This window comes from Ochotona princeps, chromosome 9 (assembly GCF_030435755.1).
Source record: "Ochotona princeps isolate mOchPri1 chromosome 9, mOchPri1.hap1, whole genome shotgun sequence".
In the NCBI taxonomy this organism is placed as follows: Eukaryota; Metazoa; Chordata; class Mammalia; order Lagomorpha; family Ochotonidae; genus Ochotona; species Ochotona princeps.
Window position 1 is genome coordinate 43,947,440 of NC_080840.1, and position 137,342 is coordinate 44,084,781.

At 41.6% G+C, this 137,342-nt stretch overlaps 2 protein-coding genes across 6 annotated transcripts; one reads left to right on the forward strand and one right to left on the reverse strand.

The window, feature by feature from the left end:
* Positions 1 to 17,180: 17,180 nt before the first annotated feature.
* Positions 17,181 to 57,966, reverse strand: PLAG1 (PLAG1 zinc finger). Of its 4 annotated transcripts, XM_058668639.1 has the most exons (5): positions 57,722 to 57,966; positions 32,310 to 32,414; positions 23,840 to 23,938; positions 20,264 to 20,622; positions 17,181 to 19,749 (listed from the first exon to the last, which is right to left on the reverse strand). In XM_058668639.1, exons 4-5 carry the CDS (start codon positions 20,503 to 20,505, stop codon positions 18,489 to 18,491), a joined length of 1,503 nt encoding a protein of 500 aa, XP_058524622.1. In that variant the 5' UTR covers positions 20,506 to 20,622; positions 23,840 to 23,938; positions 32,310 to 32,414; positions 57,722 to 57,966; the 3' UTR covers positions 17,181 to 18,488. The 4 variants fall into 4 exon arrangements, with proteins under 4 accessions (XP_058524622.1, XP_004580640.1, XP_058524623.1 ...); XM_004580583.2 differs by lacking the exon at positions 32,310 to 32,414; XM_058668640.1 differs by lacking the exon at positions 20,264 to 20,622.
* Positions 57,967 to 58,290: 324 nt separating this feature from the next.
* Positions 58,291 to 64,481, forward strand: CHCHD7 (coiled-coil-helix-coiled-coil-helix domain containing 7). Of its 2 annotated transcripts, none has more exons than XM_058668647.1 (4): positions 58,291 to 58,732; positions 61,984 to 62,053; positions 63,514 to 63,612; positions 64,343 to 64,481. In XM_058668647.1, the coding sequence occupies exons 2-4, from the start codon at positions 62,000 to 62,002 to the stop codon at positions 64,445 to 64,447; spliced, it is 258 nt and encodes an 85-aa protein (XP_058524630.1). In that variant the 5' UTR covers positions 58,291 to 58,732; positions 61,984 to 61,999; the 3' UTR covers positions 64,448 to 64,481. The 2 variants fall into 2 exon arrangements, with proteins under 2 accessions (XP_058524630.1, XP_012781087.1); XM_012925633.3 differs by having other exon boundaries at positions 58,292 to 58,466.
* Positions 64,482 to 137,342: the final 72,861 nt, after the last annotated feature.

Sequence of the window (137,342 nt, forward strand, 5' to 3'; positions counted from 1 at the left end):
AACCCTATTAAAAGGACGGAAGCATTTAAATTGCTGCTTAGAATTCCCAAGTCCCATACTGCAGTGTCTGCTTCCAGTCCTGTCCCCTCTGCATCTGACCCAGCTTTCAGCTGGTGTGTGCAGTGGGAGGCCGCCAGTGACTGATCAGGCACAGGAGTCCCTGCCATGCACATGGGAGACCCTGATGGAGGTCTGGTCTTTTGGCTTCTGCCTGCCCTAGTCCAGCCTTTGACAGACATGTGGGGAATGAGCTAGAGGTTGGAAGATCTTCTTTTGTGTCTCTGTGCCTATCACATAATTTAAAATTTTAAAAAGAGGGTGAAAATATAAGTGGCAAATTGGGAGAACACATCTGCAAGTTGCATTTGTAACAAAAGATTAGTATCTAAAATATACCAAGAACCCTGAAAACTCAGCAGCTGAAATACCAAACACTGCAATTAAAAACTGGGCAAAAGATATGAAGAGACATTACATGGATGCAGGTATATAGATGATAACACCATGAGAAGATATGTTACTAGAGAATCTCATTATCATTTGCAGTAGTCAACATCTCCTACCTCCAACTTTACTTTGGTCTACAGCATCATTTATCAGTATAATTTATACCACATACTTGTGTGTTTATGGTCTGGCTCCTCTCAGTAAAATGTATTCTTCCGGGCCCGGCGTGGCCTAGCAGCTTAAGTCCTCGCCTTGAATGCCCCAGGATCCCATATGGGCGCCGGTTCTAATCCCGGCAGCTCCACTTCCTATCCAGCTCCCTGCTTGTGGCCTGGGAAAGCAGTCGAGGATGGCCCAATACATTGGGACACTGCACCCGCGTGGGAGACCTGGAAGAGGTTCCAGGTTCCCGGCTTCTGATCGGCGCGCACCGGCCCGTTGTGGCTCACTTGGGGAGTGAATCATCGGATGGAAGATCTTCCTCTCTGTCTCTCCTCCTCTCTGTATATCTGACTTTGTAATAAAATAAATAAATCTTTAAAAAAAATGTATTCTACCTATAGGTGAGGACTTAGTTTTGTACTGGTTTTTCATCAAAGCCAGAATTGTGCCTATAAGGTGGTGAGCATTTAGTAAATATTTATGCAATGAATAAATCCTTATTCTTGCTGATGTGAATGGAGTTCAGGTAGAAGTTTTATCTATGAGGTTCTGATCCTTCAAAACAATAGGCTTTTAAAGAAAAAGATTTATTTATACAAAACCATAGGCTTTTAAATCACTTTTCCTCTCTTATCTACCACAAAGGAATCTCAAAACATTTTCACTGTTTCTCTTTCATGGCACACTTCAGGGTAGGTAGGTGATCTGGTAGATACATTCATTCAGGAATATAGCATGCAGGAAGGCTCATCACTCTAAGGTAGGGGCCTTCAGAGGACAGCTTGTAGGACAAATCCGACCTGTTGCATGTTTTTGTCAATGAGGTAGCTCACAAAATCTAAAATCTTCCTTCTGGATTTTTTTTTTCCAGAAATTCTTTCCTAATTCTGCTGTAAGGCAGCGCTCAGTCTGCAACATCAAAACTGGGTCATCAGAGCAGGTGCCTGGCCCATCTGTTCAGATGCTAGATGGGATATCTACATCCTGTGATCATGTGCTTGGGTTTGATTCCTAACTCCAGCTCCCAACTCCAGCTTCCGACTGATGCGGAACCGAGGAGGCAGCAGCTGATGGTTCAAGCAATTTTGTCACTTGGGTAAGATATTTGGATTGAGTTTCCAGATCCCAGCTTCAGTCTGGCCCAGCTCTGGATGTATCAGGGCTGTCAGGGGAATGAAGCAGCAGATTGAAAGGAATCCTTTCACTCTCTGTGTATCTCTTCCTGTTTCTAAATAAATATCTTTAGAAATGAAGTCACCAATGTTTCAGATGGTAAGCAGAGAAGAGAAAACTTGGAGAAGTCATTGCCACTGTGCCTAGAAGTGGTGCATTCAAACCTCTATCACAGGCAATTAGTGAAACTTAGTCCCTGGCCACATGGAACTGCAAGGTAGTTCCGGGCAAGCAGTGTCTCTGGGTAACAGCTGCACATACCACACACCTGTCTACATTCTTTTCACTGAGATAAAAGGAGAAAGTAGTTTTGGGAGAGTAGCTACCAGTGTCTCCCACTGATAAGCACAGAGTTTCTTTATTTTTTTGCCTTGCTCCTTAAATAATGAAGGAATTTTGAGCAATGAGAATTTTTACCAGTATAATTTGAACTGTGGCTCAGATTTTGGTTTGATAGTTTCCTTTACATTGCTTCTCACAGACATGTTGTGATTTCAGTTTGGATGTTTTCTTTAGTCCAAGGCATATTTGAGATGCTGTTTCTTTATTTTCAAATATTTGTTTATGTTTTAAATCATGTTTTTCATATTTTCCAAATTTAAAAAAGAGAAGCAGCCCCCAAATTTATACTTTAAAAAATGCATTTATATTTTCTTATGCTCTAGTAGAACATTTATACCACTGCCAGTTTAGGAACCATAAAGTATGAATTAAAATGCTTATTTTTGTTTTCATTATTGTTATATAAAATCACACACAAGCTTTCAATAAAACCAATTACTATGAAATGTGAAATAAGAAATTCTTGGATAAGGGATTAGGTGGGAATTTGGGATTTAAAATGTCCTTAAACCACAGGAAGGTTACATTTAGGAGCAGTCACATGACAAAATGCCTCTCACAAAACACCCACTGGTCTCCACATCATTTCTTTCTACAACATCCGTTTTATCTTTACTTAATTTATTAACATCTTTTGGCCATTAAAAAAGATTTATTGGGGCCCAGCGGCGTGGCCTAGCGGCTAAAGTCCTCGCCTTGAAAGCCCCGGGATCCCATATGGGCGCCGGTTCTAATCCCGGCAGCTCCACTTCCCATCCAGCTCCCTGCTTGTGGCCTGGGAAAGCAGTTGAGGACGGCCCAAAACCTTGGGACCCTGCACCCATATGGGAGACCTGGAAGAGGTTCCAGGTTCCCGGCTTCTGATTGGCGCGCACCAGCCTGTTGCGGCTCACTTGGGGAGTGAACCATCAGATGGAAGATCTTCCTCTCTGTCTCTCCTCCTCTGTGTATATCCAGCTTTCCAATAATAATAAAATCTAAAAAAAAAAAAGATTTATTTATTGTAGTTTCACTATCCTTTGCTTGTAGGTGTGGTTCTTACAAGCAGCATGCACCAGCTTAAACAGTAGTTCATGATGACAAGATCATGCTTGTGCAGGAGACTGTCACCCCATTTATTACATTTGCATTTACATTGATACTCAGACTGTATGCTTAATATGCCCTGCAGAGAATCAGGACCAACAGATCTGACCCTCTGGTTTCTGTGAGGAATCAGCTAGGTGATTTGGAGGCTGAGAAAGCCAGGATCTGCAGCCAGCAAACTGCAGCTTCAGGAGGGTGACGTCTCTTTCTGCCCAAGTTGGAGTTCAAAGTATCTCAGCGAAAACCAGTATTTCAGCTCAAAGACAGGCAGGCAGAGAAAGCATTCTTTCATACTCACTCTTTTTTTGTAATGAAAAGAAATGAAAGTTTATTATGAATTATCTTTAAGAAAATTGTTTTTTGTTTAATTATAATAAATCTTAAAAATTATTTTTGAAAGTATAGAATTCTTTTTTTTAACTGCATGGATGGAGTAATAAATGCATAGCTATTATTTATAACACTTAGTAAGAATGCTCATAGATATCATGTAGACATAAATATTGAAATTGGTCCAAAGTGGCGCATACATTTCAGCAATCGACAGGAATAGACTGCTTTCAGAAGGTGGTGATCATGCTGTGAACATCACGTGTGTCACGTGCGTCATTTTGGTTATGTGTTTGGACACTGTCACGTGCGTCACGTGCGTCATTTGGACAGGTAGAACAGAGACTAGGGGATCCGTGATAGTGTAGAACACAGCAGTGGCCGGTCAGGTGAAGGTTCTTTTATTTTTTTTTTTCTTGATGTTTATCTTTTAAAATTTTCTTAAATTTTAATTTTTTATTTTAAATGATGTTTAGACAGTTGTAGAATTCTTTTAAGATGTTTAGGCTTTCAGGGGATTGAGGGAGGAAGGTTTGTTTTACTAAGCCTACCAGTTAAAATGTTAATCTCGGGCCCAGCGCGATAGCATAGTGGTTATAGTCCTCACCTTGCACGCGCTGGTATTCTGTATGGGCACCGATTCTAATCCCACGGCCCTGCTCCCATCCAGCTCCCTGCTTGTGGCCTGAGAATACAGTAGAGGACTGCCCAAAGCCTCGGGACCCTGCACCTGCATGGGAGACCTGGAAGAAGCCTCTGGATCCTGGCTTCAGTTCGGCGCAGCACTGGCTTTTGCAGTCACTTGGGGAATGAATCAGTGCATGGAAGATCTTTCTCTCTGTCTCTCCTCCTCTTGGTCTCTCCTCCTCTTGGTATACCTTAGTTTCCAAGAAAAATAAATCTAAAAAAAAGAAAAAAAAATCTAGTAAAATCAGTTTAAAAATAAGCAAAGGACATGAAATTGTTATATGCTTGGCCAATAAATTTGCCATTGGAAAGTGAAAACAATGAGATAAAAATCCCCATATTGTACGTTAAAACCGAATGAACTTGAAGAACAACAGAAACTGTCTTTCATTGTTTATTGAAATAAAAAAAATATTTCAGTCATTTGGAAGATATTATGGAAGTTCAATATCAGCTTAGCTGTAGGCTTATCCCGGGACTGAGTCCTCCTTACATGGAGTCTTTTCTATCTAGAAAGATGACCCAGAAGAAAAGAATAACTCTTTGTTCTTATGGCAGGTAAAGACCATAAACAGCACATCAAGGAAATACAAGCACAAGAACTGAGGAGCCTTCCCTCTGCTTTGACATATCCCAAAGCTCTTTCAGATACAGGTATTATAAACCAAGGCAAACGAAAATCTCTTAGAAAGTTTATGACACTCCCAGGGGGAACTAAAATGTAAAGAAATTCCAGTTGTCACACTGATTCAGAAAAGCAGAGGGTAGGGTGTGGCTGAAGAACTACAGTTAGCAGGCGAGGACAGGCAATCCCAGAGAGGAGAGATCACAGACCCACATTTCTGACGGACTCCTGTAGTGCAGAGTCCACAGAGATGGACCCTGGCTAACAGAATCACGGGACCCGTGGTAGCCACCCTGGCGGAGACCGCACTGAAATGAACAGCCAACCAATCAAACCACAGGATTATTGGGAATACAAGGAAACAGGAACATATGTGCACTTGTACCAAATGCTGAGCTCTGCTAGGAAGGTCCTGGCATTGTCTGGGTAGTGTGGTGGTGGGAGTGTGGGAGGGGGAGGAGAATAGGCCTGAGGCCAGTGATAGGATAGAGCAGGCTTATAAGGGGGGAAAATAAGTGGTGGTGGTGGTGAATTGTTGACATTTTGGTTGCGAATAAAAAGGCTCATGCATGACTGAGGATAAATACATGCAAAGAGGCTGGAGTGAGCAATGAAATAACAGCTTACCAAGGAAAATCACAGCGAACAAAGGAAGAAGTGGAACACACACACACCCCTCTATGAAATTCACACACACTCAAAAGAAAAAAGAGAAACAGCCGTTTAACAACAAATGGCATTGAGGAAAAGAGATAAAGTAAAATGTAATGTAAATATGAATGAACTGAACCAACCCGTCAAAACACAATTACAACAGGTGAAAAATTAAAAATACCAAAGTAAACATTCTCTCGCATGCACAGGAAGCAGGAGAGGCCACACAGGAACAATGACGGTGTTCGAGCATCAAGTTGATGAGCCCAGACTATGAGAACAAGGGACATTAAGGGTGCTTCCTTGGAAATGGAAAGTAGCATGAGCAATGAGCTTCCGCTTGGCGCTTTGGATATATGCAGTTCTGGAGGGTGTAGGTTCCATTTGCCTTAAAGGCTTCTGACTCTAGCTTCCTGCAAAGGCAGGCTGCGGAAGGCACTGGCTATGGCTCCTGTGCTTGGGTCCTGAACCAGCGATGGAAGCGAATTTTAACAGCAGCAAATGTGAGAACATATGGCAACAACGGTTCATTTCCTGGCAAACTCAGCTCCCCAGGTCGATCCAAGGACAATGGGCGCATCTGAAGGTGGGCGATTACCTGACTAGAACTAGACGGTAGGTCAGTAGGAACCAAACGACGTCACTTCTTACGGAATGGGGAAAGAGGTGTCCCAGACTCTTGCAACTTCTCAGCACCCTTTTCCTAAAACCAGAGGAACTTGGGTTCCGAAAGTTAACAGACTCAGTAAAAATGAAACCATGCTCCCGTCTCATGTATTACATGGCGTTAGCAGTTTAAAACAAAGCATTTAGTACACAAACTTCGGTGATCAGTGACACGCAGGAATGGCTTTAGGAATACAAAGGTATTTCCACGGAAGAAGAAACATTGTACCAAGAGACTAAAGGAGAAAACCCGGACTTCATACTTGTATGTTTAAACAAAACAAAACAAAACAAAAAACACCGCCCGTCGGTGCTGCCGGGAGGGGGTGTCTGTAACCGGAGCCACATCGACGCCTCCCTCCAGCTCAGCGAGGTCGGTTCTCCGGGCCCCGCCATCAGGGAGCTGTGGTCCCAGATCGCGCCCTCCGGGCCCACCGCACGCCCAGCAAGGGCCGCGTCCCGGGTGCGGAGGCCCGCAGGCCGGTGCAGCCGCCCTCTGCGCGCCTCGGCAGGACGCGGCGAGCCGCGAAGACGGAGCTCGGAGCGCCGCGCGCCTCCCCGGGCAGGGCTCCGGCCCCTGGCCAGACGGGAAGGGCGGCGGGGCCGTGCGCTCCGCCCCGCGCGCCGCCCTCGGCCCGCCGGGTCCCCGGGGTCCCCGCGCGCGGCGCCCCCGCTGCAGGCCCGACGCCACCTCGGAGGAGTGGGGCCCGAGCCGGCCCTGCTCGCTGGCAAGCCCCGTTATTTTGGTGCGCAGTGTTTACAGAATATAAGGTTCCTCAGGAAGAGGTTGGTTTGTAAGAAGAAACACCTAGATTTACCGAAAACTACGAAAATCAGCAAATATCTTCAATGTCGAAACACTGAAGCTATTTCACCTACCACCTGAAATGAAATACGGATCCATATCACTAAAGTAATATTTTCTTGTCGGTTTTGGTATCAAAACAAGAACATGAAATTACTGTCGTGGGACGCTAGAAAATATGACCTTTTTGTTGTTGATGGTGTGAATGCACATTTTTTGTAAGACCTAGAGAGTAGAAAGGAAAAAATTCCTAATTTGAGTAATTATGCAAATTTGGCGACATAAACAGGGCATAAATCTTCAAAGAAGTCTACCACATTTTTGTAGTAGCAATGAAAACATCTAGGAAAAATTTAGATGTGAAAAAGACAAATTTTAAATCACATAGGAAATATCTTCAAAAGAGAGACTGAGGGCTAATAGTAAGAGCCTGTGATATTAAAAGACATAAAAACAAATCAAAAACATGGAAAAATTAGCCCTGTTTTTGATGGAAAGACTTATCTAGAAGACATAACTTCCTTTAAAATTAGCAACTAAATAAACTTCATTTTCCGGTTAGAACCTGATTAGGAAAAATAGAATTTTTTTTTTTTTGGCCGTTGAATAAAATGTTCTTGAATTTCTTATGTCGAACAAATGCCTAAGGGGATAGCTAAAAATAATAACAGATTTGTCATGATGGCATTAGAACCCCCTAAAGTCACCTTCAGCAAATCGATGCAGTATTGGTATACAAATAGGCAAGCATATCAGTAAAACAAAGGAGAGGATTTAGAATTAGATGCTGGTTTATTTGAAAAGTGAGTATGTGAGCAGTGTGCAAGCGCATGGGAATGGAGAAAGACGTAAATAAATTAGTTGGTGATGCCAGCACAGTCATCCACTTCTTTGGAAAAAAATAAAATTTTAGGAGAATAAAAGCACATAGTGAAGTTTAAACATTGAAATTATAACAACAAAAATATTTTAAGAAAATCCAGAAAGTGAGAGAGCTATAGATCTTTTCCAACCCATAAGTTTTATTCGTGCGGCTATAAAGCTTGAAAAGCTAGAGCTGTGGAAGAAAATTCAGCATAGAAAACTACATAAAAATACAAAGCTTCAGAAATGCTACCTATCTATCATATCTCTTCATACCAAACGCATGGAAAAACCTTATTGCTAAAATATTAAAAGGCAAATGACAAAAGTTTAATTTCTTTGTTATACAAAGAAGTCTTCAAATTGACCAAAAACTAGAATCTAAGAAAAATGATCAAAGGGTAAATAAATAGGACATAAGAGAGAAACCCAAATGGCCACCAGGTATATGAAGAGTGTTTATATTTACAGGTACATTAGGGAGATGCAAATTAAAGTGACATTTGAACTATCTCTGTTTCCATCAGACAGGCAGAAACAGAAACGAATTGTAGTGTCTATTACTAAGGGAAAGGTGGAGGTTGGTGTTTTGCACATTAGTATAGGAATGTAAAGTGTTTCAGATGGAAAGTATTATAGCAACTGAACTATAACATACTTGGAAAGCAATCTGGCAACATATCTTAAAATTAAAACTTCAAATACCCTTCAACACAGGAATTCTACTTCTCAGAGTTTATCCCATTGATTAATAAGGACCCCATGATTCATGTTGCTTGCTAGTGTGTTATTCACAGTGGAAACAAAAGGATCATTCATCACACACGTTCTTAAATTCACTCAAATATGTTTGTGATCAATGATTGTTAACTCATTCTATCTCATTGTCCTAAACAGAGGACACCTGTAACAACTTAAATTGAGCAATAAATATACAATCTATGGTAAATTTGAAATGAATATCATTATTGGCTATTCTTTAGGAAAGTAGTAGGTTCATGATTAGACAGTTTAAAATAATTATAAATTCATTGTGAAGAGAGCATAAATTTTGCTCAGGTGAACAAAAGGTTACATACCTGATACTTAACGTAAGTGCACTTACACAAATATTTTCTAGAATTAGATTGTCATTTTGAGAAATGTGCTCTAACTGAAATGATCACAAATAGCTCTTTTGTCAATAGGACCTTAGGACAATGTGTGCTGCATTGTAATGTGTAGTTTACTGCACTGCTGCCTAACAAATTAACATTTCCACATGGGGTTATTTGTTTCACCCTGTGTGCTTGGGAGTAATGTAGCTGCTCAAAACGGTAACAAAATAAAACAGACAAAAACACACAAGCAAAAAAAACCACATTCACACTCTTTTTTTGGATAGTCTATTCACTCGTTATGACTTGCTGGTACATTTCCAAACAGTGGATCCCAAACTATAGGATCATGGCACCATGCTGTGGAACCATGAGGGAAAACAGACTACACACGTTTTCTGTGATAGAGTAACATTAATGAAGGAAAAAACCAAAAGGGTCATATGATTGCAGACTTGATCTAAATAATATAATAATTGTAAAGTGGCAGATAGTAAATATGTCATTGTTGAGATGAACAGCAATACAGTGGCACCACATGACAAAGTTCAACAATGGAAAAAAAAAAGTCAGCATAAAGCTGGCATGCCTTAACCAAAACTATTGCGTAATCGTGATGGTCTCATTGGTAGCATGGACAAACACAATCACTCGGTTTCCAACAATTCCACTTCTATTAGACTAGCGTTAAAAAAAGGCATTGGTCTGTCTTCACTCAAAATAAATGCATGGATAATTCATTAATTTGTGTACAAAGAAAAGAAAGATCTCAAAAATTTGTTGGATTTCAGAGGAGGTCACTTCTCATGCTCTTTTGTATTACAGGTAGTTGGTATCTATGGATAATTCTCTTTTATCCTCAAAAATAAGTAGTTAAAGCCCCAAGGAGAGAGCCTTTGAAATAGCAAGTAGCAAGAATTAGAATTCTTAAAGGTTGTTCCATTATAATGGAAGTATTTTGAATAGTTCTGAAGAAACAATATACAATGGTAAAATTTGCTTCTTTCAAGGAAGAAGGCTGGAAGTAAAGGAAGTATGATCATATAATCTTTGATTCACAAAATAAGCTTTCTAAAAAATAGATCTGACATAACCCAAGTGTAACAATGATTACATTCCTTCTTATTTTCTAGGGTCAGTGCTTAAAAAAAATGTGCCTAGATATTAAGATGCCTGAGAGAGTTTCTGCTGTAAGCACTGTATTTGACCTTCATCTAGCAAATGCTCTCATTATTGGTCATGTAGTTAGAATTACGTGCACAGGTTTTTGCCCTCATGTGCTTAGACTATGACCCTGAGAACATGAAACAATCCGTAGTCACCGTTCAGTGGGTGAGACCAGAGGCAGCTTTGGGGAAGACACCAGCAGGAAGGGTTGGAGGAGAGGTCAGATTTTGATGTGCGCAGTTCATGGGCGGGAAGAAAGAAAGCGAGTATCCCAGGAAGGGACTGGCACCAGTTCTATTCAGAAAAACTTATATGAAAATTAGACAAAGAAATGGACAAATGCTCTTAAGAAATGAAAGCAATGTTCAAGAATCTTTAACCACCCACTTGAAGATCTCAGTAAAGCAGCCTTTTAGTAATAAAATGGACAATTATATGAATAAATGAAAGGAGGGCTTCACCACTGCCAAAGGTAATTCTCCAAAGAGAAGTGGGGTAAGATGAACCCACCTTTGAATTCTTCAAACCAAAATGGCCTTTAAGATGCATAAGAGATCGGTATTTGTTATAGCCACAGCTCACTAGTTCTGGGAAGGGAAAAGCTGACAAACCTTAAAACCTGTAATAGGGCATCAAGGCTTGGGTTATTGACCTACTTACACAATGACCATTCCTAGGGCATGAAAATCTGGTTGAGGAACCTTCTTAGGAAATGAAGGCTAATAACAGATCTGTGTTTTCAGAAGCAGCAGTTTATCACTATCATTCCAATAAGAATATCCACTGCACTGGCTATACTTTGAAAAGTGCCTTAAAGGAAGGCTGGAAGTTCTCTTAATGACAAACGGATTGAATCAAAAGAAAAACTTCTCCAGAAGTTCAAATGCCATCACAAAGAATATGTCCATTCCATATATGAAGAGCCCTTAGGCTTCCCACTCTTCTCTCCCCCAGAGCTCCCATGGCCTTGACTGAGGTATTATTATAACAAATGGACTGTCTGCTTGTTTGTAAAAAAAGACTCATTTTACAGAAATGTCCACTTGTGCGTGTACAGCAACCCTGGCTAACACTTCAACTCTGTATTACAGCGTAAAGTAAGGTTTACCCATTTATATATGTATATATAAAGACTTGTTCATTAGAGTAAAAACATTCTGTGTATAGTATTGATAGCTGAAGATAACAGCAGAGCAAAGGTATTTTGTGAACTCCTTCCTGGCAACAGTTTCCATGAAGCACTCTGCTTTTCCACTGTTCCTTTTCAAAGCAGAGCCTGAGCAATGGTATGCTCCACCATGAATAACATGTCAGAGAGAGAAATGCATTTGTTTTTCGTTTAGGGTATAACCAGTTTCCTCCAAAGAATGAATTTAAACCCACCATATTCATCAGGGTTCTCCAAAGAAACAGAAACAGAAGGGCGTGTACCTAAATCCACCCCGAGATGCGGTTCCAGGAATTGGCTTATGTACTCGTGGGGGCTGGTGAATCTCAGTCTGCAAGGCAGTCCAGCCAGGATGGGGACCCAGGAGTGTGCTCCCATCACATTCGGAGGCTGAGTGGCCTCTTCCTCCAGAGATTTAAGTCTTCTAACGATTTTAGTTGATTGCATGAGGCCTGTGCTTGTACGGCACAGGCATCTGTTTTATCCAAAAGCCACCAGATCAAATGCTAGTTACATCTGAAAAAGATGTTCACTGTGATATTGACACTGGGGTTTGACCAAAAATTGGGTACAGTGTCCTAGTTGGTAGAAACCGCTTCCACAACAACCAGCAGTCAACATCCTTACAATGATCTATTATTGATCCCCCCTTCATAGGGTAAGATTTGATTGATGACCTTCTGGATTTTGTGTTTCGTTTCTGCTTGAAATGGCCAATATTTAACTCTTTCTCATCTGCAAAGTGGTACTTTCATGGTGCTGACTGTATTATCTGGGTGTTCAGTAACGGCTTCCTCACTCAGAAACACTTTGTATAAAGCAGATTTCTTTTGAACATTGTTAGGATTTAGTAAAACTGATGCTGTTTTCCTTATGAAATGTTTGTTGAATATGTGTTGAGGAAAGGGGACAGCCAAACTCAAGCCGTCTAATGCCAGACTGAACTTTTCTCCTTAGTGGTACACCGTCAGTGTGGACTTTTAACACTAACAAATAATTCTCCAAGCCCTACCATGTCTATGATGCAACAAGTAAAAGTAAAATTCATTTCTAATTAATTTTCCACTGGAATCACTGTAGGTTTTCTTTACTTCTCTGCAAACAGAAGAGTTAAACTTAAAAATCTACCACAGTGACGGCTGTGTCGGGCTCAAGCAAGCAGCCTGGAGCTTAATTTCCGAATGTTGTATATGGTTGGCAGGGGCCCAAGTATCTGAAATAGCAGCACCCCTTCTCAGGGTGCACACTAATAGGAAGCCCGACTCAGAGGCAGGGCAAGTCTAGAACCTAAGCATTTAGAGATGGAATTTGGGTGTCCCAAGTGGTACCTGAAACATTGGGGCAAACACTTGTCACCTGAGGGGAATTTGTTTTTCTCAATGAAAGAATGACAGAGTTTCTTCCATCTGCTAATTCACTCCCAAATGCCCACCATAGCCAGGACTGGGCCAGGCCAAAGCCAGAAGCAAGAAACTACATTTGGTTTGCCAGATATTTGGGCTATCACCTGTTCCCTCGCAGGCACATAAACAGGAAACTGGATTGGAAATGGAAGTGGACTCTACCTAAAGGGAATTTTTAAAAGGGCAACTGATAGTACTGAATGTTCAATGCCAATTTTCTCTCACTCGAACAAGAGATATTATAATAGTCTTTTTTTTTTTTTTGGTTCGACATCTTACCTTTTGACTTAAAAAAATCTGTTCTTTTAAGGTATAAATATGTTAAAAAATGAAATATCCCTAGAACTTTACAATTGAGCAAAAGTACTGTCCTAAAGTCAGCTATTAGCATTTAACATTTATCAAATGTAAAAATATTTTTTAACAAGGAAAATATTTGTAATTAGAAGTGAAGAAAAATGTTATAAATAAACAGAAAAAAAGTGATCTGTAAAATTTCAGGAAGATCTGCGTTATCTAAAGCCATTCTATAATTTTATTTATATTTTTTTGTGGAATTCACATCTTTTCCTTACAGCAAACATAACACGTTAGGCAACAAGAAGCTGCAGTACTATTATTGTTTAATTAGCAGCAAATGAATATTTTAAATCTGAATATCTGGACAATAAATAGCCTGCTTCTTTGGATGTGAATGTTTAAAATGTAGTTCTCACTGCAGCTTCATAATGTGGTTGCTATTTTACAGAGCTTATACACACACACAAAAATATGATCTTTGTCTATATTTTATACAAATACAACAGTAGTTTGTGAATACATTTTAAGTACATGATATACATGATAAGCCACTTGATTTCCCAATATCACAGAATAGCAATTTTTAAATGCAATAAAAATATACAAAACTCAGCCTGGAATGCAGATTTTTTTTTTCTTTTCTATTTTGACTCAAAACTTTACCATTAGAACATTTTTAGAGTACTAGTTCAAACACTTTTGCATTAACTAAAAATACAATTTCAGCAGTCCAGCTTATGTTCAGGCATGATGCAATCCATCTCCTACTGAATTCCCAAGTCTGTTAAATTCAAAAGCTGTTAGTAACTTACAGCATATTCTTCACTCCACACCCTATTGTAAAGCCCACTTTCAACTCTGAGTTATAGTCATCTTGTGGACAAAAGCTGGGTTTGTTCTGGTAACATTTGCACGTCCAAGATCTCCTTTTGCAAGTGCACACAAATACACTGTGGTGGTGTAAAAAGTTTGTTAATGACAAATGAAGTCACAGTATAAAAATATATTGTACACCTTTACATCTAATGCAGTCCTTTTTCTATGGATAAAAAAATACAACTGAATGAGACAGAGAAGTCTGTAGCACCATGGAGAGTTGTATCCCAAGTTACATTAGCAGCATGATCCAATGTAATATTGAAGGAGTGTTTCTGAGAAGATAAACATTCATTCTGGTTCATCTGTACCACGGAAGCTTATAAAATTAAGTGTTTTACACAATAGCAATAGTTCTGTATCACTGTTCAAGCTAGATAACTTTATCAAAGGACACTGCCTTCCATCCTCAGAGCTTTGATGCTGCTGCAAAAGGGCCTAACAGTGACCTACGCATGCCTTTTCCGATGCTGGTAACATTATGTTGTTTTGTACGATCCTGAAGTTCTCTATGGGCTTTTTGCACAAAACTACACAAAACAACAAACGTAGGGCTAAATCATCAGAACTGACCATCTGTGCTGTGGCCATAGCTACTGACACAGTGTGAGCAGAGCAAGACACATTCAACGTAGGCTCTCGTCTGTCAGAACGGTCTGCCTTGCTAACAACACATATTCTATGCTTAAAAGATCTCCTCCAACGTCACATGGATCTCAGTAGGCTAGAAGCAACTTGGGTGAACTGGTATTTTCTCTTATGTACTGGGAAGACAGTGTGCTTTGAGACACGTAAACCTTGTAAAAAAATAAAACCATTGTAAAACCTTATGAAAAGACACACATTGATTCTGTGCAATACAGCAAATTGATAAGAAAACACTGTAAAAATGTACCTGTTTAAAATACCATCTACCATTTTTTGTACACAAAGCAATATATATCAAAGGTCTACATATATCTCATCTAATGGCACTTGAAACAAATTATAATAAGTCTCAAAATAAAAGGCATAACCTATAAGAACGTTATCTGTAAAGATTTAGATTCATTTTGAAAGTGCTATATCTTGTAATATGTGTAGTATAGAGGTTGACCAAGCTCTATTTTTTAAAAAAATATTGGCCTATAATAAGTGTATTGCTCACTAGATGCATGATCCTGAAAATATGTTCTCTATAACATTCATTATTAGCTTAATAAAGCAATCAGCTCTGGCTCATGTTTCAGTCAGTATATGGTTTTTAAAAACCGCTACTGTCCAAATTAACACAATATATCGCTATATTCCACCAATGACTAAGAAAAATAAAGCACAAGCAACAAACAGGTAAAAAAATTACACAGCTTGAAAAGAAGCACTAAATGAAATAAAAAAGATGCACCGAGAGCGATGCGTGATCAGCTAGCACGACTGATGAACTTGCTAGTTGCTCTAACAGTGACCGACAACTACAGACATTACTAGTACACATCACTGGGTAATATTGCTTACAGTGCCACGAGCCTTCCACACCCACACTGCCATGTTTGCTGGCTTCATCTGTACACACATGTGGAAGTCAAACTGAATGAGGTTCAATATCTTGTCTGAGGTCCAAATTCTAAACTATTCTTTATTTAATGTTAATCCCTTTTTTTTCCCACCAAGCTAAGGCACTACCCAAAATATCAAGGATGATGATTCTGGCCACTGGAGATTGAAAACAGCATTGGCAGCAACTATTTTTAATCTCATCTAGTTGACATTCAAAAAAAAAGAGAAGAAAAAATTTTTTTCCTCCTAGAGGGAGAAAAAAAGAGCCAATTCTGTCTCATCCTTGTTAGAACATTGTGCAATTAAAATAAATGAGTATGTCTCATCTTTAATAGAAATTCTCTCAAAAAGGATTTAGTGACCACTATGGTCAATTTTAAAAACAAATTAGCTGAATTCCCTCTTACTTTGAAGTGTTATTTCAAGTCTATGGGGGCAGAAACAGGCAAAGAGGTGGACATGTGAAAATTAAGACTCCACAACTTTAACACTGTGCCCTGGTAGATGTGCCTCCATATATGTGAATTCCTTACAGGGCGAGAATTAGGTTGACATACACACATGTTTATGTGTGTATGACAGGTGACGTCAGCCCCCATTTTCAAAATGCTTTATTTAATAAATCCCGGGTCTCCCTTTTATTATATTAACAGTGAAATACAGCCCATGAAGGCCAATGTCCCAGTTCATTAATTTGACTTCTTCTTAAGCACATTTTAGGCTAAATAGTGTTTCCACACTTGGGATTTGTGATTTCTATTTAAAAATAGATTTTCTATTTACTTGTGCTCTGTCACCAAATTTCTTATTTCTTTTTTTAATGGTGATTAAAGCAATATTGAACACTAATCATTCAACTAGAGATTTCAGTAAGCAATCTGTTTCATAGAAACGAAAGGAAACAGGAAGCAGAGCGCAAAGCCTACTTTCAGAGCAAATAGTCTCCTAACCAAAAGCTTAGGAGCAGCTTGAAAATTAAAAACATGTATTTCCTTATTAACATATATAATTTTAATGCCTTTGGAACACACTTTTTTTAATAAAATGTAATTTTCCATAATAAAATTTAAATACATAAGTATAAAAACTACTGCTCCTAGGATTAAAAGACAGGAGCATGATAAAATATCAGGAGCCAAAGCTCCCTCAGAGAGCAACTTTGATTCTATGAAGTGCGATAAATGTATGTGTGTGTATAATATATAGAGAAACCCATGTACATTATTACAATTTACATTCTGCACAAATTATACTACTCCCAAGTATTTTAAATAATGTATTATAGTCAGTAATCTGCACTCATTTTTAGAAATTCTTGGTAAACATTTTTTTTTTCAATCTGCAGTGACAACTGGCCCCAGCAAAGGAAAGGGGGACTCCCACACTGGACCAATGAGTGCTCAGAAATAGTTTCTTTCTTTTTTTTTTTTTTTTTAAAGAAGAGATACATACTCTTCCATAAACTTCCCTCTTCCCTCTGCCCCAACAAGATGGGGTCCTCAAATAAGGTGTTAACAAGTGCTTAATAGATATGTTTCTTAGGTTGATGTCCCAATGATCCTTAGAAAAAATGCAGTAACTGGACCTTCAAGCCTGTGGTGGCTATGCAACTTGAGGAAAGCTCACTGTAACGGTTTCATTCAGTGGATACAATGCTCTTGATTGCTATTTTCACATTAATGAACACAGTGCTTAGTTACTTTACTGTGTCCTCTACAAACTCGGCTTACTTGCTACACTCCTCTCATTTCCTGGAGATGTATAAAGATGGAGTTTACTGTATGTGTGTGTGTGTATTTTTTTAGGCAACTAAAATGCTTATTTTAGTCACTTAAAACTTCGTGGTAATTCCTCTAATGGTTTTCCATCACTGTGTTAACCTTCAAATTCTCCATCTGAAAACAGCAAGGATTCACACTGAATGAGGATGATACTGTGGGGAACTAGGCCATCACTTCTGTTTTCTGTTTTTGTCTCTTACGAGAAAGAAAATGTCATAAAAATTCCACAAGAATTGATGTAACCGCTATGCTTTGACTTCACTCCTCAAATAGTCCAAGTTTCCATCCTTGTGGTAGAGGGTGTGATCCCGAGACAACTTCTAGGGTTTGACTGGGGGCTTCATGGCTGCCTCCCTCCTCAGGCGCCTCTCACACCATACAGGCTGAGACAGTCCGCTCCGGGATTCACACACCTACTGTCCCAAGCACCATAATGGCTCTAGATTCCCTACTGACAGAACCATCAATCTGAGTAAGACTGCTTGTGCACCTGATCCAACCTTCAGCTGCAAAAGCTGGAAAAGATGAAAAGAGATCTATGTATACACTGATTGTGATGTGATACAATATTAATTTTACTAAATGGAGAGACAGTAAGCTAAGGTTGAAAATGACAAAATATCCTGTGTACTCTAAGTTAGGGCCAACTACTAACATGGAAAGTCATGTTACCTTACTAGGAGTCTCTTTTTGCTATGAATACTGGTGCTTTGTATTTAGGTTTTGTTTTCCTTATATGTTTATAATAAAGACAGTAAATATTTTAACCAGACAATAGCAAGGCTTCAAAATATACTGATCTGAAATTATGGTGTTATTGCCCCAAACTGGATTCTTCATTCACCCGAAACACTTGATTAGGAATCCATTCAGAGGCTAGTAAAAATTATTTAACTCTTGAGTTATTCACATAGATTTTATAAAATTTACATTCTAATGCAAAAAATGTAAGAAGCCAAATGTGAAAAAGTAGAGCCACTGTTATTGGGAACAAAAAGGAAATTTTAAGATCTGAAAGTAATTTCAACATGGGATCTGCAAAACTTTTTAGTAATAATGGCTTTCCTACATGAAATAAAATCCATAAAATATGACAATTGGCAGTGAATCAGGACCAAAAAAAACCCAGGTAAACATAACTGAACACAAATGGTTCCAAAGCTCATTTAAAAAGCTAGTTTCTACCTTATACTGGCTTAATGAAAACTGGTATCATACAAAGCAGAAACTTTTATACTGTCTTTAAAAGTAGGCACTAAAAAAAAAAATCCTCTAAGGCAAGGGCTACACATCCATAATAAACCCCCCACTGGGGGATCCTACTGAAAAGCTTGGTGGAAACGTGGCAGGGTGGTGCTTGTGCTTAAGCTACTGGTGAAAGCTGCAGAGAGCGAGTGCAGAGACCCAAGGCCTAGAGTGCTCGCAGGATCTTGCAGATCCTGTGTTTGTGGGGGGAGCTGGGAGACAGAAGAATGTGTTTCGTCTTGGGAATAGCTCATTCCAAGGCTCCCCACAGATATAGGGTTATACGGAGGACCGTTTAATGGTATGAAATTAAACAACTGAGAAAAATCCAAGGCTGGTGTGTTGAGAGAGTCGCTGATGGAGATTGAGCTTTTGGACAGGGCGAGATCCCCTGCACCATCTTCGAGGGACCCGCTTTGAGGCTCCAAGGCTAGCTTGGAAGAGGATGACGCTTGGGAATCCTGGGATGAGGAGGGTGCCCCACCTTGTAGCTCCATCAGGTAACTCTCAATTTCCCCCTTTAATGGCTGTTCTTTTTCAGGAATCGAAATTGCGTATGAGGTAGAACTGAATGGATATTTGAAAGAAAGGTGGTGAGAGGGATGAACAGCATCCATATCTATGGGGCATGTCATTCCCAAAGGCAAAGTTGTGATCATTTGGTGGGCAGATCCCGAGTTCTGCATGGACTGAAATGGAGTGTTGTAGAGGTTTAACTGCAGAGTGTTGGTGAATGGCTTTGAAAGCAGTTCACTGGAAGGCAAGGACATCACCGGCAGGAGCTCATCTTTTATAGGCACAGACACGTTGCAGGTAAATGGATCCAGGAAATCCACTGGTTCCGTTTTCACCTTCAGAAGCTCTTGATTGTGACTCTTCTTCATATGTCGAGTTAGGTGATCCTTCCGGCCGAATCTCTGTGCACAGTACTGACAGAGGAAGTCCTTTCTTCCAGTGTGCACCACCATGTGTCTCCGGACATCCTTGCGGGTGTAGAAGCGGCGATCGCAGTGCTCGCACTGGTGCTTCTTCTCTTTCACCCCACCGGATGACTTGCCTGCATGCGATTTAAGGTGCTCCAGCAGCACTCCCGTGCTTTCGAAAGTCTGCAAACACACCTTACAGGTGAGGTCCCCGCTGGTGGCGGCATGCAAGGCCAAGTGACGTTTAAACCCAAGCTTGGTGTTGTAGTTCTTGCCACACTCTTCACACTTAAATGTCTCTTTGTTAGGGTCATGTGTGTGGAGGTGATTCTTCAGATGGTCTTTCCGGTGAAACATTTTCTCACAATAATTACACTTGTGGGTTTTCTCAGGAGAATGAGTAGCCATGTGCCTTTAAACACAGATATAAGTCTGTAAGTAATTATTATCACAAAAGTGGCACGTATTCACTTTTCACAAGGGAAGTTAAACTACTAGGCTAACATAGAATTACCTTAATAAATTAATAGGTACTGCAAGGATAGTTAATACCCCTAAATACTGCAAAACTTGAGCCATTTAAGTTGCCACTTAGTTTTTGCTGGATTTTTAGCTGATGTTACAAATGCAAATGAGTAAGACTAAACATACTCACGTAAATGTCCAAACCTTTTCTGGTCCTAATTTCAATACATGGAAATTTTACTCTTAGTTAAGCATTTTACTTAAAAAAAAAAAATCCAAAGACACTAACACACAAAATTATGTGATTCAGCGTATTAATAACTAGCCAATGTCTAACATACCCAACATTTCTTCTTTGCAAATTAACTGAAAAATGTGTATACAAATACATACGTTTACAGTGGCTTCAAATGGCCAACATAAGAGAAAATATAATCTGAAAGACAAATAGAGTTTAATACCTTTGTAATTTGTATTTAGAAACAAAGGCCTTGGTGCAGTCTTGTTGTATGCACTTGTAGGGCCTCTCTCCTGTGTGAGAGTAGGAGTGAACCTTTAATTTCTCAACACTGTTAAAGGCCTTGTCACACAGTTGGCAAGGAAAGTTTTTTCTTGGTTTGGTTTCACCACGCTTACGTTTCCCTGATGGGACTTTCTGGGTATCTCTCACTTCTGACAAATCACCAGGAATGACAGTGGCCATCGCAGCCTAAACCAGGCCTTCTTGTTGGACACTTGGGAACTGCCCAACTCCACTAAATGATATAGCTTTAGGTGGCTTCTCAAGTTTCATGTGGTCGTAAAAGAAAGCAAAAGGGGACTGGAAAAAAAAATAAGAAACAACTAGTTTGTAACTAAACTCAATTTTTAAAAGTTTTATTTGCTATGTGATGCTTTTGAATTAAAAAAAAGAAACCATAAAATGGATTCAGCTGGTCTGATGTTGTAATATCTGTAGGTTTCTTTATAATTGTCCAAATACATATAAATGCATTGCTCAGAATGAACAGTTCATACATACCAGAAAATTCCACCTGACAAATGTACTTAGGCATAGCAGTAGTGAAGGCATATCAGTAGTGATTTCAGGAACTTTCAGGATGCACCAAAACAGGACTCTGGAAGGAGCACTATTAACCCTCACCAGTCAGAAGGAACAAAAGAGCATACATCTGATACACCTGACTGAAAACACACATGGTTTCAGCCGACACTTTCAGTTGGCATGTCAGCTTTAGTCACTCTCTGGCTGGCTCATGGGACAAAACAAAACAAGCAATGCAACACTCTTTCAGGTGCCTGTGGACTACTGAGTTCATGTAAGTCCTCACTGCACTGGCACCAGAGGCCCTGCCCAGCGCGAATGTGTACTCTCTAGCTCTGTGTTCAAACCCTAAGGATCTCTGAGTCAACAGGACAAATGATTTCCTTTTCACATCATGTAAAATGATTATGTTCATTGAGAGCACTGGGGTTAGTTGAGAAGCTGGAGTCACTGGGCCTTGCCAATAGCCAGGGATGGGGATGGTCAGCCTGGGACACCCCAACTTGCTTGGACTTCTGACTTAATGCACAACACCTGTGCAAGAACACAGGCTACAGAGATGATTTGGGCTGGTAGAGAGGTGTGTTTGAGTTTCAATTTATTATTGGTGTTTTGAGAAAGAGTGAAACATGCAGATTGTACAGGAAAGAGTATATCATTTCAAGTCAGAAAATTCTAAGTCTTTTAAAAAAACACAGGTGAGAAAGTATTATGAACTTTTTCTCACAGTAAGCAAAATCTACCTCCCAAATGTCAAACTGATGCAAGTGTTAAATGATTCCTTACCATTTGTGAATTCTATTATAATGAATTATTTTTAAGAGACCATAGAAATCATAACACCTGTAACCTAATTTTCATTTGATTCATTTTATAGTGACTTGTTGACAGTCATGACATCAGTAGAAAAAAAATATTTTTCCAAGCCTCACATACCCTTCAATACAACACTTCAAACTGTCAATAGTGACTATAAAATGAATCAGATAAAGATACAAAGGGTGAAACTCTATTTCATTATGACACAAAGGAACCCAATTTAAAAAGGAATTAGAAATAATGCTCTTTCTTTTATGGAATTACATTAAGTTGAAAGAAACTTTGTTTTTAAACCCCAGTGAAGATGGCAGAGTATACCTCATGACTATGCTCTAAATTGTATGCATATTTTATGTGTTCTTTCTATTGGTAACAGATTTTAAATTTTAAAGTGCTTTAAAAAAATTTAGAGGTTCTATGCTTGGTATATGTTTGCAACGAAAGAATCTCAACTTAATTTGAACTGTAATACTGCAACAAGGTGGAGGAATCCACCATGGGGGCAGGGCACGGGGAAGGGATGGGGGAATCCCAGAGCCTATGAAACTGTGTCACATAATACAATGTAATAAATAATTTTAAAAAAATTCAGAGGTTAAAAATGTGTTATGGTGAAATTGCTATAAGTCAGTTCACTTTGGGAATACTCCATGATTTTAATAATTTTCCTGATTTCTCACTATTCTATTGTTAAAAGTTTAGTATTTGTGCTTCTGAAGTGAGAACAGTTTTTCAGTATTCTGAACATTGGTTCATTCAATGTTTGCCAATCTTTGATCACATTTCTGATTACTTCCTTAGGATAAAGGAGGAAGGGAAGTATAATAATTTACTTACAATTGTGGCTATGAACTACAGTGAATCTGTTCTCTCTGAATCGATTTCACACTCACAGAGTTGCTGGGAACCCTGTCGTAGCAATTATCACGTATTTGCTATGACCCCGACAATCTAATGTGTTAATAAACTCTTTAATTTAGAAAATCTGATTTTTTAAACTGAAAACATAAATGTGGCTGACTGTGTTCAGCTGCCATTCAAATTAGATTTTTCATCTTACTATGTTTTTAAGAAATGAAAACAACTTCCTTATCATTTGTGTCTTGGCAAGCTCAGCCTGTTACACCGACTATCACAGATTCCAGCTATACTTCTGTGTAAAACTTGAAAACCCTCTCCTTTGCAAAATTAAGTGTATTTTAAAATAAGCTTTAGTGTATGCTCAAAATGCAGACTGTCTTTAAACAGGCAAACTACAGCAATCATCTATCCATTTGCTCAAATTAGTAGGCTTCTTATGGCCTTCCTTCTTTACCATGTAGACACAGGTAAGGTCCTGAGCACTGTTCAAATGATCTAAAAGTATCCTTTACAGTTTAAAATGGACAGGAACACAATACAACTGACTTTACCCACGCTAACACAGTGTGTGCCCCCTGGTTTTAGATTCTCTGAATCTCTTGGACTTGTTCCTTCCCTGCCACAGTCTCACTCAAAACACAGCTCCTTGGCTTCCCTCAGAAATACCCAGCCAGCTACTCTGCTGCAACTGGTTGATAGTTATGACCTTTCAATATATGATATAACATGATGCTTTTATGCATCTATTAGGATTCTTTGAGAAACAAGCTGATTTTCTAACTGCATAATCAAAAAGGAATATAAAGAACCCCAAACCCTTGCATATAACTGACATCTGAAAATATTTCAAAGACTGGTCAAATTTGTCATTTTGTTACAAGATTCAACGATACTGGGCAGAGAATTTCAGTTGAAAAAAACAACTTCAAAGTTATTTGAAAAAGTGTTAACGGCATACCATAAGCTAATATCTAAACATTTTGATTATATTAAAATTGGTGATACCCAATCTGAAGTAATTGCATTTTTTTTGCGTGTGTGTGTACATACTGAGCAATGAAGAATTGCACTGATTTCAAATATTACAGTTCTCTAAGACCAGCTGAAATTTTTTCATGGCTGATAATAATTTTTCATCTCAATACATTATAAAACTTTAATTAGTTATCATAGGTGCATTTAACACTATAAGATACATATGTAGTTGTGAACTCAACATTTATATAATCAAATACCATATTTGTAATACGCATACCAATCAAGTACTTTGAAAATGCATGCATGAAATGAGTTATTTTTGTTCGATGCATACCTGACTGCAGATGGAAAAAGTCTCAGATTTTGATCTTAGCCAGTCCCATTAACTCTTCGTGGAAGAGAGTGGAATCCAAACCTTCCCATTTTGGCCAATCTATGTGGGAGGGGAAAAAAGAGAACAGACTATACTCTAAGTGGAACCAGTGCACAGATGACGGAAAACAAAAGGCAAGAGAATGCAATTTCATGGCACATGCTTACATTTCATACTCCGCTGATGAGTCATGCGTGTTTCTCTATTTGCATAGCTTATTAGTTCTAAGCACATTTACATGACTAAATAAATGCACAAATAAAAGGTCAAACAGTATTACCTAGATAAACGCCAATGTGTGATGCTGAATGACTCCCCACGTTTCCCAAGTTCCACTTAATGTTTTACCAAACTTAACTTCCATATGTAGAGAAATGGATAGTAGGGCTACTGAAGGTAACCAAACTGAACAAAAATTCATTAAGTGTAATAATATTATGGGAGAGACAAACTCGGCTCTGTCTTGGAGAGCACATCTGGACAGACTCCTGATGAAAGCACTTCCGCCCACGCTGTGCACACTTGTGCAACAGGGGCTTCTCAGAGCTGCACTCTGGTTACCTGCAACACCTGCCAATTTCTTTTTCATAATGCTGTAAGAATTGCCGAAATGTAGCAACAGCTTTGTGCTCTTTAGATTACGGAAACATGCAAGGGAGACCAAGTACAGGTTGTACACAAGAGACAAAAGGGTGTTAGGAAGAAAGGATCACTTGGTTTAGGAAGTCACCATTGCCAAGTATTAAAGCAGCTTCAAAAAACCTTCTAGTAGCATGATTTTTAGTGGACTGAGAAGACTTATAGAAAAAGATCAGTTAATAATTTTTGGTTACACAAATAAATGTGAAAATAATTGTGGTCACAAGTCAGAAAAATTCAGAATTCTTTTTTACCACAGAGTACAATGTACAGAGATATTAGTAAACTTTATGTATTATTGCAGGTGAACACTCAGGAATAATGACTGGAAGAAGATGAGAGGGATATATAAATCAAATGGTGAACATAGAATAATAAAAGTATTTGTCAATGACAGGTTAAACAAAAGTAAATCTACACATAAATCCAATAATTTCCCCTAAATCTTTCACATAGTTGAAGAATTTGTTGAAGTATAACTAAAATATTTCACAGAGGACATTCAAGCATTATTACAACAATTCCAAGGATATATTTGAAAAGCAGAATCATTCTTACGGTTCAAAAGACAAGAAAAAAAAATTTAGATCAAATAAAAGTTAAAGCCAAAGCTCCATTCTTTTGTAAAGCATAGGACATGCATAGATGGAAGAACTGAAATCTGGCACATTAACATTGCAAAATAACGGAATTAATGTTGTAAATACTTACTTGCCCAGTGTACATTATACTGAGGTTTTGGTATGGTAGTTATATCAGAGACCATTCTGGGTTATGATGTTACGGTAAAAACATAAATACCTTACAAGTGTGGAGGGTTTTCATTACTGCCTCCCTGGAATTCAGTGACTCCAGAGGTGGGTGCATTTATCGTCATTGCCACAGACGCTGAGCAATTCGACAGCATGTGCGTGGTCGAGGAGGGGCTGGTGCCCCTATACTCCTATTTCACTTTTATTCTACTGCATTCTATGACAGAGGCAGGTTAGCAAACCAGTTTGCAAGGGGGTTAATCTTGTCATCATACAAGGGCATTCTGAAAAGTTCATGGGAAAATGGAATTAGAGGATACATTCGTTTTGGTGCAAAAAAAATATCTGAAATTCTATATGCAAGAGCTCTGCAAAAAGTTAATGGAAGCTATGCAATTTGCAAAAAATCATGCAAGGATTTCAATGTTCTTTTTTTTTTCTTTTTTGCACCAATAAAAAACATCTTTTCATTCTATTTTTCCATGAACCTTCTGAAGTACTCTCACAATCAAAAGCCAGAAGTGGGGACAGTGTTTATTTTCTCTGTTAGAGCTGTCAGATAATGATCCCCTCAAGGGAAATAAATTGAAGGCTTAAAAAGCTTAAAAGACAGTTTACAAAGTAAATTTTAAACAATTTAAGTGACTGCTATGATAATAACTTGGAATATTAGAGATCTGAGTAGAAATAAAAAAACCCAAAAACTAAAACCAAATCTGACTAGTAAACAATTATATACTTTTTTCTTCTTCAAAAATATAAATTTTGTTGTATCTTGTGAGCATTTATAAAATTTTTATTAATGCTTACTGTAAATAAAATTGTTGTAATATATGTGGACATCTCAGTATTTCAATATGTATCTTGTTTTGAGCTACTTAAAGTCTACAAATTATTCCTTCTATATATTTTTCAGTATGTAATTAAGTAATAAGTAAAACCCATTATTTACATTTATTTTATAGCAAACAGTTCCAAATTTACAGATAAATTCCTTATTTGAACTTATTTTGAGTTCTTCTGAGTTTCCAAATCATTTTCTAGGACCATCAATTATTTCCACAAACAAAAGAAATCGGGAGCTGATTAGAAGTACTTGGATTGAAATACAATTTACGTAATCCTAACTAAAATTATTTCTGTGTTCTACTTTACAAAAATAAGAAAAACTTTTCAAAAAGTATTAGGAGTACTGTTTTAAAAAGTCTTCAACAAAAGCTATAGCTGTATTTTTACTGTCCACTTAAGAAAACCTTATCAGAGACTTGCTTATGCTCTTCATGAGAGGAACATTATTCCTTTCTTGATTTGAAGACTCTTCAACATAGAGAATACATGCACCTATCTCAAGCTGGTCTGAGACGGAAGAGCAGCTCAGAACCCTCTTTCAGTTTTTGGTGTTCACAGAATAGGACGTTTCCCCCCCCACCCCCCGCCCAGGGTTACTTAGTACCCACAGAAATACTTAGGAATTTCTCCTCTACCTGTCTACACACATACATTTTCATCTTCCTACATTTCACATGATTCTGAAAACAGTGACTCACACAGAAAAACAGCAAGCAAAATGAGTCATACGGCAGAGGGTCTACTGAACCCAATTCCCATGAGAGTAAAAAACAGGCTTGTAATTAAATTCTTTCTGCATTTTAAACTCCATAGTTCTGACAATCATCTTCCTGACCTTTGTGAATTTTTACAACACTTACCTGAATCAATCACTCTTTCATATTTAAAAGTTAGAACAGATTTTGGTAATTAAGGGCGAATGCCAACAATCATCAAAGCTTTAGTCTCCCTCATGCTGATCATAAAATACCTTTAGTAAACAATTCAGAAAACATCAACATTTACTTAAAAACATGTTTTTCATATAAACAAGGCAGGCTGCAAAAGGAAACTTACCACTTGGTAATATTTTAGTTTACGTGCATGACATACATGGAGTTTTGAATAATGTGAATGAAACTATCAACAAACTAGTTAATTGAAGAGCCTAAACTTTGAAGGAAACACAATATAGCATATTTAGGTATGGTTTTAAAAACCAACTCCAATGATCCTGAATGATAATTTAGACACTTTTACAGGAATAAATTTCCAAGGCTTGTAAAATCATTAATTAGTGAAGAAAAAACTTTAAAAAGAAAATTTTGGCAGTATGAACCCTAAGAGACACTAGAAAACTAACTACCAGTAGGCAGCATGGTGCAGGGCTCACAGCAGTTGTACTTAGGACTTTTTCTCATGAATGGCAGTAAAATAAGTACTGGAGGAATGAAAAAAATGAAAACAGGGCCAGTGCTCACCAGCAGCACAATGTCCTACATAAGACAGAACATACTCATTCAGAATCCTGTCAGTCCTAACATCATGTGGACACAGTGTGGGCTAGCAAACTGAATACGCCAATGGGAAGGAGATTTTTTTTTTTTTTGAAAAGTCTTAAAATAGTAGCAGCTACAGTAATCAAAAAAGCTGTCTGGAACACTTTGCTTCAGAAAATAAGCCTTTTCTGATTGGTCTTATTACTAAGGAATCAACTAGAACAAGTAGATCCCATCCATTTGCAGAGTGAGCACATGCCAGATGCCAGTATCAGCAGCTAGGAAGCAGGAAGGACAGGGGGCTGCTGTGGGGCTGCTGCTCCCCACCGTGGAGAGAAGCGTGAGAAGCCACAGGTGCACTGACAAGCAGGAGAGACAGCAAAGACCCGAGGCATGGCCGGTCCCGGAAGAGTTCATTCTATAATGGGAATATGGACAATTTTTCTATTTAAGTTGATGAAAAGAAATGATGCTACCATCTCAGAATGATTGTGCTTAACATTTTCAACTGATTTTCAGCAATTAATTAATTGTAGTTCTAGAACGATCTTCTGAAAATTTACTATTTAAACTAGCCTTACTAGTTTATTGCCTGGCGCAATAACATAGTGGTTAAAGTCCTTGCCTTGAACATGCTGGGATTCCATACGGGTGCTGGTTCTAATTCCGGCAGCCCCGCTTCCCATCCAGCTCTCTGCTTGTGGCCTGGGAAAGCAGTTGAGGACGGCCCAAAGCCATGGGACCCTGTACCTGCGTGGGAGACCTGGAAGAGCTCTTGGCTCCTGGCTTTGGACTGGCTCTGCGCCAGCCGTTGCGGCCACTTGGGGAGTGAACCATTGGACGGAAGATCTTCCTCTCTGTTTCTCCTCCTCTGTGTATATCCACCTTTCCAATAATAAATCTTAAAAAAAAAAAAAAAAAACCACAAACCTCCCCCCCCAAAGATTAACCTTACTGAACTTCAGACATGTCCTATATTTAATAAAATATTTTAAAAAATAGTCAAAGAAAAGATTAGATTTTTGTTTTAAGACGCAACATGCGAGGGTGGGCATTTACTGTAGTTTGGGGGATCCCTATCCCAGATGGGAGTTGAGTCCTGTTTCTTCCTTCACTTCATGCAGTGTCCTGCTAATGAGTACCCTGGGAGGTAGCAGGTGATAATTCAAGTACTTGGGTCCTTGCCACTCATGTGGGAGGGCTGGCTGGAGTTCCAGGCCTCCGGCTTTGTCCTGGCCCAGACCTGGCTGTTGCTAATATTTGAGAAGTGAATCAGTGGATGGAAGATCCTTGTCTGTCAGTCTCTTAAGACAACAGAACAGAACAGAACAGAATAAAAAAGAGAATAGGAAAAAGTCAAGGAATTTCAAAGTAGAACCAAGAAATTCCATTACTTTTGTCATCTCTATAACTATGAATGTTGCTTCAGCCTATACATTTTTCAAGAGTACTTAGAAGGCACAGATAAGCTGATTAGATGGAATATTCATATAGATTTTTTTCCAATTCAGAAATATCTTTTCATTGGTTGTTTATTTTATGTAACAAAATACCATATTAAGTTGAGGGGTTTTTCTTCTCTTTAGAAACACTCTTTTAAAGATTCATTAACTTAGAAGTTAGCATTAAACTGAACTTAGATGGGGGAGTTTCCTTATGATCGTAAATTCTTATTAAACTAGGTAAACTTAAAAATACAAAGGGGGTGGTACACTAGGGAATTTTCACTTTCATCACGTAGGGAGAATAGATTGTACACAACTCATTACAGAGGAAAGGAGATAAATTGTACAAAAGAGAAGTAATAATGCTTGAGAGAGAGCAAAGAGCCATGATTATATTCAAATATAAAGTAATACTGCTTTATTTTGAGGCGATTTCCTCAAGCTTCTGTTTAAAACATTTCCAAACTGTTAGTGACCTATTATAAAGTAGGTAGTCCAGAGAGCAACTCAGTCTGAACGTTTGTATAGATCCCAAACTGTGATGAGCTATCACCACCATTCCATTTCTACGGGTATCAGAAAGAGATCTATCTGCTCTAACCATTTGTATGTTTGCACTGAAGGAGGCCATTCCTCCATTCAGGTATAACTGCCTTGTGTCAATAAAATCACAGAGAAGAATCCACATTCCATGTTGGAACTCCCAGGCATTTATCGTGAATCTGACTATGAATTCAAATACAAAGTTAGAAATCAGATGTTATACATGAAAAGTGCAAAGGAAGAAAAGGTTCACTTGGTTATTAAAGCTCATGCAGAGAAGCTGGTCTTAGGTCATTTCAAGGTAATGTGCACTTTAAATAGCGGTTTGTGCTGCTGCACACACAGGAGCTTTAATAAGCGCTGTGAGTGCTGACGCTTTAGTAATTCTCAACAGTCCACTTCATGTAAGGCTCTGCACATGCCATCATGTCCTTCCTAAATGAGGACGGTGGGGGGGGGGGGTCTGGGCTCAAGTAACTCTAAACCAACCACCTGTACTTACGCCCACATAGTTAAAGGTAAATGAGATCAGTTCTAGGCAAAATTGTCAAATCAGGGGTGGCCACTCCCTCCTCTGCCTGTTGGTATAGTCAAGAAAAAACGAGTTGATATTTGGATTCCCTGGTCCATTCTACCTGAGTGAGAATGAATTTGAAAATCTTCCTTCTCTGAGCCTTTTATCCCTAATATGGACTGGACATCTCTTCTTGAAACAAAGACCCGTCTGATCTAGGTTCCTTCCAGGACATTAATTGTGTCCTCTGCAGGGGGACTCCTCCTACCCCGCAGGATCTAGGCAGTGCCCTAGCACAAAGTGGACATTTGATTGTTACTTGCTGGACAAAACCTTCAGACAATTTCAGGAATCAGAGCAAGCCCTGTTTCAGGGCCCTTGAAATCTCAAACTGGTTTGATAGCAAGTTAAGAAGACAAGCCCCATGTAATTACATGGTGGGTTCATTCTGGCATAGGGAGTGGGGACTAGGAGAGCAAGACTATCACCTCCTGCATTAAGTACTCCTAGATTTTCCAAACACTTCTGCCTTCAAGCGTTCTGTTCCACGGTGTATGTAACCTGTACACATCACAATGCACCATTTGGAAACAGGTGAAGTTTTAATGGAAAAGGGACAAAGTAAAATTCAAATGCTTTGGACAGGGTGTGCTTAGTGTGAAAATAGAGCCTGAGAATGATGGTGAAAATATCAGAGCATAGTTTGGACTAGATAGGCATGAACCACCAGCGATATGGGTGAAAACCTGCACCTTGAAGTTTGACTCCAAAAAAAGTTTTTTCTTCTCCCTTTCAAGCTACTAAAAAAAACCCCTAAAACATGTTCTATTAAAAACAAAAGTAAAGGGGCCAAACATGGTGGTGCAGCATGTTAACCCTATGTCCTATGGCGCTGGCATTCCACATGGGCATAGGTTAGTGTCCCAGCTGCTTCCCTTCCCATCCAGCTCTCTGCTTGTGGCCTGAGAAAGCAGTAGAGGGTGGCCCAAGTCCTTGGTAGCCTGCATAGGAGACCCAGAAGAAGCTCCTGGCATCCTGGCTTTGGACTGGTTCAGCTCTAGCAGTGTGGCCATCTGGGGAGTGAATTAGTGGACAGAATACCTCTGTCTCTGTCTCTCCTCTTTGTGATTCTGCCTTTCAAATAAAAATAAATAAATCTAAAAACAAAAACCAAGGGTAAAAACTACAGTGATGCAGGAAAAGAAGAAATTCATTAATCTGTAACACACGCACAACACACAGAGTTAATTGTGTTGCATTTTTTTTAAAGCATATACAGGTGACTAAAAACTTGTGCTAACCTGAGTTTAATGCTTCATTTCCATAGAATGTTTTTGTTCTTTGCAAGTTTTAGCCACATTAATACAAGTGCCCCTAATGTAATTGTAAAGCTCTGTTCATATATACTCTCAGGCCCTGACTTGCTCCCACTCCAAGAACTTCTTTCCCAGGGTGGGGGCCTGCCTGCCATCACAGGAGAGTTTCGGAGCTTGAGTCAGCACATTTTTTTTTCCCCCTCCCAATCTGCCCATCCTCAGGCTGGAGATTCTGGACTCTAAGCCTTAACCCTGTGTTTGAGGTCCTGCTGACACACTTACCTGGTGCCAAATCCATTTGTGCTTGGATTTCCAAGTACTGCTACACCTTGACTCTGTGCCAAGATCTGCATCTATGGGTCTGGAAATTGAGATGCTTATGTGTACCTTCTTCCCAACAATGTTAGCACAGTGCTCTTGTCTCGTCAAATCCCTTACTCTGGCAATCAGGCCCCATCCCAGTGAGATCTGGAATATCTTCTCCATCTACCCATAGTTAACCGGGTCCTTCCCATCAGAGGGAAACAGACAGAATGCAACGAGGGACAGTCCATCATTCTGAGCAAGACTGAGAGAAGGAAGAGCCTCAGAGTTCACCTGAAACCATGTGGGGAATGGGAACAGACAGACATCACAGCAACTATGCATTTAGTGCACGGAGTGGGGAGCACTGATTCTTGACAGTATTCCAAGCTTTCCACTGGATCGTAACTGCTAATGAAGCTAATGAATCTCTGTTGATAGCAAAACAGGTTGATGAATTCTAAGACCGTAAGTGGCATGCTTATTATGTGGCATGCTTTTCAAAGCTCTAATACCATAACTCACATTATTTAGAAATAGGAGTAATTGATCACTTTGAAAGCCATGCCATATAATGATAAAAGCCACGTACCTGAGGCCCTGCTCCAAACTCTAGCAAGGCAACCTTATTAACAGACTGTGATAAAATGAAGCATTCTGGGTGCCAAACACAGCCAAGGCAGCACCAAGAGGCAACCTAAAAAGAAAAGAAGAGTTAGTTTGAAATTCCAAAAGTCAGGCTCAGTCTGGTCAATGGCATAGGATCAAAATTGGATTTTATTCATTATTACTTATTCGTAGTATGTACTTCATAGTTATTGAAAAAAAATCTCTTAAACTTTATTAAAAACAAATGTGAAGTAAATTAGATATTTATAGTACATTAAACAATTAAAAGCAAACAAATCAATACCTTTAGGTTTATGTATCCTGCCCCCAACTTTCCCCAATCACAGTTATTCATATTTTTATTTGGTAAAATATTATTTCAGGTTCACTGCCACCTCTCCAAGTTTCTGATTAATTTCTTTAGTTATATTCCAAACACACCTATTTTCTCGATATCGTAGTTTTTTTGGAAAAATCCTTAGTGTTGTCTATCATATTTTAAGCAAAAGCTGAGAGCAACCGCACACCCCAAGTGCTTTCCTCAACCGGACTAGAGCCACCTGCTCAAGGAGAAGACTGGGAGCTGCTGTGTGTCCTAACACTGAGGCAGAACCAGGGGCTGTGGGCAGTTTCTCAGCTCCTGAGCTAGTCTTTATTATGAGACTGTTAGTTGTTTCCAAGAATATTTCCAGGGACCAATCCATCTTCCAAAAAAATACAAAGAAACCAAAAATGCTTCAAAGTGCTCAGGGTTTGGGGTTATTCTCAGTGTTCTGCCTGCCCCAATTATGAAGACCCGAAGACCCACCTTCAGGAGCATTGGCTGAGACAGGAAAGGGACACCAGAAGTTTCACACAGAAAAGCACTTGCTTTGTTATCCTGAACCAGAGTCAAGGCTCAATTATATGCAGCTGCCATTCTATGAAGATAAATCATCTGTTAGGCACATTTTTAAATAAAAACTTGCCAAGAGTCTTTCTTAAATTTTGATTTAAAAAAATAGATTTGAAAGGCAGAGAAGTAGGGACAGGCAGCTCTTCCATTTGCTGGTTCACTCGTTAATCGCTACAGGGGCAGACCCTGGGCCAAGCAGAAGCCAGGAGCCTGGAACTCCATCTGGGTTTCACAGTTGTGGTGTGAGAAGTCAAGTACTTGGGTTATCATCTGCTGCCTTTCAGGTGCATTAACAGGAAGTCGGACTGGAAGTGGAACAGCTGGCATTGTAGGCGGTGGTTTTACCTGTTAAGGCACAATGCCAGGCCCCCCAAAATGTCTGAATAGTGATAAACCAACTGTCAGAAACAACATTACACAGCATAAACAAAGATCAAAGATCAGAAAGGGGAAAAACTATTATGGATTTCTGCCTTGAACAATGTACAATTAAGAAAGGCAAAAAAGAATAGAGAAGAGGGAAGCCGGGAGGAAGGAAGGAAAAGAGTATGTGAAGTTGGTGGGTAGGCATGACTGCCAAGAACTCAGAGGTCTGAACTCAGGATAAGCAGTGGGGAAACTGTAAAACACTGGCAGATCAAACACATCCAGAATTCCTAGGGACACAGAAGGTGAGAAGGGGAGATGGAGTGCTACTTTGGAATGACACAAAAGATGAGTGCCAAAATAAGACTTCTGAGAAGAAAAGACACTTTCAAGCCTAACAATAAGAACAGAAAGAAACAAAAGGAAGGTAAGAGAGTTGTAAGCCCAATGTCCTAGAGATAGATTCAAACCCAATGGCTGGTTACTTCATGTGGGGCTTTCAGGACCACTCATCACTATGTGACACAATGGGGTAAGTTAGAGCGGAGAAACAGACATCAAGATGGAAGAACATGGCACCAGAAACATAGAAATAAAAAGCTGCTCCCATCTATTTGGCAGCAGGGCATGAAGACCCCAGACCTCAGTAAGAAAGCATGTGGGAGCCGGGTGGGGGCAGGGGTGAGACAGTGGGAAGAGGGAGAAATGCTTAAATCACAACTAGTGGGAGGATAAACTAGGGACCTCCACAAAGAGGCTTCTCCCAAAGAACTTTGTTTCTAAGAAGGTGGGATAGAAGGTTCCTGGGTAGGATAGGCAGGAGAATGTTCCAGGCTGGAGGACAAAGAGGCAGAGAAGGGTAGGAGTCATAATCCAAAGACACAATCCCAAATGCCATAATTCTGAGTACTAAACTCCCCCAAACCAGAATCCCCAATGTCTAAGATCCTGAAAGATCCGAAAACATGATTCTGAAGAAAAATATTCTAAAACAAAAATCAATAAACAGCAATTTCCCCCACCACATTTTTTAAATTACAGGTCACTTTAATGTTGTAACATAGGAGATGATATTGGAATTGGAGTTGTGGTGTAGCAAGCAAAGCTGTCACCTGCGTATGGTGTGCCATGGAGGAATAAAATCAAGTGGAATGCTGGGAAGCGAGGGAGATTTTCATCATGATCAGGAAGAGGGGACTGCTCAGCATTATGGGGAGACGCATGCTCATCTTGGCCGGTGTGTTTGGGAGCAGAAACCAGAAAACGCAATGGCCTGTGTTGAGTTCAAGTGTCCTACAAACACAGGTAAGAGTGAGGGAGGAGCAAAGCAGGAAATATGTCAGCAGTCATCTGGGGATAGAAGGCAGGAAAAGGAGTGGTCAATCATGAAAGGGCGTGAGCACACTTTGGGGAATGATGGCTGTGTTCATTGGGTTGGCTGTGGATGGTTTCAGGGATATGTAGATCTACTTCACAGGTAGGTCACTGGGAGACTTTACATATGTTCAGCTACAGGATATCAACTATACATCTACAGAGCTGTAACAAACATACAAATAGGCAAGGTTTGCACATGGAAAATATCTGATGAGCTGATAAATATGAATCTACTGAGGCATGAAAGAAAACCTTTCTGTGAAAGGTAATATGGCCTCAATATGGCTAAAATCTTTACTTCCGATTCAGAGGGGGAGGAAAAAGCAAGATAGAAGGAGCAGTGGCTTGAATGTGAGGCACACTGGATCCTTACTAGGAAGGAGGCAGATTTTTAGAGACACATTCTCAGCTGTCAAACTTGGAGGAAGCCAACACAGTTCACCTGTTGCTCTTGGGACCGGCATCTCACAGTACACGATTTAAAAGCTCCAGGAACACATCTGAACTGGAACTGAGACCTACAGATAACAAACAGCTCACTGTGGATAAGTTCATCTATCAAATACCAAAGGAAGTGCCCACTGAAGTGTTTCAATTCAGCTCCAGTATAACTCCTTCAAAAATAATAATCAAAAATAGAACAAGGTCTCATGCTAATTGATGACCTGCCTTTCATAACTCTACAAAGTAAAAGAAGTAAATGTCAGAGCCAGGCTAACAAGACTACGAATGTCAGTCAAGCATGGGTAGGTGTTCCAGGCAGGAGGAGGGAGGCCTTGGTAACCTCAGGAAATTTGCTATTGTGGAGCAAGCAGCGAGAGCAACAGACTTGGAGCCTTGAGACTGCATGGAGATGTGTGGCAGAGCCTTGTTTCAAGTCATGTCTCCAGGGCCTGAGACATTCACATTATTCTGATCGTTTACAAACTACTCTCAATATGGGTACCTGTACTACATGCCCCCTGCACGTGGACTCCCCCAACACCTGACCTCAATTCTAAATTATTCTAAAAACCATCCAGAAACAGAAAGTAAGTGATGATTCTTCTTTACTGTTTAGGTTGGTATTTTTGAAAACAAATCTTTCCTGAATTACAAACTTACTTAGACTTTTGTAGCATTTACTGACAGGTAGGGAGTTAAAAGGGGCTCAGATCTGTCAGTGCAAAGCCCCAGAATCCTCTATGAAGCTTGAGTGCATCAAAGCAGTGAGGCAGCCGCTTCTTGCACTGTGCAAGTTAGTCTCCACCCACTTGGTGCCTTCCCTACTGTGAGGCAGAGACCCAATACAAGAGTTCTTCCCATCATTTCAGGCAGTGCCTTTGTGCTGCTCCTTGACAACTCTGATGTGGAGGCATGCATTTGGTCTGGAGGCTAGGATGTCAGTTAGGATGCCCATATCCCATATCAGAGTCCTTGGGTTCTAAATCCCACTCTTCTCCTGAGTTCAGCTTCCTGCCAATGCACAATCTGGGAGGCAGCGGTGATGACTAGAGCAGTTGGGTTACTGCCACATTCGTGGGAGACCTGGATTGAGTTCCCAGCACCTGGCTTTCATCCTGGCCATTGTGGGCATTTAGGGAGTGAACCAGTGGGTGGGAGCACTGAGTCTAAAATAAATAACAGAAACTACATCACAAAATCTAGCTTAGACATGGTCTTAAAACACGTAACCTTATCTTGGTTTAGAGGACATATTTTTTTTTTAGTTGTCTACCAGTGTGACTTTGGAAAACTGATTTATTCTGTTTAGCATATTCCTCAGTAGGGTGGGAATACTTACTTCACAATACTATGAAAAATGAGACAAGCTGTAAAGTCTCCAGTGTGGTCTGAATAGGAAGATACAGAACTCAGTGTGTTTCTCAGAAAGAAGTACTTCCCTAAAACGGCCTGATTTGAACTTAAAAGCTTTTGCTTTTTTTTTCCTCCTGGCACAGTGTTTTCTTTTTCCCCTACATAATCATAATCAACAAATTCTTTGGAGGACAAACTAGGGGAATTCTTTGCACAGAGAAGCCTCATTCACACCACAGAGCTATCATAGGACAGTAACTTCTGAGTTTAATGTGAGAAATGTGATGCTCCTGAAAGACTGTATTTGCATCAGTTTTATATCCCTGTCAAAAATGTAACAAGAAACACTTCTAAGCATCACACAAAATTTTAACTACTTAAACTTACATTAGGTACATCTAGTCAACTAGGTAGCTAGCACATGTCAAATGAAGGGTACCTATGTTTTTTTTTGTTTTTTAAACTGGCATTGACCATAAAGGAATGGATGGCAGACAGAGGTGAGCACATACTTTCCTATGCATTCACCTGGGTGACATTGGGTATAATTTTTGACATATCAGTATTTCTAATTGTAAAGAGAAGACAACCAATTCTTGCTTAATGGAGTACTGGGAAGTGGGTGTGAAGGCTACAGATAATCAAAGCTAAAAGAAAATTAGTCACTGGAATAAAACAACAAATGGCCCTTGTGCATGTTAAACTGAAACCTGGTTGGCTAATATAAAACTGGACTGATCCACACTGGGGAGAGGGGACAGACGCTCTTTGATGTAACAAAAAACAGCAAAGAAACTCCTGGTTCTGTCTGCAATGTCTTCAGTTGGGTCTTAGCAAAAAAACACAGAAAGGCAGGAGTCCCTGCTTCTTTTCTTATGGCCTGTTTCTGGGTGTGCAGCAACTAGGTAGGACAGTGGATACACACGGGGGACACTCAAACATTTAGTGCAAAACTAGCTGGAAAAGAACAAAGAAAGCAGAACAGCTTTCCATCTTGTTGGCCAAATGGACAAGTAGAAGAAAGCAGTTGCTTTGTCATTACAATTTCCTCTGAGAATAACTGAGCATTGTTGGAATGGTTTAAATTTTAAAAATTCTTGCATTTCCCTTTGCAACTCCGGTAGTCAAGGAGACATTGTTCTCCTTGACTTGGCCCACTCTCAACAGATACCAGCATGCTGCAGTCACTGTGCCATCTTGTGGTCATGTCTAGAAAGTTCGTCTTCCCTAACAGATCAGTGTAGGCCCTATACCTGCTCTGAGGCTCTGGGAAAGGGCTATGAGAAACAACTTAGAAATAATAAAATCTCTGTAGAGGAATGGTGGAGAAGACAAAGATTAACCAGTCACTACTTCTACCACCAAGGACGCTGGGTTCTCTTAGGGAAGGTATGTCAAAAGGATATTCGTATTCACTGAAAACACAAAATACTCACAGAAAGCAGAGAATACCACGCGATGAGTATGGACTAGGTGCAACGAGAATGTACTAAAAGGAAACAGACTTCTCCAAGCTTTGGGGATGAATGCTAAAGAAGAGTTAATGACACCGAGTATGGGGAGGTGAGCTGGGGACCTGTGCCAGAAGTGGGAGTGTGTCCCAGAGAGGAGGAACAGCAAGCACCGGGTAGCTGACAGTGTCTCCGGGGAGGAGAGGGAAGTGAGGCTGCACAAGGCAGGTGGGCAGCTGACTGGAGCCTGCTGAGAAGCTGCTACTTTCCCAAGCATAACTGAAGAGGGAAAAGGCTGTTTTGAGGATGAGTTCTTGCGAGTTGTGCTTGTGGAAGAGCCTGTCCGGCAATTACAGAGCCAAGTGAACTAACCCTGTCGTCGGTTAGCAGCATGTTTCCTTAGCCATAAAGTGAGATAATCGAGTCCCTCCGGGTGGTTGTGAGGAATAAATGATACTGTGGGTAACACGTGAGCAGCACTCAACGAGACTTTTGCTAGTGTTAGGCAACATTCATTCAACAGCATCGAACCCCCCCCGCCCAAATGCCAGCTTATGTAACAGTCCCCGGAGAACCAGCCTGCACCTCACGAGTGGGGTTAGGCCTGGAGGGGAGGGCAGCCTGTGGCAGACACACACAGCAACACAGGAATGTGGGGAAGGAGAGTGCAGAGCGGGAAGGGGAGACTCTGCCACCCAGAGAATGGACAGAAGAGGCTGGCAGAAAAGTGGAAGCCATGCCAGTGGGCAGGAGGAGCACAAACCAGGAGGCTGTCCTGTCACAGAAGCACAGGAGAACGTTCCAAGGAAGCGGCAACAAGATCAGGACCAAGTCCTACTCCCTTTAGATGTAGCTACACCCAGCACTGTATTTCATCTCGGAAAAAGCATTTCAGGGGCATCAGAACAGAACCCTGAGCAAGGAGGCCACTGAGCATCGAGTCTTCCTCCCTCTCTGGAGAACAGCATCAGCTGAAGGGAAGGCAGGCAAAGGAGGGAACACCTCATCACTGTGTAATTTCTTAGAGATTGCGTAAGTCTGGCAGGTTTAAATGTTGACAGGAAGGCTCAGCTGAAGAAGACAAAGCCAAGAGCAAAGAACAGTGGATTAAAGTGGAGGAGAGTGAGACAGCACAGGAAGAGAGATGTGAGGACAGGGTGCATGTGGACCTGAACTGAAGAGCAGCAGACCACACGGGAGGAGCTGCCGACTGTCCTGAAGTCGGCTTTGCAGAGCAGATGACACCTAGGCACAGCTGTCCAAGATGAACAGGTGTTTGGCCCAGTGGAAAAAATGAGGTAACATTTCAGCAGAGGCAATGGTATGAACAAGCGCAGGCATACAGAACACAGGCTGATGTGCTAGAAGACCTCAGGGGTTTGGGGCTATGGGTCATTCAGGGGAAGGGAGAAGACATTCCCAAGACAAAGCTAGAAAATAACCTATGGCCAGATCACAACAGGCTCTGGACTCATGCTTTCATCCCCATTCGTCTGGAGGTCTGCAGAGGGAGACGATTCTTTCAGGATGGGGCATAGTAAGGTGGGTACAGTGGGTGGTCAGTGGAGGGGAATAAGCCAGAGCCCTGGTAAGAGGCAGCTATAGTGGCGGGAATCTACAAAGCAAAGAGAAAAGGTGGTACTGAAAGCATATATTCCTATGAATGAGAAGCAGAGGTCATTAGGAGCAAGGGGATAAGTGGAGGCTAAGGATATAAGACTGTGACTGGCAAGAAACATTTTAGGGTTCAGATTCACAGGGGTGGAGTGGTTCCAAGCAGTGATGGCATGTTGTAAAGTATTATGTGAGGTATTTTTAGTATGTACTGTAATTTCAGAGCATCCTGATTATGACTTCTGACTAGCCCTGGTACTTCAGATTTCTCAACTAACATACTTCACTTAGCTAAGGTGCCAATTTCAATTCCTATTTTTTAAGAAAGGTGAACTGTTGGGTAATATAAATAATTACTTCATTAATTTATCTGCTTTGCATATTCCAATTAAGTTTGGCAGATGAGCTCCGCCACTGCCAATTTAACATGAACTTTCAGTATTAGTATATAGTGGTCTTCCACTTATCTGGTAGCATTAGTGACATATATAAGGTAAAAAACAGAAAGGACAAACACAGGTTCTCCCATCCAAGTAACTAACCAGGCCCGACCCTGCTTAGCTTCCGAGATCAGACGAGATCGGGTGCGTTCAGGGTGGTATGGCCATAGACCAAACACAGGTTCTAAATAGCAACAACAAATGTTATAAACCCACACATATGCATGCACTTAACTCCTAGATCATATATATTGGTATTTGGAGTCATTCTTTTAAGCAAAATGTCAACAGAATCACTGGAATTTTCAGTGGAGGGAAGATGAACTATCCCAAGGGCCGAAAACTAATGCAATGCTGGCAATAAGAAGTGGCTGCCAAGACAGGAAAACCTGAGACAGGCAAATGCAATCAGGAGACATCAGAAGGCATATACGGGGACAAGGGTTCTTTAAGTGATCATAGCCCTGTTGGGAAAGGTTAAAGAAATGGACACTTTTATGTCCTACTAGTAACTAGAAGACATCCCTGGAGGTCAAACTGACCATGTAAGTGCCAATCCAAACAAACAAACAAAAACAAACAGCAGGCACTGATCTCCCATCTTACACCTAAGAAATTAATGGAAGAACACACCTGAGATGCATCTGAAGATTAAGCACATGACTTTTCATCACTGCAACATTTAAAGACTGGAACCAACATCCACTGCTAATAGAACGCCAAATAAACTGGGCTGCTCATTCACAAGTAATCTAGCTTTTTAAGGAAGACATAGAAGTAGTGTATCGGTACACAGGAAATAAACCTTCACACAACACCAGGATTTTAAAATGGCAGGATACAAACCAAGGAGGTGCCCTATGTAGTACTACATAGTTTTAAGAAACAAGAAGATAATTTGTTTAGTATTTAACATTTTTTATACATTTTATTATTATTCTTATTATTTTATAGTACAGTTTCAAATTCCCTAGGAACACTTATTCTACACTAGAATTAAGATACTATATTCAGCCTTTTGAAACTTATCTTTCAGTGAGGTGAAAACATTTTTTTTTTGAGAAAAAAAAGGAGGGCCTCAGAGTCTTACAGAGCATGTCAAAGACAACAGGAATGTGATCAGCAAAATCAAACCAAAAACCCTGGTCTTCAACCAACGAATTGTAAAAAGGTAGAAAAAGTGATGGGTAATGTGTGCATCAGAGTTTAGAAACATGTCAGCTGACTAAGTGCAGGTCTAACTGGATCTGAAGAATAAAACAACTGCACCCAGTGCAGTAGCACAGTAGGCTAATCCCGTAGCTGCAGCAGGGCACCACACAAAGGTATCACACAAAGGCAGATCCACTTCTGGTCCAGCTCTTGGTGTACAGCCTGGGAAAGCAGTGGAAGGTGGCCCATGTCCTTGGATCCCTGCACCCACTTGGGAGATCCAGAGGAAGTTTCTGGCTTGGATCAGCTCAGCTACGGCTGTTGTGGCCATTTAGGGAATGAACCAGCAGACAGAAGGTCTGTTTGGCTCTCTTCTCTGTAAATCTGCCTTTCAAATAAAAATAAATAAATCTTGTTTAAAAAAAAAACAAAGACAACTGTGGAGATTTGAACTCTAACAAGATATTTGATGACATTAAGGAATTAAGTGTTCTGATTGGGGAATGGAGGTGAAGATGTGAAGGCTTTTAGGAGAAAGAGGAGGGCCAGCTGCAAAAGGCAGGGTTCAAGTAAAGGTTGTAAGCCATTTTAGTCTGGGTTCACCTTGGCTGTGTCCATTGTATGAGTACTTCGGGGACGGGAGGCTGAAGCCATTCCTTATTCAACGGGACAGGGAAGGTGATGATGAATAAGAGTGCAGAGCTTCTCAACGCAAACAAAAGGATCAGCAGAGATTCTAGTTCTAGTGTAGAACTACCTATAACATCATAATCATTGTCATGAAAAGAAATTTCATAGAACAGAGCATTATCTCATTAAACACACAGTGACTTAAATCTATAAATCATACACGCCTCACTTTCTTCTTCTGTTAACGATTAATAGCAAGCACACAGTGCTTCTCAGAGGAGGTAATACTGTTATTCTAGAGAAAGCAGCTTGACAGCTCACTAGGTCAGCAATAGAGGCAGCTGACCCATCACCAGGACTCTCCACAAAAGCTAATCAGCCTCCTTGGACCAAGGGGAGAGAACACGCAGGAGATGTGGTGCAGCCAGTGAGTGAGGCTGGGGCAGTGTGGGAGAGCCAGGGTCAAGGGCTGGTGAGGTTGCAGCCGGTAAGAGAGGTGCAGGAAACCACCAAGTCCACACACAGCAGCTGCAGCAAGCAGGGCGTTTTGCCAGGAAGTGCCAGAGCCAGAGCCAGCAGGCAGAGGGTTCTGCAGTTTGGAAGCACAAGCCAATGGGCCCAGTGATTTCCCCCATCCAAGTCAGAATGGTGTGGTCCTTCCCATTCCTGTGTCTCCTCTCGGTGAGACTGTATCTCCCCACACACCCCAGAATGTCCTCTTACATTCTACTTTGAGTACTGTCCCCCTCATCCTGGAGAATTTTCTCCCTCACATTCCGGTATGACTGTGTCTTGCTTCATACTGTGGCATCTCTCCTTACGTGCTGGTGCGAATGTCTCCCCATTCATTCTGGTGTGTTTCTCCACATGTCCCAGTGTGAAAATGTCTGCCACCACATCATTCAATACTCCCCTCTCACATCCTGGTGTGAATGTCTCCCCTAACATCCTTATGTGACTAAGTCTCCCCACACATACTTGTGTGCGTCTCTTTTTCACTTCTTCACATCCTGGCATGACTTTGTCTCCGACCTCACACCTTGGGGTACCTGAGTCTCCCCTTATTTTGTGATGTGCCTCTCTTCACATCCTGGTGTGAATATTCTCCCCCTCACATTGTGGGGTGTGTTTCCCCTCACATCCTGGCAGGAGTGTGCCTCCCACAAACCCGGGTGTGAACTCTCTCCCCTAACGACTGTGTGCCTGTGCATATCCTGGAGTGACTGTGTCTCTACCCACATCCTCGCCCAGCTCCATTCCCCACCTCACATGCTGGCTGAAATGTATTTCTTCCCACATTTGGATGTGTTTCCCTCACTTCTCGAAGTAACCGAGTCTCTGACAACTCTTGCGGATGTCGCCCCTTACACTGTGGTGTCTCTCTTTACATCCTACTATGAGTGCATCTTCAACACATACTGGAGTGAATGCCTCTCTCCTTGTATCTTGCAGGGTCTTCCCTCACCTCATGCTGTTGGGTGGCTCCCCCTTCACCTCCTGGTGTATGAATCTGCCTGCCTCTACCATCTCCACCTCATGCAGGTGTCAGTCTGTCCCAGCCCATCCTGGAGACAGTGAGAGTCTTTCCCCCCGATGGAGCTCACCTTGGGCTGTATGTTTCAGATTCCCTCCCTTGGTATGAACTCAGTGTCTGTCTACTCCTATTTTCCCGTTTCCTTGCTCTCTCTCCTGAAATATGAACATAATTACACATAGCTGCACAGATGCACCCTCCCCAGGTGCGCGTGCCTTCCATCTCCACTGTGTTTGAGTTTCTCTGGGATTTAAGGTCCTCCTAGCATGGGGAACTTTGGGTGTGTGCACATGCTCTGCCCTCTCAGGTGCCTGTGTTTATCTTTAGGTCACACGTACTTGTCTCTGCAGCCCTGTGGCAGAGGCCTGCTGTGGGCGTGGGCCAGCATGAATGGCGGTGCTCAGGGTTTGCTGCTTTTGTGTTGTGTAAGGCTCAGCCATGGAGGAGAGCACAGCCTGCCTCTACCTTGTCTGGCTGACTAGTGCTTCAGAGCAGCAGGCTGCCTGCTTCCAAAGAGCCAAACTCAGGCTCTCCTGGAATACCCTCTGGGACATCATGCTCTTGTCACACAACTCCTTCCTGCAGCTCTAGGCTTCCTGTGACTGCCTTTCAGCACAAGCAACGCTTTGGCGGCCCCTGAGAGCAGGGCAGTCCTCCCCAGGTGACTCGTGTGTTTTGGGTTCACAGACAGCACCTGCCGTGAGCATGCGGCCCTTGCTTTCCAGGGCACAGCCCAGACAGGTAGCTGGATGTGTACAGGAAGTAGCGATGCTCCAGGGCAGGTGAAAAGGACATGGCACCGCATCTGAGGCAAGCAGACGAGGGACATCCAGTAACAGGGCTCCCAAAAGAGGAAGTGGGGGGAGGTGTGTGGACGGGATCACTAGTCCCAGACAGTTTCACTTTTAGGGCACAACACCAGAAGGAGGGGATGCTTTCAGAGCCTCCAGGCCCTGTGGCTACAGGCAGAGGACTACAGGTGAAGCGAATGCTGGAGGTGACAGCCAGGCTACAAGGGGAGCCACACTCCACTCAGGAGTTCTGAACTGTCGCTCCTCCACGCACCAGGGTCTCTGAATGGAAGAGTCTTCTTGGCTTCTCCTGGCGGGCCCTTCACATCCCTCAGTCCTGTACACAAAGGTTCCCTTATGAAGGTTTCCTCCGATCACTGCCTCAAGGGTCCTTTCCCTGCTCTTCTCCGCCCCCTACTCCCCCAGTCCTCAAGCCTCACCCCCTGCCACGCTTCTAATCCTCATTTTCTTCTCTCTGCCTGCTGCGACCTGAGGGCACCCTGCTTACTGTCATTTCCCTTACTCAGTGAGGTGGGATAGAGTTCTTGTTTTACTGATGGGCATAGGACCTGACCTAGGGCAGGGAAACGTGTTGTAAAGTTCGTTGAATAGTAAGAGATGGGAGGAAAGGTGTCCTGTTCACAGAAGTAGAAATGCTAGCATCAATCCAAACAGGAACAAGGTCTTGGAGACAGGGGGCACTGAGGCTTTGTTAGCATGAATCTGAAAGCCATAGGGATGGCAGCAGAAGACATGCTCCTGGAAAGTGCCCTCTGAGAGGAGCGGATCCAAGGAGTTCTGGGAAACACCAAAGTGCTGGTGATCAGGAACAGGAGAAAAAACAGGCATCACCAAAGGAAGGAAGGAGTGCCAGAGGAGGAATGACAGGGTCAGGAAAGCCAGAGGTGGAGTTTGCAGAAGGCATGGGATACCGTCGAGTGGTCAAGTGGGGATGAAAAGAAAAAGATGTCACGAGCTTTGGCATCTGGAAGCTGTGGACGGATGTCCTCCACAAAGGCAGGCTTCAAATGAAAATGCAGGCAGGATGGTTCAAAGAGTGAGGACAGGGATCAGCCTGGGTTAAGTTGTGACCTGTGTGGTCAGCATCCCATATAAATATTAGTTCAAGTTCTGGCTGTTCCATTTGGATGCAGGTCCCAGCTGACACCTTGGGAAAAGAGCAGAGGATGGACTGAGAGCTTGGGCTCCTGCTGCCCACACAGCCTAGTCCAAGCCCTAGCCACTTTAGCCACTGGGGGAGTGAATCAGCAGATGGAAGATCTCTCTATCTCCCCCTCTAACTCTGCCTTCCAGGTAAATAAATAAATGTTAAAACAAACAAACAAAAAACAAAGAGGAGAAGAGGGAAACAGACCACAGCCAACTGGCTCTTTTAGGAAGTCTGACACCATCCTGAGTAGGTGGTGGGATGAAGGCAGAGGTCTTAAAGATTCAGTTTGCTTTTTTTTAGGAGAGGGGTGTTGAGATGGGGAAGGGATGACAAGTTCCTGGGAAGAGAAGTGAAGGATAATCCAAGGAGCCAGGCAAGGCTTGAGAGGTGGGCTCCAGCGGTCCCAGGGATCTCCTGTAGGAGGGCTAGACACCACTGCTGAGCAGGAATCCAGAGACAGAAGGGCCAGGCAGGAAGCTGCACTAACAAGAGTGTCTATCTTCTCTGGGATCCAGGCAGGACCTGGGGAGCCAGGCGAGGAACAAGGTTCAGAAGGAGGGCACAAGTCGAGAGTCCGTGGAGAGAGGAAACAACAAAGGGCCAGAGAATGGAGACATAAAGACAACATCACTAATGACTGTGCAGTGAGTCCCTTTCTCAACAGAATGCAAACCCTCTGATACGGTACTGGGCACCTGACACATCAAGCTGCCAGCCTCCTGTGCCAGCCTTCTTGGCCTCTTCTTTGCTCATTCAGATACCCTTGGCTCAGTGACAGGAGAGAGCTAGACTGCAAGGCACTTGTTTGCTGCTCATCCTTCCCACTCCTTGCTCTTGGCCTGAGTCTGGAGTCTAATCTACTGGGTATTAGCATCTCTTTCCTCCATCATCTACTTTGTTAATGTCTCTACAGTGGAAGTCTAACACCTAAAACTGAAGTTTAAACTGGAAGCAGGCAGGTGCAGTGGTGACCACAGGCCTAAAAGAATGGCAAGGCAATAATACCATTACCTCAGGCTGTAGTGCCTGATGCAGGCACCTGAGCTTGAGATGCCAATATGCGGATGGTAGTGACTAGAAAGCGCTGGAAAAGCTGTGTTGAGAACTTGCTGGGGGGCGGTGGGGAATGGATATGGTGATAAAGACCTGACTCTCCTGTAACTCTGGTGTCACATTCATGGGCTCGATTTACTCTAGATCCCAAATTCATTTCATTTTCCTAACTTATTCTTCCCTATTCAAACAATAGCGATCCCTTTTATAGCACACAAAGCAAATTCTCCAGGCTGGTTACCCAGGGTTTTCACAATCAGCCTCAGCACACTTTTCCAGTCTTCCCTTGCACTGTTCCCTTACAAACCCCTCTCTCCAGTCAGACTGGTCTTCTTGATGGCTCTAGACAAGCACAGTTCAGCCTCCCAACCTCTACTGAAACCATTCCTTTCACTGGAACCTCCCTTCTTTATGCCTATTCCTAACTCACACCCCTCTTAGAGCCCATCTCAAGTTCTACCTCTCTCATCCATGAATACCCATCGCTTTTAATGTCTAAACCATTCACATGACATTTTAAAATATACTACTTTGTGGTCTCTTTTTCCTCCATTAACTCAACATCCAAAAGATATAAAAGAAAGCAAGGAAAAAGCAGAGGGCAAATTCCAGTGACCAAACAGTGATATGAGGTACTCTCAGCTCCTGCTCCTTTCTGGCTGCCACTTGGAACAAAGAATAAAATTTTAATAAATAGGACACAAAGCAAAAACAAACCACAAGCTGTCTCAGGGTAGAAGCTACCAATGCCTGATAAAACATTACTAATCATTCTAAATGGTAGCATTGGTTGCTGGAGTTGGGAACAAGCAAGAAACCTGGGAATCTCTAACTGCATTTCATATTTTAAATCACTCAAATAACCACTCAAAAATCTCATTATTTTAGACAAGTCCTGACAAATTCTCATTTTGCCTTATCAAAATACACTGACCCGATTCAAATACACTGAACAAAGAATGAGATAAAGCAGAGAATTAAAAAATTGTTTCTTTTCTCAAGGTGTCAACACTTCGTTCTGATTTAATATGTAGTCACATTCCCATTACAATAAGTTAAAAAAACAACTTGAATTGGTATTTCTGTGTATTTGGGGAGACACAAAGGAAGAGAGAAAGTAATAAATTCCCAAGCCTATGGAGATAAGTGACATGGATAACAAAATGGACAGATTGAACTTAATCTGGAATTTATAATAATTGAGACAATACCATTTACTGTAATAAATTGTCTTATTGCTCTTGGGTGGGAAGATTATCAGTGACATTTGTACCTTGGAAGCTAACATCTGAAGTTAACCAAACCAAGCAATATTTTCAATTTTCCCCATACAGAACTGTTTGTTGAATTAAAACCATTCAAAAATTTTGAAATGAATGCTGATTCAATATTCTGAAGTCAGATGGCTTTATTTCTTCTGAAGCAAAAATCCATAAAACTAGTAAAGATGTTTAATGTAAAACAAACTTCAGGTTTATATTTTCAGAAATCTCCTTTAGCTTAGTAAGTTTATATATTTCCCTCAAATTCCTTCTGTATATTTTAAAAATAAGTAGACACAATACACTTTGTAACTTGAGTTACTCATTCAGCATCCACTTCACGCCAGAAATTTTTATTTCTGAAACAAATTTATTATTTCATAAATATACTAACTTCAATATGGACATAATTTAGATTTACACTAGCAAACCAATTTACAATAATTAGCTTTTATGGTCTAGCCATTCTAAAGACACACTTGTAAAAAGAAAAAGACAGAATTCTGATTTCTGAAATCTTATTGGTTTTTAACACATGGTAAGCTTACACTTGCTATCTCAGAGACTGCTGTGAAAGTTAAATGAGATAAAACAGATAAATACTCACTAACTTAAGGATAGCATTAATACTCAAAATATTTGGGGTGATATAATTTAAAAGTCATGTTGGCTAAAGAGTCGGGATATAATTTAACACATCAAGTTAAGTTTCTGTTTCTTTAAAACAGAAATGGTCTCTTTTTTTGGTGTTCATTTTTGGTTTTGTTTTTACTAGAAAGAACTTTTTACTAACATTTGGCTAAAATCTCTTGTAACATCTCTCATCTTTGAGAGATCAGACTTCTGCTTATTATTTTGACCAATTTCAAGCTAGATTTACAATTCTAGTCCAACTGCACTTAAATTTAGTGAAACAACAGATGAAACAAACAAAAGTATTTACCTTTAAAAATTCCACAGTTTCACTTCATAGCAGTTGAATACCAAACTTCTGAAAGAGTAAGTTTTAACAATCTAGTCTCAGTACAGCATCAAACACAGAAGCAGAGTCTTCTGTGTACACAGTTCCCTCTTGACTAATGTTAATACGTATGCTCACTTCCCAGAAGTGGTTTTGGATGTTGTCGCTTGATAATACAGAACAGAAAATTAGTGCGTGTAGTAGAGGCACTGCCACTCACAGGGTGGCAGCACTGAGAACAAAACAGACCCAAATAGCAAGGACACTCACTGGCAATGTCCAATGGACGCACATAAGTGTGCCTGAAATCTGATTAGGAAAACAGTTCTTAGACTCACGAGTATTTTGGTTTTAATTAAGAAATTCCTTTTAATTCTGGCAGCGTACCATGCATTGTAGAAGGGCTATTCCAAGTCCATCTCGGAGTGTGATCAATCACACTGCTCCCAACAAACTGCTTTCCTGCCCTTCTGCTGCCCTGATAGAAGGTGAACTGAGTACGAGCACCACATCAGACTCGCACTGAAGTAAAGCCATGGGATCCCTAGCACGTATTAAAAAAAAAATCCAGGCAGACTATGATTAAAAGTGCTCCAACAGAGGAATTTCTTTTAACAACATGAGCTTGGAGAAAGGAGTATTCTTAATAAAAGTACTTTGCAAGTTAGAGTTTTGAGACAACTGCCTAGCTTAGGTTATAACTTCCCAAAAGATGTCTTATTTTGGGAAGTTTACAGAAGTAAACATCTGTAACTGTCCTTAAAAAAATTAAGGTATCATGAAAAACATTAAATACTTCATTATTACAGATTTCAAATCCAATCATTCTAACTCGTTCATTACCACTTTTCTATGAAAAACAAGTAAGATAATTGAATATATCATGATCTTTGAAGTAACACTGGCTATGCATTTGAAAAAAAAATCCTGGTTGTCAAAGGGAAGATGTTTTTAGGAAGCTGTGCAGACAGGCAGACTTTTACATGCATTCTCTTTGTTTACAAACTTCTAGGCTCACACACAGACACACACATACAAGTTTTAAGTACAAAATAATTCAGTTAAAATCCTGTATATATTGCAGCAGTGAATCAAATTATTCAGTTAAATAGGACCTTTGTGCCATATCTAATGACATTTACTGCTTGATAGTTTGATTGTGATTTGAGTAAACAATTAGGACACTGTATTTTACATATCATGTCTTTTAGAATGTGATATGTGCCAACTTACTACTAAGGAATGTCTGGCTTCTACTTTTTTCTTAAAAAATCAACTGAAGCAGATCTCATGACAAAGTAAGCCTGATACCTGCACCCTGCACAGGACACATAGTTCAATCAGCTGTTTGTTTGAAAGACAGTAGCTCTGAGGATGCTCAGGTTTTATGAAGCAAGAAAAAGATGCATGAAATGTCACCACTCTTGTTCAGTGTGTCCTGGACTCACAGGTGCTTTCTTTGTTCGTAGCATTTAAACCCTTCAAATAAAAACTGTAGGACAGTTTCCCAAACTCTTGTTAACACTGACCTGCTTTATTATGTAGCCAATTCTATTTCAACGTTGAATCCCTACGCATCTAAATAGTGATTTTCAAATAACACAAATATTAGAAGCAAAACATAGTGTAAGTTGAAACTATATTCCATTATATAACCTCAATAACAAATTAGCAAAATATATGAAAAACACTGTCTTAGATTTATGTGGAAATTGGTTTTAAACAGACAAACTCATGTTGGTGATGTAGCTTATAATCATATATTGGTCATATTAATATTCATTTTAAGGTTATGATGGGTATTATCCAAATACATAAGGTAACAAGTCTCACATAAACTGAAAAATTATAAAAAACTTAGTTTTAAAGTAACATAACTAACTTCTCTTCATTGCAGTGGAAATGCAAAGAGCAGCTTTGAAAAGAAAATGAATTCTTAGTTAAAAAGTATTTTTACTTCATTGCCTACAGTTGATAAAAAATAAAACCTACTTACAACTCTCATAGGATATGATGAGAAGTGATCTGACATCTATGTGATTTTAGCATTAAGACAATATAAGAAAACAAAATAAAGTTACTGAGAAAAATCTAGCTGGCTAAAATTCAACTAGTGCTACTGTGAACCACACACCTTAACTATCTTAGGCTTCCGGATTCAACTTGTTAATATCCTCCTGAGCAAGAACAACTGAACTGAACTGACACTTACTACAAATACATAGTCAAGCAAAACTTGTTAAACTTTCTTATTTTGCCATTCTGCAAGGGGGCTTAATTTTTGCTCTGCCAAAGGGCTAAATTCTCCCAATTCTAATTGATTTCTACTTTGACAGTCTCCAAAAATGTATCTTTAAGGCTCAAGTTGATTATAGGGATATCATTTTAAACACAGATGCTGCCCTTTGGTTGCAGCATTTATCCTGAGAAGGAACAGCCTCATATTCAGAAAGGGAAAAATAGGAAATCATAAGCAACCAACATGCTCATGTGTAATCCCAACATTGGTTTGTGACAATAACCCCAATATTTGATAACTCAGAGTAAAGCTGAGGCTCTCCCTCTGGACTAGGCAGAGTGGGAAACCTTGCACAGTACCTCCCTAACAACGGGGAGAAGCCCTGCACCTTTTGAGAGGGGATGCCTCCTCTACCCTCAAAACACCGTCTCAGACCAAGACAAACTGGGTATCAGAACAGTAACAGATTTAAATTCTCCTCCAGAAATTCAAGTGCAGATTAACAGAACTTTCTTTGCTCAGCAGCAAACACCTAAACACATTTCAGAAATGAAATGTTCTCATCTCCACCAGGTAAAAAGCTTTTTAAATGCCTTAAGTTTGTAAGAAATTATTCAAATTTTCCTAAAAAACTGCACAAACTATTCTTAGGCTGAAGTTTTAACATTTATTTTAGTTAAGGAAACTTTCAGGTTTTCTGATAAGCTATAAAGCTGATAATTTTCAACAGTTTCTAAGGTTCTCAGAACACTTCACACAGGTACATATTTAAAATAATTTTAAAAATCCTTTCTAAAAACAGAACATACTTTTCTTATTTTTTTAAAATATTTTTTATTCCAGGTAGCCCCTGCAAATTATTCCTAGAATTTAAATTAGTTTATTTTCAAATCTAAGATACAGAGGAAAGGCTTTGTGAATCTGTTTCCAACAAGTCATTATAAAACTAGCAACTTGTATTAAAAATATTCCCTGACAGATCTTCCCAATTATTATTCTAATTTTTCTAAGTAAATTTATTTCTAAGTAAATTTTGCTCAGTAGCTAGTGGTCTTTTATTAATGGAAGTCAAATTTCAATTTTTAAAATAAATTGTTATTTTATTCTGAAATATTTATCTCCCTAGTTCTTTACCATTCAATTTTGAACATTTTAGCCCACTCCTACACTGTTGTTTTACACTTCCATCATTTAATGATTTTAATTTTTAAGGGGCTAAAAAGGCTTTTTTTTTTCTTTGCTTTCTAAAGTCTTTATATTTCTAGGTTTTAAATATTTTTAGTTTAGGAAGGTTTTACTTAAAAACAAGGCAAAGACATCTTTCAAGCAAATTGCTTCTCCTTTTAACCCAGGATATAATTGTGTGAGTTCATTCACTCTTTACACACATACATTTCGTGGGTAGTCATCTCCAATTCCCAACACACACACTGTGGTTAGTCTTAATGCCTTGATCCTGCAGTCACTCTGTTTACAAGGCATCTAGGGACTTTTAAATACAGAGAATTTTAATGCAGTATCATATCACTTTACTTTTTAAAAATAAGATACTGCTGTTTTATCTTTTCTTGTATTCTGATAAGTATTTAAAAAAATCCAGCAAAATTCTTAAGACTGACAACACAGTATGTACACAAAATCAGAAAATAAAACTGCCTAAGTACCTCTGGCAATTCCATCCCACATCTCTGTAAGTATCTTGCAAAGAGGAGGTGCAGACAGGTGTTCACACTAAGCACAATGCAAACCAGTGGGCAGCAGGCCAATCAATTTCAAAGCAAAAATCAAATGACATCTCCACGATAGTTTCTAACAGGCTTTCATACACATATATTTCTCCTAACTTCAAATGTTAAATACTCTGTACCAGTAATTTTCCAACATATTGTAATTAAAATTGTTCATTTAATTCCTCAAATTAAATTTAACAATTAAATTTGCAAGTGAGGCAAAAGTTATTTCTTTGATAGAAATGCAACAGAGTAACAGGGTGGATTTCAGGGTTCAGCATTGCAAAAAATTTAGCCAATTTCATAAATTCAAAAAGTAAAAATCAGTTACCTCTAAAATGTTCTTACAGAGAGAGGGGAAGAAATTCGCACACATGAATTCTGAAATGATGCCTAACTTTATAGTTTGTCAATCCGATTTACCCTGCCCTCATATTTAACTTATTTGTAAACACATTCCTAAGACTACCTAAACACTTACTAATTGGTTAAATATGCTGCCTATATTAATTCCTGTTATAATTAAAGAAATTTAAAGTCCACCTTTGTTTTCAAGCAGTGACTGGTATACTCTCAAGGTATTTAATGCTTCCAAAGAAGTGTTCATGAGAATCTTAAAATAGTTTAAAAGTGGTTCAAGGGACAATTCATAGCCTTTTTACACTGAACACACTATCTTGCTTTTTTTTGCTGAAAGTTCAGTTCTTTCCTGCTGAAACTCTTCCCTTAGACAACTAAAACATCTATGATATTATCAATATAATATAAAGGGAACAAATTTATATTTCCTTTAAGTTTGTAAACACATCAGAAACCATATGTCCAACCATTTTAAGGGAAAGTATTCAGAAAAACTTTTCATGCTTTTTTCTGGCTCTGTGTGTGTGTATGCATATATGTGTAAAAAGGGTAATATTTTATATATCTTAATTTTCCAAAGAACACAATTCTAAGTAAAAAAAAATTAAAACTGCCTAAAAGGATGATCATTTTGATTATACACCTCTTGGAGCAAATAACTGCTGAAACAAAACTTAAAAGATGGATACAGGTGGATGTTTTAGTTATCTAACTTTTCAAATCAGTGATTTAATGCTTAGAGAGGAAAACTTGCAAAACACTAAATTAAAATGTATATAGTAACAATCAGGGTTTTATTAAAAGTGAAGGAAAAAAAACACCACCTTTGTATGATACTGAAAACAAAAAAATCCTTTAAAAATTTTAAACTAGATTGATTAGAGTGAGTTCACTAACTTATTTAACTATAAAATACCTATCTGTTAAATATTTTGGTTGTATCAACTATACAGATGTAGAATTTTATCAGTACTACCCCACACTTAGAATAAGTTATCTTCCACAACAGCTAATTTCTTTATAGAATTCTGAAGAGCAAAATTAGTAACACAAATTTGAAGATACTCAGCCTATGAAGTTTCTGTAATTCTGACAAATAAAAAATTTGAGTATACAATATCCTTAGATTCTTTCTGCAAATTGTCACGTAGAATTTGTAAACCATCAAAAAGATCAATACAATTGGTTCAAATTAGTTACTGTGCTGAGCCCCATCTAAACAAGACTCTGAGGAGTCACAGATTCTATACTTGTGTACTTTGTAAGTCAGGTAAGTATTTAGTTGTGTATAACCTAAACATGAAGAAATAATACCACTAGATGAGAAAAGCACTCCACAATGCTAGCACCTTTACCAGGCTGACAAGAAACGAATGGTGACTTGAAGTGTGGAAACAACCTAAATAATCCACCAATTTAGTATAACTGGCAGAAACACTTAAACTTCACTTTTGCAGCGATTGAAGTAATATCAGAATCTAATTTGTCCCAGTATTCACAATCTAGGATTCCTATTTACTTGAAAAACAAAGCGTAATTGGAACTACTTAGAAGTCAGTGTCAGTACCCTGAGCCAAAATACAAGGAGAATGGAGGACAGACTTCCAACATTTTGTAACTAGCAATGGCATTCTGAAACCTCTGCCCAGGACCTGCTGAGGGCTGGGGGATTCCTCTTTGCCACTAATAGCTTACTACCCTTCCAATCACTTCAGTTTTAAAGGAAATTCATGGAATTAATTTTTCAAAAAGTCCTCAGAAATTTATAATTGCTTTCAACATCAGAAACCACATGATGATATAATCAAACACTACACCAGGGCTATATTGTTACGGAGTTATTCGCAGAAAGATGTGGGGAGAGCTCAACTGTGGACACAGGGTGACATACAATGCGCTTTCAAGTGATGCTGTGTTTATACAGTGTGGCAACAGAAAACATTCTGTAGAAGCAAGCTAAAAATTCAGCTCAAACTTCAATCCATTTTCTACAAATCATCAAAACAGAGGGAACTAGGTGCTCATTTTAGAGAACTCCACATACCTGTGGAAAACGGAACACAAGGAATTTCTATTCCAGATGAACTGAAATTCCTGCATACAGTATAGCTAGCAACTTAAACATTTCAAATTTGGAAGACGCTATGGAAATCTAATATGAAAGAGCTGATTAGTAGTTAATGATCAGTAAACACTTCCTGCCAAATAACACAAATAAATTCAACAGAAAAGATACAAGCTGATTTGTCTCTGGTTCTTAAAAAGCTATTCATCTCATAGGTCCAAAGTTACAGTGTGTGTCTATGATGAGTTTTTAAAAACGGATATAGATGTAAACTTTTCCATGGTGTTGGTATGTGGGCTTTTCTCCTCCTGAGGAAATGTCTACTGCTTACACTGTTAAAGAATCCTCATTACTTTATCTGCAATTTTCAACCAGAAGTCCTCAATGTAACTGAAGCCAAAGTGAATATTAGCTATTTTACAGTTTTTACAAAATGGCTGTAAAATCCCATTACCAGCATCCATAGCTCTTTGATCTCAGTGCACAGAATTCGTAACTGTTCAATAATGCTATACCATTACACCACACACCTTAAACTATTTCCATTTTTCCACAATTCCTTCCAAAATCAGCTTCCAAAGCAAAGCCATGTAACATGAAAAGTTCCCTGGGAGGGCATGGTGTACAAAAGAGCAGCCTGGACACACACTGGTACCCCCCCACTACACACACACAGACACACACACACACACACACACACACACACACACTCACACACCTCCCCTGGAGTCTGGTTACCCCTCCATCACATGCAAAGCTGGGTGCACTTGGGTCAGGAAAAGAGAAGGCTCTCCCACCACCATACACTGGCAGCACCTCTGCTGTGGGTCCTCAGACAGAGATGCTGTGTAGGTGACCAGAGCCACCAGAAAAGAGAAGCTGTCCCTTTAAAATGCCCTGCTGGATCCCATATCCCACGTGGAACCAACATCAGCAGCACTTTCCCACTCACATCCATGTGATGCAAGAGGCACCATCCTTGTCCAAACGTAAAACCAGAAAACCTCAGCTTCACCTTCCCCAGGGAGGATGAACAGGTGAAGCAAACGTGTCAGGAAGGGGAAAAAAACAGGCAGCTCTCCCAGCCCTCCCCACAAGGCAGTCCAGCCTCCTAGCCCAGGCTCTCTGGACACCAGCACCTCCCTACCCTCCTCTGGTGAGCCCAGTTTAAAGAAAGGAGGGAGCCACCAACAAAACCTGAAGCATAAATGCGACGAAAATGCAATCCAAAACCGGAAAGGTTTATTCTTGCTATCACACATATTAACTCTATTAAGAAAATGGCATCACTTTTTTTCCACCAAAAAAAAAAAAACCCACACCCCGAAAGATCATTAAAAGGGAATTATAAAACAGCAAATATAGTGTTTATCTTATCTCAGATCAGTCCCCATTACCAATAAGTTTAGCAGTTTCTGCACTAACACCTCCCCCCTCCCTCCCCCTGCTTCTCTTGCATCGGATTTTCACGTTTTCTCATTGTCGGTTGAGTTATAAAAGGCTTTTTGCCCTTCGAAAGTTTAAAAAAAATAAATAAATATTAACTCCTTGGTCCCTGTAAAGTCAAAATGGGCTTCAGAGGAAAGGCGGTTCGTACTTTTACCTTGAGCGAGAAAAGGGGGAGCATCTCGGACTTTTAGGGATTTTTTGTGATTTTTTAAAAATTTTTATTTGGTTATATGCCTGAGTTCTCCCTCCATTTTGGTTGTTTATGATACTGACAACAAGCTGTCCCTGCTGTGTGCCGCTCTCCTGCTTTCATTTAGCACCCCCCTCCCCCTTACCCCCCCCAGCAGCCACACACCCCGGGCTCACACCTCCCCGCAGACCCCGCACCCCGACCCCGGCTCGCCCACCTGAGGAAAGGGCAGAAAACAAATGCATTTCTCCAGAAAAGAAAAAACCTCTTTCGAAAAAGGGGCAAAGTTACCCCAAGTCACTCAAAGTGCCCCCCAAATATTGCCGACCGCCGGTTTCCGCCAGGCCCCTTGGGAAGCGACCTTCCCCCGGGATGTTTTGGTGGAAAATGCGGAGAGTTTACTCTCAAAACTGAATTTATATTAATTTTTCCCTTATTTTTCGGGTCTCTAATGTCTTCCGCTCTCGCTGCTGCCGCTGCCGCTGTCACAATATTCACAGCACCAGAGACGAGGAGGAGGAGGAGGAGGAGGAGGAGGAAAACTTTTCAAACTTTCCAGACCCTGAATAAAAGGTATTTTTTTTTTCCCACCGACCTCACCTTCGGGTCCCCAGCCGCATCGCCCCCTGCCCTGTCAGAAGCGACTTCGGGAGTCCTCGCAGCCCCGCCGGATTATTTTATTTTATTTTTTTATTATTATTTTTTTCTCTCTGGGGTCCTGAGCAGGGGCTGGGAGTAGCACAAACTTTTCCTCCTCCTGCCGCCGCCGCTGCTCCTCTGCCCCCTCGGCGAGTCCCATAATTTAAATAACCCTGATATTTCTCCCGCTAAATACCTCTCCGCCGCCCCGGACCCCGGGAGAACTCACCGCGGGGCTTTAACATCCTCCCTCCGGCCCGTCCGCCGCCTTTACACCGCCCGCGGAATTTCTAATAATTTTTTTCTCATATTTCGGGCTGGACGCGGCGGGCCTGGAAATTGTTTCCTTACGCCTCTTTCCAGCAGCCATTGTAGTGTATGCGCTGCCCCTGCAGCCCAACTTGCAGCTGCCGCCGCCGCCGCCGCCGCCGCCGCCGACGTCGCGCCCACCGCCGCCTCCCCCGGCCTACTCGGCCGCCGCCCCCGCCTCCCGCCGGCCCGCCCCCAGCCCCCACCCGCCGCGGCGCCCGCCCCCCGGCACCGCCCCACCGCGCGCTCCGCCCCGGGGGCGCCGGCCAGTCCGCGCCGCTGCCGCCGCGGCCCCGTAGACCGATTGGTCCGGGACGCCGTCCGTCAGGCGCCAAGTGTGCGGCAGCAGGCCGCGGCGCGGGTGTGAGGGGGAGGGCGAGCGCGGAGGGGCGGGGCGAGGGCGGGGGCTCGAGCGCCGCCCCGCCCACTCCTCCCGCCTCGGCCCGCCCCCCGCCCGCTGGGGGCGGGGCGAGGCCCGCCCTCCCCCGTCGCTCAGAGCCTGGCGCGGGTGTCCGTCCGGCGGCAGCGCGCGCCGATTGGGCGGGCGGTCGCCGGGGAGCGGGGGCAGCATGTTGGGGTGCGCGCTACTTAAGGTCCTGCTGCGTGAGCCATTGACGTGTTTGGAGCTGGAGACGGCCTGGGTGGTGGCGAAGCGGCGGCCGGAGGTGAGTGGTTCCCTGCCCCTCCCTCCACGGCCGCCGCGGGGTCCGAATCTCCGTCTGTCGGGCGCAGCCGCTCGGGCCGAGGCCCTGCGGTGGCGCCGACTCCCTGACGTGCTTCCTCGTCTCGCCGCATGGTTCTGTGTGGCCGGGACGAGGAAGCTGACTCGTGCCGGTTGCCCAGCTCTTCCTTCATTCTCCTCTGCAGCCTCGGAAGCGAGATCGCCTGCTCTCACCCTCTAATTCCCTGCCTGTGCCTCGCGCCGAACCAGGTGTGTCCACCTGTGCCCGCCCCCCGCGGCCCCGCGGAAGGCGGCGAGGCCTCAGACCGACAGCCCCGCAGGTTCTCTACCGCCGTGCCACTCTGGGTTCGGGGCCTCAACCCCCCCCTGCACCCTGCACCCGGCAGCAGGTCCCAGGGGTGGTGCGTTTCGGCTCCGGGCCGACCCTTCCCGGTGTGCGCCCCCCAAGCCTGTAAGGGCCTGGCCGTTTTAGTGGCGCTCCCTTCCCTCTGTCTCTTGTGAGCTGCTCGGAGAGTGGAGCCGAGAACAACTGCTTGGGCGAGCCTGCTGCTCTGTGAAGTGGTTTGCCCTTGGAGTGCATTTCAAGTTGTTCCTCAGAGGGACTGCCGGCGTGCGTCCCCCTTCCTGACACCTGTGTCCGGGTTTCTTCCTTGCCGCCCTCTGCCTGTGGCCTTTGCTTAGGGCTGTGCCTTGTGAAAGGGAGTCCTGGCGAAGCCCCGGGGCTGGCTCATCAGCCCTGCCAGTCCTAGTTAATACAGAAGGAATTCATGCAGAGGAAGTGACATTCGGAAACACCAGCTTGGAGTGACTTGTATTTGGTATCCGGAAGGAAGAGGAAGTGCTCTGTGAACAAGCTCAGGTGGCAGCTCTAACCCGGGGTGCCTGTGATGAGACCTAAGTGTTACTGTTAAAGAGTTCTCACTGATGATGATGATGATGATGATGATACAAAAGAGGGGAAGACTTTCGTATAAAGTAGGAATCTTGAAATGTTTTCTTGCACCCAATAATTGTTGAGGTGATTTTAAAAAAGCTTTTATTGGAAAGGCAGATATACAGAGAGAAGGAGATAAAGATTTTCCATCCACTAGTTCACTCCCCAAGTGGCCGCAATGGCTGGAGATGAGCTGATCTGAAGCCAGGAGCCAGGAGATTCTTCCAGGCCTCCCGTTTGGGTGCAGGGTCCCAAGACTTTGGACCGTCCATTACTGCTTTTCCAGGCTACAAGCAGGGAGCTGGATGGAACAAACCAGTGCCTATATAGGATCCCTGGTGGATGCAAGATGAGGAGTTAGCCTTTGAGCTATTGCACTGGGCCCCTGTTGAGATGATCTTACCTGAGGGGTGGACACTGCTAAGCAGAGTTCTATTGTCTTGGCCTCATAAGACAGTTTTAAGTTTTCAAAAGAAGGCAATGAGTTGATTAAGTATCAGCATCTCTTCTTGGGAAGAATTCAGGGCTACAAAAGCATGCTCACGATAGAAACTTCTAAATACAGTTGAATAGCGTCTTAGGTTTTTTTTTTTTTGCCTCTGGTTGACTGGTTATTCTCACATATTGTTCATGGAAAGCATGAAATGGTTGTTTAGTTGTGGACAGTCACAGGCCTCCAGAATAACCCGTCCTGTTTCTGTCCATTGCAAAGGTTGTTCTCCCTTCGCTCGCTTCACCGTAAAAGAGGAGATGGAACTGGGAGACTCTCGATTGAGAATACCTCCAGCTGCCTAGAGTTTCTTTGGCTTAATAATTTTTCCAGAAATATTCTTATTAATATGACTTTTTTTTCAGATGGTCTCACCTTGGCCAAGGACATTAGGAACATTTCATATGAAAATTTTGACCTCCAGCTACTTAGACTGACCAATGCATCACTTAAAAAGTTTTATATATTTTATTTGAAAGACTGAATTTGAGAGGGAGGAAGGGAAAGAGAGGAAGAGAGAGAGAGAGAGATCTTCCCATTCACTGGTTCAGTCCCCAAAAGACCACAGAGAGCAATCAGGAGCCAGGAGCTTCTGCCAGAGCTCCCACAAGTGTGCAGGGGCCCAAGGATCTGGGGAAATCTCCCTCCGCTTTCCCAGGCACACCAGCACAGAGCTGGATCAGAAAATGGAGTGGCCACTAGTTGGGATACCTGTGCCACAGGTGGCAGCTAGACCTATGCCATGGTGCGAGCCCCTCAACACTACATTTTTTAGTCAGTGGAGTTGGGTGGTCTCACCACTTGGGTTTAGATGAAAGGATGATTATACTGGAACAGAATTTAAAAATATACATCAACCCCTTCAGCTTAGTACACAACATCTTAAAATGTTGTAGATGGTTTGTTAATAGTATAACGATATGCTGAAATTGAAAAAAAATGCTGGAATGACTAAGGCATTTAGTTGTTAGTTTTTGAATTTTTCTCTTTGAGTTCCTTTGTGTGACATATCTTTGAAGATAATAGGCATATCACGTTAATCTCAACTCTGTTAAGGAGAGCATTTCCTCGGGATGTATTTGATATTGCATGAGTCTATGATGTGTTCTTGTAACTGTGATCATGCTTAATAAGTACATTTACAAAGTTGGGTTTCTAAGATTTGAGTTGGAAGATTATCGCACAGCAGTGCCATTCCCTGACTTCCTTTAGCTAAGAGAAGTAGCAGGTAGAAGATGCCATGGAAAGTAAAATTTGAACTTTTATTTTTAAACATCATGTTTTCAAATGTCAGGTAAGCATTAACTTGCCTATTTGGTATATTGGCTGTCCTGGTGCTGGTCACAGAATAGGAACTCTAATTTTAGTTGATAAAAGGTTTTTACCAAAGTTGAGCAGTACTAAATTTTTCCATTTTTAGTTTGCCAATCAATGTATAATAATTGCTACAATTCGTCTTATTAAATTTGTTAATATATTTAGTTGTTGAAACTTAAAAAATGGCAACTCTTTTTTTCCCCTTTAATTGGAAAGGCAGAGTTATAGAGAGAAGGATATTTCATCCTCGGATTCACTCACAAAATGACCCAACAGCCTGAACTGAGCTGATCCACACCCAGGAGCCAGAAGCTACCTCCAGGTTTCCCACATGGGTACAGGGACTCAAGGCTTTGGGCCAGCTTCCAGCGGATGAGAAGTAGGGCAGCTGGAGTATGAATGGGTGCCCATGTGGGATCCTGGTGCTTACAGGCAGGGATGAGCTAGTAGAACCATCGTGCTGCCCTTGGATTGTCTTGGACTAAGTTGATCTTCAGAAGATGGATTTCAGGATGATCTTTGTGTGGAGCTACCAGTGACAACAGTAACATACACACATCCCAGTCTTAATTCTCACAGTACAAAGTATACGTGAAGTCCTTTACTAGATGACCATGATGCCAAAACTAAATTTTCAAGAACTCGTGGGGTTTTTGAGACTTATAGATTGATTTTCTACTGTTCTTTTCATAACTCCTTTGTTCTCCTGATTTTCTGCCATCCATTCCGTAACTCCTTTTTTCTCCTGTCTTTCTTCAGTAAGAAGACTGCTAAGATGCCCTTGGCAACACCAAGGCTGAGAGATCCGGACATAAATCCTTGCTTGTCGGTAGGGTAGTTTGTTTTTTCGTTTTCATCAGTGTTAAGTTGGGAAAACAGGCTTATTCTAAATTTGTGGACATCTGTTTTCTGCAGTTGTTGAATAAAGTTATTTCCGTACACAAAATATTCTTGGCTGGCTATCTTTTTTTTTTTTTTCACAAGAGCACTTTTAGAAATTCACAATTTAGCCAACAAAGATTCATCTTTTCCTCATTTTTATTTGTTTAATATGCAAATATTTAGTCATAGCTGTAAAAGAAAACAAATGTATGTAACACTGAGAAAATATCCTTAGTCCAAACATGGAAAATGAGAGGAAATTACATTTTAAAATTGTCATTGAAATTAATGTTTTAATAACAATAATTTCATCTTGTCCTTGAGACACTCCTGGCTGAGAATAACGGGCTGGTAATAGAATTAGCCTATTGAAAGTCTACAAGTTTTCACACAGCTCTTACAAACAGAAGGTTTTGCCGTGATAATACATTTTCATTGGCATTTATTTGGTATGACCTTCACTAAATAGTGCCATTTAGCTTAGCCACCCTTGAATAATTCAGCCATCACACTGGTGTGTGTAAGAATTATACCCCTCAATTATAGCTTCTTGAAAAATGTACAATTTCGCTTTTCTGTACATTAACTTGTGTTTTCAAAAAGTTTTATTGTACAAATCTATTTAGATAAAACATGTTTCTTAGGTTTGTGAAACAAGTTACTCACCCATTCCATTAAAGTTTTCAATTAGATGACTTTTCACAATCATACTTTTCACTTTGAAGTTTGCTCTAGTCTACTGCCAGTTGAAATGGCTTACTCTAATTCCCAAATGGCAGCTACTCTCCTTTAATCTCATAGCCCCATGTTGCTCACTTTGGTTTTGAAGTGTTATTAATGACATCTATTAAGATGACATGCATAATAGTTTGCTTGCGTAATGGAGTGAATGATAGCCAAAAATACGTTGAGACGAATGGTGTTAATTAATTTAGGATGCCTTGACATAGACTAGTTAATAGTGATAACTTGGAATTTCCATGCCAGCATTACGATCAAACATTCAAGTCAAAGTGAGAATTTGAAAAAGCCGGGAGGGCTGAACGTGTGTCAGAAAACCAAGTTCTGACTCAAGTTGTGCAGCTGTGGAGCAGTGAGGTTGAGTGAGTTGCTCCCTGCCTCAGTTTCCTGCTAAGTAGTCACTGGATTAGATGATCACAGTACTTTGATTCAAATTCTTGCCATCAGTTACTTAGAACCCCGCACCTGACTGTGAAAAAGAAAATGCATGAGCTGAAAGTGCTGAGGTGACTGGCCACCTGATTCAGCTTCTTTAGTGTCTCTGCAATAAAATGAACAAAAAAAGCACAGCCACGTGAAATTATGTATTTAGAGGAAATCGGCTTCCAAAGCGTTGGGCTGCTTTGGATCCGTCCCACCTTGTAAGTGACGGCTCTCTCACTTAAGGAATCGGATGCCTCCGCCAGGTGCATGGATGAAAACAACTATGACAGGGACAAGTGTTCCAGCTACTTCTTGAAGTACAAAAATTGCCGAAGATTTTGGGTAAGCCTGGCTTGGTTAGCTTTATGTTAAAACTGAGACCTGAAATTACCCACAATCCCCTTTTCTCCCCCAACGATGGTTGTAGTGAAACTTTATCTCATCCTATTTTAAGGTGTTAGAGTACTGTTACAAATGTAATTGTCCTGGAGATGAATCTAACTTCTTCCTCCATAGCCATCACCGTAGGCTTCTGCACTGCCATCCTTCATTGGTTAAAAATGATGCCATTTTCTCAAGGCATTGGTATTTTGTTTCCCTAGTACAAGTATTGGACCACGTTATATTTTTTCCCTCTGAGAAGTGGTCGGTTGGTTTATCAGTCACTCAGTAGCTTATCTTTGAGGGCTTTAGTTGGAGGATCTTCACAAAGTTCATGGATGATTTGCTTCATGAAAAAAGTATGCGTGGATTTCAAACTGTTTTATATCAAAATTCATGACCAAACTCCAGTTTTTCCATGAAGCTTTGGAGGGTGCCTTAGATATTCTTGGGCTTATCCAGTATATCCTTGCTAATTGTAGCAAATAGGCTGCTATCAGAATAATCCCTTCAGTTACATTATTAACCGTTTGAAGACATTTATCTGGAGTCTTAGAACCAGGTTGTGAGTTTTTAAAAACCTGACTTTTAAAATATTCTTTTTGAGCAAACAACAGCAAATTCCTAACAAATAATTAACATTTAATACATGACTGATTGTGGTTTCTTCTTATTTTATTCATACACACAGAATTCCATCATGATCCAAAGAAGACAGAGTGGAGTGAAGCCACCTATGCCGACGGCAGCAGAAAGAGCTGAAATCTTGGGAGCAATGGGAAAGCTACCATATTGAATGTTTGCATTAAAATTGTTTGTGTAACTTGGAAGCAGGTGAATATTTTAAGCAGATGATTGCTGTGATATTGAATTCTGCCAGGTTTACCCAGATAGATCTTAAGATCTGCCAGGGGTGACATGTTTCGGGTGACCCCATGTCATTGACGTTTGCTCGCATGGGCTTGGCTGTGGCACTGATCTTACACTACTAAGGTTTCAGGGGCAGGAGTGTTAGTACAGCTTACTTGAAGAGTCGAGTCTTTCCAGTAAGATGTGAACAAGTAAGGAAGCTGCGAGGCCTGGAGAGGGGCAATGTTTCCAAGGAAAGGAGGTGAATGATGTCACAACGCGACATGTGGAAGGTGTTGAACTCTCTGTAGACTGTCCCAAGGCAGTGGAGAAGTGAGGAGCAAACCTGGAAAGGTAAGTGGCAGATAGATGAGTGCTAGGACTTAAATCCCAGACATACTCCTCAGATATCCTTATTTCATTGATTTATCGTTGATTGGTTCCCTCACTAGAGAAGAAGCGATTGTGGGTGGAAAGATTATCCTAAGCAAGTGATATGAAGATGTTTTTGTCCCTCAGGAAATGGTTCTAGGATTCTGAGACTAAAACCTATAAACAGTGGATAACCTGTAATATCAGCTCTTGAACCACAAAAATGGGGGCAAAAAAAGAAACTAATTCCCCTTGGAGTAGGATTTCTCTTGGCAGAGAGATGGGCAAAGAAGGATGTGGCAATTGGGGTGAATAAGGGGTCCGTGAAGGGAATGCAATATTGGGCTGAGACTAGAGCTTAACTTCATTTGATGATGTAAAAACTAAGACTATTCAGTGTGGTAATTGGAGGATTATGTAGCAGCTCTCTTTATACCGATTGCCTTTTAAAAATTAAGTTTGCTTCGTTTCTAGAATAATTTTGAATATGCATAAGCTATTTAATATGTTTGAAAATAAATTACTCATTTCTCTTTTCATTGGATGATGCATTGTGGGAATTTTTACTTTCTAAAGATTTAATGATTTATTGGAAAGGCAGAGTGATAGAGGGAAAGACAGAAATCCATCTGTTCATTTCCTGAATGGCTGCAGCAGCCAGGTCTGGACCAGGTCAAAACCAGGAGGCGGGACTTCGCTCCTGCTTGCCACGTGGGCGGGCCATCTTCTGCTGCCTTCCAGGTCCATTAACAGGAAGCTGGATCTGAAGCATTACAACTAGGACTTAAATCAGCATTCCCATGTAGGATGGTAGTGTCACAGAAAGCATTGTTATTATTGTTGAAGATTTATTTGAAAACCAAAAAAAAAAATTGAGTGCTAGTGATGCAGTTCTCAGTGTATTGTGTAGGGCTAGCATTATATAGTAGAAACCAACTACTGTACAATTGTTGAGGTTAACCATCTTTAGTTAGATGGAATTTTAATTTAAATGAAACTGCTAATTTTAAGTGTTGAGCATTTTACGTTAAAATATTCCTACAGGTTTTTTTTTTTTTTTTAAACGAGAGAGAGAAAGGTTACAAAGAGAGGGAGAGATAGGTCTTCTATCCCCAGCTTTACTCTCCACATGGTCACAGTGGCTTGACCTGAGCCAGGCCAAAGCCAGTAGTCTGTAGCTTCTTTTGGATCTTCATTCTGGTACAGGAGCCCAAGGATGTGGGCCATCTTCTTCTGCTCTCCCAGGCACATTAGCAGGGAGCTGGATTAAAAGTGTAGCAGCTGGGACTTGAACCAGCATCCATATGGGATGTTGGCGCCTTAGGCAGCTGCTTAACCTGCAAATGCTGCAGCACCAGCCAAAGAACATCATTTTAATGGTTTCCAGCAGCCAGGTCTCCATTGGCCTCTGTAGTCCAGCTCAGACATTTGACCTTCATCATTAACTCCAATCCTCTTTAAATAAAAATTGACTGAAAAACTCTTGATTTGTTTTGACTGTTGTAAAAATGATGGGCTAAAACAGGATGTGAAAAGAATTACGGTGTATTTGTGTGAAGCTTGTTGTAACCCTGCTTGCTAAAAGGTTTAGAATTTTAATGTCACCTCTTTGGATATACCAGTATCACCATTCATTCTGTAGGTGTTTGTCCTGATAGAGGTCATGTTAAATTTTTGTTGAATTTGCCCACTTTTGCTTTGTTGGTAAGCACTTCGCAGATACGGACACCTGCCTGATTGATCACTAGTGCCTCTCTGTGTGACCATTCATTTCTCTTTGGAAATAGACTTTGGAGTTGGTTTGCTGGGTCCTACTGTAACTAAGTTTGACATTTTGAGGAACCAACAAACTTTTCCAAAGTGGTCACACTATAGGAGATGTGTATGAGGCTTTCGGTTTCTCTGTATCTGCTTTAACTTTTTTTTTTTTTAGATTTATTTATTTTTATTTTAAAGTTGGATTTTAGAAAAAGAGACAGAAAAATCTTCCATCTGCTGATTCCTCAAATGGCTACAACAGCTGGAGCTGAGCTGATCAAAAGCCAGGAGCTTCTTCCAGGTTTCCCACACAGTTGCGGGTTCCCAAGGCTTTGGGTCATTCTCTCCTGCTTTTCTGGGAGCTGGATTGGAAGTGGAGCAGTTGGAACACAAAACTTCACCTGTATGGGGTGCTGGTGCTTGCAAGGTGAGGACATCGTCACTGAGCCATCCTGCCAGGCCCTCATTAATATTTGTTCTCTGAATTATAGCTGCCAAGTGGTGAACTAGGATCCACTTGTGGGTTTCCTTTTTGTTGTTGTTGTTGTTTTGTTTTTTGTGTTTTGCATTAATCTGATAATGAACACTGTTTGTTTAGCATCTTTTAATATGCATCTTCTTAGTAGTTTGTGTATCTTTGGGCAAATGTCTATTCACATCCTTTGCCCATTTCTAAATTTGTTTTCATTGAGTCCTAAGAGTTTCTTACAGGATGCAAATTCAAATTCATTATAATGTGGTTTGCCAGAATTTCTTCCTTTTCTATGAGTTATTTCACTTTCTGGTGGCCTTGAAAGCACAATGGTTTTTTAATTTTGAAGAAATCCAATTTATTTTTTTCTTTTGTTGTTTTTGGTGTCATCTGTGAAGGCTTTGTCTAATTCATGGCCATGAAGATTTACACCTTTTCTAAGGATTTTACGCTTCTAGAGTTTACATTTAGGTCTATTATCCACTTTAATTTTTGCATATGGTATGAGTTTGGAGTCCAGCTTCACCCTCACATATAACTATCCAATTGCCCTAGTACTCTTCATTGAAAAAAATTTTTCTTCCATTAAGTTGTTTTAGCACCCTTGTAGCAAATAAATTGGTTGAGCATGGGAGTTTATTTGTGGAGTTTCTGTTGTGTTCCACTGATCTGGGTGGATTTTCCCTTTTGTCAGCACCACACTGTCTTGATTATTCTAGCTTTGTAGTAATGGCTTTGATTGGGTTCTGTAAATGTTTTTTGTGAAGTGCTTTTAGTGAGAAAATGATTAATTGTTTTAGAAAATTTTTGATTAGAACACCTTTAACACATATGTAATTTCTCTGTGCAGGCAAAATTGTGCAATTCTAAATCATCAGTGATTCCAAATTCTTTGTTTGCTGCTTCATAGCAATCTTGATAATTTAAGTATGTTTATTTTGGTTGTCCAAGGTGTCGTCATACTGCATTTGAGGGGCAGAATCTTGGTGGTTTTCCTTATCAGAACTCTTAAATTTGGCATTGTATTTTCCTGTTGAGGATTCCACCTTTCAAGAGGTAAAGGCAGCCAACTTGATAAATTGTGCTACAGTATTGGTAGATGCTATGAAAGGCATATTGCACAAGCCTTTGATATCAACTATTAACTAACACATGTGTGACAGACTTCTTACTGTGTCATGTGCATCTCTTGTAGGAGCCATCCCTTTATGAATTCTTAAGAGGAGTGCTTACTGCCTGTAGTAAAAGCAGTTTCTTTTGAGTCAGCACATCTGTTTATGAGCTGCTAGAGGACACAAACAATACGAATTCATAGTGCCTAGGCTGTGTCTAGAGATGTTGGCTTTTAAATTGAGCGATTTTGAAAAACTCCAGGTCCTAAAAATGCAGTGTGTGATGTATGTAGTAAATACCACAGAAGCAACCGTTTTCAAGAGCTGTCAAGATCTTCCATGTGTATTCATGCATATCTCTACGTACTAGGAGGTCTTGCATTATCTTGTAATTGTTTTCCATGAGATTTTTCTCATGTTTTACACAAAACTTCTGAGTATATGAGATATAGGGTACTTGTTGTTGTTTTTTTCCCTCAATTTTATATTGTGGAATAATTTTCTGCCAGTGAGTGTAGATTTTTCCAGTGGCTGCAGTTTTCATTTTATGGTATACTATTTAACCAGTTTCTCATTGATGTACTATTATAAAACAAGTTTGCATCGATCCTGTCTGTCCATGAGTCTTTGCCTATGCATGTGTTTATCTGCATCATACATCTCTAAAAGTAAATTGAATTTTCAGGGCTACAGATGTCTGGGATTTAAATTCTAAGGTAGTTTCCACCAACATTCATGTTCACTCCTGCAAAACCCGTGTTTTCTTTAAAAAAAAGATTTATTGTTATTTTTTATTTATTTTACTAGAAAGGCTGAGTGACAGAGGGAGAGGGATTTTCTGTCCACTGGTTCATTGTCCAAATGGTCATAATACCCTGGGATGAAAAGCCAGGCCGAAGTGAGGAGCCAGGAACTCCATCCGTATTTCCCATGCAAGCGTCAGGGACCTAAGCCCTTGGGTCATCTTTTGCTGTGTTACCAGACCAAGTGAAGGATACTGAATCAGAAGCAAAGGCGTCAGGCCTTGAACAGTTGCTGTAATGAGGAAGTCAGTGTAATATGTAGTAGTTTAACCCACTGTACCACAGTGCTAGTCGCTGAGTTCTTTGACATTTCCAGCCTACTGGACAGTTTAAGGTGAATTCTTACCCATTTGATAGGAGGAAAAATGGAACAGATTGGTTCATCTCTGTTGTCCATTTTTTAAAAAAAGGCTTTTATTTTATTTTGTCATTTGAAAGGCAGAGTTAGACAAGGAAAGACAGATTGTCCATCTACTGCTTCACTCCTCAAAGGGCCACAAAACTAGAACTCAGGCGATCTGAAGCCAGAAACCTGGAGCTTCCTCCAGGTCTCCCTCGTAACTGCAGGAGCTCAAGATTTGAGCCATTATCCACTGTTTTCCCAATCCATAGTGTGCAGCTGGATTGATAGTGGAGCAACTTGTACAGGAGCCAGCTCCCATGTGGGATGCCAGGGCTACAGATGGAGGCTTAAGCATATATGCTACAGCCAACCCTGTCCCATTTTTTTAAAAAAGAGATTTGTTATGGGCCTGACACAATGGCTAGATTAGTTAATCTTCCCCTTGTAAGCATGGGATCCCATATGGGTGCTGGTTTGTATCCCAGCTGTTCCACTTCCCATCCAGCTTCCTGCTTGTGGTCTGAGAAAGCAGCAAGGGATGACCCAAAGCCTTGGTACCCTACACCTGCATGGGAGACTTCGAAAAAGCTTCTAGCTCCTGGCTTCGGATCAACTCAACTCTGGCCGTTGTAGGCATTCGGGAAGTGAAGCGGCAAATGGAAGATATTTCTGTCTTTCCTTCTCTCTGCAAATCTGCCTTTCCAATAGAAGTAAATAAATCACATATATACAGACATATATAATTTGTTGCAAATAATTTGAAATACTGTTCAGTATATTAATGACATTACCTATTTTTTATGTTTTTCCCTAATGTTCCCTGGTTTCTTAATAATATTTACCCTAATTGCTTTAACTTTTTTTTTTAAAGATTTATTTATTTTCACTGAAAAGATAGATCCATGGAGAGAAGTAGAAAGCTCTTCAATCTACTGGTTCACACCCCAAATGCTGCAATGGCCAGAACTATGCTGATCTAAAGCCAAGAGCTGGAAGCTTCCCCAGGGCCTCCCACACTGGTGCAGGGCCTCAAGGACTTGAGCCATCCTTCACTACATTCACAGGCTACAAGCAGGGAGCTGAATGTAAGGTGGAACAGCCAGGACACGAACCAGTGTCCATATGTGATGCCAGCGCTAGCAGGTGGAGTATCAGCCAGTTGGACTATTGTGCTGGCCCCTTTGACTTTGTTTTTAACTTTTCAAAAGATTTCAGTGTTTTGCATTTTAATGTAATTATATGGATCCACCTTTTTATTTATGATTTCTGGAGTTGGACAGATAATCCAGGTACAAGTGCTCCAGTTACAGTTCAGCTCTACTTAAGAGATACTTGCAAGTATCTCTAATGTGTCAAGTCCTATGCTAACCCTGGAGGGGCAGTAACAAGTCAGTCATTACCATGACTGACCCTCCGAGAAGCTTATTGTGGCATGAGGAGCGTGAAATCACTGTGGGAATGAGAGCACACTTCCAAGAGGGCTTAGTGGCCTTAATCAACACAGCAAGGCGTGTATACCCGTGGCCTCTTTCAGAATAATCCTCACTCCCTGGAGCCAGACTGTAGGAAAGGAGGTAGCAAAGGAGCAACTGGAAAGGTAGAATGTCTTGATGACTTTGGATCTCATTCCGTGTGTAAGAGAGCACCCTGGAAGGGTTGGAAATGAGGATTATCAAATCCAGTTTGTGTTTGGGATGACAGTCAAGATGCATTGGGCAGAGAGGTTATTGTAATGATCTCAGCCACCATACCTTTCTTAGATTTATTTATTTTTGTTGGAAAGGCAAATCTATAGAGAATTAAAGGCAGAATTGTTTTTTGTCTGCTGGTTCACTCCCCAAATGCTGTAATGACTGGAACTGAGCTGATCAGGAGATTCTAGCAGGTCTCCCACACATGTGCAGGGTCCCAAGGAATTGGGCCACCCATTACTGCTTTCCTAGGTCATAAGCAGGGGACTGGATGGGAAATGGAACAGCCAGGTGACATGAGTTAGTGCCCATGTGAGATTCCAGTGCTTGCAGGCTGAGGCCCCACCATAGCTTTCTTAGTTGCTTCCCCTTCAAGTCTTTGCCCCAACTCCAATTCCTTCACTATCCTGGAGCAAGGTGAGGCAAATGTATTAATTCCGCTTCCTATTCCTGCCCACCACCTCAGTGTTCATGCCTGAATTCCTTCCCTTGTCTTAAAAGGTCCTCAGACCCAGTATATTTGTAAAGAGCACAGATTTTATGACATTGGGAAGTGGTTTGATTTTGTATCCAAGAGGCCCAGCCTTTGTCCTCCACTTACTTCTCAGTGAGGAAGGCATTAACATTCAACTGTATCCTTTCTCTTCACAATAGTATCTTCCTGCTACCCTCAGCATTTCTGCACGTACCTTGTTTTTTTTAATTTGCCTGGGCATGCTCCGACTGCCTCAGCTAAGACCCTTCCGTCCAGCCTTACTGGTGGGCACTCTCTGAGGTCTTTCTGGGATTCCCCAGTCCGAATCCATGTCACCAGCTCTTGATTCCATCTGGTCTTTTCTGTCGTGTTCACTTTGGGTCTCTTGGGTAGCTGGGTATAGAAGTGATCAGCCCAAGATAATTGAGTCACCTGAGTGCACTCTTAATTTTGCAGCTGTTACTGTTTAGAGGAAAAAGAGTAGCAAAATACAGCTTCAAGTGTCCATTGCCTTATGCTTAAAAGAAGGTTGAGAGAAGTGAGTTTGTGTTGCTTTTTGATTAAAAACACAAGAATGATTTTTTGTTGATGGGTTTCAGTGTTAGGAGTGGGTTCTGTTGTGATGTAGACAGCAGGCATTGGCTGCTGACTGCTTGGGACCCTGGAAACCTAGTGGAATTGTTACTGTGGCTAGGCTTTCTTCTTGAAAATTCGTTGGTGCTATTGTACAAGGAAGCCCGAAGTCTGTTTCAGGACACCTACTTTCGTCTAGTGAAACTCTCAAGTTATGTTTGAATGTGTGCTCACTTTCCCAAAGCTTTCACCAGTCTGAGAAGTCACCTCAGTCTGTACATTCAGTCTGATTCTATAATCACCGTTTAGTGCCCACAAATAAGTAGGCTTGGGACTAATGTGATTTACTGCCAGCATATCTGGCAGTTCTCATAAAGAAGCTTAAATAATGTAAGGGGTTATTTCAAAGCATTACTCTTGGGTATTGGAGGAAAAGGGGCTAAGCAAGGCAGAGGGAAATGAAAGCCAAATGAGGTGGGATGGGTGGGGAGTGTAACTGAACTGATAAATGTCGCACACAGACTGTGGATCCCACTTTTCCTGAGAGGCCAAAAGTCATTCACATTGAAAATAAATGCTGTGAGACCAGAGTCAAAGCCAAAATATCTCAACATGCAGTAGGAAAATATGCAGGATATGGAGAGAGCCATGTATTTGAAGTCCAAATAGATGAATGCCCTGGCCTTTTTTGTTGCTTAGATGTCCTCAAATGGATTGCTTCATCTCCTAGCACCTCTGCTTTTTGTGCAATATGCGTTTTTAAAAATAACAACCTAGAGGTGTTGTGAAGTATTAAGGTTTCCTATGTGTTCTACAAATAGTGGCTAATATTTGATATGCATTCATATTCACACTGGGTTTCTTTATAGTACATAAAAATCTTAATTCATTTTTTAAGCCTTATTTGTTTTGTTTGGACTAGAGAGAGAGAGAGAACATTCCATCTGATGGTTCACTTCTCAGAGAGAGGGAGAGACACAAGGAGATCTTACATCTGCTGACTTACTCCCTGAATGTTCACAACCGCTGAGGTAGGGCCATGCTGATGTCTCCCATGTTGGTGGCAAGGGGCCCAGATACATGAACGATCATGCATTGCCTCCCAGGTGCATTAGCGGGGAGTTGGATCAGAAATGTGACATAACTGGGACTGAAACCAGCACGGGGAAAATGGGATGCATTTTCCATAAGTGGCAGCTTAACCTTCTGAGTTACAGTGCCAGCCCCACTTTGGCTGGCTCTTCACAATATTGTTAATCATGTAACATTGTCCTTTATCACAGACTCCTCCCTATCTCCCAAACAAACAAGTAGCAATCAAACAACCCTTCCATTGCTACTGGAAAGTTTACGGTAAGCCAAACTAGCTGTTCTTTTATTGCATTCCTTTACTTTTACAGCTTTATTATATTCTTTGGTCCAGGTTATTTTCTCCTTACAACTTTTTTCTCACACATATCAAACCACTGTCATAGCTCAAAAGAAGCTGTGGAGTCTCCATAAATAAGAGTAAGTATCGAAAATTGCAGTGGCCTGTGCTGGGGGGATTATAAAAGGAACTGGGTATATTCTTGAAGTCATTGAGAAGAAGCAATATTATCTGTCAACATTTGAGACTTGAAATTCACAAACAGAACTTACTGTTTGTGATTTTGATTGTTCCACTGCCCTTAGATAGAATCCCTCCCCTTCCTCCTTTTTTCAGAGCTGTCCTTTTCACTTCCACCAAAACCTCTTTGTATGCTAATTTGCCTCTTTTATATATTGCTATTGTCCCCTCCCCTTGTCCCTGCCTCTCAGCACTCAGTGTAACTCTGGTTAACTCTACGATTACATTAGGGCACTTCCATAAGTTCAGTGAATACAAACTTAAAAGATAAGCTTATAGATAAAAATTGTGGTGCACGAGGTTAGCCAGTGCTGGGACACCTGTGTCCTCCATGGGAGTGTTCTTGGGGTGTAGTCCTGGCTCTTCCCTGCTCCCACTCTGATTCAGCCTCCTGATAATCAACATCCTGGAAACCAGCAGCAAGTGCCTGGGTCCCTGCAATCCATGTTGGTGGGAGACCAGATGGGACTTGCATGCCCCTGACTTTGGCCTGATCTAGCCCTGGCTGTGGCAGTCATTTGGGAAGTGCTTTATCAGGTGGAAGATCTCTTTTTCTCCTCTGCCCATTTCTCTGCTATTCAAATAGATAGATAAATACATAAATCTTATTTAAAAAAGAAGGAGAAAGCAGTTTGGGAGCCTCACAGACCACAACTCAAATCATGGTTACACTATTGACTTATTCCATGAGCTTAATCATGCACTTCGTCTAAATTTCTCATCTGAAAAAAAGAGAGGAATGTATCTGATATGAAGAAATTTGAGATCATGTGTACTTTTTCCACAGTTGGCATCTTTCATGAATTTTTTGAAGACCCGTTGTGTGAGTACCTGGTCTTTTTGGCCCTGAATTGTGTACAAGAAGTTCTGTTACACACCTTGCACAAAATTGCCAAAGCAGAGACCATGATTGGACTTGACTTTTACACAGCCCTTTGCAGTTCATGAAATACTGTCTGAAACATACTCAGGATTAAAACTCACTGTAACCTGCTGAATCTGTGTTCTTCCTGCTTTGCAGGTGCAAGACAGAGACCGTTACCGAACACAGTGTCTCGTTGCCTCCCACTTCACTTAAGGTGATGTCTTCCTTCTCAGTCTTTTCTTTGTAGCTCCTGGCTGTGGCTTTGATTCCAATAGTTAACTTATACTACAAAAAAGTAGATGATATGAATATGAATGCTGAGTGGTAATATATTCTAGGAAGAAAATAGTTAGGGTCATTGACTGAATAGCCGTTTTGTGAGGAGTGACTTGAGCATCAGCCTGAAAGCCCCTGCCATTTTGGAGTCTATGCTGTTTCAAATATCTGCTTCTCCTGGGTCCACTTCCTTAAGATCTGGGGCACCCTTCAGGTTCAAATTTAGTTGTCTGCCAATCTGCTCTAACTTCATATCCCTGTTCCCACCAATATGCTGCAACCTCATGGCACCATACATGCTCCCACAGTCCTATCCCCTAATCCCCCACGGCCCCATAATGCCTGCCCCCGGCCATAAAAGAGACACACTCAGGCCCCTGTGTCTCTCCCCTTCTCATGCTGCCCTTTCCCTTGCAGCCCCTGCTGTCACCATGGTAGGACACGAGCTCCTTCCCTTTCCCTTTGCCTCTGTTCCCATCCCTACCTTGCTGCAATAAAAGACCTCCTTTGTGCCTAGCTGCATCTGCTAGCTTGGCTTATTGTAGCAAACTTGTCCTGAAGAGAGCTTGGTCGCAGGAAAGGACTAACAATGTTTCTCTACCAAAATTATTCATGTGTCATGTCCAAGATACTTGATGTTCTGTGTGCACCCTCAACCTTGCCCCTTCATTTTCTCATTCATGTATTTTTTTAAGATTTTTTTTTTAAATCGAAAAGGAAAATTTAGGAGAGAAATAGACACATAAAGAAAGATCTTCCATCTGCTAGTTCATTCCCCAAGTGTCAGCAAAGGCGGGAGCACAACTGATCTGAAGCCAGGAGCCAGGAGCTTCTTCCAGATCTCCCACACGGGTGCAGGGTCTCAAGGCATTGGGCAGTCCTCGACTGCTTTCCCAGGCCACAAGCAGGGAGCTGGATGGGAAGTGGAGCAGTCAGCACAATAACCTGCACCTGTGTGGGATTCCTGGTAGCTGCAAGATGAGGATTTAGCCACCAAGCCATCACACTGGGCCTCATTCAAACAATTGTGGAAGGCGACATCAGTGAGAGACAAAAAGCTCTTTGTCATGAAATAGCAAGGAAAAACAAATAGGTCTTTTTTGGCGTTGGGGGTGGGGGGGTGGGGTGGGTGATGGTGGTGGTGGAGTGGGGTAGTTTTTCTAATACTGAAATGTTGTATTGCTTGACATGTACGTGGATTCCCTCTGGACTTTGGAGGTATGGACCATGTGGGGGTGTTTTCAGTTTATAGCATATGCACTTGGCAACCAGGGAGTTCCCCCCCCTCCACCTCATTCCTCCCCTCCCCGGTTCTTTCACTTCAAATGTATATGTCACCTGGCAGAGCAGCATTCCAAACCTCTGACAGTTTCTGTATATAATCTCCAATTTTCAAGAATGTCTTTTAGAATCATAAGAAACTATATTTATGTCTCCTGGGAAAAACCAAACCCAACCATCAACATAAGAAACCCAGATTGTGCCCTCTTATAGTCCTGCTCGCCATAACTTGTTTGTCTCCAGGCCTGCATATCTGTGTAGAAGACATCTGTGGAAGACGTTGGTGGTTGGAGAGTGGTCTTGTAGTTGCACTGGCTAGCTTTATGTTCTCGATTTTCTAAATGTGAGCTGTGGATAAATTCATGAGACTTCAAAGTCTCCAGTTCCACAGCTGTGAAATACCAATCTCAGAGACAGGGGATAAGGTGATGTCTATTAAAAAAAAAGCTTAACAGAATTTCTAAACTAGAAGAGATATCAAGACCTATTGTATTGTTTTGCATTCCTGCCTTTGGAGGAGTAGGCAAAGGAAAAAGATCATGAAGCTACCACTCACGGATTAAGGTTTCAGTGTGTAACGGGTGTAAGGATCACACTGAGGCATAGTATGTAAAACTACTACCTGTGATGCCAGTTTGTATCCCAGCTGCTCCACCTTTTTTTTTTCTTTAAGATTTATGTGTTTTTATTGGAAGGGCAGATATACAGAGAGGAGGAGAGAGAGAGAAGATCTTCCGTCTGCTGATTCACTCCCCAAGTGGCCGCAACCGCCATAGCTGAGCCCATCCAAAGCCAGGAGCCAGGAGCATCTTCTGGGTCTCCCACATGGGTGCAGGGTCCCAAGACTTTGACCTGTCCTCAACTGCTTGCTCAGGCCACAGGCAGGGAGCTGGATGGGAAGCAGGCCTTCCAGAATATGAGCCGGTACCCATATGGGATCCTGACGTGTGCAAGGTGAGGACTTTAGCCACTAGGCTACTACAGTGGGCTCTGGCTGTTCTACCTCTGCTCCCTACTAATGGCATGGAAAACAGGACAAGATGGCTCAGGTGTTTGGGCCCCTGCCAGCCATATGGAAGATAGGAATGAAGCTCCTGGTTACTGGTTTCTGCCTGGCCTGTCCCAGGTTCTCGTGGCCGTCTAGGAAGAGAACCAGTGGATGAAGATCTCTGTCTCTGGTCTCTCTGTGTGTCTCTGTCTTTCCATAATTTTGACTTTCAAATAAATAATTTTGAAAAACAAGCAAATAAACTAGGGCTTTTATATAACCTAGGGCATGTATCTGTATATAAAGTTTTTTTTTTTTTTTTTTTTTTAATTTGAGTGGTGGCATTTACAGAGACAAAAGGAGAAATCGAGGGAGAAGGTCTTCCATCTGCTGTTTTACTCCTCAGATTGCCACCATAGCCACAGCTGGGTTGAACTGAAGCCAGGATCCAGAAGCTCCTTTCAGGTATTCTACATGGATGCAGAGTCCCTAGTACTTTGGTCATCCTCTGCTGCTTTCCCAGTCCATCACCAGAGAGCTGAATCAGAAGTGGAGCCAGATGTGAGAGGAAAAAACACCTTGGAAGCACTTGTCTTATCTTCTTTCCCTAGCTCCTGGACCCTTCCCATCCTAGTCAGTGGTTCACATGGGCATACATCCTCATAAAATACATCTGTTTTTTTAAAAAGTGGAGCAGGCAAGATATGAATGGGCAGCCATACGGGCTGGCGGTGCCATAGGGAGGAGGGTTCGCTTGCTTCACCACACCAGCCCCTCTGTTTTGTTTCCTATTTGCTGAAGCAGCTGGGTAACACTACCTGCCTTCATCCTAGTCTTCAGAATCCTTTCATGCTGAGTGACTAACTAAAGGAATTGTAAATATCTTTGTATCTGGAGATCGCTAAGGGAGAGGCCTAGCTGGATAAGGTCAATCTGGTGACTTCATTTTTCTTCAAGAAGACATATTTGTAAAGATGGAGCATTATTGTAAATAACATAGAGACCTTCCTACCAAAACATCTATGCCTCTGAAACTTACAACCTCTCCTAAACAATATATGGCGAGATGGATGTGCTTGATATCCTAAAGAGAATTCATTATAGATTAATTTGGGAAGACTTCATGGAAATGATACCAATATGAGCTCAATTAAAGGGATTCACAACATTACACTGAAATGAAAACAATGGGAACAGTTGGGAAATGTGGTAATGATACCTAACCAAAGGAACCGTCTCTTAACATCGAGTGCATGCTTTGGCATGTCTGAGGGATTCTGCTGCAGCTGATTGCCTGAGCACCAGAAGGAGGGGATTACAAGAAACGCAAGCAGCAAGTGTGAGGCACGAGGAGGCAAGCAGAGCTAGCGACATAGGATGCACACTTCCTTGTGGAAATCCAGGCATTCCCAGAGACCATCAAGGTCTGTGGGCTTGGCTACACAACTCTGCTGGCACTCGCGCTTGTTCCGTAAGGCAGAAATGAGGAAATGTTTCATGGATTCGCCTTTGGCTTTCCTTGCTTCAGTGCAAAATGTTCACACACACACACACACACACACACACACACACACACACACATCTACTCTGGTTTAACAAAGCATCCAGGTAGTATTGCTCAACAGCCACCTTAAGTACTTGTTTTTCAGAGTGTATTTTTGACTTTAAACACTTAAATCCATTGTGGTTTATCATGTTAATATATGTTTTGGCGAGTGCACAGTGCTGAGAAGGCCAGTTAAAATTTCTTACAGTCTGTTTAAACTCCAGCTGCAAAGGCAAAGACCCCGTCTTTGCAGAGAAGAAAGGACCCACAACCCGAACACCTGCAGGCATCTGCTGACACCAGCGCCTCCAAAAAGGGAGGTTAAGTCATGCATGCTGGGTTGCATGGACCAACTAAGCAAATAGGCTGTTTTTCAGTGAGAACAAGTACATCTAAGATTTTGTGTGGGTGAGTGGTGAGATCACACTTTGAGTAAGAATTACTTCTATTTGTGCAACAATTTGAATTGCGATCCTGTCCAAGTTTTTCTCATTTGATATTCTGTAATGACTTGGGGAGAAAGGCAAGGGAAATATTCAGGTTTCTATTTTCACAGATAAAGAGAAATGAAATGTAAAAATATTCAGTGATGATCTGTGGCCGCAGCATCGCAAGCAAGGTAGAGGATGAGAGAGAATATTCAATTGTTCAATACACATTTCTTTAACTTCAAATCCAGTGAACTTCTGCTATGTGACATTATGCGGTTGAGAGTAAATTGAGTTCAGGTAAAGATTTTTAAAGTGCGTAATACGAGGCCAGTGAAAAATTTCTGTACTAGAAATGCTGGTAGGAATTGGTTCTGTCTTATCCCAACTACTAAGATAGCACAGAATTTCAAAAAAAAAAAAAAAAAAAAAAAAAAAGAATAAGTCCAATGAAGAATAAGTCCAATGGATCAGTTCTCAAGGGATAAGGTGTTTCTTCACCTAGACTTTTACTGACTGCTGTGTGCTTCCATTTCATCCAGAACATTCCTTCAACGATTTGTGCACTTTTCAGAGAAGATGGGCACTTGTAACGATGTGTATTCAGGGATGGGAACGTTAATTCTGCCAAGAATATTTTTCGGGGCTATTCCACAGTTAATAATTACAAGCTGTCCCCAAAGTAGAGTAACATGTGCCTGCTGCTACTATTCCATGACTATTAATAATAAGAATACTATTTTCAAATGCATAGTGTGTATCAATCTCTGTGCCACACTTTCTTCACACGAGGCACTGCTTTGCTTTCTCATTTTATTCCTCATGTCAGCCTTCATCCTCAGAGGACAGAAATAAAAGCTATAACTTGACATTAAATAATAGCCACACTGTCATAATTAGTAGGGGATAGAACCAGGATTTCAACTCAAGCAATAATAGTCCAGAACCCATAAGCCCAAATGTTATGTGACACCACTCTGTCTCATCGTGTTTTGTTCTGTAATGTCCAAACACCACAAAAAGGGGAAAACTTACGTGGCGCGTTGTTCTGGTGCCTGGGAAGTCCTAGGCTGAGGCACGTATCTGATGAGTAAAGGTTTTCTTGCTATCTTATCCGGCACAGAAGGTGACACACTCTCAAGAGATGGGGAAAAAACCAAAAAAACAACAACAAAAAAAGAGAACCCAGCTCACTCATCTGATCTGCCGCCTGGCTTTGTAGGGCCTGGGGGATAACTGCAGAGGTGTTGAAGGGGGGACAGCACTAGCACAGGCTTGTTGAAAGGTTCTGCTCCATCACAGAGTGACATGGAGACTGTTGTCACCCGGAGTAGCGAAGACTACCTCTCCCATTTCAGTGGCTATTACTGAGAGTTGTCTTTCCTCACGGGAACACCCTTCACTGTGTGCTATGGTTTCTATGTGGTTTGTTGACCAGAGGTTTATATGCTAGAAGCTTGTACACCCGTGTCACACTGGCGGTGGTGTGAGCTTTATGAGGAAATGCCTTTGGGAGATGATTCAGTGATGCCAACCCTGATGACGCTCTCACCAGCAGCCGGTGCTTGGCACCTCGTACTCACACCTCCAAAGCTGTGAACCAAATCAACCTTTCTTTGTAAAGTTCTCGGCTTCTAGTATTTTGTCACAGCGGTAGTGAAAGGATGAAGATACTCATCTTCTCCATCTGGGCAGATGCAGAGAGATCTGTCCATGAGCATTTGCACAGGAGGACAGGCTTTGGAAATCTGAATTCAGAAAATGCACCAGCTGCAGTAAGGCGATGGTTTTCTTACTCTTATATATTCAGGGGATACTTGGATGGACCTACAAACCTCTGAAGGAATATGGAGCCTATTTTCTTGCTTTCACTGGGCCCACTCCAGGGAGGCAGGGGCTGTTCATTCTAGCCCTATCCCAGAGTGATGAAATGAGTCTAGTACTACAAAGGTCTCCACGTGCATGACCTACCTGTGCTGGCAGGCAGTTCAGAGGCATGAACAAGGATGACAAGTGTGACTTAGGGCCAGAAGTGGATTATGATTCAGCTTTCATAAAACCAGTGAGAACAACCCACTAGTGGTGGACACACTTGTTTTATGGCCTAACAGCTAAGATCCTTGTATCTTGTATTGGAGTATGTGAGTTTGGTCTTTGGCTCTGGCTCGTAACTCCAGCTTTGTAACCATGTAGATCCTCAGAGGAAGCAGAAATGACTCAAGTGAGTGAGACCCTGATATTCATGCAGGAGACCTGGAATGAGTGCCTGCCTCCTGGATTTGACCTGGCCAAACTCTGACCATCACAGGCGTTTGGAGTGAACCAGTGGATGGGGACTCTGACTGAATGTCTCACTTTTCCTCTCTCTTTCCATTGTAATAAATAAATAACTTTTAATTTGTGTGTGTGTAAGCAACATGGGAATGGGATTCTCAGACCCCACTGTGTCATGCACACTATCTCACCCTTGACAAGTCACCCGACCAGCCTGGACCAGCCTGATCCTTTTCTTGTGTTGGATTTATTCAGCAGCCCTTTATTTTTCTCACTCTGAAATACTCTGATCTTTGGGCTTGCCATAAAGATCATGCTTTGAGAACCATTGATCTAGTAGTCTGAAAACGGACTGTACTACACTTCCCAAACTACTGAAAGTATAAAGGAAGAAAAGTTTACTTGCTGCTGGAAAGCAGACACAGAGGCATTTAATTACAGTTTTTGGAGATGTGTCATTCAAGCATAGTTGTTAAGAGTCATGGGCGGCTTCTCCATTAAGTCATTCATAATCTTCTATAACTACAAATCTATAATGACCTACTTCCGTCCCACCAGCTTGCGTGAGGAGTGTTTACCTTTTCTGTCTTTTACATTGAAATTAACAAAAAACACATCCATGACTTTCATGACCATCCACTTTGCTTGCATTTCAAAATTTTTTTGCTCCTTATTTTCTGTGTTTTTTTTTCCCCCTACCTGTGTAATCAAAGCTTTTTGGAACAGAACATAATTTTAGAAAGTACTTAGTTGCACCTCTTGTTTTACTCAGTTGAAGCTGATGGCGGAGTCACACTCGTAACTTCAGGAAAATATGATTTCAGGAAGACCTAAGGAGACTCTGATGTGACCAGAAGACAGGACACAACGTGGTGCGATCGGAAGGATGTAGACACTGCCAGCTGGGCTCAGAAACGCCCAGGTAGAGGACCAGTGTAAGATAGAATTTGTGCAGCCAGCTAAAGACGGGAATGGTAGGAGACGAACAAAGGTAGGTTGAGAGCACTTGGCAGTTTAGCTGAGATGCCACATTGGCAGCCGGTCCTGAGCTGTTTTAATCTGTGAGAGATCCCCTCAGAGTTATCCCTACTCACAGCTGTAAAGGAAAATGACCTCTTTCCTTAAGAACAATTTAGAGGTTTTGAGACAAATATGATTTATTTGCAGGAATTCAGTTATAAGGTATTTGATATCCCAAATTTAATTTAACAGATCTTAAATGCTTGACTTTCTGCAAAAAACTCGTTGAATTTCTGTCACCTTCTCACTTTTGAGCTAATATTGTACAAATGTGATTTATCTGTGAGTATGGCAAAGGGTGTTTTGTGTGAACAACATTTTAAGTCATAGCCAAGTCACTCAGTTCAGAAAGGATAACCAATATGCCTACTGTAACAGGGATCGTGCAATTCTTTCCTTTGCGTTACCAGTCATTCTGCATTCCCAAGAATAGCAAGATTGAGTAGAATTTCAAGAACACCACTGTTGAGGACTTAGGTGATGGTCTGACTGCAGCAATTCTTATTTGCACCGTTGAGAACTACTTCTCTGAAATCTCAAACTGTTCAGCTTGAATAAACTGCAAAGCTGCCCAAGGGTGAACATGGCTCTATGCTGCCATCTGGTGGTGTGCTTCTGCATACCTCCCCCAGTGAGTCACAGGCTCCTGTCCAGGAGCTTTGGCTAGCCCTTGTGGACAGAGAAGTTTGGGTTGTCCATTGTGTGTTCGTGAAACTTCTCTTTCGGTATTGTTTCTTTTTTCCTCTGTCTCCTCTTCTCTTAGGATAACATGGTGTTTTGTTGTGCCTCCTTTTTCTCTGTTGGTACTACAACAGCATAAACAAAACCAAGAATCGTATTTCTTGAATCTTTCCTAGCTGCCTAACTTCTCTATAAATACTATTTTCTGTAAGTCTGGGAAACAACACATGGGGCAAAAGATAATGATTATTCTATTTTCCAGGAGGAAGAACATAGTTAACCATGGTTGAGTCAAAGGTGGATCACTGGCCCAGCTGTCTGGAGCCAAATGCAAATTACAGCTTTTAGGACATTGCTGTCAGACTCTGAATGAAACTGCAGACCAAGTTACTTGTTCCATCTTGTTGAGTCTTATTTCTGATTGTGGAATGAAAGATTTATTTCTCACTAAAAAATGCCTGGCGCCTACTTGGTGGCTTAGCCAGCTATTTCTCCACCTGCAGCATCGGCATCTCATACGACCACCAGTTCATGTCCCGACCGCTCCACTTTCCATCCTTCTCCTTGGTTGTAGCCTGGAAAAACAGCGGAGGATGGCCCAAAGCCTTGAGACCCCGCACCAAGGTGGGAGACCTGGAAGGAACTCCTGGCTCCTGATTTCAAATCGGCTCGGCTCCAGCTGTGGCGACTGTTAGGGGAGTGAGCCAGTGTGTGAAAGAGGTCTCTGTCTCATGTCCTGTCTGTAAATCTGCCTTTCAAATAAAATAAATTTTAACTCTAATTTTTTTGCTTACAAATATATTGTATGGAAAAGGGAGTCTTTATCCATTTTTTGTTAAAATTTGCCTATCAATATGAGAAACACACATACTCAAATAAATTTTAAAAAATTGAAATACTTTGCTGCAGTTTTGGAGGAAATACAATGATTTGCTAACTGTGAAAGTCACTTAGATAATGTATCTTAATTGGAGTTGGATAGTCTATACCTGAATTAATTATTGTGATGTAATATTATTGGACCGATTTCTAACTAATGTTCAATCATTACCAATGAAATGCACTCAGTAGAAGAGTAAGTATTACTTTTCTGATTCATTTGAGTTTGCTACCCACTATTTTGATTTGGAGAATTTAGATCTCTGATTTGAAAGCAAGGTAATTTTTTAGAATACTCAATAAACACTTTTTATTTTATATTAATTCTTAGTATATACCTTAATCAAAAGTAATAACCAGAAATTTATCCAACCATGCATGTGCTGATTTTTAAAAACATTTTATTCTTATTTTAAAGGAGGAGTTCCACAGAGACAAGGAGAAGCAGTGAGATTCTCTGTCTGTTGATTCACTTCCCAAATGGCTGCAATGACCAGAGCTGAGTTGACTGGAAGCCAGGAGCCAGGAACTTCCTTCGGGTTTCCCACCTGGTTTCAGGGTCCCAAGGACTTGAACCATCCACTTCTGGAGTTAAATCAGAAGTGGAGCAGCCGGAAAGTGAATAGCATTCTTATGAGATGCGAGTGCTGCAGGCGGAGGTGAGCCTACTATACCATAGTGCCTTCTGCCGGCTCCCTTCCCCCTCCCAGCTGAAGTACTTATTAAAATTACAAACAAGATGCTGGGCTAGTCACCATTTCTTTTAGCACTTTCTGTATTGTTCTGTAGAAAAGCACAATATTCATTATTAAAAACATAGACTTTTTTTTTGTACCCTTTCTTGGCCTTTTGGATAAGATCAGGTGTGAAATATAGACTTTAAAATTGTGACACGTGGCGGGTGTTGCACTGTCCCACCGTTTGTGATCCCTCTTAATCCCTGAGTCCTGATTTTCCTGAAATTTCAGAACCACCCATCTTCTTTCACTTTCCCATTTTCACTTGTCAACATTTTACAGTGGAATCCCAAGGTGTATACAGCCTACAGATTCCATCCTGATTGTTGATTCATGGATGAGTCTCAGAGATGAACCTCTATGAGATGATAGGAAGGCTAAGGGGGAAGAGTTTACATTAAGGGAACTGGTGTTCTCACAGACTTTTCCTAGCAGCTAAAGTCCTCGCCTTGAATGCGCCCCGGGATCCCATATGGGCGCCGGTTCTAATCCCGGCAGCTCCACTTCCCATCCAGCTCCCTGCTTGTGGCCTGGGAAAGCAGTCGAGGACAGCCCAAAGCCTTGGGACACTGCACCCGTGTGTGGGGCACCTGGAAGAGGTTCCAGGTTCCTGGCTTCGGATAAGCGCAGCGCCGGCCGTTGCACTCACTTGGGGAGTGAATCATCGGATGGAAGATCTTCCTCTCTGTTTCTCCTTCTCTCTGTATATCTGACTTTCTAATAAAATAAATAAATCTTTTTAAAAAAGAAAAAGTTTATTTTTATTGGAAAGATAGATTTATTAAAGAGAGAAGGAGAGACAGAAAGAGCTTCCATCTGTTGATTTGTTCCCCAAATGGCTGCAATGGCTGGAGCTGAGCCGATCTAAAGCTAGGAGCCAGGAGCTTCTTTCAGGTCTAGAATCATGGAGCAGAATGGAAAGTGAAACAGCTAGGATGTGAACTGGTGGCCATATGGGGTGCTGGCACTTGCAGGGGAAGGATTAGCCAATTGAACCATTGTGTCAGGCCCATCACAGAGTGTTTTCAGTGACAAACTTTTGAAGAAGATAGGAGTGATATTGTGGCAAAGTTCACAGGTGAGGGGGAATTGGCTGGAGTGTTCTAGAGTATTCTACTCTCACTCTACCTCCACCTCTCAACAGTCCTGTGATGAAAGGAGGTTTTGACAGGTGCCAAAGGGTCTGGGGAGTGCTATCTTTCCTTGGCCAAGCAGTGGTGAAAACACATTGGAGAATGGAAAAAAGCAAGGGCGCTGAGCCAACAGCTGCATTTCAGCTGGTCCAAGCCATTGCCCAGGTCCTTCCTCCTTCTCTGGCAGGGGAGCTGGGTGCTCACACGGGCCCCGTTCCAGACTCCTGTGTAGGGAGGCCCCACCATGGAAGCTGCTTCTGGGCAATGGGGTGACAGTAGGAGCCACTAGACTGAGCTATCAGTAACGATTTTGAAAAAGGACAGTCTCTTGTCCTTCCTTCTTTTTTTTTTTTTGAAAATTAGCTTTACTTGAAAGTCAGAATTATAGAAATAACAAGGGGGAGACAGAGAGAAAGAGATTTTTCACCAACTGGTTCACTTCTAAAACATGGAGTTCTTTCTACCTGCTGGCTCACGCGCCAGAAGGCTGATATGGCCACAGCTAAGCTGGTCTACAGGCTGGGAGCCAGGAGTTGCTTCAATATTCTGGATTTCCCTCATGGTTGCAATGCCCAAAGACTTGGGCCATCCTCTTCTGCTTTTCTAAGCTGTGAGCACGGAGCCGGATCAGCAATGGAGTAACCAGTGCACGAACCGGTGCCCATATGAAATGCTGGCTTAGGATTAGCTTGCTATGCCACCTCACCAGACCCCATCTTTCCTCCTTTTTAACAATTCCTGTTGGGAAACAACCTTGAACATCTACTGCTAGAGTTCTTTGTGAATAGATACACAATCACTGCTTGTTTAAGGCACTGTAGTAAGAACTTTTATTATTTGCCCCTGAATGTTTTCCTAACTGGTAAAGTCTCCATGAAACATAAGTATTTGCTATGGACTACAAGCATGATATTGGTGCCAGCTGGATCACTCTAGTTTAGGAAGTGAGAGTCAGACACATGGCAGGTAATGCTAGGGAAAGATCTGAGAGGGACCAGGTAATTTCCACCAGAAGGGTAGTGATCAAATGTGTTAGGAATTGAGTTCCTACATTTCTGCAAGTGCACTGAGTTGCATCAGAGCTTCTTTATTGGGATTCCTTTGTATTTATCAGCTGATATAATGTCAGGAAACTTGGGTTGCAAGTTTATTGGTGTTCAAAATTATAAATTTTAATGTCAATTTACACATTAAAAATATGTTTAGTCATTTATTAGATCAAAGCTTAATGCTTCTTTTCCTTTTTTTCGGTAAAAAGACCACTTAGGAAATGATTTAGGCTCTGTGGGTCATTTGGTTACTATCTCACCTACTCAATGCTTTCTTTCATTGCTGCATGAATGTAGTCTTGGACAATATATAAATCAGTGAGTACTGGCTTTAAACTTTCTTTTAAAAAATGCGCTGGGTTTGGCCAGAAAGGTATAGTTTGCCAATCCTTTGCTCTAGATTTTATGGTGATACTAACTAATAAGTTAGACTTTTTTCATGCATTATAAATGTTGGTCTCCCTTTAAATCATCAGGAAACTGTTACATTTGTATAGTAAGATTCACTTGTCTCCATACATTTTTTTTTCCTTAGGATTTTTGTGATAGATTTTGGATGATATCAAGTGGGCTCTCTGGGTCACTTTCCTTGCTGATGCATGGTCATCGTAGAGTTATGTTTCCCAAAGGGCACAGTAGGAAACACTGGGATCCCTCAGAAACACAAGCGAGGAGTCTGAACTGCCTCAGTTCAGAACTACCTTGAGCTACGTTGCACTCACTGGGATGTTAGACCGCCGCAAGAAAATTCTTCATGAGATCTTGGAGAGCCCACTTCACCTGTCAGAGCTATTGTTGTACTTGTGAAGAGATCTTACGGGAACCCACATTTTGAAAACTCAGTCAAAATAACGGTGCCACCTTTTCATGAGACTCCAGGAGGACATAGCACATCCCTGGAGAAACTCTCCCTCACTGGGACTACAGAGAGTTCCAATTGATGGGAATCCGTTCATTTTTACACTCCCATCTAGGAATAAGGGCTTTTCCTTTGATGCTGCCTGCAAGTATTTTTCTTGGCAAGATTGCCCATGTTTCTCTTGCAAAGAGACCTGGGTAAATGGGGAAGAAATCAGGTTTCAAAGTCAAAGTGATTGGTCTTGGAATTTCAACTATTTACTAGATGTGTGAACTTGGATAAGTTTCGTTGATCTCTTCAAGTTTCTTTTCCCTTATCATTAAGCTCAGTATAAAACTCACAATACACAAATAGTTAAATGATATGCCGTAGTTAGGGTAAAAAGCTAAGTCAGTGGCACTTAGAAAATGCTCAGTAAATGCTGTTTGTGCTTCTGTTCAGAATGTCAGGGGATCTCGGTAGGAATTCCAGGGAACTAACTGTGTATTTGGTTCGGCATCCTGTCTAAAAATTCTCTAGCGTACAAGAAAGGATTTTGAGACAATTATCTCGTGCAGCTTGCGAAGTTTTGTTCATAGTGTGGCCGTGGGAACAGAAGAATGGGTTTTAGATTCTAGACTGACAGCTCATGGGTTTAACCTGGCCATGCCATTTGTGTCATCGCATCTAGTGCAATGCTGGTCACTTTTTTTTAACCAAAGTCTTTAGCTCTTCATGTAATTGTACACTGTTCACATTTTGTAGTAAATCATATGAATGTGTCTTTTCTCCACTTACTCTCAACATTCTTCAGGTTTCTGGACCTATGAATAAAAGAAGTCATTTTTTTGTTGTTGGTGGTGAACAGCTGCCTGGACTTTGGATCTGGGTTACCTCTACTTTTAAAATTTTGATCAAAGACATTTAGGGGAAAAATCACAAATCTTAAGAAACAAAAAAAATGTGATGTGTTTGCAAATAGACATGAAATATTTACTGGGAAGATGTAAAGTTTTCTTAAATTATTAGTATTTTATTTTTATTCATGTTGAAAATCATAGTTACAGAGGGGAGAAAGGGAGAGAGAGAGGGAGAGAGAGAGAGATCTTCAATCTGCTGGCTCGCTCCTAAGATGATTTGAATGAGCGTCCAAAACCAGGAGCCGCGAGTGTCATCCATCTCTCCCGCATGAAAGGCAGGTGCTCAAACACCTGAGCTATCTTCCTTTGCTGTTCTCAGGTCAGCAACAGGGAGCTGGATCTGAAGTGGAGCAGTGGGGACACTAACTGGCACCTGTAGGGATACTAATATTGCAGGTGGCAACTTAACCTGATAGGCCAAAATGCTATCCCTTTAGATATTGGTGCTTTGAGGATAGCCTAGAAAAACTACTGGAGACAAGTGATCGCTAGAACAAGAAATTAGGGCAACTCCTAGGAACAGTTTTGAAGTGTGAAATCCTTTTGTGTTCACTCTTCTGTTATGCTCCATTGTTCTCAGTAGATGGCACCCTTCTACTGCCTTTAAAGCTTTCATTTACACTAAGGTGTAAAGGGCTGATAATTCATCACCATAGTTACTGAATCCTCCTTGAGTCTTAACCAATTAAATGCAGCTCTGTATCATCTCCATTCTCTTGTGCATAATACATATGGCATGTTTATGTCAATATTTAACTGCTGTAAGGAAATTTATTCTTCTAATATAGCTCTTGGTGACATGAAGTCTCATTCTCAACTATTCTCTTTTCATCACGGTAATATCATCACAGACATCTTATTCCAGGCATGTGATTGATCTATTTTACTAAGACTGAGGGGCCTGGTGCGGTGGCCTAGCAGCTAAAGTCCTCGCCTTGAATGCGCTGGGATCCCATATGGGTACTGATTCTAATCTCGGCAACCCCACTTCCCATCCAGCTCCCTGCTTGTGGCCTGGGAAAGCAGTCGAGGATGGCCCAAAACTTTGGAGCCCTGCACCCACATGGGAGATCCGGAAGAAGCTCCTGGCTCCTGACTTTGGATTGGCTCCGCTCCAGCCGTTTGTGGTCGCTTGGGGAGTGAACCATCGGGCGGAAGATCTTCCTCCCTGTCTCTCCTCCTCTTTGTATATTTGTCTTTCTAATAAAAATAAATAAATTTTAAAAAAGATTAAGTCATTCATTTCTTCCTTCTTTCAACCAGTAATCATCTATTCTATACCTACTGTATAGCAGATGCTAAGCTCAAAGAATACAAACATGCTTGATATAGTCTTTGCCTTCAAAGAACCCACAATCTATACAGAGAGACATGGGTCTGATAGCAGAATCTGTGGGGGCAATGTGGGCTCACCCCTGTGGAACTACAATTCCTGCTGGTTTGCCCAAAAGCTGTGAATGGGATCAGGCCTTGCTGGCCAGCTAAGGGGGCGCCCCAGCTGGGTTGGGGTTCCCATTGGTGAGAATAAGAGTAGGATTAAGGGCAGCAGGTGAGGCTGTACATGGCTACAGCCAGCACCAGCACGGGTATGCATTGGGATGGTGGAGCGACAAATTGGGCTTGACTCCAGCCCCGAAACTATGTGAAAGCTGTATCTGGGCGTGGACCAGGCATCACTGGGCTGCAACACCCAACAACAACAACCAAGAATGAGTGTGGCTGGTTGAGCAAGGTTGCTGTTCTAGTCAGCACAGGAGGTAGACAAAGTCAACCTGGGCCAACAACCCACTGGTGTGCGTGAAGCTACCACTGGAGGGAGACTCGATGGAGGAGCTTGGGAAACTCCTTCATTGGGATGCAATCCCTGCAGGTAAGTGCAAGAACCAAGGCAAGGAGCAGCCAGACCATGCCAGGTTACAGAACCCGCTGGCATACATGTGGGTCAGGTTTGGGGGCAGACCAGTCGGGGCTAGCACATAACACCCTCTGACAGATCTGAGAACCAGGGCAGGGGCAGGAGGAGCCAGTGTGGCCCATGACACCAGCCAGTTCACATTAGGACTGGGGCAGCAATCAGTCTGGCCTGGGATAGGCTGCAGCACCCACTAGCTGGAGCTGGAACAGGGGCAGACTAGATTAGGCCAGGCTGTGAAATAAGACTGTGGACATTGAGGTGAGGTGAGTCTTGCCACCCTGGGCCCAATGGGGGCCAGGGACATGAGTTTCAGGGATGAGCGATTTGACAGGGCTTGGATAGCTTGGCTCAGGTCATGGGTCCCACTTGTGTGGTGGGGGAACCCATGGAGTGTGGGTTGCTTGACCCAGATCTTGCAGCCCGCCTTCCAGGTGGGTGTTGGTTTTGTGAACCCTGGGGGTGAGAGATCTGGTGGTGCTTGGTTCTCCTGGCCTAGGGTCCCAGGGCCTGCCTACTAGATGGGTGTCAGGTTTGTGAGCCCCAGGGGGGATTCATTGGGGCTTAGGTTACCTGGCGTGGCTTTTGGGGTCCAGCTACTAGGTGAGTGCTGGGTTCATGGGCCCTAGGGGTGGGGGATTAGGCAGGGCTTGGGTCTTCTGTCCCAGGCCCTGGGGCCTGCCTACTAGGTGGATGTCAGGTTTGTGATCCCTAGGGATTGGGGATCTGATGATGCTTGGTACATGTGGCCCAGATACTTGGACTTGCCTGCAAGAATATGCCCTACTGAAAAAGGTGGAGCAGTGGACAGAGGCCCTGTTGTAAAAGGAGATATGGCAGCACATTTGGTGCTGTAGCAGAAGAAGAATAGAACTAATTGGACAACTACTCCAACCAAACGATGACAGCAAGAAATATTAGTGAATGGAGCCAATGGACATTGAGAAGGTGACATTATCCTTGGATTGACAAAATCGGCAGCATTTCAGAACTATCCAAGACACTTGAACAGAACCCTCGGAATATGTGCACACTGAGACTCTGGGTTGATATGAGCTGGTGGTTCCTCTTCCCTGGATACTGGTACGTGTGGAAAGTCGTGAGTAGTTTCCCCCTTTGTTTCTCCCCTTCCCTCAGGAACAACAAGAAGAAATAGCAAATTTGGAATCAATGAATTCACCCAATTTTCTCTAAACTTCGATCTTTCCAACCCTGATCAACCATGCAATCATTATTAGAAAAATAAAATTTATTTGAAAAAAAATTCCTAGGTGATTTTCACAAGTGTTCAGGTTAGGAAACCTGCTTTTGGTGCTGAGTGCTAGCCAGGAAACCCTGATGTTTTATCACACAGTAGATACTTCGGGAAGCTGGTTAAGTACACAGACCTGGTGCCCCTTTCCCTGTGCTGCTGAACTCGCATACGCAGTGGGTCAGGCATAACCAATGATCTTTTCACTTAGAACATTTACAATTCATGATGGAGTTATCAGGATGTAACCCCTTTGTAGCTTCCAGTGTTCATGGTGGGTACAGAGATTCCTAAGGGAGGAGGGTCCCCCTTTATTTTCAGTGGAGGAGTTAAATCAGACACCCTGCAAGTTTTTGGATATCCAGTTTAAGGGCAAGTGCTGGACCAGAAGGAATAGTTATCTTTGCTTTATGAAGTAGACGTGGCTCCCTTTGTAACCAAGAGAGATTCTGGGAATGCAAGCAGTGACAAAGGAAGGGAGGGACCCTAGGGGTCTGCAGAGGTAGGTGGAGAAACCTGTGGAAGAAGAGCGAAGAGAATAATGGAGGGAAAGTCTTACTGAGAGGCCAGGCGTTACTAGGAGACAACTTTATTGGGTAACAGACAGAATAGTGGTCCTTGATGGTAGCATGAAAGAAGAAAACAGGGGCAGGTGATTGGTGTAGCTGTTAAGATGCTGGTTGGGTTGGCTGCATCTCATATGACACAGCCTGGGTTCAAGTCCTGGAAGCTCTGGCCTCCAGTTTCTGGCTTCCTGCTATCGCACGTCCTGGAAGCATCAGTGTTGGCTCAAGTATTTGGGTCTCTCCCACCTGTGTAGGAGACCTGGATTGAATTTCTGGTGAGATTCTTGCAGAAACAGAGCTTCCCCTGCCCTGTTCCTAGTTTTGTGAGTACTGGTGATGGGGCCAAAATATATGAGCCCCCTACTCTGCCTTTCAAATAATTAAAAATATATGGGACAACAATGATAAGTGGGAGGTCTTTCCTGGCACTGGGGGGGGGGGAGGGGAATCTAAGTGTGAGTGGGCTGGAAAGAAAGACTGCAGTCAGGGTGGGCTACTGAAACACACTTTTTCAGCTGAGGCAACCTAGTGAGTAAGGCATAGGGGAATCCACTCAAGGTAGAGCCTTGAGGGTTGGTGATGATAGAGTATTGGATACTTTGCGGAGTGCACTGATGGCGTCATTGGGTTGCTGAGAGCATGGTAATGAGGATGTATAAATGCATGTGTGTGTGGCCATGTACGAAGTCTCCTATAAATGGCACAAAAATGGAGGAAATTGATAGATGTCAGAGTGCCAGGATATTGCATGCATGGGAAAGCATTTAGCCTAGAACCTTGTTAACTAATATTTGTTGAGTGTTTATTATATGCTAGTCATTATTTTAAGCTGTGTTAACTTATTTAACTTTGCTAACTTATTTACTTTTCTTAACTTATTTAGTTCTCATAGCAACTTTATGGGAAACTACTGTTATTTTATATATCTACCGTGATATAAAATGAAAAGGTAATTTCTTAATTTTTAAAATGTATTTGAGAAGCAGAGAGACCATGTTCCTTTCCCCTAGGTGTTTATCACAGGTTTTTGGCAGAATCCATTTATTTGGTTGAGGCGGTCTTACTCTGTACAGTTTGCTGGATTTTCATCTTTTATATTTCATTGCCATTAAATGCTTTTCCTGCACACATTAAGGTACTCACATGGTTTTTCTTCTTTAAATTGCTTTCAATTTCTTTTATTTAACTTGTGGGTTGTTGCATGCAGTTTGCCACTGTCTTTTAGGATTTTTGAATCATCTACGGCTATCAGTGATTGTGATCTGTGATTTTTCTTTTTCAGTTCACCCTTGTTGGTTTTGACATCAAAGTTATGTTAGCTTTAAGAAATGAACTGTGTCTTTATTTTTCCCCTTATATGTCTTGAAACTCATCTGAAAAACTCTGTTAGGTTCTTCAACAAGTTGGAAAAGTGTTTAAGAAAAAATTGTGATCAATTTCAAAATGCTTTTGAATCAAAATCAACTTATCTTTTAGTTCCATTCTCTACAAATGGTTTGAAACATCAATATATGCCTAATTATGGGAAAATTTTTAGATATTCCTTTTGGTTATGAAAATATTTGAGGTTTCAATTACATTGTGAAATACAGTTTTGCAACTTACAGTTTTCTAAAAGCATGTCTACCTTACCATTTTTCAAATGTATTGCATATGGATGTTTAAAATACTATGTGATAGGGCCTAGTGTGGTAGCCTAACAGCTGAATCATTGCCTTGCATGCACTGGGGTCCCATATGGGCATCGGTTCGAGTCCTGGCTGCTCCACTTCCCATCCAGCTCCCTGCCTGTGGCCTGGGAAGACTGCAGATCATGACCTTCCGGGTCTCTCACGGGAGACCTGAAAGGGTCTTTTGGCCTCGGACTGGCTCAGTTTTGGCTGTAGCAGTCACTTGGGGAGTGAACCAGCAGGTGGAAGATCTTTCTCTCTGTCTGTCCTTCTCTCTATAAATCTGACTTCCAAATAAAAATAAATCTTAAAAAATAAAAAAAAAGAAAATGAAAATAAGCTCCTTATTTTAAAAAAATACTATGAGATCGTATTTTAAATACTTTCAGGGTCTGCCTTTGCATTCTACTTTCCAACAAACTTTTCACATAACTATTGATAATTTTTATTCTCTCAATTCTGTTTTCTGTTTCATGAATTCTTGCTCTAATTTTCTTCCTCCTAATGGTTTCTGAATTATTCTATAAATTATTTTTTAACTGGCTAAGTCAGATAATCACCTTATTAGTTTTTATTTAGTCTCTTGTGATATTACTACAAATGTTTATGTATGTCTAAGAATAGTTTTGTATAGGTTTGTATATAGGTTGTAGTCATAGTATTTTATTAATGTTCAGTTATAACTATCTTCTCATTACCAGAATGAATTGTCTGTGATCCTTAAGTTACTTAGAAATTTATTTTATAATTTTCAGTTCTTTTTCCCCTGTACTTTTTTGGTTAGCATTTCTAGCAATTATTTTTGAGCTATATAGGGAATGTGACTTGTATAAGACTTACTTTTTAAAATTTGTTGAGTCTTAAATATATGGTCCACATGGTGAAGAATTTGCATAAAAGTTTCTTGGTGCGCAAAAGTAGCATATGTTCTCCAGTGTCTTAGACCCCCAATAACTCCACCTCCTGGGACTCACATCGTTTTGGTGTGAGCTGAACTTTATGACTTACTTCTCATGAATAGCATATGACAAAACAGAGCAACAGCTGATCCTTATGGTCCACCACAGAGAGAGAGTGAATTTCCACCCGTAGTGTGACAATGTGGAGTTCCATAACCCAACCGCCTAGTGAAACTAATGAAAACTGCAACAAAAGCCTTAACATTCACAATAGCTCAGCAACAGAAGAGCCATTTACTAAAACTCTACTAAAATCAACTCTACTAAAGTTTGGTAAGAACAGTGAGTTTGTAACAATTAAAGTCTGGTCTACGGCCATACCACCCTGAACGTGCCCGATCTTGTCTGATCTCAGAAGCTAAGCAGGGTCGGGCCTGGTTAGTAGGTGGATGAGAGAACAATTAAAGTCTGATCTCCCTTGGCCTTTCATATCATCTATAGGAAATACAGAAAAAAGAGGTCAAAGTTGGCTCTTTGAAAATATAAAGCAAAGTTAATAAACTTTTTTTACATTAAAATCTTTAAAATTTATTTTCATTTTGCACATTTATTGTTATTATTATCATCATCATTTTATGATAAAATTCCATAGGCTCCTGGCATTTCCCTTATCCCAGCCCCCAAAGTTAATAAACTTTTAACAGATTAGTTAGGAAGAAAAACACGCAAGTCAGTGAAATCAGAAATGAAAGAGGGGTGCCCTCTAGTGGATAAAGTCATGCACCCTTTCATGCACCCAGGCTGCTCCACTTCCCTTCCAGCTCCCTGCTTGTGGCCTAGGAAAGCAGTCAAGGATAAGCCAAATCCTTGGAACCCTGCACCCACACAGGACCCCGGAAGAAGCTCCTGGCTCCTGGCTTCGGATCAGCTCATCTCCAGATGTTTCAGCCACTTGGGGAGTAAACCAGCAGATGAAAGATCTTTCTCTCTGTCTCTCCTTCTCCCTGTAAATCTGATTTTCCAATAAAGATAAATAAATCTTAAAAAAAATGAAGGAGGGGACATTATTATCAACCTTACACAAACAAAAAGGATTATAAGGAATGGTGTAATTGCCTGCCAGTAAATTAGATTATTTATTTGAAAGATATAAGTTTCAAAAAGCTAACAGAAAATGAAATTATAAGATAATGTAAAATTTCCATGAACTTTTTTTTTAAAGATTTGTTTTTCTTTTTATCACAAAGTCAGATATACAGAGAGGAGGAGAGAAAGACAGGAAGATCTTCCGCCCAATGATTCACTCCCCAAGTGACCACAATGGCCAGAGCTGGGCGGATCCGAACCCAAGAGCCAGGAATCCCCTTCTGGGTTTCCCATGCAGATGCAGGGTCCCAAGGCTTTGGGCCGTCCTCGACTGCTTTCCCAGGCCATGAACAGGGAGCTGGATGGGAAGTGGGGCTGCAGAGATTAGAACCGGTGCCCATATGGGACCCTGGGTAACGTTCAAGGCAAGGACTTAAGCTGCTAGGCCACCACGCAAGGCCCTCCACGAACTTTTTGAGGTTGACTCTTACATGTTCTTAGAAAGACATAAACGAATGAGACAGATTCAAGAGGAACTAGAAAATAGGAATATGTGATGAAAGAACTTGAATTGATAATCAAGGAACCTTATAAAAGCGTAGGCCCAGATGGCTTTACTGGAGGATTTCACAAACATTTAAACAAGAATTAATATCAATTATTCAAACATTCTTCCAATGAATAGGAAGTTGAACATTTTCCATGTTATTCTATGAGACCACTGTTGTCTGATATCAAAACCAAAAGCATTGCAAGAAAAGTATATATCAATATTTATTATGAATATACATGAAAAAATAACCAACGAAATCTGGCAAGCTAAATATAAGAGCATATAAAAAGAATTGTGTACAGTGACCAAGTCGGATTCATCCTAGGCAGATGAGATTAATTAAGCACATGAAAATCAATACCATACAACTCTTAATTGACTGGGATGATATTCTACCAGCTCTAACTTCGGACCAGAAATGGTCTCCCCAAGAAACTGTTCAACCCATCTGGACAATAAGTAGCTGGACTCTATGCTTGGTATACATTTGCAAGGAAAGAATCTTGATTGAATTTGAACTGTAGTACTGCATCAAGGTGGAGGAATCCACCAGGGGGGTTGGGTGGGGGGATTCCCAGAGCCTATGAAACTGTCACATAATGCAAAATAATTAATAAAAAAAAAAAGAAAATCAATACCATACAACATGTGATTTGAATTAAAAAATAAATGAGCATCTCAATAGATGTTGAAAAAATATTTAATAACTTTTGGAATGAAAACAGAACAAACTAGAAGTAAAGGGAATTTTGTTAAGCTGAAACAGGGCATCCTCAAAAATCCCATTGTTAACATTATAATTAATGGAGAATGACTAAATGGTTTCCCCTAAAATTTGGAATAAGACAAGGATGCTCAGCCTTATAATTTCTATGCATTACTACACTGGATGATCTAGCTAGGGAATAAGATGAAATACAAGTCATCAAGATTGAAAAGGAAAAAAATAGTCCTTTATTCTCAGTTGCTACAGCTTTATAGAAATTCAAAAGAAAACTATTAGAATAAATGGGTTCAGCAAACTTGCAGGACAGAAAAACAATATAAAAGAAGGTAATAATTTTTCTATAAATTATCAATAATGCAGAAAATGAATTTTAAGAAAGTGTTTGCACTCACATAAAAAATAAAATGATTAAGGATAAGGTTAAAAAAAGAATGCGGGGCCAGCACGGTGGCCTACCAGCCTAAGAATTCGCCTTGAACGAGCCAGGATCCCATATGGGCACCGGTTCTAATCCCAGCAACCCTGCTTCCCATCCAGCTCCCTGCTTGTGGCCTGGGAAAGCAGTCGAGGACGGCCCAAAGCCTTGGGACCCTGCATCTGCATGGGAAACCCAGAAGAGGATTCCTGGCTCTTGGGTTCGGATCCGCCCAGCTCTGGCCATTGTGGTCACTTGGGGAGTGAATCATTGGGCGGAAGATCTTCCTCTCTTTCTCTCTTCCTCTCTGTATATCTGACTTTGTGATAAAAAGAAAAACAAATCTTTAAAAAAAAAAGCATGCAAAATTTGTATTGAAAAATCTTCAAAATGTTGTTGAGGACATTAAAGAACATATAAATAAATGGAAAAATATCTTCTATTAATGGGTAAAAAAAATCCCTTAACAGTTCAGATGGAGCTACAACCCAAATATAACCAATCAATAGATTGGGTGCAATTCCTGTGACTATTTCAATTACACACTTTGACAAGGTGATCCTTAAATGCAAGGGAATTAAAGGAAGTTAAAATTGCCAGAGCAATTTTAAAAGTTAGAACAAAGTTGAAGGACTCATGTTTACCAAGTTGAAAACCTATTGAAAAACCATATTTACAAAAACAGTATGCATGGTGTTGGTATATGGTAGATGTATATTTTTTACAAGATTTATTTGTTTCGAAGTGAAAGTGACAATGATTGGCAGTTGGTTTCCAAATGATTGCAATAGCTAGGTTTGGGGCAGGCAAAGCCAGGAGCCAGGAATTCCATCCTGGTCTCCCACATTGATAATAGTGGTCCAAACACTTGTGCCATGCTCTGTTACCTTCCCAGGCACCTTACCCGAAGTTAGATGCAAAGCAGAGCAACCAGAATTCAAAGTGACACTCGAATACGGAATGTTGACATAGAAATTGGAGATTTAACCTGGTTAAACAAAAGGCAGGTTCCCAGGGTAGAAAGTTTTATCAACAGATTAGAATTGAGAGTCCAGAAAAGAATTTTATTTATTTATTTATTCATGGCCAGTTGATTTTGGACAATGGTACTGAGATCATTGAATGAAAATTGAAAAAAAAAAAAGACTCATTTCACAACAGGATATTCAGATGCATAACAATAAATTTGGGCTCCTACCTCATACTATATGCAAAATCTATCAGTCTCAAATGCAATAGTTGAAACTACAAAACTCTTAAAACATAGGAGCAAAAAAAATCTTTTTGAATTTATTTTACTTGGAGATCAACATTATAGAAACAGAGATCTCCCATCCACTGGTTCACACCCAGAAGCCAATACCTTTTTCTGGGTCTCCCATGTAGGTTCCGAGGCCCAAGAACTTTAGTTATCCTCTCCTGCTTTCTCAGGCCATAGCAGGGATCTGAATTAGAAGGGTAGCAGTTGGGACAAGAACTGGCACCCATATGTGATGTTGGTGCCATAGATGAATGATTAGCTTGATATGCCACAGCACCATCCCCTTAAGATCAAATCTTTACAGCTTTTAATTAGCCGAAGGATTCTTAGAACACCAAAAGCACAGACAATACATAAAAAATTGGATTTTGTTAAAGTGAAAGGTTTTCTGTTTCAAAGAACACTATCAATTAAATAATGACAATCCAAAGAGTAGGAGAAAATATTTTCAGGTCATGTGTGTGATAAGGAGCTTCTATAGATAGTGTATTGAGAACACTTCAAAAATAAAAATAGCCAAAAGTGATATGAAACATTGCTCAAGATCTGGGGCTGATATTGTGGCTTACTGAGCCAGCATTCCAAATTGCTGTGGGATTGTGTCATGGCTGCTTGCAGCTCACAGGTAATGGCCTGAGGAAAGCAGCAGGTGATGGCTCAAGTGTTTGGCCTCCACTACCTTTGTGGGAGAACTGGAAGAAGCTCCTGGCTTCACTCTGGCCCAGTTCTGACCACTGTAACTATCTGGGAAGTGAACCAAAGCATGAAGATGTCTCTCTGTTATTCCCCCTCTCTCTCTAACTGTCTCTCAAATAAGAAAGTAAGTAAAGAATTTTTTTTTTACATTGTAAAATACATTATTTTGTTTTATGATACAGTTCCATAGGCTCTGGGGTTACACGTGCCCCACCCTAAAGCCCCTCCTTCTCCATTGATTTCCCCTCTAGTTTTACAATGGGTGTTCTTCATGAACAGTCATAAGTAAGTAAATGAATCTTTAAAAAGTATTCGAGATCATTAATCATCGTAGAAGCACAAAACAAAACCACAATGAGAATAATCAATTCATATCCACTTGGGGGAATTGTAACAAAAAAGCAGAAAAACGTTTGCAAATTTCTGGAAACTAATACACTGAAGGTGAGAATGTGAAATAGGAGTGCTACGTTTGAAAACAGAACAGCATTTCCTCAAATGGCTAAACACAGAATTAATATTTGAGCTAGAAAATCTAATGTAAATTCACACTCAAGAAAAATGACAGCATATACTCACATAGATGCTGGCACATGAAAATCCACATCAACATTATTTATGATAACTAGAAGGTGCATGGATAAAGAAAATGCATAGTACTATTTGATTGTTAAAAGGAATGAAGGAATATTCTCTTAATAGTGAATGCACGAAGGCCCATTAAATTATCCTTTACAGATGCATGTCTTGTATGGTATGTGAATTAGCATATCAATAAAACTATTCCCAATTTATTACCTATTGAATCTTACTTTTTCATTAATTATATGTATAATCCTCCCAATCAACCTTTATGCTATTACTACAAAAAATTTGACTAGTTGGGCCCGGCGGCATGGCCTAGCAGCTAAAGTCCTCGCCTTGAACGCCCTGGGATCTCATATGGGTGCCGGTTCTAATCCCGGCAGCTCCACTTCCCACCCAGCTCCCTGCTTGTGGCCTGGGAAAGCAGTTGAGGACGGCCCAAAGCCTTGGCACCCTGCACCCGCGTGGGAGACCTGGAAGAGGTTCCAGGTTCCCAGCATCGGATCAGCGCGCACCGGCCTGTTGCGGCTCACTTGGGGAGTGAATCATCGGATGGAAGATCTTCCTCTCTGTCTCTCCTCCTCTCTGTATATCTGACTTTGTAATAAAAATAAAAATCTTTAAAAAAATATGACTAGTTGCAAATGTTAGATGGTACACCTTCATACGCCACAGTGATACTCAAGAATTTGTTGTAAGAACTCAAATAATTCACGGAAAGCTATTCTGTTCATGGTGAGTGTTTATTATTGGGAAAGAGCATCTATTGCAACCAGGTAAGAGAAGAACCAGCAGGGTATAATCTGGGAAAATAACATGCATAGAGCACCCCTTGGTCTCTCTTTTGGAGTCAGGGTGGGCTGTTTTTTGTGGTGGGTGGGTATCAATAATCATGGTGCTTTGTTGGGCAGGAAGGCTCACTGGAGACTTGCTGAGTTGAGTTTCCATGACCAGTTGAGTTTCCATGTGATTAATCCCTGGGTCAACTGAAAGAATGTGAGTTAAAGTCTTCACCTTAACCATGTTGTTCTTTCTGGTATAGCCGAGTTTCATCCTATGTACCATTTTTAGATTATCTAGTAGAACTTCAAATTCTCAAGCAAACAAATGTTAACTTAGTCAGCCATGAAAGAGACTGGAGATTGTTCTCTAGAAACTATTTATCACTTAGTTCTCATAGTCCTTTTTGCTTGTTTGAAGCCTGTGCCACAACAGATTCCATGCAAAGAACTCAGCACTGAGAATTAGCATGTTGATTACATTGTTTGTTCCCTTTAAACTTGATATTCTCAATGCAAAAATCTTCAGCTCACATATTCTTTTATATTCTTTGAGCTCACATTTTCTTTTCTTCTGCTTCTTAAATATGTTCCCCCATTTCTTCCTGCATCAATATTGCTATAGAATACGCAACATGCCTTTTATCAAACACAATATTCCCTTATAAGTCACTGGTATTTTTGTCTAGATGTTCAAATAACGTTTTCTCTAACATTCAGTCTTTTTCTTCTTTACTAATCTTCAATATTAATCTCAAATTCTTTTTTTCTTAAAGATTTAGTTATTTACTTTGATAGAGCTACAGCGAGAGAGAGGGAGAAGAGGGAGAGAGAGGGAAGAGGTAGAGAGAAAGAGAGGGAGAGGGTGGGGGAGTGGGGAGTATCCCACATATGTGGCAGCGGGCCAAGTACTTGAATCATCTTACACTGCCTTTCTCAGGACATTTGCAAGTAGCTAGATCAGAAGTGGCACAGCCAGGACAACTGGTGCCCATACGGGAAGCCAGTGCCACAGGCAATGGCTTTCCCTGCTATACCACAACACTGCCTCTGACTCCATTTATTTTTTAAAAAGATGTAATTCATTTTCTTAAAGTACATAGGTCAACAATTTTTCATATTTTCAAAAACTTTTGCAATACCAGCACAACTTTAGAACCTTGTAGCAGTCTCCCAAAGAATCTACACCCATAAATACTCACATTTTCCTCCAATTCTCTAAATTCCTAGAAGCCAGTGTGACCTGTCAGTCTCCATAGGTTTGTCTATTCTGGACATTTCATTCAAGTGGAATAACAAAATGTGAAGTTATTTGTGATTGGTTTCTTTCATTTAGTATGTTTCTAATACATATCCATATATTTTATTTATTTTTATTGAATACTAATGTTCCATTGTGTAGACATGTTACATTTGGTTTATCCATCCATTGTCTGATGGACAGCTGTGTTTCCACTTTCGGTTTTGATGAATACGCTGTCATGAACATCTATAAAGCCTTTCAATTAACTTTTTATTTTTAACTGGTCATTATCTTTTATTCCACAAATGTTCATATTTTATTTTATGGATTATTACTATTTTCCACACTGAGTAAAAAACATTTTGCATTTTTTTTTGCTGGGCCTCTTTCCTTTATTCATATATATAACATTTATATTTTATAAGTATATCCTATATTCCTATATTTATATTATCCCACATTTATATTTTATAAACATATCCTATATTCATATATATATATATGTTTAACTTCTTTTTATATTATTATCATCATTCTATGATACAGTCCCATAGGCCCTGGAATTTCCCCTGCTCCTTCCCCTGCTCCTTCCCCCCCCCCCACTGAATTCCTCTATATCATTACTATAGCGTAGCTCTTCATAAACAGTCACGTGTTCATCATTGTGGGCATGAACATGGCAGAGAGTCCAGCATCCTATTGTCAAGATACAGCTAATAGTTTCATTAGTAGTCCATTTTTGAACTGGAAGTACAGATGCACACTGCATCCTCACATCTGGACATGATAATCTCCATTACGCAGTCACCACACATCCCTCTTAAATGAGAGGAGACAATACAAAATCAACAACAGGAATAAAAACACAAATTTGCAACACCATGAATTTCTCAAGAGGTTTTGATAGTTCAACAGTCCTGAATTGCTGGCAATTCTACCACTCCAATTATGATGAAATCTCTCCCGAATCCATTGGCTGCTATAGTCCACCTTAGTGTCTCCGTCTGCCCAGATCTTCACTGCCACCGACTGACAATTTGTTCTGTCCTCCGTCCTCTGCCATGGTACCAGGTGTCCTCTGGAGGCTCTGATGTACTGCTATATCCTCCATGTACATTTGGATATGCTGTCCACTGCTCTGTCTGAGCCACTGAAGAGGCCCAGCTCTGACACATTCATTCCCATAGTCAGCCCATGGAACCTGCAATTCCCTCCATAGTTAGGGTTCTGAGTCTAGAGATTCAGTTGGTAGGGAATTGCCCAAGAAACCTCATCTGAGGCCATCCCAAATCTGATTCTTGTGTGTGTTTGCCAGTACAGGGTCTGGCACAGTCTGTCACCCGAATCAGCCTATGCACATACTGGTAGTTTCAATTGCTGGGTCTGTTCTGTCTCCAGCCGTGTGTTTTACACAACCCAATGGGTGTTGGATCCCAGCCCGACCCTGCCCACCACATACTTGGCCTTCATGTAAGCTAGTGAGAGCTGCAGTCTGTTGGAGCGACCCACAAAAACTCCCATCAAGCCCATCCCTGCCCTGGTTCACATGCTTGCCAGTTTGCACAGCAAACTGGTCCTGTCTATCCCACATCCCATTCAGCTCTCATACATGTTGATGGGCCCAGTTCGTCCCATCTGGCCCCACTATCCAGTCCACATTAGTGCCAGCAGATGCCACCATTTGTTTAAGCCATGCCTACGCCTGACAGAATTTGGCCCCTGTGTCAGCATCTGCTAGCTGAGGCTGCGGAAAAGCCCAATCAATCCACACTGACACTGGCTTATGCATGTACCAGAAGGTACAGTCAGCTCAACCTGGCTTTTCCCTGATCCAGCTCACATGTATGCTATTGGATGTGGGGCCTGCTCTGCCTGCATCCCAGCTCTCACGCTCACCAGTGGGAGTGGTGGTCCAGCAGGGATCCCTAGCAGCCCACTTACTTGGGGCCACTTCCATTGCCCCCTGGGTTTCACATGTGCTGGTTGTGTGCTGCGGCCCAGTTTGGCACAGCCCCCTCACCTTGGCATTTGCCAATGGGTGCTGTAGCCTGGCCAGGCCAGACTCAACCCCAATTCCAACTCACGCTGGTGGAGACTACAGCCCAGATCAGCCCTGCCAGCCCCAAGTCCCAGCCCTCATGTGGACTGGTTGGTATTGTGCCCTGACCCGGCCTGACCCACACTCTATTCTGGCATTCGGATTCACCAGTTGGTGGTATGGACTGACCTAGCCTGACCTGCCCCTGACCTGCCCCTGACTTGCACCAAATGTATGCTGGTGGGCACCATATTTTGGCCTGGTCTGGGCTGCTCCACATCTTGATTCTTGCACTCACCTGCAGGGAGCATGTCCTGACAGAGGAGTTCCCCAGGCTCCTCCATCTGGATCTTTCCCAGTGCCAGATCTTGCGCACACCAGTGGGTCCATGGCCAGTCCTACTCAGTCCACCTCCTGTCCTAGCAGGAACAGTGGCTTTTCCTTACCAGGCCTAACCCATTCTGGTTCTTGTTGTTGGGTGCTACAGCCCAGCCAAGCCTAATCCATACCCAGACACATGGACCTTGCTGATACATGGATCTATGAATGAGGGGTCACTTCCTATGCCCATTGGTTGACACAGTAGACCCTAGAGTCTCCATTCGCCCAGATATTTGCTGTCATCATTTGACTGGAGCATTTATCCACATGTTCTGTTCTCCATTCTCTGCTATGGTACCAGATGTCCTCTGCAGGAACCAATGGGCTACCATATCCTCTATGTGCATCACAGCCTGCCATCCAATACTCCATTCTTCACACTGAGCAGGACCATTTCTCATAGGTGGGCTCATGGACCCGGGCCAGGCAACTTGAGCACTGCCAGATCCCCAACCTTGGGGCTCACAAATCTAGTACCCGCTGGGCAGGTGGGATGAAAGTCCTGGGCCAGATGACCCAGACCCAGCTGGAACCCTGCCCCTGGGGCTCACGGACCTGACACTCACCACACAGGTGTGCCCCAGGACCTGGACCAGGTACCCAAACCCTGCCGGACATCCACCCCTAGGGCTCATGGACGCTGCACCCACTGCACAGGTGGGCCCAAAGACCTAGGCTAGGTTACCTGGGCCCTGATAGACATCCTACTCCCGAGGTTCATGAACCTAGTACCGACCGTACTGGTGGAGTGAAAGTCCTAGGCCAGACAATTTGGGGCCCATTGGACCACTGTCCCCTGGGCTCATGGATCTGACACCCACTGTGCAGGCAGGTCCAAGGACCTGGGCCAGGAGACTTGGGCCACGCTGAACCACCACCCCTCTGGCTCACAGATCCTGCACGCACCTTGAAGGTGGGCCTGAGGACTCAGGCCTGGAGATCTGGGTCCTGCTGGATTCCTCACCCCTGGAGTTAATGGACCCAGCACCCACTGTGCAGGTGGCTTCAAGGACCCAGGGCAGATTACCGAGGGACCTGTAGGTCCTTCCACCCCTGAGGCTCAAGGACCCAGCATCCACCTCGCAGGCGGATCCATGGGCCTGGGCTAGTCAACCCAGGCCCCGCTGGACTCCTTGACTCCTGGGACTTGTAGACCTGGCACTCACTGCATCCAGACTGGCATGGCTCATCTCACCTTGGCATCCACCAGTGGGTGCTTCAGCTTGGTTCAGTCCAGCTTGTTCCCAGTTCCAGGTTATGCTGGTTGGTGCTACAGCCTAGCCTTGCCCCATCAGCCTCCTGTCCTGACCCAGTGTGAAATGGCTGTGGTGTTGTTGCACAATCCCACGCCTCCTGCACCCCGTCCGGGTTCTTGGATCTGCCAGTGGATGTTATGAACTGCTCTACTCCCAGACCTGACCCATATATATGCTGGTGGGTACTGTAACCTGGCCTAGTTTGGGCTGCTTCTTGCCTTGGTTCTTGTAGTTAACTGTGGGGACTGCAATCTGACAAAGGAGTTGTGTAAATGTAATTCTAAGAATATAATGGCGCTTTGTTATTCGAGAGGTAGATAGAGAGATAATTTCCACCTGTCTGCTTATTTCCTAAATTCCTTCAGTGCCTGGGTCCAGGCCAGATCCAGGCCAGGTTCTAACCAACTCTCACATTAGATTCTTTCATTCTGTTCAGTGTTCTGCTATCTAATGCATTTTTCTTTTCTATGCTTTTTATTCCTATCATCTCAGTCAGTACATCTACTTAGAAAATGCTCATTTAAATAAATGTATAATTTTATATCTACCACAGACTCCTAGCCATCTTTCAATATTGGTTGTACACTGGTAAATACTTCTACTTACCATCTTCAAAATTACTTCTATGGCAAGCCAGCTCTTCTTTCTAATTCTCTGATTTTCATTACTTATATCACCTTTTAGACTATCTTATCTCCTATTATAGTTAGAATAATTAAATTAAGACTTCTTGTGTTGAATATGAGGGGTTGAGGGAGAAGGAGACACAGATTATTTGCAATTAATGTCTGCTCCTTTTTCTGTGGGTGTTGGTTTCACAATGGGAGTGGGGTTGGAAAGATGGATTCAGCCAATACAGGAGGAAAAAGATAATGAGTTTAATTTTTGACATATTAAAATTGAGGTATTTAGGAAGTGCTATTTAAGAAGGCAATTGAATTTGTGAATTTGGAGTTAAATAAAAGACATATTTTGGACTCATTGCTAATTATATCGGGATTGCAGCTATGAGACCACCCAGGATGATGTATTCAGGGAAAAGAGGAAAGGAGTTGAAAACAGGACACAGGTAACAGAAACATGCAATAGTGAAGTGAATCAGTGTTAAAGCTGGAATTTTCCATAAGGTGAAAAGTGTAGGATGATGAGGAGCTAATAAGAAGCTTGGTTAACAGGGATAATTTATAGTTGTACAGGCTGCAACAGAACATTTTATACCCAAAAGAGGATCTTGGGATAAAGAAGGAGCATGGGCACTCTCAAGGAGCAAGCTACAGCTCCCAGATAAGTATTCTGCACTCTGTTAAACTAAATCTTCTCTGACTAGGTATCTACATAACCAGTCAATCCACCATTTCCCCGTGTGTGTGTGTGTGGGGGGGCACTGTATTGGCATCAGATTTCTGCATCCCACAAGGCACAATCCATGCCTTTGTGTTACGGGCAGATTAGAGTCTGAGTGCTCTTGTCTCTGCTACTTCTGACACCCCATGAAAAGATTTTCTGCTCCTTATACCAGATGTGTGGCATCTGCACCGGCGGCAGTTCTCCAACTGACACCAATGGGATGTCAGTAATTCAGTTGTGTGTTTCCCAGACATGACATGCACAGAAGAAGAAAATCCAGCTCAGCAAATGGTAATCTAAGGAGCTTTCAGTTTCAGAAAATTCAGTGTGACCTATAAAGTTCCAGGCTTACAAAACCCATCATTATCTTGGTGAATAATGCCATCGAAGCCTTCCAAGTGGTGCTTTACCTCTTCTTGCTGACAGCTCTGACAACCTCAAAGGAAAGCCCTTTATCTGTTTTCAGGATTAGATAACATTTATGAGGTTTGTTACTGTCAACTGTTGCCCAATGATCTTGCACAACACACTGCCCCACAGTTCAGGAGCTTAAAGAGATAAGTGCTTGTGCATCTGTCTTTTGCTTGCCAGTCTTCAGGTCATCTGAAGAGCCTTTGCTTCAGGTGATATGCTGGTCCAATGATGTGCCTTCTTATGTAATGTCTACTGAAGTTCCTCTGTGCAAGGCAAGGTACATGATCACACTCAAGGTGGTACATGTAAACAGACTCAATTCTGAGGATAGTAAAACCTTGTTGAATAGTAATTTCATTGCAATGCTCATGCTATTTTTGGCAAGAGCAAACAGAAAAGTTTTGCAACCCAGAAACCTTGTTTTGATGGCACTGAAGACTCCTGAAAAGCCCCAAGTCAATATCTTTAAAAAAGTGCACCTTGTAAAATGAAAAAAAAAGTGCATCTTGTACGTATTTCTTGCTTTTCACATTTATCATATTCTTAACAAAATGAATAAATTGGGAAAAAATTGTCTGACAACTACGAACATTGTCCAGCTTATGAAAATCTGGCTTAAACACAACCCTATGGTAATAAAGGTACAGTGAATAGTGGAATATCTAACCAAATAGTTTTTCTTTTTAAACTTACGTATCATATGACATGCTTATATGCAAGTGCCTTCCAGTTGTCTAGGTTGTTGAGTTATCTCTCTAGGGCAGTAAGGGATCTGATGCTATCAGCCTGCACCAAAGACTTAGCTGGCCTCTTGGAAGGATAATGCCATAATATTGGAGAGATAGGTGTCAGTCTCTTTAGCTAATGGTTTGGATATTTGGCTCAAAAGTATGAAAGGGAAACCTTAGTGAAGGGGAAGCGCAGGGGAGCTGCACATGGCTCCCTCCCTGGCTACCATGGTTATGTTGCCTATGAGCCACTATTCAAAGCCTGGGGTAGTACAGCCTCCAAACTGGCTAATACCTGTCAGACACATGATCTTGTCTACTTGATCATGCTTCTCGTCTCTTCTAAAGGGATGTTTTCTGGTGCACATTATCGTGTAATAGATCCTTATTCTTCATGGCCATTCTCATAGTCCATCTATGCAGCTCTTCCTATCTCCCTATCTCTGATACTCCAAATTGGCTCCCTCTAGTCCTTCATCAGGCACTACACTGTTTTCCACTGTATGAATTTTTTGGCTGTAAACCACTTCTATCTCATAAAGGTTGGCCAGGTGAGCTGTCTGATATTCTCTTTTAAACAACTTTTATTTCTCACTGACGTTTAGTGCATCCTCCCTTCAATCCCAGTGGGAGTGCAATACACCACAATCTATCTATTATTTTTTTTAAATTTGTACCAAATGCCCAACTTCTCTATATGTAAACAGAAGTTAGGTTTCCTCCTCTATCAATTGGTCCTGGGGAACTTCTCATGGATGTGAACTGAGGAGAGACATCAATACAACAATATAAGGTAACATGGAAACCCAAAGCACCTGCTTATGCATCTACTAAGGTTTCTGGACCTACTAGGGCTTACTAAAATGCTGCATGCTGCTTTTCTACTGCAAATAGTCAAGATTTTGCTTAATAAAGCTAGGAGTGTAGCTGCATCCGTCCAATGGGACTTCTAATACCAAGGAATCTTGCATAGCATGTGCATATGGCCCAAGGAGTGTGGCAGCTTATACCATATGTTGGCTCTGATGCAGAGCTCTTTCTGAACCTGGGCCACTTAAACTTAGCATATTACATGTCTTTCAGTATATAGGTTGGTGCAATATATTCCCATAAAATTCAGGACATTTTGTATACAATACAACATTTTTATGCTTCCTTAAAATCAGGAGTTACTAGGTGCAAAAAGAGAGGGAAGGATGAATGGCACTGTATTGTAGCCAGTAAAGGTATGCCTTGTGATGCTGTTAGTAGTCCTTAAAGGTACCAATTTGGATACTGACTGCTCCACTTATAAATGCAGCTTCCTTCAAATGGTCTGAGAAAATCAGTAAAAGATGGCCCAAAAGTTTGGGTCCCTATTATCCACGGGGGAAACCTGAATGAAACTCCTGGTGTCGGTCTGGCCCAGCCCTGGCCATTGAGTCATTAAGGGAGAGAACTAATGGTTAAAACTGTGTGTGTGTGTCCCTATTTTTCTATAAATCCCACTTTCAAACAAATAAATAAAACATTAGAGAGGATCTTCTGGTATCATCCAATACCTTTTATCCAGTGTCTGATGCGTTTCATCGTTTGTAAGCCTTTTCTCTGAACCTCTGGACTTCATTCAGCTTATCCAGTCCCCTAGGCAGTTGGCATTTATCTCTTATCAGGTCCTACTCATGTGATATTAGCACAGCAAAACACTGATATTTTATGAAATAATTGTGTTGTAACAAAGAGTAAAATCAGCAAAGACTCATAATACATATTTTTTTTATCCAACAAGAAGATAAACCAGAGGTGATTTTCTTTCATAACTGGGCATTGAAAAGAATGTGTATACCACATGTGCAACCATACAGGCCTTCCAGATGTTGTGTTTTCATGCTGTAATACCAAACAGCAACAAAAGCAGCAGAAAACATTGCAAAAACAGTGAGAGCTCATTGCTGAAGCCAGTTGTAGTAACACAGAAAAACCTTGATTTAGCACATGAACACATCATTAATAACAGTGAGATACACCATGAAACAAAACACATAGAATCACATACTCCTAGTCGAGGGCAGAGGGGACTGCAAAGGGAAAAAGTCTCACAGACTAGAAAGAGTTAATGAATTCTAAGTTCTCCCAAGGGGGTGCAGGAGTCTGGGGTCTGGCCCACTGTTAACTAGCAATATTCTGTTTGTTTCTGAGATCAGTGACCAAGGAGAGACAAAATGAACTTCAACCTCCTGCTACATATCTTACAATAAAGGGTGCAGTTGGGAGACTTGACTAAAAGACAGAACTGGGAGGAGCCAAAGTCTTAGATCTCATCTATAGAGGGGCCTAGAGAAGCTCTGCCTGCCTTTTCCTTCTTCCCCATCACAAACCAATTGACATTTAGCACATACTGACCAGTAAAAGAAAACCCAAAATCTGAATCCATAGAGAATGAGTAGACTTAGTGAGAAAAAGCTTTTGAGAAGATCCTATCAGAAAAGGTAGCGGAGGACTTGTCAGTGCCTGGGGAAGTTTGGGAATTGAGGCCACGGGTTGCGCCCATTCTTACTGACAACTAAATCCCCACGGAAGGAAGGAAAGAGTGCAGAGTTCAGCCCGACACCTTGACAGGCCGTCAGAGTCTGGGGTACAGTCCAGAGGCCTTTCGAAAAACACCAGGAAGTGACCCTGACCAGAATTTCTGAGACACCCTAAGACCTCTCCCAGTCTTGCACGACTGGCTTAGTCCTCAAAAGGAAACTGAGTTTGGACCAAAAAACCAACATTTCTGGAGCTGAGGAGCCCAGCTCCAGGGGATCAATTTAGCCAAACTCAGCAAGCCTCGCCCCTGAGTCTTGAGACCAGCAGCTGCGCTAGACGCATTTAACTGGCTGACAGGGACCCGGTGTTTCTTTTTGCAAGATTTACTCATTGTGGAGAGCTAGTTTCTCTGAAAGACAGGATAGAAATCCGCTTTGTTCACTGTCCGACGAGATGCATGTCTAGAGGCTGGCTGGGGATGAACTCAAATCTCGCTGGTAGAATCCGAGTCATGGCACCAAAACTGTTGCAGGGTTTTTTGACCCTGAGTATGGCAGCAACCTCAATTCTTGTCTCACAGGAAAGAAGAATTTTTGTGCGGACACAGTTTAGTTTTAAAGCAAGATTTATTAGAAAAGTTGAGAAACGAGACTCCTATCCTAGTGATGGGAAGGGGCTTTGAGATCCTCTGCCATTGTGGCAGGAGGAAAAGCAAGAGAGAAAAACCCTTTCATGTTGTAATAAAGATCAGTTCAGAGCAGCAGCCAATGGAGTCCTTATAGTAAGGACACTTTTTTTTTTTAAAAAAGATTTATTTATTAAAAAAAAATTTTATTGGAAAGTCACATATACAGAGAGGAGAGACAGAAAGAAAGACCTTCCATCTAAGGTTTCACTCCTCAAGTGACGGCAATGGCTAGAGCTGAGGCGATCCGAATCCAGGAGCTCTTCCAGGTCTCCCAAGAGGATGCAGGGTCCCAAGGCTTTGGGCCATCCTCGACTGCTTTCCCAGGCTGCAAGCAGGGATCTGGATGGGAAGTGGAGCTGCTGGGAAATGAACTGGCACCCATATGGGATCCAGGCGTGTTCAAGGGTTAGCTGCTAGGCCACTGTGCCAGGCTCAGGACACATTTCTTGCAGGAATAAGTCTCTTGTGGTCTGCTGAGATCCATCTGGTTTTTGATAGGAATGAATAAAGAAGAATGAATGCAGCAAGATATACTTTGCGGATACTGCACTCTTGCAGCCTCTTTGTTTCTGAGGGTATCTCTAGACTCAGGCATTTTCTCTAGGATTGATTTTGCTATTGAACTAGCATCTTGATTGCAATGGTGATGAATGCAGCTGGAGGAGTTTTTCATTTTTCTGTGTCCAATGACACTAGCTCTCCCTGCACAATTCTAGGAACAGTGCAGGGTTCTGCTAATTGCTGGGTAATCTCATCTCGATTGTGCTTTCCAATAGTCAGATGACTACCTGGCCGACTCATGGATCTAGTAGACCTATGTTAGACAGACCTGATCTATGGCTCTGTTTATTTACTGATCTCTGTAAGGTCTTCCTCAGCATGGAGGATGATGATGGGCATTTATGTTCCTTGATTTCAGTGTCAAATCAGACCTTGTTTCCAACTGTCCTTGATAGATCTGAGCCTTTTATGTCTTTATTATATTTCTTCACAGGTCTCTTGTGGCAAGGAGTGAGAATGGGCACAGGCTTGGCTACTATGTACATGTGCTTACTGACAAGTTTTAGGTTCTTTCTTAAGAATTTGACTTTTGATAACTAGCTCTGATCTGGAAACTGAATAAGGCATTTCCATTGGAGCACTGACAGCAACCTTCTGCTCATTCATTCTTGTTATGTTTTGATTATATATGTTGCCAAAATATACTTGCAGGCTTTTCTGTATTGCTGAAGAAATGCAAAATCCTGGAAGCCAGATCCAGACAGCCCTATGACTCAATCTCTGGCTGCCAGGGCACTGATTATTCTCGGCTTCTACTGCTTTGAGAACACTACAGGTTGATCACCCGCTATTTGAAAATTCAAAACTCAAAATATTCTATAATCTGAAACTATTGGAGCTTTTCAACATGACACCACAATTGGAAAATTCTACACCTGATTCCTGTGATGAGTCTCAGTTAAAACACAGGTGTACTAAAAATATTGTATAAAGTTACCTGTAGGCAATGTGTATACAGGTGTATATGAAACATAAATGTATTTTCTGTGTAGACTTGGTCCCAAGCATGAGAGTTGGGACTAGAGACAGATTGGGCTGGGCAGGACTGCAACAACCATTGGCCCACATGTGACTAGGTTTGGGGGAGGTCCAGGATATGCCAGACCATGGTGCATGCGGGATCCAGGATAAGTGCTGGTCGGCTAGGTTTTGTTGCAGCATCTATTGGCAAGTGCTGGGACTGAATATAAGTTGTGTCAGACTGCACAGTAATAACCCTTGGAAAATGAAAGACCTTGGGCTTGGAATGGGATAATAGGGAATGTGTGGATACTTTTCTGCTGAATGCACGAAAATCAGGGCTGGCCAAGGCTGCAGTACCTGTTAGCATATGTGTGGACTGGGTCACAGGGTGGGTGTGCTGAGCTGATCTGTAACACCCATAGGTGTATATGAGAACTTGATTGGGATAATGTACAGACCAGACTAGTCTGCTGTACATTCTGGCACACGCAGGAACCAGGGCTGGGGGTAGATCTGGTGGGGACTACTGGAGGCCACCCCAATTAGGATGCAGTTCTTGATGGTGTGTGCAAGGGCTATATCTGGCTGGCTGGGCTCCAGCCCCTGTTGGTGGTGTAAGACATGGGGCTGAGGATGGAACTGACCAGGTAAATACAATCACCAGTTTGTGTGAAGGCTGATATGGGTAATGAAATGAACTGAACCCTGTACTGGCTGACACATGCTAGAGCCTGATCCTGGGCTATCCCAGATGGGATTTGTTGCAGGACTCCACAAATGCACCCACTGAATTCAAAATTCCAGCCACATGAGCCCCTGGTTAACTGGCCTGAGTTCTTGTGCTCACCTATGTGGTGGGTGCCGTTTCTTTGAGCCCAGTGGTCTGGGGTTTGATGGGACCTGGATCACCTGGCCTGGGTCTCTGGATGTGTCTGTATGGTGGATACCATGTCCATGAGCCTCAGGGATAGGAGGACGGTAGAACTTATGTCACCTGTCCCAGGTCTCTGGACCTGCCTATGAGGACAGGTCCTCCTCAGTGGAAAAAATAGAGCAGTAGATGGCAAACCCTGATGCACATGGATAATATGGCATCCCAATTGGGCCTGCAGAAGATGTATGGTACCATAGCAGAGGAAGGAGAACAGAACAAATTGGATGACTACCATAGCCCAATGAGGACAGCAAAAATCTGGGTGAAAATAGACTATAAGGTAGACTGTGTCAGGCAGTGGACATTTAGTTTCATCTTCCTTGGATTGGCAAAATCAACAGCATTTCAGAACTATCCAAACCACTTGGGCAAAGCCCTCAGAGCATTACTGCACATCAGGACACTGGGTAGGTATTGGGAGGCTGTTCCTTATCCCTGGGTACTGGGGCAGTCAGGAGGCTAAGTATGGCTTCTCCCCTTATCTGTCCTTAACCCCTAGAAACAGGAAGGAATAAAAAGCCTGGAAAAATGATCACACCCACTTTTCTCTAGCCATTGGTGCTTCCCACCCTGGTCAACTATGTAAACATCATCAAAAATAAAAATACATAGAGAATCAAGATGGCAGAATAGGATAAGGACATGTTTAAACAGATGGAGAAATATTAGCCAGTGTGAAGCAAAGAGGACACATTCTAGTAAATAGGAGAGGACAGAACAACAGCAGGGGGGTACCTGGAGACTGACAGACCCAGGAAAGCAGTAGACACAATGGTGTGGTGATGCAGTGATGGATACCCCGACGGCATTCAGCGAGTGGTGATCTGAATTGCACCAGCAGCTGGAACTATATTAGCAACCAGGTGGGAAGAGACTTTCACCGGGGGAGCTTGGGAGGTGAACCCAGACAAAGAACTGCCTGTCTTGCAGGTATGTTTGATTTGGCCAGGAGCAGAGACAGAGCAGCAGATCCCAGATGGGTAGTACAAGAACAGGGTAGATTTCACAGCCCAGTCTGCACCCCTAGAGCCATATTGGGTGCCATTTTGTTTAAGGCGGCAAGGGTTATGGACAGTACTGGGCATACATTGAGCTGGGAGTGAACTCATTTCTGGCTCAGCGAACTGCAGCAACGTGGCATTCTACAGGTTCCACCCAAGATAGGTCTGGGTAGCCCACAGACCTGACAGCCAGCAGATCAAGAATTCTAGAAGTGGCAAATGAGGCACCATTTTGTACATTGTGGCAAAGAATTTAAGACTGCAGGGAACAACAGTGAGCTGCACATGTGCTGAGCTAGGCAAGAACTCACTGAGCTCAGTGCATTGCACTGGTCCCACAGGAAAATAATACCAACTATTGCATCGTACATGTCAAACTAGGTCCATCCATGTGGCCCTCAGACCTAATGGTCAACAGATTCTGGCAAGATCACCACCACCAAAACCTAGCTATATAGGGCACCTGGTGTTTCCTGAATCCTGGGACCTACTTTAACCAGAAGTGGGAGAAAAGTTGTACAGACAGGGTGCAGCCTAAACACAGTATCACAGGAGGAGGAGAGTGGTGAGCCAGGAGTTGTGGCAATGGAGACCATGGTGGAAGTCTAACATAAGAACCCATATGTGGAACTTCCTGGAGGGAGTGGCACAACTGACTACAAAGAAAGAGCTATGTACCAACTGCAATAAGTAAAATCGAACTGTAGACCTGTGGGTGGCAGAGCTTAGAAAGCTGCCCCAAGGAGAAGAATCTGATAACCAGAAATACAATGACCAAGTCAAAAGAACAGAAAAAGGCACAATGAATATTATTGAAGGCTCCCCTGCAAAGGAGCAAAACTCTATGCCAACCTCAGAGTTAACTGAGGAAGACATTGAGAAAATGGGGCATGCAAAGTTCAAAACACTTGTTATAAAGCTTCTTATCAACAACAACAAGCACATAAAGCAGGCATTCATGGAATTTAAGAAATATGTCACACAGGAAATGAATCAAATGAAAGCTGATGTATCAGAAATGAAGAATACAGTGGAGCAAATTAAAAGTACAATCGAGAGTCTTCAAAACAGAATGAAGGAGGCAGAAAAAAGAATCTCAGAATTAGAAGATACTTTCTGTCACCACAGAGAAACAAACAAAAAGCTGGAAGCAGAGCTGGATCAGGATAAAGAAAGTATTCAAGAATTGAAAGACACTATTAAGAGGGCTAATATAAGAGTTATGGGAGTCCCAGAAGATGCAGAAAGAGAAGCTGGGTATACAAATGAAATAATAAGGGGAAACTTCCCTAATCTAGAGAAAGAATTGGGAAACAACATTCAGGAGGGGCACAGAACTCCCAACAAGGTTGACCAAAAGCAATCTTCACCACCACACATGATCATCAAGCTGTCTTCAACTGAACATAAGGAAAAGGTCCTTAAATGTGCTTGTGGAAAAAATCAACTGACCTATAAAGGAATGCCAATTAAACTCACAGGAGACCTCTCACAGGAAACTCTATAGGCCAGAAGAATATGAAGCAACATATTCCAAATTCTAAAATAAAAAAATTGTCGGCCCAGGATAATGTACCCAGCAAAACTTTCCTTTTTCTTTGAAAATGAAATAAAATTCTTCCACAATAAAGAAAAGTTGAAAGAATATGCCTCTTCCAACCCTGCCCTACAAATGATACTTAAGCATGTTCTCTTGACAGAGAAAAGGAATAGCACCCACTAAAACCAAAGGCAAATGTGAAGAGCATCCCAGTGGATTAACAACAGAAGACTAAATCAATGAACAACCCATTCCTAAAATGACAGAACCAAATTACCACCATTCATATTAACCCTGAATGTAAGTAGATTAAACTCATTTATCAAACATCATGGATTAGTAGACTGTATTAAAAAACAAAACCCATCTGCCTACAAGAGACACATTTCACCAACAAAAATCAGCAGAAACTAGATCTCATGGATTTTGATTTTTTTTTGCTAGTTTCATTTCTTCAAAACAATTTCTTATTAAATTCTTTGATGACTCATAGATCATACAGTAGCATAATTTTCTTCAGGAAGGTTCTTGATTTTCTTTTTCATTTCTTCAGTGACACATTAGTCATTCAGTAGCATGTTATTTAACTTCATGGTGCTGTTAATTTCTTTTTTTCCTTACTGTTGATTTTGTTTTGTGGCTTTTCAATTAAGGGGATGTATAGTAACTGTGTAATGGGGACTATTGTATCTAGCAACATGCTATTTAACTTCATGGCATTGTAAATTTTTCTTTTTCTTCCTGTTGTTGATTTTGTAATGTGGCTTTTCATTTAAGGAGATGTATAGTAACTGTGTAATGGAGACTATCCTATCCAGATGTGAGGATACAATGCAGTATGCATCTCTACTTCCAGACAAAGATGGACTCCCAATGAAACTGTTTACTATATCTTGACATTAGGATGCTGGACTCTTTGCCATTGTCCATGCCTGCAATGATGGACATATGACTATGTATGAAGAATTGTATTATGTAATGATATAGGGGAACTCATTGAGAGGGAAGGGAATTGGGGAGGGTATAAGGGAAATCCCAGGACCTATGGAACTGTATCATAAAATGATAATAATAAAATGAATGAAATAAAAAAATAAATAAAAATACACACAAAAATTCTACTCACAGGGAAAATCATAGAATTTGTTGTCTGAGCTTGGACTAGATGCATGCTCTGGGATTGAGTCTTTGATTACTCATTCCTCTAGAGTGGATAGCAGTGTCAAATGCATATGGCAGACAAGACAGCCAGCTTATTTAGGCATGCAGAGGATGTCAAGGGCAATGTGAGAAAATGGAGCACAGAATTGATTGGACAACTCTTCTGGCTGAGTTGTGGCATCAAATGTCTGGGTGAGTGGATGAATTGGGGTGGTCTCTGTCAGCTTGGAAGGATTTTTTTTTCAACTTTGAAACAATGAAGCCAACACAGCATCTCAGAACTATAAAAACAACACAAGCAGGCCCAGCACAGTGGCCTAGCAGCTAAAGTCCTTGCCTTGGATGCACTGGGATCCGTATGGGTGCTGGTTCTAATCTTTGCAGCCCTGCTTCCTATCCAGCTCTCCACTTGTGGCCTGGGAAAGCAGTGGAGGACAGCCCAAAGTTTTGGGACCCTGCACCCGTGTGCAAGACCTGGAAGAAGTTTCCTGGATCCTGGATTCAGATTGGCTCAGTTCCGGCTGTTGCTGTCACTTGAGGAGTGAATCATCAGATGGGCAATCTTCCTCTCTGTCTCTCCTCCTCTCTGTATAGCTGACTTTGCAATAAAAATGAAAGTAAAAAAAAAAAAAACAAAATGCAAGCAATGCCCTCTGAGCATTCTTCTCCACATCAGACATCCCACATCCCCATATACTGATGTGATTTGATAGCTGGGAGTTGTCTTTTTGCCCTCCTTCCCTTACCCCTCCAAATACAAGAGAAAAAGAAATAAAAGGAAAATTGGAAGAATTTGTCCCACCCATTTCCTACATGACTCAACACTTCCCATACTAATCATTGGTTCTCATGGGTGTGCATCCTTGCCAACTATGTAAACAACAGCAAAAATAAAATTATTTTAAAAATGTACAAAACATTTCTCCTATATATGTCAATATGAAGACATTGTACTAACTGTGCAGCCCATTCTAGCCCACTACAGAAAAACGTTAATTGCGCTAACACACAGACCAGCAATTTTTGCCAGTGGGACTTTCTTTGTTAGCTAATAATCAATCTTCAGACATCTCCTTAAATCTAACTCTTAGCTGCACTCATGGTGACAACAATCTTAGATCAGATACCCTTGCAGCAGACATTGTAATTATATCCTGAGCCAGGTGCCAGTGTAGAAGATTCAATATAGCATGCCTGCAACACTGGCATCTGCTCCGACCAGCAGAGCCAGTAACGTGGACAGGGAGAAGGTCTGGGAATGAAGCACCGACAGGAGACCAGTGATGGTAGAAGTCGCTTTGAAGTCTCTCTTTATTACTCCTTCACCTCTGCGTATACACTCTTCCTCCCCAAGTCCTAGTTTAGCCAGGAAATTGGATACAGATGAGTCCAATTAGTCTAGGTGTTTTTAGCCACAAGCCCAGTTCCTGTTCCTGCCCAGCTCAATGAGCACTAATCAACTCCTTAGCCCACAATAGGCATCCTATATGGAATGTTCCAGTTGCTCCACTTCTGATTCAGCACGATGATAATGGCTACAAAACGCAGTGAAAGATGGGCGAAATACTTAGGTCCCTGCCACTTATGCAGATGACCCAGATTAAGCTCTTGGCTTCACCCAGCCCTGGTCATCATGGGCATCTGAGGAGTGAACCAGAGGAAGGAAGATGTCTATCTCTCTGTAATTCTTCTAAACAAATAAGTAAACCTTAACAAATCTGAGTGCATGATATGTACTGAATCCAGATTTACCTGCTCTCATGACTTATTTGATGAACATGTAAGCTTAATCCCTCGTGGGAAATTCTGGGTGCATATTCAGTTACTTGAGGTACCACAGACAGGTGCTCTATTTTTACTAATGCTCACTTGGAGAAAAAGGCCTGATTTTGTAGTACAGATACTAGGACCTTGCTTCAGATACGTAAGAGTGTGCATACATGTAATGAGACTTCTAGCATAATGGGAAAGTTTGGAGCACATGGCTCAAGTAACTGGGCTGCTTGTAGCACAGCTTAACTTAAATTCATAATTCCTGAGTCTGGGTCACATAACACAATGAGCTTTAATGTCGTCATGATGTACCCATCATTCAAGAAATGTGGGGATTGTTAAAAATCTGAAGGCAAAGACAGGAAGCTTTATATGGAAGGGGAGAAAACTAAGCAAGAACAAGAGCTGATGAAACAATAAGTCATTCTGAGGCTTACCCTGCATCATTCAGTTGTCTCCCTTGTATCCTGAATCAAACAGGCTTTGGCTTCTGAGGTGTTGCTGGTTGGCTCTGGTTAGGCAAGGAGAAATCTAAGTCTAAGCTGTTGGCAATCAACTGCAGCATCTGTTGGTGAGTAAAGGAGATTTGGTGGAACAAAAAGAACATCAATGTTTTATTTATTACTACTTAAGGACATAGGAAAAATTAAAAAAATTTTTTTTTCACTGTATCGGAAAGTAATGGAATGGATACCTTTCATCTGCTGGTTCACTGCAAATTCCTGAAACAGCCAGGACTGCACCAGGCCAAAACAAGGAATGTAGAACTGCACCTGGGTCTCTCATGTACATTGTAGAGATTCAAGAACTTGAGTGAACATTGACTGCCTCCCAGGATGTGGGTTAACTGGAACCTTGATAGGAAGCAGTGTATATAGGATGCAGCTGAACTTTTTTTAAACATGAGACAGGACAGAAAAGCCCTTCTAGAAAGGGGTGGAGCTTTGATCTGTGCTGTGGGCATCCCAAGTGGGGATACAACCACTGTCAAACATCCATGTTGGAAAAAAATTTTCAAAAATAGTCATGGAAGAAATATCTAAGGCATATTTGATGTATTTCCATATGATTTCCTCCTGATTTATTGTATATGGTTGTGATCATACGTAATTTGTTATATCATTTAAAACTATTTATTTATTTGAGAGGTTGAGCGACACAGAAAGAGAGAAAGAGATCTTTTATCCACTGATTCACTCATTAAATGGCTGCAACAGCCCCGGTTGAGTCCCACTGAAGAAGGAATCAAGAATTCCATCCGGGTCTGCATGTGGGTCTCAGGGATTTCAGTATCTGTGCCACTATTGTTATGGAGTGCAGCCAGTGATAGCCAGCATGCATTGACAGTGGGCAAATGAAATTTGGCTGTTTTCCCCAACCTCTGTCCTGAAGATGGGTCCTAACAGCAATGGAATGATAATTCCATCCTCAACCACTTCCCCCATGTCCTAATTTAGCCAGGATATTGGATGCAGACAAGTCCAATTAGTCTAGGCATTTTTTAAAAAGATTTTATTTTTATTGCAAAGTCAGATATACAGAGAGGAGGAGAGACAGAGAGGAAAATCTTCCATCTGATGATTCACTCCCCAAGTGAGCCGCAACGGGTCGGTGCGCACCGATCCAATGCCGGGAACCAGGAACTTCTTCCAGGTCTCCCACGTGGGTGCAGGGTCCCAAAGCATTGGGCCGTCTTCTACTGCTTTCCCAGGCCACAAGCAGGGAGCTGGATGGGAAGTGGAGCTGCCGGGATTAGAACCGGCGCCCATATGAGATCCCGGGGCATTCAAGGCGAGGAGTTTAGCTGCTAGGCCATGCCGCTGGGCCCAGTCTAGGCATTTTTAGTTACAAGCCCAGCTCCTGTTCCTGCCCATCCCAACGAGCAATGATCAACTCCTTAGCCCACAACACTTAGGTATTCGTTCCTGCCCACCTGTGACTCACCTATCAACTGAGAGGGGACAGTATTGCATTGTTGTGTAACCACTCCCCTCACAAGCCCCTTTAAAAGGCCCATAAAGCAGGGGCACTCACTCTTTTTCTGGCCAGGTGCTTCCATTACTCTGGTACCTCGACTCTTGGCTGACCCAGGACAGGTAATCCCCTGAGCGTGGTCCCTGTTTTCTGCTTAGATGAGGCAATGGTAATAATAATGTTGTTTCTGGTTTGTGTACTATCTGGAGTTCCAGGAGGAGTGAGGCCCAGCAGTAGTGGAATGTGGGCAGAGAAGCCAGGGAAAGGTGAATGTCTGCAGCTTTGTAAGTGTGTCCAGGTTCTTTGTGAGTGTGTCCAGGTTATTGGTTGCATGTCTCTTAGGATAACTTTATATTGTTGGGGAAGCTGGGACATAGGTTTTCAACTTAATGGATAGACTTAAGGATAATGACCATTTGTTGTTCCTTTGGGGATTATGTTTGGTTGGCTTGCCGTATGGACTTGTGATTTGCTGCTTTTGGTGTGCTCTATTATCACCAAGCTTGGTTAAATAAACCTTAGACATGTCTGGTGTGATCTTGCTCTCACCTTGCAACATTATTTGTTACCTTCCCAGTCAAGTAGCAGGAAGATGGATAGGAAGAAGAGCAGAGCAGGAACTTGAACTAGCACTTTAGTGGGCAATGCTTTTGTAATAAGTAGCAGCTTAGCCTACTGCACCATAATTCTGGACTCTTATCTTTTTAAAATTTTCTTAACTAATTTATTCGATTTCTTTCGGAAAGGCAGATTTACAGAGAGAAAGGGAGAAAAAGAATTGGATCATTCATCCACTGATTGAGTTCCCAAGTGACTGCAATGGCCAGAGCTTAGCCAATCTGAAACTAGGAGTCAGGAGCTTCTTCCGGGTCTCTCATGTGGGTCAGGATTCCAAGGTTTTGGGCCATTCTCTACTGCTTTCTCAGACTGCAAGTATGGAACTGGATGGGAAGTGGAGCAGATATATCATCCCTGGCCTTCATTATTTCATTTTAAAAGATGTTTTATAAGAGATTTCATGGAGTTCTTGGAAAGTACATATTATGAAGAAACAATGAAAATATTTCAAAAATTTTTATAACTTACAAATAAATAAACTTACCTTTTGTTTCCACTGATCCATGAATGTTCCAAGATTTTTTCATATACCTGTTGTCAGAAGCAATTTTTTTGTTGCAAGATTTTAAGAAACACATATTTGATGCATTGTAAATATGTTTTGAGGATTTATTTGAAAAGCAGTTAAAGATAGACTGATAGACTAATAGACAGAAAGGTGTTCATCCCATGATTCATTCCTTAAGTATCTGCAATAGCTCGAACTGGGCTGGTCTGAAGCCAGGAGCAAGGAACCAAGAGATTTATATGGTTATTTCATGTGGGTGCAGGGACTGCTGCCTTACCAGGCACATTAATCATAAACTGGGTATAAAGTGGAGGAACTAGAAACTGAACTGGCACCCACATAGGATGCAGGCATATCAGGTTGCAACTTAATTCACTAGGCCATAGTGTTGGCCCCACAATACAAATATTTAAATGCTTCTCATCACAACAAAAAAGTGAAGAACAAGAAGCAATATCCATTGCTGTATTTTAAGTATAGACAATGTTATCTCAAAAGTTAAAAAGAGTGAGAGAGAGAGGGGTTATTCGAGGCAAAGAGGAAAGTGAAGAAGAGGGAAATATCATTATGTTCTTAGAATTCTATCTAATTTTTAAAATATTAATTAAAAATTAAAAGAAGCAACCTCTGATTTTATATGAAACTAAAAAAATTGGATTACAAATTGCTTGACATATTGAGTTGGCTTCACTACTGCTCAGGCATGAGCATACAGCAGGTGGAGGGCTGATTGGTTAGCCCATGATCCAGATGAGATGAAGAGTTTGTGCATAGGAAGGTCTGCATTCCTGGGTGTTAGTTCATAATGATTGTCAGAGGATGACATTGTATCAGCATGCAGAAATCCAGACAAGGGAAAAGGAGCATTTCAAGAAGCACTATAGTTTAAGATCAGTACTCTCATGTACTGCTTTCTGAGAAGTTGTGTTAGGAAAAATCCTGGCGTGTGTGTGTGTGTGTGTGTGTGTGTGTGTGTGTGTGAGAAGGGTGGGCAGGTATAGATGTATGTGTGTGTAGGAGAGAGAGTGAGAGTGAGAAAATTATCCAGATTCCAAATGTTTGCCTCATTTTCTTCAGACAGGACCTGGACCGAATTCAGCAAACCTGTGACTTCCTTGTGTGACATTAACACTTAACTGTGGGCTCCTTGGGAGCAGTCACAGGCAGAAGGTTGTCTTAATATTCAGAGGCCTTGGGCCCGGCAGCATGGCCTAGCAGCTAAAGTCCTCGCCTTGAACGCCCCGGGATCCCATATGGGCGCCGGTTCTAATCCCGGCAGCTCCACTTCCCATCCAGCTCCGTGCTTGTGGCCTGGGAAGGCAGTTGAGGATGGCCCAAAGCCTTGGGACCCTGCACCCACGTGGAAGACCCGGAAAAGGTCCCAGGTTCCCAGCATCAGATTGGCACAGCACCGACCATTGCAGTCACTTGGGGAGTGAATCATCAGATGGAAGATCTTCCTCTCTGTCTCTTCTCCTCTCTGTATATCTGACTTTGTAATAAAATAAATAAAAATCTTAAAAACATATTCAGAGGCCTTGCAAGGGGACCACTGGGAATTGGAGTGCCTTCGGAGGCCGAGAACACTGAGGTCATCCACCCCCGTTGGGATCTACCACATGGGAGCCCAAATCCTGCCTCACAGGATCCAAGGTCATCGGAACAACAGCCAGGAGCCCTGAGCATTCCGTAGACACAGAAGAACAATAAACTTCCTTCGGGACTAGGGAGAGGAACTTTCTCTGATCCTTACTTAGTTCCAACTTCGGGTCCCCATCCTCTCTTGCATGACCATAAGGGTTGCTCCGGAACCCCTCCCCCACCTCCCCCAAAAAACTAAGAAACAAATAAAATTAGAATAGACAGACAGTGAACAACAAGGTAAGCTTAGAATCAGACAGGAAACGGTCAGCGTGGATTCACATTTACCTTACTAGGTAGGACATAAATATTAATTACTCCTCACTAGGGAATGGGAGATTTCTTTGCACACCCCTCCTAAAACAGTTCTACACCTCAACGGTTGACATATGCCTTGCTTGAGAAATAAGCCAGTGTAGACTATCCTAAAATCAACCAAGTTCAGCAAAATTATGCTTCAACGCTATGGACTGCTAAATACTAAAATGAGGATAGACACGAGACAGCTGAATAGTGCCCTTTAGCCACTTTAAGGTGTATAGCAGCCTGTTGTATATAAACTAAAATCGAAATGTCAATGAAGTAGTCACAGGATGTGGTTAAAAACTTGCATTTTTTAACCTACTGATTACTCAATACCATGACAATTAGTTCCATAATGTTGTAAATTGTCGTTGATGTTATGTTGGGGCTTTAAATTGATTGGGATGATATTCTGCCTTCTCTGCCTTCAGACCAGAGATGGTCTCCTCAAGGAACTGTTGAATTTACCTGGACAATTAGATGCTGGACTCCATGCTTGGTATACTCTTGCAATGAAAGAATCTCAACTGAGTTTGAAATGTAATACAGCAACAAGGTGGAGGAATCCACCATGGAGGGAGGGTTTGGAGATGGGTGGGGGGATCTTCTAAAGGGAAACAAATGTGAACCCCCTCAAAATGGCTTAAAATCTCAATCTTATACTGGCATTTATATTTAGGGAAAGAAAACAATTTATAAAAACTTCTATCTTATATTGGCACTTATATTTAGGGAAAGAAAACAGTTTATAAAGATAAAATGAAGTTTCTTGTAAAGGCCCTCTGTTTGTAGATTGGCTGAGCTGCCTTGATCCGTTTCACTGCCCTTTAACAAAAGAGCAAAAAAAACAATTGAATCAGCACTAGGTGAAAGTGACGGTAATCAATGCATGATTTGATTATAAGGTTTAGCAAAGAATCTATGTTATATGCTTTTATAAAATACTTTCATTTATGATCTTTTAATTCTGTACTCTTAATATTTTAAGCAATATTAGTTAGTTTGTGTTTAGTAAAAACTGATTTTGAGTATAAGTAAACTACTTGTCACTATGTAACCGCATGCGCTGCCAACCGTGGAGTTCCTGGCTTCAGTCAGGTGACTGCAGGTTTCAATGAGTAATGGTTTGTTGAAAATGTTTTCTTTGAAGTCAAATAAACTTTTTTGGATTGTTTTTTGTATTCTCTTAACCATGAAGTAAAAATGAAACAATTGGATATTGTGCAAAGCTTGTGATGATTTGTGTATACATAAAGAAGGCAACTTTTCTGAGTTGTCCATTATGAGCATCATGCTATAGTGGTCCCCATCTTATCTCTTCTTCATATCCTCTCGCCAATCCATGCATCCTTTGCAAGCTCTCAAGTCAGCCGGAGCTGGTCATTAAACAAAACTTTTTTTAGAAAACAATTTTCATCAAGCTAACAGAATTTATATGATGCTAGGATGGGAGAAGGAAGTTGCTATTCTTATCTAATCTAATAAATAATTAGCATTTAGCATAGACAAGGAACTACCATAGAACAGTCCCAGCAGAGAAAGAAACAAAGGATATGAAATGACAAATTACAGAAGAGGAATAGCCAAAGGCTACTAAGAATGATATTTCAAAAGTTTGTAGGAAATTGTGATAAATATATTTAGTTTTCTGCAGGAAAATGTCAAAATCAATGCATATGGGAAGGCTTTAAAGAGTTCATGGAAACAAAAGAAGTTATCCTTCAATTCTGTTTTCCATATTTTTTTGAGTACTTTTGTATGCAGCAATTACCAAAATTCAGGGTAATGCTAACTTATTTAAGCAATGGTATAACTAATGATTAAGTATTACTGCAGGATAATGCCAAATACGGGATTCAGGCCTCCTCCCATGTGCCAGAGCCAGCCTCAAAGAGAATCAGAAACCTGAAGAATCGAACCATAGCATTCATGCAGTCCGAATTCACCTACCTGAAGTACTGTAACTGCAACCTGAAAATGACCTTTGCAGCATTTCGGCAGTCACCGTGGGCATGCGGGGAGCAATGAGAGCTTTGAGTGATTTACCAAGTACTTTCCCAGCTGTGGCTGAACAAGGGGAGTCTGTTTCTGGTTTGAGCTTTCATATCTTAAACAAGTGGTTTTTTCATAGTCTGCTTAGGTTTTTACCTTTTAGTGCTTATTGTTGGAGAGTTTAGGATAGTGCTGAAGTGCTGTCTGTTTTTTCCTACATGCAAGAACACTGTGATGTGTCTTATGGAGAAGATGGGTGTGTTGGATAAACTTGCTCCACGCATGAGTTCAGTGCTGTTGATGGTAAGTTCAACACTGATGACCCAAGAATATAAAGGTATTTTGAACAGAAACACGTGCAACCCAAAGTGAGTGTTGATGGTTTGAAGAAAATGTGATCAGAGCCTCACAGAAGCATAATTCTCTATTTTTCCTGGGAGTAAGGATTCAGTACTTGCTAACGCAATGTTCACACAAGTTTATAGGACATTATTGCTGTGAGTTGGACATGTATCTACCATTTTTTAGGTAATAGATGGTGACCCGCTGACTCAGTGGGCCAGGAAGGTAAACAGCTAACTTTTTTCTTACTCTTGCATTTCTTCAGGGCTCTCTACTCCCCTTTTGATGACATAGTAAGAATAGGTCCCATATTTTTCAATAATTTTTATTTTTGCCCTTGGCTATTTTAAAATCTAGTTTACATCAAACTTCAATGTTTTGACAGTCACCTTTGCCTCCTTCTAGTTCAGGCCTTAAGATCCTTCTGGGAATAGTGGGAACACATGATATATATATTTTTTTCTCTTTTTACATTTTACTCTGTTAATTCTTTCTGTGAAGACTGAGTTCATGGTGGGAGTCCCACAGGGTTGCTGGCAGTACACAGGAGGAAATGGGGAGGAAATTGTGAAGTCAGAATGGCAGAATGATGTGGTTCAGTGTATATGATGACAGATGACCAGCTGCTTCCTTTCTAGTATGGTGTGTATTGTGGTAGTTTTGGGAAACCTTGCCCCTTTACTCACCACTCTCTAGCAAGGCAACTGAATTCTTCACTCAGCTGCAGAACTGCACATTCATCCCCATTCTGGTATACTGGCCCTGAAAGTCTTTAAACTCCTTCTATTGAGCTCCTGTTTCCATGGCAGAGGACCCAGTTTCTTTCAAGGAGTCTATTACATTCATATGGGTTTCTTGTCACACAAAGTAAGATTTCTGCTTGGCCAATTGTTGAAGCTTTCCCCTAGATATTCCCACACTGGGCTACTCCAGTCAGCTTTGTAAATCAGAATTCTTTAGGCAGGAGACAAGGACTGGCTTCATGTTTGCCCCAAACTCCCGTGCACATTGGTCAAGTTTGCCAGTGTAATTCCTACCACCCTGACTGCTCCTAGACTGAGGTTATGACGCCTGGAGTTTAGCAAGCCTCTGGCTGGACCGCAAAACATCAATTCCCTCACTTTCATGGACATCTCCTGGCTCTATTTGTGATCTCTTTGGACACTAGGCCATTAGACAGGGAGGGAAGGAGAACACTAGGGATGGTGATGGCTAGGTGGCAGAATGGCAAAGTCTCTGTGCCCAAAGCAGCTCTTCACTCAAGCTCCTTTCAAAACTCTAGCCATCTATTATGGTTAATTAAGGATGGCAGTTTCTAAACTGGTTTAACTGCCTTTTATTGTCCCTTGGTTCAGTAGTGATGATCTCTTTTACATTTTCATGCCTGCTTTTTTTTTGTTGTTTGGTAGTCTCACCAGAAGTTAGTGCATTTTATTGCTTCTCCCATCCCTTCTCCGCCCCACGTATTTGTTAGTTTTAATTCAGTATTTAAATGACTCCATTTTATCTTCTCCCTTAGCATTTCATTGATTTTCTTATTTCTATCAGATTTTCAGTTCTGCTGGTTTCCATTTTAATTTTCATAACTTTTTCCTTGTTTTTAAAGATTTATTATTTTTATTTGAAAGGCAGATTTAAAGAGAGAAGGAGAGATAAAAATCTTCCATTCATGAGTTCACTCCCCAAATGGCCCTAAAAGCTGCAGCTGTGCCAGAGCTGAGCCAAGGCCAGGAGCAAAAAGCCTCTTCCAGACCTACCACATGGGTGCAGGGACCTAATGAGAGTCTGTCTCTGCTGCTTTCCCATAAGCAGGGATATGGATCAGAAGTGGGGCAGCTGAGACAAGAACTGAACTGGTGCCCAAATGAGATGCCTGTGCTAGCAGATGGAGGATTAGCCTATTGAGCCACCACGCTGGCCCTTCTTTTCTTCTTGCCTAGGACCTTTTTTGCTCATTTTAATTAATTGTTAAGAATTTTCACTTTTTCTCTCCTTTTTCCTTTTTGGTTCCTAAGATGAAAATTTGGGTTTAGGGCTTGAGAGCTGTATCTTTTTTCCAATTGATGCATTTAATGCCACAAATTTATTGCTAAGCATTGTTTTTGTTTTATTTCATTTATTTTGGTAAGCTGTATTTTCAGTTTAATTTAATTCGAATAGTTTCACTTGAGACCTCTTCGATCCATGAGTACTGTTAAAATACGTTTTTTATTTTCCAAGCATTGGGGATGTGTCTAGCTGCCTTTTTGTTAATAATCTCTAGTTCAAGTCTGTTGAGGTTAGAATAAAAGATGTTCATTCTTTTCAATTTATTGTGGTGTTTTTTATGGCCCACTATCTGGTATAGCTTGTGAATATTTCAGATAAGCTTGAGAAAAAAGTGTTGTTTAGAAGTGTTATAAGGCTGAATTGATAGTGCTATTCAGATAATCGGAGCCCTCACTGATTACATGTCCTTCCATGCATCTCTCTGAGTGTGCTGAAATCTCTGCCTTTAATGGTAGATTTGGCTACTTTTCAAATTTATTGGTTTTCACGTTAGGTTTTTGATACTCTCTTATTAGACATATACATGTTTAAGGTTGTTATATCTTCAAAAAGAATTGACCATATACCAATAAGTAATGTCTCCCTGTAGACCTGACACACATTCATTTTCAGTGTCCTAATTTACTCTCATTTAATCTTTTTCTTGTTTTCTTCTTTTCTCTATGAAGTTACACATTTCTTTATGCTGAAAAACTTCCTTTGGCAGTTCTTTGAGTGAGTTTAGTTAGGATGCACTCTTTCAGTTTCTAGTTGAGTATGTATTTTTTTTTTTATTGATTACATTGCATTATGTGACACAGTTTCATAGGCTCTGGGATTCCCCCCACTGGAGCCCAAACCCTCCTCCCATGGTGGATTCCTCCACCTTGTTGCATTACCACAGTTCAAATTCAGTTGAGATTCTTTCATTGCAAGCATTTAAGAAGCATAAAGTCCAGCATCTAATTGTCCAGATAAGTTTAACAGTTTCTTGGGGAGACCATCTCTGGTCCGAAGGTACAGCTGGCAGAGTATCATCCCCATCAATTAAAAGCCCCCGCATAGCATCAGTAACAATTTATAACATCATGGATTTAATTGACATGGTATTGAGTAACCAATACGTTAAAAAAGAATGCAAGGTTCTTAACCACATCCTGTGACTTCTTCATTGACATTTCAATTTTAGTTTATATACAACTGGGTTCTATACACCTTAAAATGCTATACATTACTATTCAGCTGTCTTGTGCCTATTTTAATTTTAGTATTTAGCAGTTTATAGCTTTGAAGCATGATTATGCTGAACCTGGCTGTTTTCCGGGTAGTCTATAACTTTAACCAGACATGTGTCAACAGTTTAGGTGAACAGTTTTAGGAGGGGTGTGCAGAGAAATCTTCAATACCCTAGTGAGGAGTAACTAATCTTTGTGTCCCACCTAGTGAGGTATAAGTGAATCCACGCTGACTGTTTCCAGTCTGGTTCTAAGCTTATCTTGTTGTCCTCTGTCTATCTATTCTAGATTTTTGTTTGTTTGTTTGTTTGTTTTGAGGGGTTTCTGGAGCGATCCTGGTGGTTATTGCCAGAGAGGGTGGGGACCCAAAGTTGGAACTAGGCAACGACCAGAGAAAGTTCCTCTCCCTAGTCCCGAAGGAAGTTTATTGTTCTGTTTCCGTGGACCGCTCAGTGCTCCTGGTTGTTGTTCCGACTACCTTGGATCCTGCAAAGCAGGATTTGGGCTTCTTCCATCCCATGTTATAGATCCAAATAGGGGTGGGTGACCTCCGAGTTCTTGGCCTCCGAAGGCACCCCAATTCCTGTGGTCTCCTTGGCAGTTGGGATGTAGTCCTTGGTGCTCGTACTGATAGTCCTTGGTGAGGATCTGGGAGTCTCCAGGGTTGGAATACAAGCCTCCTCCTGTCCATCTGCTCCACTCTGGGGTTCCCCCCGTCCACTCTGTGCATATGACCTCTTGTTAAGAAGTTGTCAGGATCGCTCCTGATTCCCCCATATGCCTTTGTAGTTTTACTATTTTCCAATTCTGATTCGAGTCTGTTGTCTATGAGTTACCAGTTATGATTCTGATAGGTTATACTTCACGCCTTTCTCACACATTCCAGGGTGATGGAAGATTTTTCCGCTCTCCCTCCCCATTACAGAATAACATAGGGTATTAAAAGTATATTAGGTTTTACAGTTCTTTGATGTAGATCATAAGCAATCTGACTCACATTGATTGTTGATTCATAGATTACATTATATTATCTTATTGCATTAGATACAGGCTGTTTAAGGTTGAAATAATATTGCAATATACAGGTACTATTTTCCGGATTGACATCATTTCATCTCAAATTAAGGCAAACATGTGGTATTTAACCTTTTGGGATTGGCTCATTTCCCTTAGCATAATGGTTTCCAGTTGGGCCCATTTGTCTACAAAAAACTGTATTTCATTTTTTTAATAGCTGAGTAGTATTCCATGGAGTAAATGAACCACAGCTTTCTTATCCAGCCTTCTGTTGATGGGCATTTCGGTTGCTTCCAAGTTTTTGTGATTATTGATTGTGCTGCTATGAACATAGGGGTGCATGTTGGTTTTTCATGTAACAGGTGTTTTGGATATATTCCTCGGAGTGCTATTGCTGGATCATATGGTATGCTGATTTTCAGCTGTTTGACTGTTCTCCATACTGATTTCCATAGAGGCTGTACAAGTCTGCAGTCCCACCAGCAGTGGAGTAGGGCTCCCTTTTCCCCACATCCTCGCCAGCAAGTGTTGTTGCCAGTTTTTTGTATGTGTGCCATCCTTACTGGTGTTGGTACCTGATTGCTGTCTTAATTTGGATTTCCCTTATTGCCAGGGAACTTGAGCATTTTTTCATATGTCCGTTTGCCACTTGGGTTTGTTCCTTTGTGAAATATCTCCCACACTTTTGAGGGATAATTTTATGTGGAGTTCAAGGTTGATAGTTTTGTTTTTCATATTACAAATATTTCACTTTGACTCTGTCAGTTGTTACATGGTTTCTGATGAGAAACACTGTGAAACTCCTTTTTATTTCTTAAAATTATTTATTCAAAAGTCAAGAGTTACAGAGAAACAGAAAGGAATGAAGGGAGGGATAGTGGAAAGGAAGGAGTTTGTTCATCCACTGATTGACTCCCATAGAAGCCACAGTAGTCAGATCTGCCAGAGAACGGATTCAGAATTATATCAAAGTACATGGCCTACACAGATTATACCATAATAGCGTAAGTGGAAATTTAAGGTAGTATCTCTTAAAAATTATATAAAATGGAATTAGGAAACACTTAAATTACAAAGATCTAAAAATAGTCATTAAAAAATCTATAGTTTCAAGTAATTCCCCTCCTTGCAGTGAAATGTCAAAACAAAATAAGACCTATAATTTCCAGGTGCTCTTACATCTAACAGTATTTGAAGAATATTTGAAGAAAACAATATTTGAAGAATATTTCCTAGATAGAAACATCTAGGATACTCTTGAAAGGTAAATTGGTGCTTTTGTCTCCATTGTTTTCTCCTTTATTTATTATTCATTTGAAAGTTAGAGTTATGGAGAGAGTGGGACACACACACACACACACACACACACACACATGTTTTCCATGCACTGGTTCACTCTCCAGATGGTTACAGCCACTGGAGTTGGGCCAGCCTGAAGCCAGAGCTTCTCCCAGATCTCCCACGTGGATAGTACGGGCCCACAAGCAAGTACTGGGGCCATCCTCTGCTCATTTTGCATGGCATATAGGGGGCTAGATGGGAACTTGAGCAGCTTGGACTCTAAATTATGTCCATATGGGAAGCTGGCACTGCAGCCAGCAGTTTTAAAGATTCATTATTTTTATTTTAAAGGCAGATTTGCATAGAGAGAAACAGAGAGAAAGAGAAACAGAAAGAAAAAGAGAGTGATCTTCCATCCACTGGTTCATTTCTGAAATGACTGCAGTAGTTGCTCTGACTAGACTGTGGCTCCTGCTGGCATATGTGAGGGCTGAGTATGTGGTGTGTAGGGCCAGGTTGGGTTGCAGCATCCATTGATTTGAGTAAGAAATGGGGCTGGAGACATGACTGACCCAGCAATTGCCACTACTAGTGTGTGTGTATGTAGGCTGATGTGGGTGATGGACAAAGGCAGACCCTGTACTGGCAAGCACACACAGAGAGGATTCTTTGGGGTTTCCACCAACTGAACCGCTGGTCTCAGAACTCTAACCATGGGGAGAATCTTAGGATCTGTGCTCTGACAGTGGAGTGCATATGTCAGAGCTGCTCCTCCTCAGTGGCTTAGATGGAGCAGTGGATGGCATATGCAGATAAACATGGAGGATATGGCAGTCCATTGGAGCGAGCAGAGAACATCTGGTACCATAACAGAGAAAGGAGCACAGAAAAAATTTGACCAGCTACCCCAGCCAAGTGTTGGCAACAAATATCTGGGTGAATGGAGACTCTTAAGCTGGACTACAGCAGCCAATGGACCTTAGAAGAATTTCCTCATCCTTGGATCAACGAGATGGATGGCATTTCAGAACTATTGAAAACACTTGAGCAGAACCCTGGGAGCATGCCCCACACTGGGGTCCCTGGGATGGTATCAGGTAGTTGTTCCCCATGCCCAGAGAATGAGGTTGTTGAGAAGCTATATGTGCCTTTTCCTCTCCTTTCCCCGCTTCCTCCAGATATAGGAAGAAGAAAAAAATATACAAACAATGGTTTCACTCACTTTGTCTTAACCCTTGATGCTTCCCACCCTAATCAACTATGTAAACATCACCAAAAATAAAATAAAATTTCTGACCTGGGAAACTTGGATGAGCCCTGGGCATGATTAAAAGTCTGATAGGAGTCTACAAAGTGAGAAATTCAAGGATGGAAACTTGAAGTATATGAACAATTTCTGTACCAGGATCAAGGACTGAGGAATTAGTAGTGTCAGTCATGAGAAGAAAAGCCTGAGCAATGAAATGCCTGGGGTTTTCATACAAATCACTACGACATGAAGGACATGGAAGACAAAAAGCTTTGTAGCTGCTGTGAAGGAGGAGATGGAGGAAAGTTGCATTTTTGTACCATGAATGGAGAGTTTTGTAAGTTCTATTTATGTTTACTTACAGTTATCTCATCTTTAGTATATTAATAAGATTCAGAGAGAGAGAGATTCTCCTAAGAATGGCGCTATTTATTTGAGAAAGGAGAATTGTAATGTGAATATGCATGTCATAGGGTGCATTTGGAGAGACTGAGGTATGAAAGGTCTTCAAAATTTCAAAATTTATTTATTTTTCTTTATATGAGAGGCAGAGACACAGAGAGTAGGAGAGACTGAAAGTCAGATAACAAGAAATCTCCCACCCTCCAGGCTGCTTCTCAAATGTCCACAATGACTAGGGTTGGGATAGACCAAAGTTAGGAGCAGGAAACTCAATACAGGTCTTCCATGTGGGTGGCAGAAACCCACACTGTCAGCTCCCAGGGTCTACATTAACAAGAACCTGGAGTCAGCAGCTAGAGCAATGTGTCAAACTGAAGCACTCTATCATGGGGCATGGGTGTTTCAATAGGTTTTCTAACCTCTAGGTCAAATGCTTCCCACTAAGGGGATGTTTTTATAGGCATAGATGAGAAGATCCTTCATCAAGTATTTTGAAAAAATAACTTGTTAGGATTAATGCAAGCAACTGTACCTTTATTCTTGCAACTTTCACTTTCCTTTTATAAGAGGTTGAGCTATGAAGAGTGGGACTCCCTGAAGAAGCACTGAAGGGTATTGAGTAGAGAGGGCATCATCCCCAAGTCCAGTCTTGAGCAGGTTTACTGCCTTCTTTGAGGCCTACAAGAAGAGGAAGATGATGGAAGACAATCTTGCCTTCAAGATCATTGGTTTGGGGATCTGAGGGAGATTGCTTTTCACTTGAACTTCCTTGGTGAGTTGAAGAGAGTGATGCCCTTGAGCAAGTATGGGTGACAATAACTGTGATGTTATCACACAAAAGAAGTTGCAAACCAATCACTACTGCTTCATATGAAGGGCCAGTGAAATATCAATCATCTTTGGTGTGGTCCAATGATAAACATGGGTAAGAGGCCCAACCATGGAATCCTAAGTGCTGACAAGGATGTTGAAGAGAACCACCTTATGCCACCACAGGCCTCCCCTGCTTTGGTTCATGATGAGCCATAGTAAGGACATTCATGTATATACTTTATGGAACTGGGTGAGAGACATTCCTTGTGGTTGGTATTATGGTACAGTGAATTTAACTGTCTCTTGTGACATCACATATGAGCTTTGATTTGAATCCTACTTACTCCACTTTTTAAAAAAGATTTATTTATTCTTATTGGAAAGACGGATTTTACAGAGAAGGAGAGGCAGAAAGATCTTTCATCCACTGGTTCACTCACTAAGGGGCTGCAACAGCTGGAACTGAGCAGAACTGAAACCAGGAGCCAGGAGCCTCTTTCCATATAGGTCTCCCATACAGGTGCAGGGTCCCAAGGCTTTGGGCCATTCTCTACTGTTTTCCCAAGCCACAAGCAGTGAGTTGGATGGGAAGTGGAGCAGCCTGGATACAAACTAGCACCTATATGAGATCCCAGTGGAAGCAAGGGCAGGATGTTAGCCATTAGGCTACTGTGCCAGGCTCTTGCTCCATTTCTGATTGAGCTCCCTGACTAATGCAAATGGGAAAAACAGCAGAAGATGGCCCAAGTGCTTGGGCCTCCTGCCACCCACATGGGAGACCCAGATGGAGGTTTGGAGTCCTGGCTTCAGTCTGGTCCATCCCTGGTTGAGCAGTCATTTGGGGAAGTGAACCAGTAGATGGAAGATCTTTCTGTTTCTTCCTCCCTGTGTAATTCTTTTAAATAAAATATGTAAATCTCTCTTTATTATTTTTTTATTGGAAAGGCAGATATACAAAGAGAAGAAGATACAGAGAGAAAGATCTTCCATCTGCTGGCTCACTCCACAGGTGGTCACAACAGTTGGAGATGAGCCAATCTGAACCCAGGAGCCAGGAGATTCTTCCGGATCTGCCACACAAGTGCAGGATTCCAAGGTTTTGGGTCATCCTCCACTGCCTTCTCAGGCCACAAGCAAGAAAATGAATGGGAAGTGGAGCAGCCAGGAAATAAATCGGCACCCATGTGGGATCCTGGTGGATGTAAGGTGAGGATTTAGCCATTAGGCTACTGCATCAGCCTCTAAAACATAAAAATCTTTAAAAAAGGATATAGCCTCCTCCTTTTCCACTTCTACCACCTCCAAACCAGTTGGAGCCCTTGTCATTGATTGTTTTCCAATATGGTAGCAAGGTTGTGGGGGGCAGGGAAGGATTTAACCTGAGGTCCCCACACAGACCCAGTTGTGGCTTATTTACTAAGAACAAAGGGAAATCCTTCAGCCATTCTTAGGGAAAGTGGGATGATATTTGCTGGGGCTCAGGCCAGGTCCCTAGTCTGCAATAGAAAGGGCGTCAACCCAACATTCTCTTTTTAGGGTGCCATGTTCCAACACAGGTTGTGTTTAGCAGTCAAATTATCCATCAGGTTTTACTGACTCTCAGAGCCTGGAATCAGGCTTTTTTCCTCTTTCATCTCTAATTTACTTTGCCTCTAAATTTCTAAATGATTTCATTAGTGTTAGGGAGTATCCTGGGTTTTCTTTTCTCATTTGATGCCTGTTATGGACAAAACATCTGCGTGCCCTTCAAATTCCTGTGCTGAAACCATAGTCCCCAGTGTGATGGTTTTGGAGGGGAGGGCTTTGATAGCTGATCTGCATTAGATGAGAGCGTGACAATGGGCCTTCAGAATGGGATTGGTGTCCCTATGAGAAGATGAAGACACACCTCTCTGTCTCTAGGGACCCCAAGGAAGCGTCATGTGAGGACATAGTAAAAACCAGCTAATAATAAGAAAGAAGTTCTTTCTAGAAAAATGAATCAGCTGGCACCTTGAATGTGGGCTTCCATCTTCCAGAACTTTCAGATATAACTGTTTCCCGCTTAAGCCCCCAATCTGTTATTTTGTTATGGGAGCCCAAGCTAAGAGAGCATAACAATGTAAAACCAGATTTTAAAGCAGGCAAGCAAACAAAAAGAGCATAGGCCAAGATTTTTACCCAGCTGAACTGTTTGTAAATGGCAAGGATTCCGCACAGATTCTGAGCAGCACAGAGAGAACTGTAGCTTGGATGTCCAGTCCTGGGCACAGCCCTGATTTGGCAGTTTCCCCACCCCCACTCAGTCCTATCCAATTGGGCTTGCTTAGGTGCTTACTCTTGATCATGGCTTCATTAGGATTAAATTTCAGATGGAAATGGGTCTGAAACACATGCTGA

What these genes read in the sequence shown, in the direction of transcription:
- PLAG1 (XM_004580583.2), bottom strand. Translation starts at nt 20,505, where the DNA reads ATGGCCACTGTCATTCCTGGTGATTTGTCAGAAGTGAGAGATACCCAG. An exon ending in TCTAAATACAAATTACAAAG is followed by an intron (nt 19,750 to 20,263) that starts GTATTAAACTCT and finishes CTGTGTTTAAAG; the next exon opens with GCACATGGCTACTCATTCTC.
- CHCHD7 (XM_058668647.1), top strand. Translation starts at nt 62,000, where the DNA reads ATGCCCTTGGCAACACCAAGGCTGAGAGATCCGGACATAAATCCTTGC. An exon ending in ACATAAATCCTTGCTTGTCG is followed by an intron (nt 62,054 to 63,513) that starts GTAGGGTAGTTT and finishes CTCTCACTTAAG; the next exon opens with GAATCGGATGCCTCCGCCAG. An exon ending in AAAATTGCCGAAGATTTTGG is followed by an intron (nt 63,613 to 64,342) that starts GTAAGCCTGGCT and finishes TCATACACACAG; the next exon opens with AATTCCATCATGATCCAAAG.